General features: G+C 40.7%; 2 protein-coding genes across 15 annotated transcripts; one reads left to right on the top strand and one right to left on the bottom strand.

The window, feature by feature from the left end:
• The first annotated feature begins 23,972 nt into the window (after window positions 1–23,972).
• BLNK (B cell linker) lies at window positions 23,973–105,349 on the top strand. 5 transcript variants are annotated; one of them, XM_029245502.1, is made up of 18 exons: window positions 23,973–24,210; window positions 46,792–46,857; window positions 51,051–51,100; window positions 61,575–61,615; window positions 64,307–64,381; window positions 66,117–66,273; window positions 68,838–69,001; window positions 74,510–74,591; window positions 75,896–75,967; window positions 82,931–83,003; window positions 84,729–84,756; window positions 85,556–85,598; window positions 87,823–87,910; window positions 88,711–88,742; window positions 92,086–92,162; window positions 92,987–93,070; window positions 95,708–95,863; window positions 100,206–105,349. In XM_029245502.1, the coding sequence occupies exons 1-18, from the start codon at window positions 24,164–24,166 to the stop codon at window positions 100,323–100,325; spliced, it is 1,455 nt and encodes a 484-aa protein (XP_029101335.1). In that variant the 5' UTR covers window positions 23,973–24,163; the 3' UTR covers window positions 100,326–105,349. The 5 variants fall into 5 exon arrangements, with proteins under 5 accessions (XP_029101335.1, XP_029101336.1, XP_029101338.1 ...); XM_029245503.1 differs by lacking the exon at window positions 64,307–64,381 and having other exon boundaries at window positions 100,206–100,609; XM_029245504.1 differs by lacking the exons at window positions 23,973–24,210; window positions 46,792–46,857 and adding an exon at window positions 50,419–50,904.
• ZNF518A (zinc finger protein 518A) lies at window positions 85,632–139,178 on the bottom strand. 10 transcript variants are annotated; one of them, XR_003797053.1, is made up of 7 exons: window positions 136,287–136,498; window positions 123,472–123,619; window positions 120,697–120,748; window positions 120,038–120,161; window positions 102,506–102,593; window positions 88,734–88,924; window positions 85,632–87,118 (listed from the first exon to the last, which is right to left on the bottom strand). XR_003797053.1 is itself a non-coding variant. In XM_029245498.1 (6 exons), the coding sequence occupies exon 6, from the start codon at window positions 119,766–119,768 to the stop codon at window positions 115,299–115,301; it is 4,470 nt and encodes a 1,489-aa protein (XP_029101331.1). In that variant the 5' UTR covers window positions 119,769–119,896; window positions 120,038–120,161; window positions 120,697–120,748; window positions 123,472–123,619; window positions 136,287–136,372; window positions 139,161–139,178; the 3' UTR covers window positions 113,311–115,298. The 10 variants fall into 10 exon arrangements, 9 of the variants coding, with proteins under 9 accessions (XP_029101331.1, XP_029101330.1, XP_029101329.1 ...); XM_029245498.1 differs by lacking the exons at window positions 85,632–87,118; window positions 88,734–88,924; window positions 102,506–102,593 and adding exons at window positions 113,311–119,896; window positions 139,161–139,178 and having other exon boundaries at window positions 136,287–136,372; XM_029245497.1 differs by lacking the exons at window positions 85,632–87,118; window positions 88,734–88,924; window positions 102,506–102,593 and adding exons at window positions 113,311–119,896; window positions 138,884–138,965 and having other exon boundaries at window positions 136,287–136,372.
• Window positions 139,179–144,179: the final 5,001 nt, after the last annotated feature.

Here is a 144,179-nt window from a genome sequence, read left to right as displayed (position 1 = left end):
GCTCTGGCTCACTCAGGCCCGGGGGAGGGAGGGGTACGGAATGCGGGGCGAGCCTGCAGTGGCAGAGGCCAGCGTGACGTTGCAACAGCCTGAGGCGTGCCATGCATTCTCCCGGGGAAGTTGTCCCTGGATCATGGGACCCTGGCAGTGGCGGGCTGCACAGGCTCCCGGGAGGGGAGGTGTGGATTGTGACCTGTGCTTGCACACATGCTTCTTGGTGGCGGCAGCAGCAGCCTTAGCGTCTCATGCCCGTCTCTGGGGTCTGCGCTGGTAGCCACTGCTCGCGCCCGTCTCTGGAGCTTGTTTAGGCGGTGCTCTGAATCCCCTCTCCTCGCGCACCAGGAAACGAAGAGGGAAGAAAAAGTCTCTTGTCTCTTCGGCAGCTCCAGACTTCTCCCGGACTCCCTCCTGGCTAGCCGTGGTGCACTAACCCCTTCAGGCTGTGTTCACGCAGCCAACCCCAGTCCTCTCCCTGGGGTCTGACCTCCGAAGCCCGACCCTCAGCTCCCAGCCCCGCCCATCCCGACGGCTGAGGAGACAAGCCTCTCGGGCTGGTGAGTGCTGGTCGGCACCGATTCTCTGTGCGGGAATCTCTCTGCTTGCTCTCTACACCCCATCTCCGCCTGCGAAGGGGCTTCTAATGTGTGGAAACCTTTCCTCCTTCACAGCTCCCTCCCACTGGTGCAGGTCCCGTCCCTATCCTTTTGTCTCTGTTTATTCTTTTTTCTTTTGCCCTACCCGGGTACGTGGGGAGTTTCTTGCCCTCTGGGAGGTCTGAGGTCTTCTGCCAGCGTTCAGTAGGTGTTCTGTAGGAGTTGTTCCACATGTAGATGTATTTCTGATGTATTTGTGGGGAAGGTGATCTCCACGTCTTCTCCGCCATCTTGAAATTCTCTTCAAAACCTCCTTGAGGGCAAGGAGACTGTCCTTGACCTCTTTGTGTACCCTCCAGGGTCCTTATCCATAAATGACTGTCCGTAATTACAGGCTTAAGAGCCCATTTCTGCTTTCATCCAGGAGACCAATGAGAATTGTGTGGATGACACACCCTGGTGCATAGAAGAAGAAAGCTCAGGCCCACAGATGTTTGTGCCAAACCATTTCTCTGAAGCTGGTTTTGCAGCCAAAACCCTCTCTGATTCCCTGCCAGGAAGTGAAAGTCTTTTATCACCACCTGGGAGGAAAAAGGGGTTCAACCGCTCAGGCCCAGTAAAAACAACCTCACATTGGTGAATATGGTATGAAACTCAGTTCTTGATACAACAACTTTGAGAAATTTCTGTTGAATGTGTGCTTCTCAAAGAGAATAATTTAGGGGGTGAGGAGCAGAGGCTCACTTCCAGCATCATAACTTTTTTCATAAAGGTTTGTGGCAATTGTTTACTTTCTAAAAAAACTGAAAAAAGTTCATATGCAATGTTTTAAAACAGTGGAGACAATAGTTTAGCTTGTAAGTTATATGCTAAATGGTGTGATTAAATTTAATCAAATGTTTTAGCTTGTAGAAACTATATGCTACTTTGGTGTAAAAAAGCCTGGCTCCTTTCAAAAGTTTTCTGAGGCAGCAGGTTACTTAGTCTCAGAGAAAATAAACCTATGCACTACTAGTAAGTCTGAGCTTTATTAGAAAAGGCAGAAGAGGGTCCAGAAGAAAGAACTTCGGCTGAAGGAAGAGGTTTGCTTCAGATAGCTTTAAGGAAGGACAGAGAGAGGGAAGGGGGAGAGTTCCAGGAAAATCCAAGATGAGGCTGTCAGCTCCGAGAGGAAAACTCAGTAAATTCTAGATGTTAGAGTCTCCTGGGGCATGGCGGGTGTTTTAGTCAGCACAGGCTGCTATAACAAAAATACCATACACATTGGGGCTTCCCTGGTGGTGCAGTGGTTGAGAGTCCGCCTGCCGATGCAGGGGACACGGGTTCGTGCCCCAGTCCGGGAGGATCCCACGTGCTGTGGAGCGGCTGGGCCCGTGGGCCATGGCCGCTGAGCCTGCGCGTCCGGAGCCTGTGCTCCGCAATGGGAGAGGCCACAGCAGTTAGAGGCCCGCGTACCGCAAAAAAAAAAAAAAAAAACCCATACACTGAGTGGCTTAAACAACAGAAATGTATTTCTCATGGTTCTGGAGGCTGGGAAGCCCAAGATCAAAGTGCTGACCGATATGGTTCCTGGTGAAGGCCTTCTTCCTGGTTTGCAGACTGCCACCTTATTGCTGTATCCTCACATGGCAGAGAGAGAGAGACATCATGTCTTTTGTGTCTCTCCTCTTTTTTTTTAATTTTAATTTTTTAAAATTAATTTTTATTGAAATATAGTTGATTTACAATGTTGTGTTAGTTTCTGCTGTACAGCAAAGTAAATCAGTTATACATATATCCACTCTTTTCAGATTCTATTCCCATATAGGTCATTACAGAGTACTGAGTAGAGTCCCCTGTGTTATACAGTAGGTTCTTATTAGTTGTCTATTTTATATATAGTAGTGTGCATATGTCAGTTCCAATCTCCCAATTTATCCCTCCTCCCTTTTCCCCCTTGGTAACCATAAGTTTGTTTTCTACATCTGTGACTCTATTTCTGTTTTGTAAATAGGTTCATTTGTACCATTTTTTTAGAATTCACGTATAAGTGATATCATATATTTGTCTATCTCTGTCTGATTTACTTCACTCAGTATGATTTTTTTGTTTTTGGCCACACCGTGTGGCTTACAGGATCTCAGTTCCCTGACCAGGGATTGAACCTGCACCTCCTAACCACTAGGCCACCAGGGAACTCCCTGTGTCTCGTCTTATAACGGCACTAATTCCATTTATGAGGGCTCCACCTTCATGACCTAATGGGCTCCCAAAGGCCTCACCTCCAAATACCATCACACTGGGGATTAGGGCTTCAACATGTGAATGTTGGGGAGATATAAACATTCAGTCCATCACAATGGGTAAAAACAAAAACAAAACCGTAAATCACTGTTTGCCTGTGACATACATACATTGTTACATACATACTTTTTTCTCTACTTAGAACTTTGGTTATGGCCCTGGCTACACTAGCTGAGCTTTTAAAATATCAAGGATCAGGCTCTATACCAGACTAATAGAATCTGAATCTCAGAGGGTGGGGGTGGGAGTTTAGGCATTTGTGTTTTTTACAAACTCCACAATTATCTTCCTGTACTGCCAAGTTTGAGAAACTGCTGGTTTAGAATTTTGTGTGTATGGCTGCCATTGCTAACTCTATTTTGTCCTCCTTTATATATAGATAAAAAGATATAGAGACAGACTCCTGCCCTACTCCCTTTTGATATTTGTATTTGCTAAATGAAATCACTACTTTTTTTTTTTAACATCTTTATTGGAGTATAATTGCTTTACAATGGTGTGTTAGTTTCTGCTGTATAACAAAGTGAATCAGATATACGTATAAATATATCCCCATATCTCCTCCCTCTTACGTCTCCCTCCCACCCTCCCTATCCCACCGCTCTAGGTGGTCACAAAGCAGGGAGCTGATCTCCCTGTGCTATGCAGCTGCTTCCCACTAGCTATCTGTTTTACATTTGGTAGTGTATATATGTCCATGCCACTCTCTCACTTCGTCCCAGCTTACCCTTCCCCCTCCCCATATCCTCAAGTCCATTCTCTACATCTGTGTCTTTATTCCTGTCCTGCCCCTAGGTTCTTCATAACCTTTTTTTGTTTTTTTAGATTCCACATACATGTGTTAGCATATGGTATTTATTATTCTCTTTCTGACTTATTTCACTCTGTATGACAGTCTCTAGATCCATCCACCTCACTACAAATAAGTCAATTTCATTTCTTTTTATGGCTGAGTAATATTCCATTGTATACATGTGCCACATCTTCTTTATCCACTCATCTGTTGATGGCCACCTAGGTTGCTTCCATGTCCTGGCTACTGTAAATAGAGCTGCAGTGAACATTGTGGTACATGACTCTTTTTGAATTATGGTTTTCTCAGGGTATATGCCCAGTAGTGGGATTGCTGGGTCATATGGTAGTTCTATTTTTAGCTGCTTAAGGAACCTCCATACTGTTCTCCATAGTGGCTGTATCAATTTACATTCCCACCAGCAGTGCAAGAGGGTTCCTTTTTTGCACACCCTCTCCAGCATTTATTGTTTGTAGATTTTTTGGTGATGGCCATTCTGAGTGGTGGAAATCACTACTTTTAACTGGTGGAACATTTTCCTCAATATTCTGGACACCTCAAACTTACACCAACCAACACTTGCCAAATGGCATCAAGCAGGGCATCAGGAGAAGACATTGCCCCCCTTTGAGTACTAGCTCCACTTCATCACCACCCCGTGAGACAGCGTCCAAGATGCCGCAGGGACACATGGTCACATGCTTCTCCCATACCCAGGTGCCATCTTGGGGGTATGACATTTCCTGGAGTTTTCCAAGCAGAAACTGAGATACCTAATGGGACAATTTAAATTCTTGGATTGATCCAAAATGGCCAGATGGGACTAAACTTTAGTGCTTTCCCCACATTCCAGCAAGAAGAAAGAAAATCAGCTTTTCCCTGGACAAAATAACAAAGCTCACATTTTCTCTTTACACATAAGGTAGGGTAAGTGATCTTACAACCTGACACATGAGCTTATAAACAATCTGCATATGGCTTTGTATATGTATATGCCTCCATAGATGGAGAACTCAGAAGTACAGGCCAGCGGTGGGCAGCACCTGGCATGGTCTGGGATTCTGGTGGCAGAGAAGAAATACCAGCTTCTTGGAGGCAAATCCTGACATATGCATATGGGAAATGCTGCAGAATGAAACCCATCAGTGGTGCCATCGACAAGCCAGTTTGCCGGGGAACTACTGACATCATTCAGTGAGCTGGCCTGACGCAGCGGGACTTCATTCCCAGATTCTGCTGCCCCATGCATGGAAGTTCTAGTTGTCACCATTTGGTGTCACTATTTTCTATCTTAAAATGTCTCTAGGTTGTAAAGCAAAGTTCCTGTTGGAGAGAGTCTGGAGCATTTGACTGTGAATAAATTATTTAATTAAAAAAATATTCTTCCAGCAGTTTCTCAATCTTGGCAGCCCAGGAGGGTAAATGCGGAGCTTGTGAAAAAGCACACAGATGCCCAGCCCCACCTCCACCTTCTCAGACTGGGGTTCCATTGGTCTGGGATGGAGCCTGGTCCCTGATTTTTTTTTTTTGTTTGCGGTACGCGGGCCTCTCACTGTTGTGGCCTCTCCCGTTGCGGAGCACAGGCTCCGGACGTGCAGGCTCAGCGGCCATGGCTCACGGGCCCAGCCGCTCTGCGGCATGTGGGATCTTCCCAGACCGGGGCACAAACCCGCGTGCCCTACATCAGCAGGCGGACTCTCAACCACTGCGCCACCAGGGAAGCCCAGTCCCTGATATTTTTAAAGCTCAGTTAGTTCTATTGTGTAGCCAGGGTTGTGAACCAATGTCCTAAGTAGAGAACTAATATTTATGTAACAATGTATGCATGTAACACGCAAACAGTGGTTTTTGGTTTTGCTTTCGGCTTTTACCAGTTGTTATGGGCTCAATGTTTGTCTCCCTGAAATTCACTCCTTCATTTTCTGCTTTGTAATTTTCTTCCCTTTGTGCAGAAAAAGGGCAGCATCCTCTTTATCTACAAAGGCCAGCGTAGGGTTACACCATTCATTTATATGACCAACGGATGTTGAAAATCAGCATGGTGTAATACAGGTCCCTCCTCTTACAGAGCTTTTGGGGTTCCAGCTGTCAGCGGAAACTGGGCAAAGGAAGCCACTGGAGGCAGCAGTACTGTGGAAAGAGGCTGGCCCTGGCTTTGAGTCTGGCTTTGCCATTTAGCAGCTGTGTGGCTTTGGGCAAGAAACTTAACCTCTCTGAGCCAGTCTTCTCATACATAAGAATGCATAATAAACATCCAGTTTATCATGAAAAGTAAAGGTGTTACTTGCACTCACAGGTACTTACTGAATGTCTGTTTAACATGACAGGTAGGGCCTGCTCTGGCCTCATGGTCCTCCAGCTCTGGGGCTGTGCAATAGTGTGGGGTTTGGAACCCAGTCTAGGTTCCATCATTTACACCTGATGACAGGTAAATGGCTGAAATCCTCCATGTGTACATTTAAATTATAGCTATTGCCCTTCTGCAAATTGCTTTCCATGAGGATGTACTAATTTACACTCAGATTATATACCATTTTCTCAAACTTTTAACACAGTGCATTATCAAATATTATTATTTGGGATCTTTGACAATCTGACATGTGGAAAAAGGTATCTCAGTGGAGTTTGCATTTGCATTTTCTTTAATATAAGTGAGTTTATGCCTCTTTTCACCTATCTCTATAAATCACCCATCTATATCTTTGTCTTTTTCTGTTGGGTGTGTTGGCTTTTTCTTACCGATTTGTGGGATTTGTTTACATATTACAAAATTAGCCCTTTTCCTGCATATAGATTGCAAATATTTGCCCCAGATTGTCTACTGACTTTTGATTTGGTTAATGGTGATGTTTTTCAAACATATAGATTTTTTAATATAGTCAATATCTCAATCTTATCTTTTATGACTTCTATGTTTTGTGTCATATTTAGAAAGCCCTCTCCCACACTGAGATTCTAAAACAGGGGGGAAAAAATCCCATCTTCTCTTTTAGTTTTCTTACAGCCTTATTTTCATGTTTATATCTTTAATCTGCTTGGAGTTTATTTTTGTGTACAAACTGAGGTATTGGATCCAAGTTTCTTCTCCTCCAATAAGCTTTTGAGTTGTCCTAGATCCTTTTATTAAATAATCCGTATTTTCTCCACTGATTCGAAACCTACTTAGGTTTTGAAAGAAGGTCAGTAACTTCTACATTTGGCACAGGAGGATGTCCAAGCTGTAGAACTTTAGACTAGGCTCTTAGCTCTTTCTGAATTGTGTCTCTTGTCATTTGGAAAAAGAAGAAATAAACATGCATTGATCTGAAAATTTAGTTCAACAAATAGCTGTGTGGGAGAGTGGAAAGAACATGGGCTCAGAAAACCTGACTTCACTTCTCCTGTTGAGTAATTGTGGGCAAGTCACTTAACTGCTCTGTGCCTTGGTTTTCTCCTCTGTAAAACAGAGCTAATAATAGCATCTATGTCCTACTATATTGTGAAGTTCAAGAGCATTAATAAATGTGAAAGAGCTTTATAAATTATAAAGGGCAATAGGCATATTAGTTGTTCTTTGAATTTTTACAAGTTGGTACAGCATTACCAGTTGACTTAGGCAACAAAATTCTAGATTTTTAAATTTATCAATTTTCTTGAAATCCTTCCAACTTCTTTGGAGATGGTTAACTTCTTTCTCTTTGCGGGTGAGCATTCTGCGTTTGCTAATTTTTGTTTATTTGTGTGTTTTCTGACAGCATCTGAGTTGGGGAGGTAGTGAAAGGAAGAGAAGGGAAGATTAGAAAGTTAGAATCATCCATTCGGTTTTGAGGGAGAGGGAAGTGAATCTGCATGGGGGAAGGAGAGAGATTTGCTGGAAGGATGGAAAACACGGAGAATCATAGGGAGAGTGAATGAGCTTATCTGCAATCTTATAATTATTTCCTAGAAAATTTTAAAATTTGCTGTTTCATAATTTAATTTACAGGAGGGCAGTACAGCATAGAGGCTAAGAGTAGGATAGTACAGTGGTTGAATCAAAGTCCCTCCTCTTTTTGCAGGCCCAGTTTTCTCATCTTCAAAGCAATGATATTCATATATGCATTCTTCATACTTGTGTGAGACTAGATCAGGGATTGCAGTGGGCAGTTGAAGAAAAAGTGTAAATTTCATAATGGTGGTCCTTGTAAAATGCAGCAGAGTCTGTCTGCAACCGATCTTGCTGGAGGCAGGTGCAACTGGAGTCCAGGCAATCAGCCTTCCTCATCCCGCAGATGAATGCCTCTCCCCACGTTGAAGCTAGCAGAAGTCTGGACAGAGGAAGGTGCCACTGATATCCCACCAAGTTTGCAAGAAAGGACATGGGATGATGACTCCATCACCACAGGGGGAAGGTAGAGTGTTCAGGAGGAAAATGGGTGGGGCCACTGGATGGGGATTTAAAAGAGGGGCATCCATGAGACGAGCAGAAGAAGGACCAGGAGAGAATGAAACCACCATTCGAGTTGCAGCTGTGGGACACTTAATGAAGAAAAAATGTGACTGTGATTTAATTTGTTGGAACCAGAGAAATTGTTCAGAATTCCTTCAGCTGTAAACTCGGCTTTATCGGCCATTCTGTTAATCTGTTATGTGATGGCTAAGGTTGATCATGGCTGTCAATACTCAGAGCCCTTCCACATACATTACTACAAATGCTTCTAGCCCCAGGGGAAAGATGGCTTCAAAATTCCTTTTCCATGTTTAGCACATTTTGAGCATATTTTATCAAGTTCTCAAAATTTGGAAACAGGTCATCCAAAACACCCTGTTCATCAGTTGTCCCAGATGTCACAACAAATTACAATATTTTCTCTGTGTCAGTTATTATGAATAAGTGAATTCTCAGGAAGTATATTGGAAACCACCAAAAGATGTTTGCACTTTTTTGTAAGGTCACATTATTACATTTTCAATGTAAATTTGCTGGTTAATTCTATACCAGCCTAGAGAAATGTGCATGTGTCTATGTGTGTGTTACTCTCATTAATAAAATCCCACCAGCAGGCCCAGCTTCATGGGCATGTGGCCTGTGCAGTCATGTAGGGTCCCAACTTTCAGAAAAACCACACAGTGGTTCAGTGCTCTGCTATCACCATCTTGAAATCCTTAATTCTTTAACAAGAGACCTCACATTTCCATGTTGTGCTGGATCTCAGAAAATATACAGCCAGTTCTGCTCACTATGAAATATTGGACTTTGTTCAAAAGGGCAAACAGGTGTTTTTAAAAAATGTTTAATTTGCTAGTTATCATATTTATTTTTTTAAATGCCTACTGTTCAGGTACATATAAAATTACGTGCTAATGCTCACAGGGAAAAATGCTTCATTATGACAATGTATATATATATAGGGTATGAATCTGGAATAAACAGAAATAAATAAAAGGTTTTGAAAGGAAAAAAACTGTAGCTGAATTAATTTCTTTGGTTCAGGAGGATTAATTCTAACCATGTCATCTCCTATCATTAGAGGAAGTGAGAGAGAAATAAAGAGACTGAACAGAGAAGAGCAGTCAAGGGTGTAGAAAAGAAATAGGGAGGAATTGAGGGTGGGAGAGTGAAATGAATCAAGTACTGAGCCCAAGAGTCTTCTTTCCATGGAAAAAAGCACTTTGCATGTTCGCCCCTTCTGACTGATATGCGCATTATCTGATGATATTTTTGACACCAGGGAGACAGATTGTGTGCTCTCTTCACTGTGTGGTTTTTAAATTTTTCTGTGTCTGGCTTGCTTCAAAGCAGACTAGAAACCTCATCTTGGCGATCTCCTTGGGTGACTGGACTCGAAGTAAAACCAAGCTGTACAGGTGGCTTTGATCTCTTAACTCTCCCTGTGCTTGGAGGTACTTTACTGTTTTTCCTGAACCTGAAATAATAAAGTTTACAAGTAAGGTAACCGTTTTTCGCATACTGCGCAAATACACATCTTTACCCCTGAATTTTCAGCATTGCTATTTTAGTTTTGCAGCCCCAGTCATTTCTTTCATCAGTTATTTTAAAGCGGATATGTGTTCAGCAAAGAAATGATTCTGTTGCTTTAAGAGGGAAAAAAAGATACACTCGGTCAGTCTGAAAATGTAACACCTGGCACCCATATTTAGACAATTTTAAACACACACACACACACCAGCCTTTAGCACTGAAGTGTGCAGAACATTACAGGAAGCTCATTGCTTAAAAGCAGTTTGAGTTCAATAATTTATTTGTAAGTCCGTTGTTTGGAACTTGAAAGCACTTTTCCCCATAGAAGCAAAGCTATAAATGGTGCTTTGGTCCCCAGGCTCAAAAGACTGTTGGAGAAATGTCTGCTCTGGTGATGAAAATAGAAAACGACTCTCTGGCAATATAGTAACTGAGCCAAAGAGAAAAGCTAACAAAGTAAGAACTTGTTTGCTTTGAATGCTTATGCTTTAAGAGGAGTGGGTTTCACCTGAGGAGGTAGTAGAGGCAGCTGGAGATTCCAGGGTGCATGTGGGTCATTTCCATGGCCTGGGCTCGTTGCATGTTCAGTTTAAAGCCCTGGTGTTCTTTGTCCCCCATGCAAGCGTGCACCCCACAGTGTTTTGGTGCGACTCCCATGGTTGGGTTCTATTTTTGGCTCAGAATAGAAAGGAGAGCAAGAAAGGAAGGGAAATTTTCCCGAGGTGTCTAGAGTATTGGGAAAAAGAGAGAAGGGATAAATGAAGCTGCTTGACCTAGTGGTACCACAACTCACATTGTTCCTTTGGAATAGATAGTCCCCTTTGTGCATCTCCTGCCACATAGGGAACTTCTTACTTGTATGTAAATCTCCAGGTCACAAGTCCTCTTCTCTGGGGAGCTGCCCCCATTTTCCCAACTAACTTCCCCACTAGCTCTCAGCACAGCTTATAAATATCTCTTTGAAAACTCACTTCACATTGCTTTGTAATAATTTGTTTGTATATCTCCTCCACTTAACTATGACCCATCACAGGAAAAATAATTTAAATTGATTTTTAAAATATCTCAGAAACCCACACAACACAAGAATGCATGTTTCATTTGTCTAAGTTGGAAGCAAGCTGTGAGCAGGAATAAACAGGACTGGGGTGGAAGATAGTGGGGACATCATTCCACCAAAGGGGAGGATTGGAGATTGTGCACAAGAGGTCTCAGATCAGAGCCTCCCCATCTCTCTCCACGTACCAGGAGCTTCACTGGTCCAGAACCACTTGCTTCTTGCCCAAGACACCTTGAGGTGAGTTAGGGGAGATGGAGACTACACGGAAGCCACTGCTTTACAAGCTATGGTGGTTATATTTTGAAGTTTTTCTAGTAGCCTATGTCCCTTCTTCCAGTGAAAGCCCCTGATTTTCATGTGGGGATCACCCCCCATACATGGGCATGGGACAGCCTCTGACCAAGGTCCAGGGTGGAGGGCAGGGCATAAATTTCCCCCTGGCCTTGGTGTTTGGTTCAGGGATGGAGATATGACCAAAATATCCAAACAGGGTAGATATCGCTACATTTGAGGGTGCTGTCACCATTCTGTTGTTCTTGAACCTGAGGGACTGTGAGGCTAGAGCAGAGTAGTGGTACATTTGTCAATGTTTAATAACTGGCTCTCAAAAAAAACCCAGCCCTGGTTTGTAGTACAGTATTTGCCAATTCCAGGGCTATAAACATTTCCACCATGGCTGATTCCAAGCTCCAACCTAATGTTGCTGAACACCGAGTTGGGAAGCACCACCATCAAGTAATCCTTCCACCACAGACATGGATACAATGGATGTAAATAACCTTAAGAGCACAGATAAGAGCAAAATGTAAAAAAATAACTATGAAAGATGAGTTTAGAGTATATTTTACCTTTTTTTTTTAAGGTTTCTTTTGTTTTTAATTAATTAATTTATTTTTGGCTGCATTGGGTCTTTGTTGCTGCGTGGAGGCTTTCTCTAGTTGCGGTGAGCGGGGGCTACTCTTTGTTGCGGTGCGCAGGCTTCTCATTGCAGTGGCTTCTCTTGTTGCAGAGCACGGGCTCTAGGTGCGCAGGCTTCAGTAGTTGAGGCACATGGGCTCAGTAGTTGTGGCTCACGGGCTCTAGAGCGCAGGCTCAGTAGTTGTGGCACACAGGTTCAGTTGCTCTGCAGCATGTGGGATCTTCCCGGACCACGGATCGAACCCTTGTCCCCTGCGTTGACAGGCGGATTCAACCACTGCGCTACCAGGGAAGTCACCGTATTACCTTTGTTTTAATTATAACATTTAATTGTAGGCTTAAATAATTTATCTCTTTCAAATAATGGCTATGTTAACAACAGGCTCACAAAATTCCTAAAATTTTAACAATTGTCTCTCAAGAGCTGGTATGAACTACATCCAGCAACCCACTGAGCCAGAGCCATCCCGCCAGTAAGGAATTAACCAAGAGGCCCAGAGTACATGAAAAACAGTCCTAACCATATATGTAACTCTGTAGCCTGTTCAGCCCAGGAAGGTTCTGCCTTTCGTGGTTTTAATCCAGTGATTAATGTGATTCCATCTTCTCTCCTTTCTTAGCATATTGTTTATACTTCCTTCTTTACTTTTCTCAGTGGTTGAGCTACAGTTTGCAAGATACATTTACAGCTAGTCCAAGTCCACTTTCAAATAACCTGTGAATATACCACTTCACAGGTAGTGTCAGTACCTTATATTGATAATAAAATAACGCTTAATTTCTTCCCTCTCATCCCTTGTATCATCACTGTCATTTATTTCACTTATGTATAAGCATACATAAGCAAATATATACATAAAATATATACATAAACATACATACATTGTTGATATTATTATTTTGAGCAAACTGTTATCTATTAGACTAATTAAGAATAAGAAAAATAAAAGTTATTTTACCTTTATCTATTCCTTCTTCAATTCTCTTTCTTACTTTATGTAGACCCAGTTTTTTGACCTATATTATTTTCCTTCTCTCTAAAGAACTTATTTCAACATTTCTTGCAAGGCTATTCTGATGGCAACAAATTTCCTCAATTTTTGTTTGTCTGATAAAGTCCTTATTTCTCCTTTGCTTTTGAAGGATAATTTCACAGGGTACCAAATTCTGTGTTGGTGGTTTTTTTCTGTCAACATTTAAAATATTTCATTTCACTCTCTTCTAGCTTGCATGGTTTCTGAGAAGTTGGATGTGATTCTTATCTTTTTCTTTGTAGGAAAGTCGGATGTGATTCTTATCTTTTTCTGTGTAGGAAAGTCGGATGTGATTCTCATCTTTTTCTGTGTGTTTTTTCCTCTGGATTTTTTTCAGAATTTTCTCTTTAGCTTTGATTTTCTGCAGTTTGAAAATGATACGCCTTGGTGTAGTTTTTGGTATTTATCCCGCCTGGGGTTCTCTGAGATTCCTGGATGTATGGTTTGGTGTCTGACATTAATTTGGGAAAATTCTCCATTCTTATTGTTTCAAATATTGCTTCTGCTTCTTTCTCTCTTCCTTCTCCTTCTGGTACTCCCACTCTGGGTAGGTTATAACTTTTTAGTTATCCCACAGTCCTTGGGTACTCTGTTCTGGTTTGCGTTTTTTTTCAGTCTTTGTCCTCTCTGTTTTTCGGTTTTTGAGGATTCTCTTGAAATCTACTCTAGCTTTGAGATTCTTTCCTCAGCCTTGTTCAGTCTACTAATATGTCCATCAAAAGCATTCTTTATTTCTGTTACAGTGTTTTTTATCTCTTGCATTTCTTTTGGATTCTTTCTTAGGATTTCCATCTCTCTGTTTACATTGCCTACCTGATCTTCATGCTGGGTTCCTTTATCTATTTGAGCCCTTAACATATTAATCATAGATGTTTTAAATTCCTGGTCTGATAATTCCAACATCCCTGCCATGTCTGGTTCTAATGCTCACTATGTCTCTGCAAATTGTGGGGTTTTCCCTTTTGGTATGCCTTGTTGTTTTTTTCTTTTTTTTTTTTTGATGGCTAGACATGATGTATGAGGTAAAAGGAACTGCTGTAAACAGGCCTCTAGTAATGTGGCGGGGGAGCATTCTGCAGTCCTGTGATCAGGTCTCAGTCTTAGTGAGCTTAAGTCTCTGGACCGTGAACTTCACAAATGCTTCTCTTTTTTATTCTCCCACTTAGGTGGGACAGCATGACTAGAGTGGACTGGAATTGGGTACTTCCCTTTCCCAGGTCAGTTAGGCTCTGATAATACACCAGCAGGTTAGGTCATGGTTAACTAGTTTCCACTGGGGGCAGGGCTTGTTAATAATGGAGTGCTCTGATTTATTTCAAAATGTTTTCTTTTCTCCACCCCTACCGGAAGCTCAAGGGGATTTTTCTCTGATATTTACTGTGGGAACCTGGTCAAGCTCCTAGAGGTAAATCTCAAAATATTGTCGCCTTATGACTGGGTCCTCCTGGAGTTTTTAATCCTCAGAGTTGTCCCCACTGAGCCTCCAGCAATTCCTCAATTGCAGTTCAGGTTTTTCTACACCTTCACTCGTTCCTACAGTGGTTTTGCTAGCAAGTCTCTGCTCCAGGAAGCCATAATGACCTGTATGCACCTGTCTGTCTCTTCGACCTTGGGGGCAGCAGTTTGCACTGTATACTTCCTCTCTTACAGAGCAAAGAAGAATTGTTGATTTTTCAGTCTATTCAGTTTTTCACTTGTTGTTAGGATGGAGTGACAACTACCAAGCTCCTTACATATGAAACCAGCAACTTCAATGATTTTTAACATTGATTCACTTCCTGAATTTGAATAGTAATTGTGTCTCACAACTAACTTTTACTTTATTTATTTGCACATATCTTTTAATAGCTGTCAGGTTTAATTCAGAAAGTATTTATCATATACAAACAATATTCTAGTTTTGTGCTTGCTACAGAGAAAGACCAAAGAAATAGAATATAGTCCTTTCACTGGTATGTTTATAATCTCATCAAGGTAATAGGATATACACTTGGGAAAAATATTAGAGAGTTGGCATATGGCTAAAAGCAAAAACTGTGGTCCAAGTTCGAAGAGCTGGAGGAGGTCAGAGTAGTAGCCCAGGTGGACCAGAAGACAGGACAAGTTTCCAGGAGGAAGTGTGCCTTGAAGGTGAGTGGGATTTGGACAGGCCACAAGAAATTAGAAAGTGGTCAAGATTGGGGCCAGAAATGGGAGACAGAAAGACTGTGCTTGGGAACTCCTGAGCGGGATTCTACATTGATGGAGAGGGCACTGACGAGGAAGCCTGGGGAACCAGGCAGTTCCAGTACCCCTGATGGCTCTGTAGAGGGCTTGAGGGTGAGAAACATTTGGAGTCCTGCCATTTTTTAAACTCTTACATGAAAATTTCAAATGTATAGAAAAGTTGAAAGAATGGTACAACAAACACCTGTATACCTACCACCCAGCTTCAATCATTGCTAACATTTTTTTCTGAATCATTTGAAGGTAAGTTGTAGACATGCCTACTTAAACCTTTAAATCCAAAAGCATTCACCTCCCAAAAATGTCCTAATAAGGATCTTTCTATATTACCACAATACCATGATTGTTCTTAAGAATGTTAACAATTCCCTAATATCATCTAATCTCCAGACCATATGAAAATTTTCCCAATGGTCCGCAAATGTCTTCTAGAGTTGGTTTCTTTCCACCAGTATCCTATTTGGGTTCATGCATTGCATTTGGTTGTTACGACTCTTCAGTCTGATTTAATTTTGAACATCTCCTCCACTTTTTTTCTTTTTCTTTTCTTTTTTTTAAGACCAAGTGGTTGTTCTGTAGAATTCCCCACATCTGGATTTTTAAAAATTATATTCTTCCCTCTTAGTGCTGTCCAACTTGTTTCTCTACCACCTTTACTTCCTGTAAACTTAGCGAGATCTCACATTCCAGTTTATCTGGGAATGTCCTGCCTGTTTACACCTGTAGTCCTGGCATAATTGTTAAATGAATCCTCTTTCACTCTCATAAGTGCCCTAGTTTGGATGATTGATTATATGTTCACTCTCTGTGAACTGGAAGTTAGGTCTAAAAATTGATTAGATTGCGATCAAACATTTGTGGTAACAGTGCTTCTTAGTGAGATGTATTTAGTTTTGCATCACATCAGGAAGAAGTAAGGATCACGCTGAGTTTGAACACTTAAGACAATGACAGCCAGATTTCATCTCTGCAAACGTTGGCTTTTCCCTTGGCAATTAGCCAGCAGCCCATGGGATGAGCCTTTCCCGCCTTGAGACTATCCTGTTCCCCAACATTCACCTACTAGTTTTAGTAATAATTGATGATCCTCACCTTAATCAATTATTTATTTTGCAGTTGCAAAATGGTGATTTTCTTATTCTGTAATTCTTTCTACATTTACTAGCTAGCATTCTTAGAAAATCAAGGAGGGTTTTCAATTCCTCTTAAAAAGCGGTAAATGCTTCCTTCATTTCTAATGTATTAATTACCAGAAGTAAGGAGTTGATGGAATAGTTATCTCCAATTTTCGCAGTTGACTTTGGTTTTGGGTTTTATTATTGTACAGCAGTGGATTTTAATTTGTTCAAAATTTTAAAGTAAATTACATTCATTATTCTTTTTTTGTTGCTCAAATCACCCCCTTCAAAGATCTGCTCCTGGATCTTTGATGTTTTCTGGCACAAGATGTTCCAGGTTCAGCTTCCATTGTCTATGCCCCAGACCTGAAATCAACCCTGCCTTCTAGCCTCTAGCTCCTGCTAGTGGGGAATTTGTCTGTTTCTTGATATAATTGTAATTGAGCATCTCTTCATGTGTTTAAAATCTGGAATGTCATTGCTTCTAGGTCCTTTCAAGATTTAGTGCTAGAAACTAAATAGTGAGTTCAGATTGATATTTCCAATTAAATTTAACATTACCAAGTTTTTCTTTGATTTTATATTTGTATTTTTTCTCTCACACTAAAAATCTTAGTTTCTGCTAATATGAACATATTTATTAGCTTTATCTACATTATACCGAAAAGACACTTTGAAAATTATAATACACATTTTATTACTAAAAATAAAAATACTGAGTAGAGTTTGAGATTTCTTTGTAACATTTTCATTCTTAGAATATGTTTCACTGAGGATGCACAGAGGACTGTGTTCAAAAGTCAAAATAGGGCTTCCCTGGTGGCGCAGTGGTTGAGAGTCCGCCTGCCGATGCAGGGGACGCGGGTTCATGCCCCTCCGCGGAGCGCCTGGGCCCGGGAGCCATGGCCGCTGAGCCTGCGCGTCCGGAGCCTGTGCTCCGCAACGGGAGAGGCCACAACAGTGAGAGGCCCACGTACCGCAAAAAAAAAAAAAAAGTCAAAATAATTCTCTTTTCCAGGGTATGTTACTATTTACATTCACTTGTTTCTGTTTACTTTTATTCTAAAGTTTGCCTTTTTAAATGTTTTGCATTAATTTTGTTTTTTTATTATATGTCAAGCCATTATCTAGTTGAAAAGTCAAAACTATGAAAAGATAGATCCAGAGAATCAATCTACACCCCTATCACTTCTGCTCTATTTCCAGCTCCCTCCTGCCTCCTATAGATGACTATTTGTATTAGTTTATGATTTATCCTTCTAGTGTTTATGTTTGTTTTTGCAATAATAAGTATGTGTATTTTCCTCTATCTTCTTGTTTTTTTTAAAGAAGTAGCTTACACTGTCCTGACCTTGTCTCTTCCACTTACCGTATCCCAGAGGTCACACGGTTTTTATGGCGGCACAGAACTCTGTTACAAGGATGAACTAAAATGTATTCAACCAGTCCTCCACTGAAAAGCATTTAGGTTTTTCCAATTCTTGTTGTTGCAAATAAAACTGCAACAAATAACTCTGTGCAGATGTTGCATGCCTGTGTCTGTGAAAGTGTATCTTCAGGAGAGGGTTCTAGAAGTGACATTGCTGGGTTACAAGGTCAATTCATTTATTTTGTTAAATATTGCCAGTTCCCCTCCATGGGATTGTAACATGTTGTTAGCAAAGCGTGCCTGTTTCCTAAGAGCATCCTACCATCAGACTTGCAGATTTTTGCTAATCTGGTACGTAAACATGCATATGTTCTTCGGCCTGGTTATAACCTTTCTCGTAATAGGAGATTGAGCATATTTCCATCCATTTAAAGGCTTTTCATGGTCATTTATTTTTCTGTCTCAATTTTTAGGAGCTCTTTATCTATTAGGGAGATTAGCCTTTTATCTGTGATACATGATGCAACTCTTTACTCCCAATTTGTCCTTTGTCTTTTGATGATGTTTATAATGTTTTTATGCCACAAAAAAGTTCTTTATGTTTTTCTAGTTAAATTTATCAGTCTTTTCTTTGATTGCTTCAGGATTTTAAGTCATAGATAAGGTTATAAAGAAATTTAATTGTGTCCACTTCTGGTACAGCTATGGCTTCATTTTTATAGTTAGAGCTCTGATCCACTGGGAGTTTTTTCTGTTGAATGGTTTGAGGTATGAATCTAAATCTTATCTCTTCCCCAGTGGCTTTGCAATTGCCCTGCTTATTAAAAAGTCCATCTTTCTGGGCTTCCCTGGTGGCGCAGTGTTTGAGAGTCCGCCTGCCGATGCAGGGGACACAGGTTCGTGCCCCGGTCCGGGAAGATCCCACATGCCACGGTGCAGCTGAGCCCGTGAGCCATGGCCGCTGTGCCTGCGCGTCCAGAGCCTGTGCTCCGCAACGGGAGAGGCCACAACAGTGAGAGGCCCGCGTACCGCGCAAAAAAAAAAAAAAAGTCCATCTTTCTCCCATTAGAAATGCCACATTCATAGCATTTAATCTCCTTAAATTCTTCTGTTTATTTCTGCACTTTCTCTTTAGTTCTGTTGGTCATGCAGAAATACCATGCCGTTTTTATTAGAGAGGCTTCATAGCGTGCTTTAATTCTGAGAGGTCTATCTCCTTCCACTCCCTTGATCTTCTTTGTCAGAGATTTCTTGGCAATTCTTGCTTGTTTTTATAGAGAGAGGAAATTTAGAATCTACTTCCCTCAGGTGTCGTTGGAGGAGAGGATCTTATTGCTATTTTTATTGGCATCACATTAAACTTATATATTAACTTGGAGATAATGGCATTCGTGACACTGAGTCATTCTACTCAAGAACATGGACCATCTCCCGATTTGCTCGAGTCTGCTTTAGTTGGGGGCCCTCTGAATCTAGATGGACTGTCTGGGTAAGAGGACTAGGAGACTGGTGGCGCTCCACCAGATAAAAGGTAACAGAAATCTGTCATCAACAGCCACAGCATCTGCTCTCAAGGGCTTCTCCTGGCCTCCAGGACCTCAACCCCTGGAGGCCATGAGCCTTATCTTGGCTTTCCACTTCTCTGACACTCCCATTCCTTGGACAGAGCACTCTGCCTCTCCACCCTTGCCTGCTCTCTGGCTTCATCGTGGCCCTGACTAACAGGGAAGACCTGGCCTCCTGACCATCTAGGAACCCATGTATTTGCCTCCCACCCTATCTTTGGAGAGCTATTTCTGGCTGGTGGCTGGGCCGTGTGACTGATGTGGAGAATGGGTGTTTGGGAACCAGTCTGACCAAAGGGATGGTCACGTGCTGGGAATCAGTGAGGAATAAGATGAAGCCCCAAGGTGAGACTCAGTGACAGGGGCATGAATGACATTCATACTTGGTTCTAGAAGAAAGGAAAAACCTCTGAAATCCTTCTTGAGAGTCAGCAGTTGGGAACATGGCCTGGGAATGAGAGTGGGGGTGGATCTAGCTGCAGAGAAGAAGCAGGAGGCTGAGCAGTGATCCAGGTGAGGATCTAGGCTGGAGTGAGAAGAGGGCGAGGGTGGAAATATTACAAAGGAGAGTCCTGCTCGCAGACCAGCTCTGAGGGCTGAAGGCAAGGGAGGAGGTGAAGATGAGACAAAGGCCAGGAGTTGTCTGTCCTGACAACAGGCTATGGTAATGTTCTTACCAACGAAGGACTTGGACTGATACTTGGACGGTTTTCTTCTAAGCAATTCTCCTCGTAATACAGATACTGCACTCCAGGCCAATTTCATATACAGAATATTGAGTTTACTGAACAGATGAAATAGGGAACTGATTCATGTCACAGAAAGTGAAGCCTCGAGCTTAAAAGAGCCTTTGCCGCTTTGTTCAAGTCACAGCTGTGTCGTCTCCTTCCTTCTTCCTCCCTTCCTGCCCCCTCCCCGCAAAGGAGAACAGATAGACCACTAGCAGCATCTGACTCAGTTCCGGTTCTCTCTTGGCCTTTCTCTGGCGTCGTCTGCTATTTTTCTCCAGCGGTTTACCCAGGCTCCCTAACTTCCTCCCAAACCTTCCTCCATCAGGGCCCTTAATGGCACTGGCCAATTAACCAGGCATGGGCCTGACCAACAGCAAGCCCCTGCTCCTTTGGCCTGCACGTGTCAGAAAGCTGCCAGGGCCACCGTTCCTGCAGGACAGCCCCCCCACCCCCATCCCAAGAATGGGGGCCAGCACAGGGAAAAGAGAGGGAATGGTTTGGGGGTTAAGGGGCCCTGGCTCAGCGATCAGGAAGAATGGGTGGCCTTAGGCAAGTGCTGTCACCTTTCTGAGGCTCAGACTTCACATGGTGAATGATAAGCGTACCCCCTCACAGAGCTGTTGTGAGGCTGACCTTTGTGGGAGTAGGTTATCATTAGAACAATAGAAGCATAGTATCCACGCCACACTACGCCTACTTCCTTTGGCAATCTGCCTAAACCAGCCCTGGCAGGGGAAGAGCCATGAGCAGGTGGGTGGCAGAGCAGAGAGGGTGAACCGGGGCTCACCTTCCAGTTTCAGTGAGGACTTGGACTACTTCCAAAGGTCTGTAAACTGACACAACCCCCTAGCCTCACTCTGGGAAGCAATCTCGCACAGATCACCAAAGGCATCTCTTCTGGAAGCTGTGAGAGTGTTTCTGCTCACGGAATCCAATTTCTGTGCACATGGGCCAATGTCCAGATGCCAAGTCAGAGGGAGTCTGAGCCCTTCTTGAATACCCTTTCTCATCCTCTAAAGGTGAGAAGTTGAGGCTGGGGAGATTAAGTGATTCACCCAAGGTCTTGGTTAAGTTGGTGCCTTGATGTCAGGACAGGGCCCCCTGCTGAAGCACAGGTAACTCTTGTGATGGCAAAACCCTGTGATTGTCAGCTTAGAATATGGAAACAAGCTTGGGTTTGAATCCCAGCATTGACGAGTGGCGTAACTTTGGGCCAGTTACTTAACCTCCCTATGAATCCGTTTTTTCACATGTATAATGAAAGGTGTCAGGACTACCCTGGTGGTCCAGTGGTTAAGACTCCGCGCTCCCAACGCAGGGGGCCCGAGTTCCATCCCTGGTCAGGGAACTAGATCCCACATCCCGCAACTAAGAGCCTGACTGCCACAACGATGATCCCGCGTGCCACAGCTAAGACCCGGCACAGCCAAATAAATAAATTAATTAAAAGAAAAAAAAAAGAATGATGTCATAGTACACGAACATAAAAGCATTGAAAAAGCATGTTGGTTGTCATTAACGGATGCAAGGAAAAGAACCCAGCAGAAACCAGGGCTGGTCAGACTCATCCCCAGACTCCAATATAATGTCTTCTTGTTCTCAAGCCTCATCATTTCACAGAGCTAACTGAGACTTGGGCGGACTGTCCTGGCTTTGCCCCATAGCTTTAGACCAGATCTTATTTTATATAGTTTTGTTAAATATTTAATATCTACAATAAGTACCTATATACCCACCACTCAACTTAAGAAATAGGACACTACCATTGCCTTTGAAGTCCTATGTGCCCCTTCACTCCAATTCCACTCCCTAGTTCCATTCACCTGAATTTTATATTTATCATTCCCTCCCTTGGTTTGACCATATATGTATATGTCCTAAATAATAAATTAGTTTTACATGTCTTTAACCTAGATATAACTGGAATCATGGTGTATGATCTTCTTTAACTTACCTTTATTGCTCAGATTATTTTTGCTATTTATCCATACTGATCAATTGTATTCACTCCTTTTCGCTGTTGAATAGTACTCCACTGCATGAATATGCCACAATTAATTTATCTGTTTTCCTGCTGAGGGGCAATTGGGTTGTTCCAAGTGTTGTTTTGTTTTCTATTAGAAATGGTGCTTCAATGACAATTCTTGCACGTGACTTGGTGTACATGGTATATTTTTAGTGTTCTGACACAGTGCTATGTTATGTATGACCTCATGCTGGGTCATAGGTATGTATGTCATCAAGTGTATTAGGTAATACCATGCTGTTTCCAAAGTGGTAGTACCTAGTTATATTTTTATCAGCAGTGTACAGGAGTTCCACATTTTCTTTAAGGTTGGTATTATCCATTTGTTAATCTAGTAATTAATTAATTGTCATGTTCACTGTGCCGTGTAGTTCGAGACTGTTTATCATGGTACATTGATCTCCATGTGCTGTGGAAACCATGTTGTGTGGTCTTACTCTTTTCACAAATCATAGGCTAAAATTTGGTGTCCTCAATTTCCATGTTTGCACTGACCAAGTAGTGGCAGCCTGGAACATCATGGCTATCACACTACGTACCACATGGGGTAAAATGCCCAGTCTGGAAAAGCAGACACTCATTTTTATCACGTCAGACTAGACACAGTAAAAAGAAGAAAGACAAGTGGCTGTAAAAAGAAAAAGCAGAAGTGTAACCCTTGCCCTTGGTCTTTTTCCCTGGGGAAATAATAAGTACGCAGCCCAGGTGCTGAACAGACTTGTTGGTTGAGAGAAAAGTCAAGTAGCCGACGGGGTGCACTTTACAGTAATTTAGAAGGAACAAGCCGATTATTGCCCCATTCGTTGGAGCTTGATTTTCCTGACCCTGATGACATTCTCCGCGCCCTCACTCTCCTGGTCTACTAGTTCCCTTCTGTTAAGACCTGTGAGGAGCTGAGGGGCGAAGGTCTAGAACTCTTTCAAGATAAATTGCAAGAAAATTGAGCTTCCTGTTTGGGGAAAATCAACAATTGGAAGAGCCAAGCACTTACATTTTTCTCATGAAAGATGATCTTTCTTGCTGGCCTGGCCGATTCAGGGGTTTGGCCGAGCAGAAGGGCCCCACCCTTCAATAGCCCTGTGGATTCTGCTCCTGACCATCTGGTTAAACTAGAAATTCAGAGACGGTACATGAATGTGAATAATCAAGATTTACCTGGAGAGGGGCTTCCCTGGTGGCGCAGTGGTTGAGAGTCTGCCTGCCGACGCAGGGGACGCGGGTTTGTGCCCCGGTCCGGGAAGATCCCACATGCCGCGGAGCGGCTGGGCCCGTGAGCCCCGGCCGCTGAGCCTGCGCGTCCGGAGCCTGTGCTCTGCAACGAAAGAGGCCGCAACAGTGAGAGGCCCGCGTACCGCACAAAAAAAAAAAAAGATTTACCTGGAGAAATACAGAACCTCTGTTTGTACAAAGGAGAGGTACAGGAGGAAAGGAATCCACCTACTACATCCATCTCTGCCTCTCACCTTCCTCCCGCTCCTCTTCCCCTCCTCACTGGCCCATCACTAGGTCTGGTGAGGGGATGAAGGTGAGCAGTGGATGAGGCCAGGAGGGGACAAAGGCAGTGAGGAGAGTGGCACCCTGCTTTTAAGGGGACTTCTGGATGGCCTGATGTCAGAACTGCATTGTTGGGAGGTTGTTAAATTTGTTCCTAGCTGACCTTTGAGTACATCTTGATTTTGTTTGAAAGCATCTGGCTATCAGCACAACTCCTGACACCATCAACCTCATAAAGGGGCCATGCTGTACAATGGAGATCCTCTCCCCTTTTCCAGATCTCCTATCTGTCTCTATCCCTAATGACCTTGCCTAGAGAATTGTCTTCCCATTTTACACAGATCTTCAGGAAAACTGAATTCTAACTCTCAAAGTAAACTGTTACCACTGTGTCACTGTCATCTTGATATTTATTTAAAACCATTTGGGGGAGAGGAGTGAGGAGAAACTATACAAAAATGCCATTTTCGTATAACGATCCTTTAAGTGGAAAAGTTTATCCATGACTTTATGCAAATGAGAAGAAAGTCCCAAAGAGATTTTCAGATGGAATTGATTATTCTGCTTTTCCTTGAGCTCAGGAAGGGGACAGCATGACACCTGCTGAAAACAAGGACTTTATGTGTTCAGGACAACAGGAAGTAGTGACCAGCCAGTAGCTTGCCCTGACCTGATTATAAATCTGGTTACAGAAGAAAGCAGCTGGAAAGCAATTTGCATGTCCAATAGGTTTCACTATTAAAGTTTACACAACGTGGAGTGATCAGCCAAGCCGGCTGGCTACCCAGATCACATGACTATGTAGAAACATGAAACTTGACTACGTGCTCAAGCAAGTTTTACTTCTTCCTCGTGCAGGGGTGTCTGCCAGCAGCCTGCAGTCTCAGAAATCAGACTCAAGTGACTAGGACTCTTGAGATCAAAGGCTTACCATGCTACTCCCCAGGACAGCCAGGGACTGCTGACGTGACCACTGGACAGTGATCTGTGGTTCGTATAGTTACCAAAAAGAATGGATAAGCTTAATAAAATAACTGTCCCCGCCAGTCAGAAGTTGAGGTAAGATTTTCGCCATCCAATACTTTTCATTCTTCTTCTCCTTTTTTTTTTTTTTTTTTTTTTCAGTGATCTTACTGCATCTCAGAAATACTGAAATCCTGGAATACTTTGCTAGCTGTAAGGCAGTGGGATGTCAATTGCTATAGGGAAGGGGACTTGCATTTTTAAAGAAATGTGTAGGAACAAGTGAGCTTAATCTAGCTGGCTTTGCCAGTGATGGATTGAAGTGTAAAGCTTTGAAGAGAAAAGAAAAAAGAAAAGCCAAGGGCTTAGACTCTACCAATGGTCAGCTTGGAGAGTCTGAACACAGCAAGCTTTTCTAAAAAGAGTTTGGTCTAATCTGAGTACTCAAATATTTCATTGTGGATTACTATTTAATGTTAAAGATTGTTGTAATAATTTGTATTCGTTGTAGTTTTACTATCTCATTTATTTTGTGGCTGTATGTCACAAGTGTTTTGGGGAGATTAGATCTGTTTTTCCAGTGTCTTCATGTCAGTGTAACAATTATCTATAAAAAGCCACTTAGAAAGAATAAATAAACCAGAAGTGTCCCAAGGGGAAAGAATCAAGAAACTCTTCTGACTTATAGAAGAAAAGACTTCCCAAATTTTTATTTTGAAGATTTTCTTTTTGTCTCATTGTGACAACATCATGGCTTTTTGAGACTGGAACTTTTAAGTGTTCAATGAGTGTTTTATATTTCAGCTACCACTTGAACTTCAGTTTTTCACAGGGTGATGTGACACGTGTAGCAAGGAAGTTATCAGAAATGATAAGGAGCTAGAGAATCAGAGCTTTTGAGACAGAATTTAAGAGAAATTAGTCTGAGAATGGCAGAGGGACAGCCCTTCACAGTTAGAATATGGGTCATATACCTGGTAGGCACTTGGTAAATGATAGTTTGAAACGAACTGCTGGTCTGGAATCAAGAGGCAGCATGGCCGCGGTCAGCCCTTTCAAGGCTGTGTTGATAAGGAGACAAAAAGCTTCCTCAGTCTTGCCCTTGGTCTCACGTTGCTACACCGTCATGGGAGGTGGGTAGGTAAAACAGTGCAAGTAGTAAGTGACTCAGTGAGTATAAGAAGTGAATTGGAGTAGCTGGAGAGGTTTTAACAGAGAAGATGCTTCAAGTGCTAAGCTTTGTCAAAGTAAATGAACAAACAAAATCAAATAAAAACGAACATGTAGATGTTGAGAACGGAGTCGTGGTTACCAGAAGTGAAGAGGCAGGGGGCGGAGGGTGAAATGGGTAAAGGAGGTCAAGTGTATGGTGATGGATGGAAACTAGATTTTTGGTGGTGAGCACACTATGGTACATACAGAGGTAGAAATATAATGTTGTAAAAGTGAAATGTACATAATGTTATAAACCAATGTTACCTCAATAAAAATACATAAATAAATAAAGAGCTAGGCTTTGAGAGGCAGGTAAGATAAAAGAAGTTGGAGAATTGGAGGGAAAGCCTGATGTGCTGGGAGGGAGGAAAGACAGAAGCTGACGCTGGGAGCTGGACTTGACTAGGTCCATTTGTAGGTTGATGAGGAGAGTCTTCTGCCCAACAGAGGCTGTAGAATAGGCCTGTGGGACCAGAAAGTCCTCAAAAGGTTGGATGCGTAGGGTGGGGCCAGATCACAAAGGGCAGAGAGGGCTCTAACCACGGAGGGCTGGAAAACGGTTTATACAGTTACAGATGTCATGCCAGCGGGCTTAAGGGAGGTTGGCAGGATGGACCGGAGGGGGCGGAACCTGGAGGCAGGGATGCTCAGTAAGAGGGGCGGTTAAGTAACCCAAGCCTCTAGTGCTGCAGGCCTGGACTTGGGGCAGAGCAGTGAAAAGAGAGAGCAAAGGAAAGACATGCCAAAGAAACTAACAAGGCATGGATATTAAGATTTCTCCCAAATGAGCAAGAGGGTTTAGAAGGTCCTTTTCAGAGATATTCCATAACCTAGGCCTATACTAAGTCTTAGAACCTCTTTCAGGATATCCAGATGGGGATTTAAATAAAGAGAGGCAATAGAACCTAAATCACCTTATGATCCTTCCCTCGGGGACAAAGTTCAGCTTTGTCACAGAGCAGTCAATAGACAACATACAACACTAGATTAGAGGGTAGAAAACCAAAACCGTATTGTGGATAATCATATACTACATTCATCTGCTCAGGCAAAAGTAACTTTTTTTTTTCTACTTGGTTACTGAGTTGCTTTTACAGAATTGGCCTGTTTTAATAAAATGTGCACTGTCGATGTGGAACTTTTCAAAGAAATGAAATTGTAAACACAGTGAACTTGAAGCACCATTTAAAATCTTTTCTGTAATTAGATGGGATGGCGAGGAATAGGTCAATGAATACTTGATCCCTGTGGTTTGTATCCTCTGTCCTGACAGGTTATCACCAATTCAGATTGTTGCCAACTGTGTAATTATTTGGCATCAGATGACAGTATAAGTGAAGAGCTGTGTTCATACTCTTAGGTTTATCAAAGTTTATATGATAATTTGCTTAAATTCTTAGCCAGAAAAAACAGAGAGGTAGTGAGTGTCCATCAAGGGGGAGTAAAAGGGATGACCCTGATCTAGGGGGTGTATTCCCAGGGCTGGAAAGAGACTAGAGGCAGAAGGAGTGACCAGGAGGGAGGGAAAGTAGAGTCAGCTAAGGAAAAGAGAGCAGGCATGATTGGAAAAAAAAAAAAAAAAAAGATTCTCAAAATGAAGGAGAAAGAGAAGGTTCCAGATGGACCTTCCCAGATGGACAGCTGGGGTTGAGTAGTCAGCCTGAGAGTTTCTACTGCAGAGGAATTGAGAAAGGCGAAGTGGTTAAGTTGTATGTGACCACAGAAATGTGTGAGCACAGATTCTTGCTTTTTTTCTCCCCTTGGGGCACTACATGAAGTCGGTTTCTCTGTTAATGGGAATTCAAAAACTCTCAGGATCTTTTAGTTGATTCTTAGCCATGATTTTCCCTGGATTTTATAAGGTAATGATATCATCAGAAACTCAGCTCAGACCTGGGGTCTCAATCCTTCCACAGTAAGTATTCCTATTCATAAAAATATTACACTCCGAGGTAAACGTTTCAACATTTACAGTCCTGAACCACAATGACTATATTCCTTTCAAGTTAGTGAAACTAGTTTGTAAAGGAAATTTTACGTTTTTATATTTTTAATAACCTCCCAGATGACTCATTTTCTGTTCGTGTGTATTTTTCTTTGTAGCTCCCACAAACACATACTCACTTATTTTTACAAATGGAAAAAGTCTTTGACACAGGTGTGGTCAAGCCAAGTCTCCCTAATCCTTATATTATTGGTTGAAGAGTATGGTATTTTTCAGTCAAACTAACATATGTGTGAGTTTAGGAAAAATTCCCTGGTCCCGGCTACTTCAGCTGAAAAGATAGCGATAATAACAGCACCGATCCCACAGGGCTGTTGTAAGGATTAGAGTGATCCTGGTACATAGTAATTATTGGATTGAAAAGTGGTGGTTATTTAATATCTTATTGTTATTCTTATTAATTCTATAGGTGTGCAATTGATTTTCCGAACAGAAACATAGTACTTTACATTGATCCTTGATAAATTTCACGTCAGTTTCAGTTCTTCTTTTTAGTTATTTTGTCTATTTTACCTGTTGCTTCTGACATCTGTGGCATTTAGCTTTGCATGGGCTGTGACGTGACAAACATCCCTTCTCTGCCCTAATCTAAGTGGCTAATAAACTGTTGAGCATGACAGAGCCCTGCCATGGGTGTCTGGGTCTCACGGCTAGGGCTCTCACTTGGAGATCCTATTTGACAGATCCTGGGACATGATTTTTCTTCTCAGGTCTTGGAATCCTCAATTGGCATTTCCAGTTACTTGACTTTTCAAGTTCAATTCTTCAGAAACAGGTTTATCTTCTTTTCACCTTTCTGCCACTAGATCCCTCTCTGGTCCTCCCTGTTTCTGTCAATGGCGTCATCATCAACTCTAAGTCTGATGCATCCTTTCCTCTGTACCTCCACTCACCTAACACAACCTCTAGTCTTTCTTTCATGATGCTTCCACGTATGCCCTTTTCTTCCCTTTTCTACCACACCATCCTGGTTAGGTCCTCATCACCCTGTGTCTCCCAGCTACAAAATGAGGAGTTTGGATCTGACAATTCTCAAAGTCCCTCTCAGCTCTGATGCTGTGTGATCCTTTAGCCATGAAGACCATGCCTGAAATGTTACATCCTCTAAGGCTACCATTTCATCCCATGACCCTCAGGAAATATTTCCTGATGGAATTATCAACTTGTTTGAGATAGTTTTCAAAATATTTTCAAACTCTTTTCTTACAAAGTTTTTGAAAACTGCCCAACTCAGAACACTGGGAACAGAGGGTTCATCTAGACAGCATCCAGATGCATCATCTAGAAGGTAGCTATGATGTATTTAGAAGGACAAAGCAATTGGTACCCAAAAGGTCAGGATTCCAATTGCCAATTACGAGCTATGGGTCCTGATGAAATCACTCAACTTCTCTAAGCCTCAGTTTCCTCAACTGTCAAATAAAACTAGAGATGCCTTCCTCACAGGCTTGTTGTGAAGACATGGGCTAAAGTGCCCAGAATATTTGTCACATGGTCAGTATAACAAGTAAATAAAAAGTAAACACAACAATCAGTACTTTAACCCACCCTTCATGAGTGACCATTTGTTCTCTCTCTTCCTACTCATGGTAGAAGATCCAACCCCCTTTACCTGGAGAGCAAGCAGAGCAGGAAGCTGCCCAGGGGCTCACGGTGGGTGGATAGAGCACATCCTGAATACAAGTGTATCTCGGGCATCTCTCTTCTCATTCTTTTATAAGTTTAGATCAGAGGCCAGTGCTGAGGTGGGAGGGCAAGAGGAGGCACAGCATCTAATGGTAGAGATAAGATAGACTTCCCAGGAAGTATGGTTTCCCATTCTCCCCACACTGCCTACCTGCCTTATGTCAGCTGAGAACCTGCACAACTAGGCTATATCGTGTTGTACCAATGGATGCGATTCTCAGACAAGGTCTCTCTCTTCTCATGGGCAAGCTACATGTGAGCCACTTTAGAAATTTGCTTAGTGTTTGTGGATTTCAGGATCATCACCTAGGAAAACTCAAGGCACTCTTTCTCATCCACTCTGGGCATGGGTCTGCCAGGAAAATGCTAAACCAGAGTCCACATATTCAAGGCACCCTCTCTTCTGGATCCAATAATCACCTGAACAATATGTGCTGTGGCTGAACAATTCCTCCCTCTTCATGCAACCTGTCCCCAAAGTGGCTATGATGCAATTAATTCGGTTTCCAAGAACTGAACCACAGTTACATTGTAGCCCTGCCTCTCACGTCACTGGATGGGAGGAGGTTGGGCTGGTACCAGATGCTTTAGGCACACCTTTACAGTCTCTTGGTTTCCCCCAGATTAACCTCATCTGTTCTGCGGAGAATTTACTTATTTGGTGCATTTTCAAAGAGGATCTTACTATTGCCCTCATGCAATGACATGAAGGAATCTAGGCTTGTTAAAGAAAACATGAATAAGAAAAAAAAGAAATTAAATAATAGCTTGTTGTAGAGATATTGAAACACTGGATGGCTTTCTTTGGCTTTTTAATAAACCCCATAGAAGTTATCTCCTTCTGCCCTCCCCCAAGACATAGCTGCATCATTTAGATCAGTGGTTCTCCACCAGGGACAATTTTGCCCTCCAGGGGACATTTGACTATCCCACTTGGGGAGGGGGTGCTGCTCGCACCTCGTAGGTAGATGCCGGGGTGCTGCTAAACACCCTGAACTGTGCAGAGCAATCCTTACAGCAAAGTATTATCTGGCCCAAAATGTCAATAGTGCTGCATTTGGGAAACTCTGATCCAGACCAAGTGGAATGAATTCTGTGTAGAGCAAGAAGCACAGATTCACTTGCATGTGCTTATAGTGACAGTATGTATTTATAATACATATCTTTGCAATTGATGTGGCCTCTGCTTGCTGGACTGATTTTCCTCTGTCTGGGATGATTTGGGTCAGGGGTTGCCAAGGGGAAAGTTCAGAAGTGCTTGAGCCTATATTTCAATGAGTTGTTTTTGAAAAAAAGAATTTTTAGTGTCAAACAAAACTAGATTCCAGGAACTCCATGCACCACTGAAGCATAAGTTGTTCTCTCCTGGGTAGAGAAGTGAGAGCAGGAAAAGACTTCCAGACATCATGTCGCCTTAGAATAGTATGTTTCTACCTCTCTAAGTAGACTGGGCAACTTGAGTGGACACCACTAGAGTTAGGATAAAAAGTCAGTCAGACTCCGATTCTGTAGGTTAGTGGTCACAGGGGCTGCCGCTGCCTCCCCATCAGACACATTGTGTCTCTTGCTTTGTGATTTGGATCCATCAGGTCCCCTTAAATCTCACTGATCTGGGACCATTCTGCTTCTTTAAGGTGACCCTGCACCTCTCTATTTGCTCCCTTAGGTGTTGAGGTCTAAGCTCTCAGAAACAGCTTTAGTTTTCTCATTCCACGTACCTGCTCAGCTTCTTAAGCCTCCAGAGACCAAGCACACAATTAGAGGTTAAGAGGATGGCACACCTGTGGCTCCAGAAATGGGACCCCCTGCAGATTGGGTGGAATTCCAGCCCCCATCCAAGTCCTGCCTCCAGATCAAGGGAGCCGTGAACCCTGAAGCGTGCTCCAGCTAACTGTCCGCTAGGTCCCACTGACCTCAAGGCTCCCCAGCACGCTGTAGCGAAGCAGCTTTTGTGCCGGGCTCTGATGTTGGAGCACAGGTCCCCTGGTCTGCGGTGGAAACCCTCCCTCAGAGAAGCACACCTCCTGCTGTGGGCTGAGCCTCTTGCTGGCTCATGTGCTCCCATTCCCAGTTCTGCGTCCCTCAGTGGGCAAGCTTGTCTTCCTTCCCACGCCTGTACCTCGCTCCACAGCTGAGGACTGTCTGCTCCCAACAACTCCTCCCTCCAGCTCCTCGTTGTTTGACCCGCCTTCTCCTACCTGTCCTGTCTCACCTCCCTTCCGAAAGGTCATCCATCAGCAGCTATATCTGCAGGCTGATTTTCCACTCAGGTGTTTTCACAACCCTTTTACAGCATCATGGTCTAGGCCCCCAAACAGGCCGTAGTCCCTCAGTCCAGCATGGCTTGTTTCAATGCTCATTTCCACAGCAAGGCATGGAAGCCAGCTTAAGGGATGTATTGCATGTCCTTGATGAGCGGTGCTTCCCTGTTGGCCACTTTCCCGAAAAAGGAGCTCGTTATCCCGGGGGCGTCTCTGCCTCCCAGCAGGCTAGCTGGGGGCCCCAGATCTCCTCCAGGTTTCAACCCTCCCCACAGTGTAGGGAATACACAGCAGAGGCCACCAAGTTTCCTGGGCCTGTGCTGTGCAGTCTCACAGGGCCCCATGCTTGGTTTAATGTCTGCTGTTGCAGTCTTAAGATTCTCAATAATTTTGAACTAGTAGCCCTGCATTTTCATTTTACACTGAGCCCCAGAAATTAGGTAGCCAGTGCTGGCCACAAGTTCCGTGAGCCCCCTCGGCTGAGACAGCTCTCCCTGCAATGTGTCAGGACGCAAGCATCAGTGGAGAAGCCTCCTCCTTTCCTCTCCCCAGCCCCCAAATGAGAAAGGTTTACAGGGCAAGTAAGATGGAGCGGCCATCTCTCTAGTCCCTCAGGTAAGAGGCCCAGAGAGGTGAAGTCACTTATCCAAGCTCACACCAGAAAGGCCTAGTCTAGAACTACACCTCCATGTTTGCCTAGGAGGAGGGAGGAACAGCAGGCCACGCCTTCCTTTTTTTTTCCTGTGTTATTTACTGGCCAGTAAAACATTCTAGCTTAGTCTGTGTTCTGTATTTTTCCGAGACTTATTTTTTGTTTAACTAAAAAGCAGCTAATTTACTAGTCAGAAACTCCAGTGAGGCCCTACAGAATATTACTGTCAGTATTTCATGCTATTACATGTTTCCAGGTCCAAACTTGAATTTCACACTGACTCAGTCATGTTTGGTACCCTACTGAGACTATATATTTTTCAAAGAATGCTCCCACAATCGTTCATGGAATCTGAGAGTGAGTTATAATTAAAAAGAGCAGAGTTGGTCTTATGTGTAGACTAAGCATACAGGACCATGTTGTATAATTTAAGAAGTGCCCCAGAAAGGTGTTTTTTGCTGAAATTTGGAACCAGGCAGACCTAGGTTTGAATACTTGCTCTGTACTCCCTTGTTCTTGGTCTTTGAGAAGGTTACTTAATCCTTTTTAGCCTCAGCTTTTCACCTGGAAAATGGAAATAATAATATATAATATAATAAGGGTGTTCTAACAGTAAACATATTAAATAGAGAGTAAAAGTTCAGTCAATGTCCCCTCTGCACAAGTCCCTCCTGGCCTGGGCTCTCCTGTTGCCCCAGTTGTGTCATTAGAGAGACATCCTCCTGGGATAAGGCGTGTCTCAGAGTCCTGGTTCAAACTTAAACATCACTATGTGTAATAGGTTAAGGCATTAAGCCTTAGCCGTCACTAACACCCAAGTGGGAGTCTAACAGCTCAGACCGTGGGGACAGAGAGCTGTGCTCTTCTGTCTCCAGCACAGAGGTGGCTCAGTCTATGGTTGTTAGTTGAAAGAAGGGGACATTGTTCAGGAAAGTGGTGATAAGAAGGAGGGGAAGGTCAGAGGAGGGAGACCACACCTAAGTAAAGGGAGTTCCCAGCAGGGAGGCTGTGACTGAAGTTGCTTGGACCAGAGGATTAGAGAGTTGAGCTCAAAGGTAGAAAGAAATGCCCTCCCCCATTGACTATGTTGTTGCTGTTTACTTTACAACTTCACTTGGTTCAAAGTGCAAAAACTGCAGGGTGAAGAGTACCTTTTAAGCATGTTTGACATATTAATGACCATACCTAATCCTGGACAGGAAGGAAACAGTCATTTTAGTGCAAATAACTACAGTAGAATCAAATACAAACATGAGAAATATACTTTCAAAAAGGAGAATGGCAAATGTAATACCACATCACTGGAAAACTGGGCCCTCTACATATATGTAACTATTTTGCCTTTTGAATTGTCTTTACAGCCTGTTCAGGGTCAAAGTCTGCTTTTTACAACTGAAAACCTTTTGATTTCATGTCATCACCACCTTTACAGATTATTTCAGTTGCCCAACCAATCCCAGATGACTGGTCAAATTCACCTGATCAATGCTGAAAACAACTCTTAACATGACTAAAACAAAAGTTATTCATGTGCCTCAAAAGTAAATTGGAAAAAAAAAATCCGCTTTAAAATTGTTAATGACTACTTGGGGTGAGGAACTGTTCTACAACTAGTTAGTGGTGGTGATTGCACAGCACTGTGAATTTACTAAATGCCACTGAATTGAACACTTTGAAATGGTGGAATGATGAATTTTTGATAATGAAATTATTTTCCATATTTACCATAAAATATTATGAGGATCCATGATCATATTTTTGTTCGACCAATTAGATACTGTATCAAAGCTGTTTTTTTAAAAAAGATGTATTAACTGGGGAATTCCCTGGCGGTCCAGTGTTTAGGACTCAGGGCTTTCTCTATCGTGCGCCCGGGTTAGATCCCTGGTTGGAGAACTAAGATCTCGCGAGCCGCGCGGTGTGCCCCAAAAAATAAAAAATGTATTATCGATAAATGTTTCTGGATGGTAAACATTTAAGAATGTCAATGCTTCCTTCCACTTCAATCCCTACACGTGATATTGCCCAATATCTTTTTTTCACTAAGATCCCAAAGAAATGAGCTTCAGTCAAATTTTTTCAATGTATCGGCAATACCATTCTGCAAAATCTCTCTTTACTCCCTGAAAATATCTTTGCTTTTAGCTATAGAAATGAATGCCCAGACAAGTGGGTGTACCATGTAGACACAGCCAAGGCTCATGTTTTTTCTACATTAAGGCTAATTTTTTAAAGAACACGCTCAAATTCTTAAAACATATTCCTTTTCTAGAATTACATAGGATTATATTTTCAGAATTTTATGAAAATGATTAGAGTTACTTATTTATCCTTGAGTCTTACAAATTTGAGAATCATCAGTTTCACACAATAATTTTCATGCTGTTAGAGGAAAAACTGTAAACATCACAAAATTCCTGCTACCAGCACCTAGTTAGAACAAGAAGCAAATCAGAGCCTAGGGACTTCCCTGGTGGCACAGTGGATAAGAATCCACCTGCCAATGCAGGGGACATGGGTTCGAGCCCTGGTCCGGGAAGATCCCACATGCCGTGGAGCAACTAAGCCCGTGCGCCACGACTACTGAGCCTGCGCTCTAGAGCCCATAAGCGACAACTACTGAGCCTGCGCACCACAACTACTGAAGCCCGCGCACCTAGAGCCTGTGCTCCGCAACAAAAGAAGCCACCGCAATGAGAAACCCACACACCACAGCGAAGAGTAGGCCCCGCTCTCAGCAACTAGAGAAAGCCCGTGCGCAGCAACGAAGACCCAAAGCAGCCAAAAATAAATAAATTTATATTTTAAAAAATAGGCTTAAAAAAAAAATCAGAGCCCAGTACAGGATTAAATAACAGGACCTCTGCGGGTTCTTCCAAACCCATGAGCCTCCCTTAACGTTTCTGCTTTTCACAACCTGCTTTCACATATTTTAGGAAGAAGCTTCCCTCTATCCCAGCCCCTCCCTGTGTGGGTGAGTGAGAGCAAGCACCAGCAAGAGGAAGGAAAGTGGTGCATCCCTACAGACCCCTAAAACCTGGGAGGGGGAGAGCCTGACAATTTCTGCTGTTCCATCAAGGGGCAAATCTTCTAAGAAATTTTTACAGCTAGTATAACCTAGTTTCCTGTCATCTCATCAGTGTCAGAGCGGTGTGGCCCAAGCCTCACTGCCTCTGATAGGGTAGAGTGTGCCAGGAGTTTTTTGGAAAAGAATCAGGGTATTAGTAGGATCATCCTTGGTCCTGGTTATGCCAAGTCAGCCCAATTTCGGTCTGCTTATAACCGAGATCAGCAATCTAGATATGCCAAAGACTACCACAAAATATTTGCAGATCTCAGTGGGAAAAAAAGAAGGAAATGGTGGAGTGTCTGCAGGAACTTGAAAATTACTTTCTCTGGTTAATAGGTGGTTAGTAAGACAACCCAGGCTGCGAGATGCTCACGTGCAAGGTGCACACGTGCCCCTACTCCAGGACTCTTAGGTGGCCTTTCTGACTAGGGTGATAAGAAGGGCACACAGGGATAGCTACCCAGGTCTCCTTGCAGCTGAGCTCAGCCACTCTGCTTGTAAGCCTGTTCCGGACCCAGAGAGCCCCTGCCACATTCCTTCCTGCCGCCTGCGTGCCCTGCCCTCTCTTTCCACCTTTTCCTGCCATCTGTCCCTTCCTCTTTTTTCTCTGCCCCTCCCTAAAGACTGAAACAGGCCCCTAAGAGACCATGCAACTATCTAGCAACAAGTCTGACCTTGGGGACTAGTGGCAGGGCAGTGGGGGCACATGTGTTCCCTGTAAAATCCACTTGGCTGGTAGAGGGATTGGATGCCTTCCCCAGGGACGGAGAGGAAGGTGCCCAAAGAGGCACGTGGTGAAGCTGGTCATCCACCCTGGTGAGCGGCCCAAGCAGAGACAAGTCAGCACATGTCATCCAGGGGTGATTGAGAGCACGGGTTCTGGAGTCAGACGGCCCGATTTTGAATGCCAGCTCTGTTGTTTATTACATGTAGGACCTGGGGCAAATTACTTCTCTGGGCAAATATTTTCTCACTATAAAAATTAGGATAATCACAACAGTGTGAACATACAATGCGTATGTGAATACACTACTGACTGTACACTTAAAATTGGTTACGATCATAAATTTAATGTTGTGTGGTTATTTTTTGATCACACTTTTTTAAATGGGGATAATAATAAGACCTACCTCACACGGTTGTGAGGGTTAAATGAGATAAGCATGCGAAGTACCTGGCACATAACACATGCTCAGTGAGTGCTGGCGTTCACTGTTGTCGCCATTGATTATCCAACTGACAACTAGCCTGGCTCACTGGGCTTGGACTGTAACCATGGCTCTCGGCTATGGTATGAGAATTTGGAAGGCACATCCCTGCCATGGAAAAGCTGCTCCTCTAGAAGGAGACTCGGACCATGTGTGGAAAGGGAAGGAGCAGGGTGTGAGGGAAAGAGCTGGGGGAATCCTCAATAATTGATCTTGGTGCAATGGGAAAATGTCTCTGGAATTTAGTGTCCTCCCTTCCAGTAGGAGGCTGACCCAGGATATTCCTAAAGTCTCTCTCACCACCAAACTTCTGTGACTACCTTGATAACAGGCAAAACTAGGAGTTGGGATTTCAGAGCTGCGTGGTCTGAGACCAGCCCGGTGACCTCCTGGGCCTTGTATCTGCATCTGTGAATGGGGCTGGGGGAGCTACCTCACTCTTGGGAGGCTTCTCAGGTTATCACAGGATGGAAAGGACTTGCCAAAACTTCTGTCCCAGCTTCACTGTGGACTCGCTCTCCAGAAGGAAGCAGCTTTGGTTGCTGAATTTGCAAATCTAAATATAACACCAATAATACCACAGAAAGGCTGGCCTGGAGGAAATGGGGCATGAGGAAGCCAGGCCAGGGCTAGAAGAGGCTGTGGAAAGGATGGAGGAGGACAAGGTCTGCTGCATGCAAAAAACAGAATACTCACTAAAAAGTGGCATTCTGTTTCAAAATGACGGTTGGTAGCCAGACTTCAGTTTTGAGATGGAAGTTATCCAAAAGGAAGATATTTTGTGTGAATCAGAGAATTCCTACCCCCCACCCATCTGCCTCTCTCTGTCCTCTGGTCTGATATAAGTCATAGGCTTCTGTCATGTGATATGGTGGCAGAAGGGACCTTCCTCCTGCATTACCAGACACAGGGTTTGTGTTCAGGGTAGCTCTGGATCCACACATGCCCTACTCAGTCTTCACTCACTGAATGTTTGTGGAGTAAATAAGCCAAATACATGTCTTATATAAAACAAATAATAATATTAAACTTTAAGGGGGAGGCCCCCAAGTCAGTAAATCAAGAAATAATATTTTCATGTAATATTTTAAAAATCAAAATTAATGCAAAAAATTCCATGATGAACAAAATATTGACCTTTTAAATGAAGACAGGACCAGGGCTACTGACACGGCACTGTGTTCCAGCACAGTCCTCTGTGAGAACTGTTGGCCTTGCGGCCATCAATTCTCTCTTCTGCCCAGCTGAGGCCCTGAAGGCCACTCCTAGTGTTACCCCACTATTTTGGGGATCCCACTGCTGTGGGCTTAGGCCAGGGCCCAGCAGAGTTGCCTTCCTACTGGTCTCTGAGCCACCAGTGTCACCATGCCTAGGCCCTCCTCCATTCTTCCACCCTAATCATGACACTCCTCTGAGTAAAGGTTTCCAAAGGCTTCCTGTTGCCCATAAACCCCATCTCCTTGGCCTGACTAACAAGGTCCTTGACTCCCTGTATCCCCCCAACCCAGCCTCAGCTTTGACGGCACCTTGCCCCCATACCCCCAATTCCTGGCACTCTCAGCTTCTCACTAGACCCCAAACATCTCAGACAATTTCCTCTGAGCCTTTGTAGTTGCTGTTCCCACTACCTAGCTGCTGTTCCTCACTCTTCTGCCTGGTGAATTTTTATTTTCCCATCAAGACCCAGCTCTCAGGTCACTTCATCTTAAAACCTCAAAGCAACCACTCCCTTTTTAGGATTCTTACAGCTCTCTGATCTTCCCTGTTCCCAGCAAAGAATTATGAGTAGTTTTCACTTGTTATCTATCTGTATCACATGAATTTTAAAAAATTAGCTGTATTACTTTCATAAACTGAACAAAAAAACTATTTTCAGTTTAGGACAAAAAAACAGTTTAAGATATAAAATACAAAAGATGTCATGTGAACCAAATCATAATTCAAAAATTGCTATAGCACTGGAGATTAAATGACTAAGTACTACGTGAGTGCTATGAATTCAGGATATATAGAAATATAATTTAGAGCTGCGAAAGACTTGAATGTCCGTGTAATCCAGCCTTCTCATTTTACGGGAGAAAATGAAGCATTAAGTGTGACAAGAATTGCTCAGATTTGCACAGCCAGGAAGCTTCAGAGATTAGAGTAGAACCTGCATCTCTAGACTCTCAATCCAGTGCTCTTTCCTTAAGTGGCCTCCCTTCCTGTGCCTTTCCTGTGTACAGATCAAGAAATGATCTGTAAGGGGAAAGGGATGACTTGAGCTGGGCCGTGGGCTGGTGGGATGGAATGGGAACAATTGTGTGTTCATAACAGTGGGTTAATTATGTCTAAAATGTTTGGTGTCCAAATTTTGAAGGCCTTTGAATGCCAAGCTAATGAGTTTTTACCTTATCCTGCAAGCAACAGGGAGACATCAAAGATTATTCATGAGTGGAATGACATGATAAAAGCAATTTAAGAAAATGAACATGGGGAAGGGGAGAGACTGAAGGTAGGGAGACAAGATGGGGGACCACAGAGGAATGAATAAAGAAGATGTGGTACATATATGCAATGGAATATTACTCAGCCATAAAAAGAATGAAATAGGGCTTCCCTGGTGGTGCAGTGGTTAAGAATCTGCCTGCCAATGCATGGGACACGTTCAGTCTCTGGCCCGGGAAGATTCCACATGCTGCAGAGCGACTAAGCCCGCGCGCCACAACTACTGCCTGCACTCTAGAGCCTGTGCTCTGCAACAAGAGAAGCCATTGCAATGAGAAGCCCACGCACCGCAATGAAGAGTAGCCCCTGCTTGCCGCAACTAGAGAAAGCCCATGCGCAGCAACGAAGACCCAACACAGCCAAAAATAAATAACAAATAAATAAATAAATTTATTTTAAAAAAAGAATGAAGTAATGCCATTTGCAGCAACATGGATGGACCTAAAGATTGTCATACTGAGTGAAGTAAGTCAGACAGAGAGAGAGAGAAATATTGTATGATATCGCTTATATGAGGAATCTAAAGAAAAATGATACAAATGAACTTATTTACAAAACAGAAGCAGACTCATAGACTTGGAGAGCGAACTTGTGGTTGCCGAGAGGGAAGCGGGGGGTGGGGGGGGAATAGTTAGGGGGTTTGGGATTGACATGTACACACTGCTGTATTTAAAGTGGATGACCAGCGGGGACCTACTGTATGGCACAGGGAACTCTGCTCAGTGTTATGTGGCGACCTGAATGGGAGGAGAATTTGAAAAGGAGTGGATACATATGTATGTATAACTGAGTCGCTTTGCTGTACACCTGAAACTAGCACAACTTGTTAATCAACTATACTCCAATATAAAATAAAAAGTTAAAAACAAAAGATGAGGGACCACTGGCATTGTCCATCATTCATGAGGTCACAATGGCTGTAGCTGAAGGAGTGGACAGGAGGGTACAGAGATGGGTAAGATGCATCTAAAGATGAATTGATGTAACTGGTGAGAGGAGATGAGTAGTCAGTGAGAGAGAGAAAAAGTTAAAAAAAAAAAAAAAAGCTTGGAAATTTCAAGCCTGAAGATCCAAGAACACCAGATTATTTAATTACTTGTTAAATTTAATAACAAAAATAAAATATACCATAAAATGATTAGTAGCACCTTAAAAAGGAAATCCAGAGTCAATAATGAGATCATTTAAACTCCTGTAAAAGGAGGAAGTCAGCTAAAGAATCAGCAGACCTAGTGATGAGAGTTACATTTAAAAAAATCCGTTCATAGCATGAAGTAGTTAAGAGACTGGATATTCTCTTTGCCTCTCCATATACCAAAGACAATATTAGAGATATTTCTACTCCGATTTGATCTAAGAAACATATAAGTTGGAGATAACAGGCCAGTTGTGAGGAGAGCACAGGGAGATGTCCTAAGGGTACCCAACCAAGTAGGTGTAGATAATTCACAGGCAGTCACCCTTGCAGTTCTGGGAACTCAGGGTGAGACTGAGTAACTCTCAGCCAAGAGTAACAAAAAGCCAGGCTTGATTCAATAGACATTGGGGTGCTGCAGGCCCTTGAGGAGGGAGTGGCCTGGTGAAAGCTGGGTTTTAGAAACATTAGCTGAATAGGCCCTGACAAAGCTTCAGAGCATGGATTGGAGAGGTACACTGGCAGAGGCAGCTTTTTCCTGGTGCAAAGGGGCAGCTGTAGGCGTGGATCTTGGCTGCAGGAGAAGGATCAGCCCCGTGCATACTGAAAGGATGAAACTCCAGAACTGGGCTTGAGGTTAAGATGTGTGTGTTGGGGGGGGGGGGGGAAGAAGGAGGAAGGAGTTGCCTGCTCTTTTTGTTTGTGAAGAGTTGCTTGAATATGAAACCCTCTTTAATCCATTCCTAAATCCAGATTAAATAGGGATTTTCTCAGATTAACATTGCTTTACATTCCACTTTTTCTAGAAAAACAGAGTGAAAAAAAATATACTAAAACCTGTCTTTTCACGGTCCTCTGTGAGTGCACTAAGAGGCTAAAAGGAAAACAAGATGTTTTCTGATTTTTTTCTACTAAACTTTAAAAAAAGCACTTCTTGCCGATGATAGCATCTTTTAAATCATGTCCTGTATATAATAAAAATTATTAGAAAGGTTTTTAGTGAAATATGTCTGTTTTGAGACTACTCTTTGCTGATCTGGCCACGTGCAGCTGCCTTCCCAGTGCCCCCCACCCCAATCCCAGCCCTAGTGGAGCTCTGCATCCCACCAATCCATCCTTCCATGCCAATCAGCCATGTCAGGTTGGGGAGTGTTCTCAGTCAACTCTCCCTGCCACTACCAAAAAAAAAAAAAAAAAACCCCACAGCAACAACAATAATAATAAAACCCAATTCTGGGGTACCTTCCGGCCTGGAGGAAATCTCCCCAAGTTCATCTACAATGAACATGTATTGCTTACAGCTGCCATTAACAGTCTCACACAAAATAGTTTCACTGCCCTAAAAATCCCATGTTCCCTAAAAATCCTTTCCTCTTCCTGAGCTCCTAACAAACCTCTGATCTTTTTACTGTCTCCGTGGTTTTGCCTTTTCCAGATTCCAGGTGGAATCATACAGTATGTAGTTGTTTCAGATTGGATTCTTTTACTTAGCACATGTTACATTTTAAATCAGAAATCATCAGAAATTAAAAAACTGTACAGCCTGTGTAACCAGCCACTACTTACCTGTGAGTCCAAAAAAGAAAAGAAAAGAAAAATGGTTATCTTTTGCCATTCAAATCATAGTAGCCCTAGCCCACTTTTACAGACTTCCTTCCCCCGGGATTCTGAGTGTCCTGGGGCTGCTTGCATGTCCCACATCTCTACTCTGGCTCTTGCTTGTGTCCAGATCCATTCACCAGTCTCTAGGAGCCATTCTCTGGTGCAGAGGTTCTAGGTTCTAGGTTCCATCTGGATTTCTTGGGCTCCTTCCACCTCTTTCCACCAACCCATCCCTTATTTCCCCACAGTCCTAACAGAGTTAATAAGACTTCACTGAAGTTTGAGGAATAACAGAAGGGAAGTATAACACAAAGAATGACACATATTTGCTACTAGTCAAGGCTTCGCTTAGTGTCCTGGACCCTTCCTCAGGTCCTCCCTGCTTTGCTCCCAGCCAGAGACCACTTCGAGTGCCATCTCACCTCTGCATCACGAGAATGAATGCTACTAGAGGTCAACTCAACCTGTAGTCCAGGGACCAGCAACCAGGAGGCCCCAGGAAGACAGGAAGCATCCCGGTACCAGAGCCCAAGACCTGCCGACCACATCCTCATTTTCTTCACTGCCGGTTTCTGGACTGGAGTCTTCGCAGGATGAGTGACAGCAAGGACAGCTCATCCCCCACAGATAGGGCTATGGTTGTGTCCTCATCCCAATGCCACCACATTCCATGCTATTCCGTGTTAGAGCACCATATGAGGAATGGCAAAATCCCAGCCATAGCACTCCGCTCAGGGCAGGTCCAGTTGCTTCTGGATTACTGCACAGTGTCAGGGGCACATCCTTCCTGTAGCCCCTTCATCTCCACTCTGCGGCTTTTACAAACTGTGGCTCAAGAAGAAAGTGTGTGACTACAAGAAAAATAAAAATATACAGGCACAAGGTAGTCTAAATTCCCACAGAGAAAAATCAAGTCCCATAAAGAAGTGACAGTCTGGTAAAGAATACGTCCAAATTAGGTTACCAAACTGAACCACTCAGCTTCTCTGTCTGAAACTTTGCACGGGGTTAACAAGGATTTTAATTTTCCTCAAGCAGGTATTTGCTTTACTTGACACAACTAAAAGACCCTCAGTGGGAAAAGGTATGATCCATCACAGTTGAGCCCAAAGGGTGGGCTTCTGAGCAGTAGAGTCAGCATCACCTGGGAACTTGTTAGAAATGCAAATTCTCCAGCCCCACCTAGATGTACCCAATCAGAAACTCCGGGGGTGGAGTGAAACTCTGGGTTTCAAAGGGCCTCCAGGTGATTCCGGTGCAGTTTGGTGTGAGGACCACGGGTCTATCAGATTCTAAAGTAAGCTGCTTCTTTGAAGGCAAAAAACTGCTGGTAACTTTCAAATGATGATTTTTCCTCTCTCAGGACCTCATGGGATCTAAATTTGTTGAGATCCAGGCTCAGCCAGGGCCACACTACTACGGTGTGTTGTTAAATAAGTTTGTTGATATTAACTCAAAACCTTGAAAAAAAAATTTTAAACAATGACAAAGGAGAGAATATAAAATTCAATTTGGTTTATACAAGGAATAATAAATATAATTATTTATATTACCTTCTCACCATTTTTAAACACCTAAATGCCATACTGCTTAAAAATTGCATATTAATACTGTTTTAAAATGTGTACTAGATAAGCTATGTCCTTTGTTTTATTTTGCTACATACACATGGCTGTCTCTTCACAATTTAAAAAATTAGAACATTGTGATCCTATTATTCATTCTCCCAACCATGGAAGGATATCTCAGAAAGGAATAATCAAAGTGCAGCTTTTTTATGCCTTACCTATTTTCACCCACACACAACTTATCACGGTGAAACAACTGATGTTCAGCTCGAGAGCATCCTCTCCTGAAACAGTCCAGTTGCACATTTCTTTGCTATTGCATATCCTTCAAGTTGTGGTAGAGGAAAAACTGTGCTCCAAAATGGAGCAGAAGATACTAGAGGGCAGCAAAAGCTGTGCATCACACAGTGTATGAAGAGTTGACAGAATGAGCTGAGAGCATTACCACATTTTCTTGGTTTGGGGGACACTTATAAGGTAACCTAAGTTTGGCAGCTGTAACTGAGCAGTCTGTGGACTTCAGGATTTGTGTGAATGAGACGCAGAGGGAGGAGAAAAATTCAACGATTTACTATAGTTATAGGTTATAATTATTTTAATAATCTATAATTAAAAGTAATTAGGAAATGCCAAGAAGCATCAGCTACCAAGTTGAACAAATGACATCAAACTTTTTTGCAACTATTTGTAACATCTGTTTGTCTACGTCTACAGCAAAGTCACGTATGCAAATCAGCCTCTGGCTCCCTATTACTCTGCCTGTGTCCCACTCTTGACAGACCTCTGATAGGATCCTTCACTCTGGATCATTTTGGCCTTTTACCCCTTTAGTCATTAACTTAGGCTAAAGACTTTCCACTCAGTTACAGTCAGCTTATAACCAGAGGTGCCCTCTGCTCTCCACTTGAAATTATTCAAGTTCTTTCCAATCAATCCATTTCAACCTCTCTCTCAATCTCACTTCCTCTCTACTCCCAGACCTCCTATTTTTCATTTTCACTCATTCCTCTATCTCACAGATTCTCTATAGTTCCTCCAGTAGAGGAGAAAGGGGTTTGCACAGGATGTACGTGAACAAATTCTAGAATACTGTATGGTTCTGAGGTAACTCAAGAGTCCAGTTTGAAGGACCCTCCGTGTGTCTCTGATGGGCCAGTTGGTCCTCTTCTCTCTCATCCATCCTTCTCTCTCTGCCGCTGAGCCTGGTGCTTTGCTGAGCTCTCACACATGCCCAGCCTCCCTAACTAGCGATATAAGATGTGGCCTCATTTCCTTTGTTACCCAAATTATGACTTGCACTGACCTTCCCATATCTGAACTTGGGCCCCTCAGTGGGTCCCCCAGTTATGTAAATGATTCCCCAAGATGCAGTCTTAAGGATGTCCTGAAAGAAGTCTCTCTTCTCTTTCTACTCCACTCTCCAGCCTGTTCTCCCTCTGTACTCCACCGCTCCGTGCCAATGGGACACACTCTTCCCCACAGCCCAACCAAGGCTGGGCTGCAGATCCTGACAGGATACTACTGAAGATTCAGGGACAATAAAGAGAATTATCTCGTTGAAAATGGCCACTGATGGCGTTGTGGATGGCTCTTCTCAACGCAGAGGCCCAGACCCAGTCTCAGGTTCAGGGCTACCTCCCCACCCCTCCATTTCCCCACCATTGAAAACCCCTCAGGTTTGTCTCTGCTCTTCAGGTCTCCAGGTCCTCACAGTGATTAGACCTAGAAGGGAAAAGAGCTCCCCCAAATCCCCAGTCTAAGTTCCCACTTCTTGTATGACAATCTCCCTTTTCCCAAGGTTGTTGAGAGAGGGAATGTCTATCACTTATGCAATAAATCTCCCGCCATTTCCTTGATGCCCAGTGGCCCTCAGGAAACAACTACAGCAGAACATCAGCACAGGAGAGTTAGCCTGAGATGAACACTTAGTGGAGGACGCAAACAGGCCAGGCCAGGCGGAGCTCCTCTGACAAGCTGTCCTCTCATCCTCTCAACTGCTCCATCCCTACACCGAAAAACTTTGCAGCATCTGAGTCATAAATCCATACATAGTCCAAGAGACTAGTTCTCCCAGATTCCAATTCCAATCAATGGGGTTTCCTAGACCTATGCTAAGCCTAATTATGCACCACTCTTCATATTAGCTAACAGAGAGCTTAGCTCCCAAAGTGAGAAAAATCTGCATTTTTTAATGGAAAAAGTCCATTTTCTTCTAGAACAATGGCTATATACAAGTTTACATTTCATTAACTAAAGGGCCCAATGAAATAGTTTTCTCAGAACAGAGGAAAAGCTTGCCTGGAAGGTAAATTCAAATATGTTACTCTTTCAAGGCAGAACCATGTGAAATTTTATTTAGATATATTTTAAGTTAGAAAATCATTATGAAGAAAACAAAACATGGTCCTATACTCTGACCCTTTTTCTAATTTGGAAACTTTTCTAATTACAATTAGCTTTGAAAACCATTTAACAACTTCTTGCATATCCTTCTAAAAAGTTATGCCCATATCAGCACACATGTATGTATGTCTTTTTTTCCCACAAAAAAAATATGCATATTCTGAATTTTCCTTCTTTCTTTTCTTTCTCCTCATCCTCCATTTTCATTTAACTTAATATCTCAAGTATTTTTACATATCAGCAATATAGATGTATTTCTTTAAGGTCTGTGGTATTCCATTTATGGTTTTATCAACGTGTATTTAACTAGTTCCCTTTTAATGATAAATGGGCATTTAGGTAGTTCCCAGGTGTTTTTAGTGGGAAAGGCAGGAAGGATTAGGGTTATTACACATAATTCTGGAATAAACATGCTGATATGTATAATGTTTGTATAGTTTGTGACTATGTTCATAAGGTAAATTCCTAGCAGTGGAATTTCCAGGTCAAAAGGCATAGTGGTTTTACATTTTGACACATATTGATTGTAATAATTTATATTCCCAAGAATATCTGTATTCTCATATACTTGTCAACCCTGGGGATTATTATGTTTATTAAGTTTTGCCCATCTGATAGGTAGAACATGATATCTCATTGTTTCCATTTAGATTTCTTTAAATATAAGTGATGTTAAATAACTTTTCATTGGTCTGTTGGCCACTGGTATTTTTTTTCTGTTAGCTCTGCATTCACATCTTTTGCTCATTTTCCTACCACATTTTTAAACTTTTTTTTACTGAGTTGTAAGATTTCTTTGTTAATCAAAACATGTAGTTTTTATTATTATGTGTTGCAAATATTTCTTCCAGCATGGCATTTATCTTTCGATTTTGTGCATATTACTTTTTGTTCTGCAGAAGTTTCAGATATTTGTGCAATTTTCCAGATTCTACCTAGTAAAGTTAACCAAGAAAAAAAAATCTTGAGGCTGATTTCTGTCTATACTGTGTCCTTCAAGGTAGCTGCATCCTTGCAATGTTGATGCTCCGAGGACAATAAGTGATAAAAAGTGAGGCTTATGATAGCTCACATGTCTCCTCAGAACAGACATTCTGTTCTGATCTGAGAATCAGAATTCCTCTTACAGCCTGAGACTGACCCAGACTTCAACGGTTCAGGGCATGGTCCAGTGACCACACTCCTTATAGAATCAGTCACACCTTCCCTCTGCTCAAGTAGAAAATGGTCAACTTAATGAAATACAATATAATTCATGCTATTTGGGGGTTTATGGTAAGGTTTTTCTCTCTCTCTCTTTTTTTTTTATACTCAAGAAGGAGAGAAGACTTTTAAAAAAATCAACCTAGTTGTTAATATTTTATGTTTAATTTCATTTCTTACAGGCAGCTTCAAAAAATGGTCCATGATATGAAGAACAATGAAGGTGGAATAATGAACAAGATCAAAAAGTAAGTTAGATGCCATAGCACTATGTGAGCACTTATTTATGTAAATAACATCTTATGTCAGCCTGCACTAAGTGGTAGAACACAAAACTTCCCTGTTACCTGAGTGATGAGTTGCAACCTCTTTGGCATGTGACACTTTCTTACTCATGGCTAGAGTCATGGTGGTCAGACCCACATTCAGGAAACATGGTGAATGAGTGGGTGGTACTCAGGCACCTTGCTTTTCTCTCTCACTGCTGGAAAGCTGAGCTATGCCACGCAAGGTGCCTGGCAAACATCAAAAGAGAACTTTATAGAAGCAGGACAATCAGCTTCTCTGACCACTTAGCTAAGGGTCACTAGGACACACTTGGAGAAGTCCAAAAGAGAAGTTGCAAGAACACAGCCTGACTTCTTTAGGATGCCATAACTGTTTCCATATTTTGATTTCTGCTTTTTCAATTATGGCCTTAAAATGGTGTTTTCAATTGGCACTTGGAGAGGGCAAGTTAGAATTCTAAACCTTCCTGCACACACAGACACACACACAAGCCCCTAAGGTTCTTTTTGTTGCTTTTTAGAGAATAGAAATTGTACATTGTACATACCAGCATTTGCTACGCAAAATCTAAGTCAAGAGGAAAGGGGAAATGGTATTCTGTTAAGATTTTGTTTAAGGCTTTTTTGTTTTTGTTTTTATGAAAGTAATACAGATCCACCAGGAAAAAAAAAATCAAAGAGTTCAGAATTGTACAAAGTCAAAATCTCTCACTTTCTCCTATCCCCACCCTAACCCACTCCCCAGAAATGGACACAGCATGAGTGAATTTGGTTTATATATCTATATGTGTATGCTTACATACTCACATACACACATTGACATAGATATAGTACATACATTTTCATCATGAGTGGCATCATACCACATACACATTCTACCAACTTGCTTTGTTGGTTTTAATTAATGCTAAATCACGGACATCTTTCTTTGTTAGTATGTAAAAATAACGATACACCTTTTTTTTTAAGTTTATTTATTTATTTATTTTTGGCTGCTTTAGGTCTTCATGCTGCTCACGGGCTTTCTCTAGTTATGGCGAGTGGGGCTACTCTTCGTTGTGGTGCATGGGCTTCTCATTGCGGTGGCTTCTCTTGTTGCGGAGCACGGGCTCTAGGCACGTGGGCTTCAGTAGTTGTGGCTCGCGGGCTCAGGAACTGTGGCTCATGGGCTCTAGAGCACAGGCTCAGAAGTTGTGCCGCATGGGCTTAGTTGCTCCGCAGTACGTGGGATCTTCCTGGACCAGAGCTTGAACCCTGCATTGGCAGGCAGATTCTCAACCGCTGTGCCAGCAGGGAAGCCCACCATATACCTTTTAAACAGATAATTAATAGTCTACTATAAATGTATTATCATTAATTTAACCAGCTACATATTGATGGACATTTTTTAAAGTGGGAGTAGGAGTTTAAACATACATTTTGGGGGCCAATTTGATAATATCTATCAAAATTTTGTGGCCATTTCTTTTAGTTTACCTGTCACAAATAATACTTCAATAAATATCCTTTGCAGACTTTGAATGTACCAGAAAGCTAAATTCCTGAACTGAAATTTCTAGTTTCTGGGTAGAGGGATTTGTGCCCTTGAAATTTTGCTTGATATTGCCAAATTGCTGTCCAAAAATTTTGTACCACCAATACTGGATAAAAGTTCGTTTCCTTGTGCCTTCAGAACAGAGTATCTTTTTTTTTTTTTTTTTTTTATTTTTGGTCTTTGCTAAACTTAAGAGTAAGAAATCAGGGACTTCCCTAGTGGAGCAGTGGTTAAGAATCTGCCTGCCAATGCAGGGGAAACGAGTTCGAGCCCTGGTCTGGGAAGATCCCACATGCCGCAGAGCAACTAAGCCCGTGTGCCACAACTACTGAGCCTGTGCCCTAGAGCCTGTGTGCTGCAGCTACTGAAGCCCGTGTGTTGCAATTACTGAAGCCTGCGCGCCTAGAGTCTGTGTTTTGCAACCACCACAATGAGAAGCCTGCATACAGCAAAGAAGAGTAGCCCCTGTTCGCCACAACTAGAGAAAGCTCACACGCAGCAGTGAAGACCCAATGCAGCCAAAAAATAAATAAAATTTAAAAAAAAGAGTAAGAAATCACTTTTTGTGGTGTTTTTAGGCTATAAAATGTAAACGAGTTTCAATATGTATAACTGATCACCATAAGATAGTTAAAATGGTCTTCTGCTTGTGGGGCAGTGGTCACCTCATACAGGAGAAGAATTTGTCTTCATGTTCTGTCCTGTGATGGGGAGAGGTGTGTGATTATTTTCATTTCTTATTTCTGATATATATAGAATCTCATTGAAATGAGAGAACCCTGCTAGTCATTGTTTCAATTACTAGCAATTCTAGATTAATTATCCCACAGTTGCCAATTTTACAATACACCAATTCTTTCAATAATATGAAGTCTTTGTATAAAATGTCTCTTTATTCCATGGCCAGTCATACTTAACAGAAGCCATGGAGCTCAAATTTTTCCATATAATTTCTACTTCATTCTGCCCATTATCCCTAAATGCACTTTTACTTGACAAACCATGTTTTCTTCTCAGCTTGGGAAATATGGCTGCCACAGTCATTACCCTGGGTGAAGTCAATGGCCCTTTGGGTCTAAGTGCCCCGATGTTAAGCTCTCACTCGTAACCAAGCAACAGGTGCCACCTTGAAAGGAGGAAGCACAGTTGAGCACACTGGTTTCCTAACAGCAGAGCAGAACAGAGTTGTCACTGGTTCATGGCCAAACGAGAAAATAATGACCTTGAAGTGTTGGGGGTTGGCATGCAGCTGCCGGCTGCTCAGTGAGGCCCAAACCACACCTCTTATTCCTGGTCGGTGTTCAGTGAACAACGGTAATCTCTTGAATCTGTCCTTTATTCTGAGATGATGACCTTCACACATTTGGGGGTATTAAAATACCCTTTCTTTTCTTTTTTGAAAGGAAGGCAATAACACGTAATAGTTGGTTTGTGTTTTTTGAAATCTTAATGTTCCATGAACAGATCTCGCACCAGAAACACTTTTGTTTTTGTTTTTCTCCCCTTCATCACCTTGGACAATCTCTCTCTGGACCTCATCATAGGTCTAATGATAGACCTCGCCCTGCTGGCTTGCTGAGAATTAAATGAAATAACAAACAGGAGAGCCTTTGGTGAAACAAGAAGCAGAATTTCTAGGCAAATATAAATATTGTTAGTTTTGCAACATTACAGTTCTGGTTTATAAGGCTTGTTTTTTGTAATCAAACGTGATTTTCTGTACTGCTTTTTTTCCCCAAAAATGAAATATGTTTTGTATGTAATGGTTACCTTATACACTGCTTATATAAAGAGATGTAATATTTTAGTATATGAAGGCTACTGAGTTTTATATAGGTTTATTTATATATATTTTAAATTTCATTAAGCAAATCATTCTTAAATAAAATGGGTAACTATTATTAAAAATAATAATTTACTGTAAACTTTACACATTTCAAATAATGAAAGAGAAAGTGTTGTCAGAACTTGCAAAAAGCCTAAAAACTGGGATACAATTTGAAATGTAATTTTAGTTTTCTCCTTTTAATGAGTGGGAAGCACTGTGAATATTCAGAACAGTTTATATGTGCGTAAAGATAGCAGTTTTGAGAGTGCTTGAGACAGTTCAACTTCTGATCTAAATGTCACAATCCCCAACCCGGAGACACTCACTGCTCACTTATTTGGCATTTTTTCAATAGTACAAAAATAATTTCAGTCCCACCTACAGCTAAACTGTTGATTATAGCTAATTTTTTACTATTATTTAAAGCGTTTATTAAATTATTTGTTAAAATAGAGTTCATCTTCTCTTCCCTTCCTATCAACCAATCAACATTTACCTTCCTTGAACCTCTGAGCTCAGCGCTTACACGTATTCTGGCCTCTCGGAGCCCTTTCAACTCCCAACTTCACTTTTGTCGAGTCACAGCCGCACCGGGGAGATGGGGAGAGGTGGGAAACCGCTGACTAATGGCTTCGCTATGTTTACGGTACGCTTAGTCTTTCAATGTGATGAGTCCAAAAGAAGCTATTATTCTACTAGTTATCTATCCATTATCTCTAAACATGCTTATATCATGGACCTTGACAACAGTTGTCCTACTCACTGACCAGTTGTCTAATTTGCTATTTACAGGCTGAAAGTCAAAGCACCTCCAAGTGTTCCGCGAAGGGACTATGCCTCAGGTAAGAGTATTTCTAAGATACTTGAACTCTTGACTAATCTAACGTTCACAGTTACTTCTTGAAAAGAGAACACTGTTCTCCTCATTTGAAAACAAAAGAGCCCATCCTAATTTTAAGAATGACCAAATCTATTAGGCATTTGACTGTAGTGGGGAGGTACTAATCCTTCAATCTATCCATCCATCCATCCATCCATCCATACGTCCATTCACCTATTTATCAAATATGTACTAAGCAACTTCCATGTGCCAGGCACATACAAGGTTTTAGTAGAAATACAGTGAAAATAAAATAGACATAATCTCCATATTCACAGAATTTATAGTCTAGAAGGGAAGATAAATGATATTAAAAGCAATTACAATTCAGCGTGATGGGGAAGCACAAAGTTCTATGGAAGTACATAGCAACAGTACCTAATCTAATCTGAGGTGGAGAATGTGCAGGAAGTGGGGAATGGAAGGCTTCCTAGACAAAGAAGTGTTAAAATAGATATTTGAGGGTCAGTGAGGTGGGGGGAAGGGGTGTGGAATAAATTACTGATAGCACATAGTTACTCAGTGCTCTCCAAGTTTTAGCCCTGCAGCCCCATTCCACCTAAGATCAACTTCGTCAGGGAAGAGGAGTTAGTCTTGAGATTGGTAGTGTTTATGGCAGCAGTAAGCTAAGTAAACTATCCACCGCACTTTCCTTTTCTAGAACAGATGCATTGGGAGGATAAGTCTAAAATCTCTTTCTACTGGCTTAAATATAAAGATGTCCTGGATACGGACAGATCTATACAGCCCTCAGTGAAAACCACAAGGCTACAGACACTGATGAAGACTCTTCCTCTATAGGGCAACAGCTAAAACCAAATCACAACCTTAAAGGATGATTACTATTTTATTTTATTTTTTCTGCCACTGATCAAGATAGCATTAAATCAGGTAGTTGAGTTCCCCTTGGGCACTGATGAAATCTTATCACATTCAGAAATGCTGACCAGCATACCAAGTCTGGTGACTGACCCATTGGTCACTTTCCAGAACTCACTAGGTCACACAGTATTTATTGACCTCACATTGCCAATCAGTCAGCAAGCCTAGACAGTTGATTAGGGGATTCCTTTGCAATTTGGAGCTAAAGAATAAACACCCCGTCCTGACTTTTAAAATCTACCTAATTTGTCTATGGCCATATCACCCTGAACACACCCAATCTTGTCTAAAATCTACTTAATCAAAAGCAAATGAGGGAATTCCCTGGTGGAGGGCCCGGGTTCAATCCCTGGTTGGGGAACTAATACCCCACAAGCCGAGCGGTGCAGCCAAAAAAAAAAAGAAAAGTTAAAGGAACAAATACATTTTCCCTCCAAGTTCTAAAAAAGAAAAGAAATCAAAGCAGACTGAACCTGTTAGGTACCCAAAGGTCTGATCAGAAAATATGGAATCATGGAGTCTCAGGTTTTAAAGGGACCCCAGAGGTCATATGATCTAACATCCAATCCAATGCTTAAAGATACCCCCCCCATGCACCACACACAAGGCCCACTTTCCACTTGGACACCTCCTGTGATGACCTCCCAAGCCTGTCTGGTCCAGTCACGGAGAGACAACCCTGGAGTGATGAAGATGCGATCCATTTCCTGTGGCTTCCTAAGTCTCTCCGGGTGGCCACACAGTGCAAGTTTTTAAATATTAAAAAAAGGGGAAACAGAGTTGTTCTGTGAAACTTCAAGGATAGAATTAAGAAGTGAGGTCCTTCGAATGGCTTCTTCTCTAGAATAAACATCTCCAGGTGCTTCAGCCATACCACACAGTCTTTGATTCACTCAACAAATATTACACGAGTGTCCTGTTTGACACTCACTGTGCTAGATATATAATAAGGAACAAAATATAGTCTTCAACCTTAAAGTGCCTAATGACTAGTGGGGAGTCACATAATAAATCAGAACATAAACAGGTAAATACAAATTACCAAACATGGTAACTGCTGTGAAGGAACATGGCAGATGCAGTGATAGGGAATCAGTATGGGGTAAGGGAACAATGTAAGCAGTCAGGGAAGGTCTCTCTGAGACGGTGACATTCAATTTGAATCCTGGGGAATTAGGAGGAACGTTTGTCACTTTGTAGATGACCCAGCAGCACTGGAGATGCTGGATACAAACATTAGGTGCTCAGAGGCAATTCGATCTATCTGACTTCAGGATGGATGTCTGGCCTCCTCATACTCAACTGTCTCCTTGCTCATGCCCTCACCCAGGCCCCTTCTTTTCCTCTACTTTTTACTTGGGCAGAAGACAGGGAGCATTCATGATTTATTCACCCTTTGGCCTAACCCACACACACTGGAGATCATCCTTGATTCCTCCTCTTCCTTCAACCTCTACAAAAAAAATTAATCTCTAAAACTTATTAATTCTCTCTTTTAAGTGTCTCTCAAATATTTTTGCCCCTCTCTATGTACATGGCTACAGCTCAGACCCTGGTCATCTCTTGCTTGTCCTAGAACAAAAGCCTCTAAGTAGTCTCCTGAATTCCTAATTCCACGGGGTCCTCTCAACCTCCACCAGAGAACTGTTCTGAAATACCTTTGCTTAAATATTTTCACGGCTCTACATCATCAACAAGAAGAACTGCAAACTACCGAGCCTGCATACAAGGTCCTTCAATGCCTAGCCACTAAATGGCTGTGTAACTTTGGACAACTCACTCTTTTCTCCTTTTCTAGATCACGCAGGGCTGAACCAGAAGACCTGTTAGGTTCCCGCCAAAGCAAATACTCAACACTCTGGCAGAAACACAAGTCCTGGGAGCCCAGGGCCCACTGATGAAGCAAGTCTCTCCTAACCTTCCCTGGCTTTAGAACTTTGCCTCTTCCAATCTCCTTGATGCTCAGAAGTTCCCTTTCTTGACTTCAGACACCTGCTCTCTTCCCTGAAATCCCCCAAATAGTCTTGATATCAATACATTTGTACTTAATCTCTCTTGGAACACAGAAACCTGGCCCAGTCAGGTCTTCTAAATCTTTGCTACTCAAAGTGTAATTCCTAGCCTGGCAGCAACAGCATCACCTGGGAGCTTGTTAGAAATGCAAAATCTCTGCTCCACCCTAGAACTACTGGATCAGAATTTGCATTTTAAGAAGAACTCCAGAGGATTTGAATGTATATTAAATTTGACAAACCCTGCTATAAACCACCAACTCTATCCTTATTGATTCTCCTGAACTGAAAGACAAATCTGTTGAAGTTTCAGAATCTCTAAAATTCATCCTATTGTTTCACCAGGCCTATACGGCCTTGCTTAATCTCCCTGCTCTTACACTCAATCCCTGGAAAAGGTCCTTTTGGCAAAACCACCATCATCACCTGCAGTTAGTACCCCCTTTGCCAATCCCTGCCCCCCCAACTCATGTCCCAGGAGCATTTCCAGCTACTTTCCCTGAGCCTTGGGGTCCCTGCGCAGCTGCAAGCCTGGGGCCTCAGAAACCAACCCTGACAGTTCCTCCTGAACCTATAGCATCTTCAAGGATCTTGGAGGCCCCAGTGCTTGGAGACCTTAGCCCACCAGACCTCCTGAGCCCAGGAAGCCTATCAAGTGCTCCCTGGAGGTCTGTGCAGATTTGATCCACCCAAGGCTTCTGAAACAGCCCCACCTGTTTCAGCTGGATGCTGGAATTATGTCCTCTTTCCAGTTCCGGAAACAAATGGCTTCCCAAACCCTTTAAGCCAAGTTGGAGAGTGTGTTGACCTTGGTGATGCTGACCTTCAGAGAGCAGAGGATAGAAAGAGCCAGCGCCCCCCAGAGGTCAGCAAAAGAGTAACCACAGTCCCTCTAGTGGAGTGTGTAAGGACAAAGCTTGAACTATACAAAGAATGGAAGCCTGGACCTCCTACAGATGCAGGTCAGGCCAGTGTGCAGCCTGTTGCTTTCACTTCAGACCTCACAACCCTACTTGGTCTCTGAGGAGGGAACATTGCTCACAGGGAGCTCACGGTCCACTGAGCAAACTGTTTTACTCCTGTGCAGCTGGCATTGTTGTGGGAAAGGAAGATATCCAAAACATATTGGTGTTTACTCTGTCCTGGGCATTATGCTAAGCTCTTTACAGACATTAGCTCATTTAATCTCCCATTAGCACATTATATAGAAATGACTATCTCAGTTTCACAAATGAGGAAAATGTGTTTCAGGAACATTAAGTAACCTGTCCAAGGTTACTGCAGCCACTAAAAAGAAGACCCACCCCAGGCTTCCATTTTTCCTCCCTTTGACCCAAGCTGGGATGGCTACACTTTTCTGGGGCATTTCTTATTTACTATTCTGAAAGCCCCAGAGCCTCTGACATTAACACCTGTTTGTTGAACTTTCAGAGTTGAACAGCCTTCTCTATCTTTGAGTCTAAGGTCTGGCTGGAGAGGGAGGGTGGGGAGGGGAGATCAGTCGTGGTGCCCCCAGAGTCTTCTGGGGTCACTGCAGAAGCCCCACTCGTCACTCTGCAAGCCCCTGAGAGGTCAGAACTGAACAAGGCCTCTCTCCTTGTACCCTAGGGCTCTGACAGCCAGGGGCTGTTGTCATGTCCCCAGGGGGTCCACCTTCTCCTCCCACCACTGATAACGTTCAGGGAAGAGATTGGAGCAATGATAAAGCGGGGAGACGTCAGGGCAAAGAAAGATACTTAGACAGGGATTGCTGGGTAAATGCCCACCATAGAAGCAGAGCTTTCTGTTTCTCCTTGGTTTTATCTGAATGCTCAGTGGAGGGCCAGGTGGTTCACATGAGATTTCAGCTGCAGGAGCCAACACAGCCTGGCCTCCAATCCAGCCCCCATACTCACCAGCCATGTGCCTCAGACACATTTGCCTTAGCCCCAGTTTCCTCGATTGTAAAACAGAGATAATAATGGCACCTACCACATAGTACTGCTTTGAGGATAAATGAAGAAATACACTTATAACACTTCCCCTAGCACCCAGCACATAGGAGGTATTCAATGATGGAATCTATTATTATTTTCCTCATTGTCACCCATTCAACACATTTATCAGTTTATGCTTTTATTAATGCAGAACTACAAATGCAAAATGCCATCCAGACCCAAAGATAAATTAAATAGGTCTTGCTTTTCAGTACAGAGAGACACAAACAACTTAATCATAGCACAGGGCAGAATGAAGTACATGCCACAAGGGGCCAGCAGCATCTACGAGGGCTCAGAGAAAGAAGTTGATGGGTTATGAGCAGAGGGACTGGGAAAGACCTTATGGAGGAGGGATGACAGGGATTTCCATGGAAGAAGGAAGATGGGCTGGGAGAGCAGCACTAGCAGAGCAGAGAACTATCAAAAGTGCAGGCTGGATGAACCAGCTGTCTGGTATTACTAGACGTGAACAAGGAAGATCCGGCTGCAAGAGGAGCCGATGGAGCGACAGCAGGTTCAGGTGTTTGAATGTGTTGATACAGAAGCTTGACTTTATTCCACAGGGAGCCACTGATGATTCTTGAGGAAAGGAACAGCATGATCCAAACTTTATTTTAAGAAAATAGCCAGAAACGGTCGGAAGGATGGATTGAAGAGGAAGGATAATGGAGACAGGAAAACTAGTTAGATGATGCCTGCAACTGCTTTCACCAGTAGCTAATCAGAAAGGGACCCTGCCTGACTGAGAACAGGAGTGAACCAAGGCAGGGAAGTGTGTCTTATAAAAGCATTTTATAAAGGTTTCTACTGTAAATGATTGAAACAAAAACATCTTGCGCCCTTACGTTTTGACCTTCAGTTATCCCCAGACTTAAGGTATTAGAAATTTATTCCCCCACTGTTCCAGTATTGGCATATTGGGAAGAGGACTTGTTCACCTATTCTTCTAGAGTTTCTTGGCAAACCTAATGATCAGAATACACTATAATTTGGTATAAGTCAACCCAGCGAATAATTTCATAAGAATTATTTTCTGTTAATGTCAAAGTTTGCCTCACGTTTGACTTGTAGAATGAAGCTCCTTCTTAGAGCCTATCATGCTTTTCCGAGAGAGGGTGCTGTTGATGCCGCTGCTTAAAATCTGGCCACCTTGATCCAAAGACTTCCTTCTGGCCGTGCTTCAGCTCCATAATTCTTTTCCTTGTGCCTCTGTGGACTCCCCCTGGTTCTGGAGTCAGTGGTCTGCTGTGGCAGGGGATAGAAATGGCAAGAAAAGCTTCCACTGAGGTTCTGGGGGATTCAGGGACCATCCACCAGGCCTTCTAGCCGTGGCTGCTCAGTGGGGTGGGAGGGAAGATGGGATGCTTTATGGTGCAGTCATCAGAGCCACTCTGCCATCTGAACCTGTGTCTCATTGAGTGAATTGTATTTAGACTCTAAGGTCAGTTTATGTGATGGGATGGACGCTAAGCTTCTCATACTCTAAACGTGTTTTGGTGGGAAAGGGGTCTAATAGTCTCCTTGACTGTCATAATCCAGACCTATTTTATTCTTCAAGATCATAAGCTACTTAAGACCTGTCACATCCATTTTTATACACCCTGTGGAGCCTAAGACAGTGCCTGCGCCCTGGAGCCCAAGGACAATGAGGCAGCATGACGCTGGGGTTCAGAGCATGCACTTGGAAGTCAATCAACTTCCAGGGCTCAACCCTTGGTTTTACCATTTACTATATGACCTTCGGCAAATGATCTATTTTCTCTAGTCCTCAGTTTCCTCATAAAATTTTTGAGAGAGCTAAGTGAGTACAAAGCTCTGATAATATTGCCTGGCATGGAGTAAAGCACCAGAAAAAAAATTTTTTTACAAGAAAGTCAACATTTGAGCCACAGAGAATCATAGAAGTTACTCTCTTTTAGAGATCTGGAATTTTATTTTATAGATCTGGAAAATTGAGGCCGAGAGATGTTAGATATTCTTGCCTACTCTCCAACTAGTTAGAAACAGATCCTGGATGAGAATTTAGGTCTATCTGACTCCCTGTCCAGTGCTCTTCCTATTACACCATCCACATATTGACTCAAAGAAATCCTTGGAAGCAGCACAGTATGGATTGCTACTCCCAGGTCCCAAAAATGTCCCTTGACAAAGACATATAAGGGTCAGATGCACCATTTCTCTGCCCCAGTGAGACTTTTCTTAACACATTGAGAACTGACTATTTTATTTTATATTATTTTTTTCAAAATTCTTTTTCTTATTAGTCAACCATTTTACATACATCAGTGTATACGTGTCAATCCCAATCTCCCAATTCATCACACCACCACACCACCCCCACCACTTTCTGCCCTTGGTGTCCATACGTTTGTCCTCTACATCTGTGTCTCAATTTCTGCTCTGCAAACCAGTTCATCTGTACCATTTTCTAGGTTCCACATATATGTGTTAATAGATACTTGTTTTTCTCTTTCTGACTTACTTCATTCTGTATGACAGTCTCTAGACCCATCCATGTCTCAACAAATGACCCAGTGTCGTTCCTTTTCATGCCTGAGTAATATTCCATTGTATACATGTACCACAACTTCTTTATCCATTTGTCTGTCGATGGGCATTTAGGTTGCTTCCATCACCTGGCTATTGTTGATAGTGCTGCAATGAACATTGGGGTGCATGTGTCTTTTTGAATTATGGTTTTCTCTGGGTATATGCCCAGTAGTGGGATTGCTGGATCATATGGTAATTCTATTTTTAGTTCTTTAAGGAACCTCCATACTGTTCTCCATAGTGGCTGTATCAATTTACATTCCCACCAAATGTGAAAGAGGGTTCCCTTTTCTCCACACCCTCTCCAGCATTTGTTGTTTGTAGATTTTCTGATGATGCCCATTCTAACGGGTGTGAGGTGATACCTCATTGTAGTTCTGATTTGCATCTCTCTAATAACTAGTGATGTTGAGCAGCTTTTCATGTGCTTCTTGGCCATCTGTATGTCTTCTTTGGAGAACTGTCTATTTAGGTCTTCTGCCCATCTTTGGATTGGGTTGTTTGTTTTTTTAATATTGAGCTGCATGAGCTGTTTATATATTTTGGAGACTAATCATTTATCTGTTGATTCATTTCCAAATATTTCTCCAATTCTGAGGGTTGTCTTTTCGTCTTGTTTATAGTTTCCTTTGTTGTGCAAAAGCTTTTAAGTTTCATTAGGTCCCATTTGTTTATTTTTGTTTTTATTTCCATTACTCTAGGAGGTGGATCAAAAAAGATCTTGCTGTGATTTATGTCAAAGAGTGTTCTTCCTATGTTTTCCTCTAAGAGTTTTACAGTGTCTGGTCTTACATTTCGGTCTCAAATCCATTTTGAGTTTATTTTTGTGTATGGTGCTAGGGAGTGTTCTAATTTCATTCTTTTACATGTAGCTGTCCAGTTTTCCCAGCACCACTTATTGAAGAGACTGTCTTTTCTCCATTGTATATCCTTGCCTCCTTTGTCACAGATTAGTTGACCATAGGTGTGTGGGTTTATCTCTGGGCTTTCTATCCTGTTCCATTGATCTGTATTTCTGTTTTTGTGCCACTACCATATTGTCTTGATTACTGTAGCTTTGCAGTGTAGTCTGAAGTAAGGGAGTCTGATTCCTCCAGCTCCATTTTTTTCCCTCAAGACTGCTTTGGCTATTTGGGGTCTTTTGTGTCTCCATACAAATTTTAAGATTTTTTGTTCTAGTTCTGTAAAAATGCCATTGGTAATTTGATAGGGATTGCATTGAATCTGTAGATTGCTTTGTGTAGTATAGTCATTTTCACAATATTGATTCTTCCAATCCAAGAACATGGTATGTCTCTCCATCTGCTGGTATCATCTTTAATTTCTTTCATCAGTGTCTTACAGTTTTCTGCATACAGGTGTTTTGTCTCCCTAGGTAGGTTTATTCCTAGGTATTTTATTCTTTTTGTTGCAGTGGTAGATGGGAGTGTTTCCTTAATTTCTCTTTCAGATTTTTCATCATTAGTGTATAGGAATGCAAGAGATTTCTGTGCATTAATTTTGTATCGGGCAACTTTACCAAATTCATTGATTAGCTCTAGCAGTTTTCTGGTGGCATCTTTAGGATTCTCTATGTATAGTATCATGTCATCTGCAAACAGTGGCAGCTTTACTTCTTCTTTTCCAATTTGTATTCCTTTTATTTCTTTTTCTTCTCTGATTGCCGTGGCTAGGATTTCCAAAACTATGTTGAATAATAGTGGTGAGAGTGGACATCCTTGTCTGGTTCCTGATCTTAGAGGAAATGGTTTCAGTTTTTCACCATTGAGAATGATGTTTGCTGTGAGTTTGTCATATATGGCCTTTATTATGTTGAAGTAGTTTCCCTCTCTGCCCACTTTCTGGAGAGTTTTTATCATAAATGGGTGTTGAATTTTGCCAAAAGCTTTTTCTGCATCTATTGAGATGATCATATGGTTTTTATTCTTCAGTTTGTTAATATGGTGTATCACATTGATTGATTTGCATATATTGAAGAATTCTTGCATCCCTGGGATAAATCCCACTTGATCATGGTGTGTGATCCTTTTAATGTGTTGTTGGATTCTGTTTGCTAGTATTTTGTTGAGGATTTTTTGCGTCTATATTCATCAGTGATATTGGTCTGTAATTTTCTTTTTTTGTAGTATCTTTGTCTGGTTTTGGTATCAGGGTGATGGTGGCTTCATAGAATGAGTTTGGGTGTGTTCCTTCCTCCGTAATTTTTTGGAAGAGTTTGAGAAGGATGGGTGTTAGCTCTTTTCTAAACGTTTGATAGAATTCACCTGTGAAGCCATCTGGTCCTGTACTTTTGTTTGTGGGAAGACTTTTAATCACAGTTTCAATTTCATTACTTGTGATTGGTCTGTTCATATTTTCTATTTCTTCCTGGTTCAGTCTTGGGAGGTTATACCTTTCTAAGAATTTGTCCATTTCTTCCAGGTTGTCCATTTGATTGGCATAGAGTTGCTTGTAGTAGTCTCTTAGGATGCTTTGTATTTCTGCGGTGTCTGTTGTAACTTCTCCTTTTTCATTTCTAATTTTATTGATTTGAGTCTTCTCCCTCTTTTTCTTGATGAGTCTGGTTAATGGTTTATCAATTTTGTTTATCTCCTCAAAGAACCAGCTTTTAGTTTTATTGATCTTTGCTATTGTTTTCTTTGTTTCTATTTCATTTATTTCTGCTCTGATATTTATGATTTCTTTCCTTCTGCTAACTTTGGGTTTTGTTTGTTCTTCTTTCTCTAGCTCCTTTAGGTGTAAGTTTAGATTGTTTATTTGAGATTTTTCTTGTTTCTTGAGGTAGGCTTGTATAGCTATAAACTTCCCTCTGAGAACTGACTTTAAAAAAAGAAACAAAAAAAGGATTTGAAAGGAATGAACATGAGATGACTGTAATAACCATTCAAGGCCTAGTAGATAGGAGCAGGTGGCTCAAAGGCAGAGAAGGCAGGTTCGGGGTGCTTGTGGACAGGGTGGAGCTGGTCAGCTGAGACTTATGTTTGTGCATTCTGCTTCCCACATGCCATTTCAGAGAGGCCAGCTGACGAAGAGGAGCAGTGGTCAGATGACTTTGTAAGTATTTGTTCCTGGGACTAGAAGGGTATCATTTCCACCAGGGCCCCTGGGAGGCCTTTATAAAGACTTGTTTCTGAATGACACGCTGGTGGTCAGCTGCCTATCACGGAGGGGAGATGGCTGGGCTGGAAGGGCCACCTATAGGCAGGGCAGCAATAACCTCACAACGGCTGACTTGAGCAAGCACCATCGTGTGCCAGGCTAGGAGCTTCATACTTATTCCCTCATGTAATCCTCATGACAGCCCTATGAGTAGGCATTCTTATCCCCATTTTCTGCTGGTATTCAGAGTATTCACCAGCACAGCCAAAACAGATGTTAAAATGCTTGAATATTTCCAAATCAGTTGGCAAATGCCTCTGCCCTGAATTCTGCAGTGCCCCATCACTGCTTGGTCCCTGCCAGGAGCCCTAAACAAACTAAAGAGTGAATGCTTGGCACATCGGGGAGTCTCCAGGACACTCCTTAAGGTCATGGTCAGTACCTGGGCTGGATTTGTTTTTAAACAGTTTGGACATCAGCCCTGCCCATTTTACAGGTGAAGAAACCAAGACATGGAGAGTTTAAGTAACTTGCAATTCCAAAATTCAAACCCAGGCTCTCAGATCTCAGAAGCAGACTTTTAAAACTCAAGGGGCTTGCTGTGACCAAGAAGATATGAATGGACTCTGGGGGCCACAGATGGAGAGGGCTCTCCCTGACCATGATGACATTGGAGTGGTGTGTCAGAATTAATTGTGAACCTCTTCAAGATGGCTCTGCAACCCACAGGGCCCCAGGGGCCACTTCTCTTTGGGCCTGAATCTTATAGAGACAAGACATCCTAAAAACTTTTCTGTACAATGATTATTCCTCACATATCAGATTCATGCAGAATGTTAGGCTGCTCCAGTCTGTGAGCTTTATGTCTGGAAGGGATCCAAGAGGGCCTCCACACAACCACATACCCCATAAGGAAACTGAGGCCAAGAGCCTGAAAATGACTTGCTGACCATCTCTCAATTACTCAGTGACCCAGTAGGATGAGAACCCAGGACTCCTGTCCAGTGCCCAGAATTGAGCCTGAGCCCAGCTCTGCACTGTGTACATCACCTGGAGTTTATTCAGAGTATCAGGAGACGGAAGTTCCTCCCGTTTCAACTGCAGAGAAAATATTTTTGTAAAGAAGGAGTGAGGTGGCCTCACTGTGGGTCACCTAGGCATGGAGAGCCTCCCAGGGCCCAGCAGCACTGATCCCTCAGAAGCACTGCAGCTGCGCCCCCTGCTGGAGGCACACACACACAGGGCCACATCAGAAGCAAAGTTAAGGCGCTGGACCAACCTCCCCCAGGCAACCGAGAAAACTGAGCTCGCTGGCTGGAGGAAGACAAGGTGGGGACCTAGCAAACACAAAATAAAATCAGCCTGAAGAGGAGGGAATGACTTGTGTCCCCAGAGTTAAACAACCAAAATGAAGGTACCAGCTATAGTAAGGATTGATTGAACATTCACTCACAATTTTTACCTTATTGGATTCCCTTGGTACATAGAATGAAATCCAGGCTTGTTGCTAAAGCCTCCAGACCTGATGAAATCTGACCCCTGCAGCCATGTCTAGCCTTCCCTGCACCCCCTCAGCAGGGGTTGCTCATCCCAGCCCAGGCACACAGGCCTGCCCTCAGTCCCTACAGCAGGTCGAGGTCCTGCCTAACTCAGCAAATTCAGACTTATGGTCCTTGGGCAGGTGAAGGAAGAGCGGAAGAAAGGAGAAACCAGGGTATCCCCAACCTTCTTCACTTGGTCGGCTCCTTCTTGTACTTCAGGCTTGGCTTAAGTGTCTGCTTCTCACCAGGAAGGCCTTTCCAGCACCCCTCTCCAAGACAGAATCCCTCTTCCCTTTGCTCTCTGTCTCAGGAACCTGATCATTCCCTCAGTGCATCTATGACCAGGCATATCTATTTTATCTGTTTGATTATTTACTTATTTATTATTCACTATTTGTTTGTTGTTGGTCTCCCATGCTAGCATACAAGCACTCTGAGGCCAGGGACTGTGCTCTGAGTCAAGCATGATGGCTGGCACATAGTAGGTGCTCAATAAATATTGATTACATGCATGAAGGAATGGACAATTTGAGAAGATTTTTGTCTGATTACACATTCCCTTCTTCAAAGTTCCCATTAGACTGTCCAAAGTATTGTACTTCCTCAAGTATTGAATGAGTGAATGGATTAATAATTAATTAACAAAAGAAGTTTGTTTGTCATAATTTAGAATAATTTGGGGGGAGGGGATGTTTTTAAACTCTCAGAAGTTTGAATAGATTCCCTTTTAATTCTCTTGATGAAAAGGCATTCAACACATTCTCCTGTGCTTGAAGTAAGAGGGGCTTGTGGTGCATCTCCCACAGAAAAGACTTTCCAAATGAAGGGCCAGTTCAGCACTTCCTGAGCATCCATTCCCTCCTCCTCAGTCCCTTCAGAGCCCAGGCAGCAGCTCAGCGCATTCATTCATTCCAAGTATGCTGGGTGTGCACCTACCCTGCAGCAGGTCCCATGCTGGGCCCTGGATATATAGTCTCAGTCTGGTCCTCATGGGGGCACAGTCTGGTAGGCAGCCCAGTGTCAGAAGGCGGCTGCCAGGAACAGCTGACGTGGGATCTCTCTTTTTCTACCTTCTCCGCCACCTCTGCCAACCTGGTCCTCTCAGTCAGACTGCTGTGCTGGAGGGGCTGCAAGGACTCCAGACTCCTCCCCGGGATCCACACTGATCCTCAGCCTCCAGGTAATGAAGTCTAGGAAGCCAGTCCCTGCTCCACGAAAACTGAAACAAAGTGGGGTGCCCAAACCGTCCCCCATTCGGGCACATGTGTCTGGCTGCCCACTGGTTCTTTCACTTTCTGAATGTCTATTAAAGCAACTGCTTCTCAGTGCTCATACTGACGTCTCCCTGGGATACTGCAACAGCACTAATTGGGTCCTTGGCCTGGATGAAGAGAGTCCCTGGCTTGGGAAGCCAGGGTCTTGCCCTGTTAAGCCTCCCCCCGGCCCACCCTTTCACTCCCACTCCACCTCCCAGGCCTCCAGCCTGGGAACAGTCTTTGGCTTCTCCAGAGCACAGGCTCAAATTACTCAACTCCTCTGGGCCTCAGTTTCCGCCAAGTGCAAAATGGGATTTTTAAAAAACTATCTCATACGATTGTGATGAGGGGTCAATGAGGTATACAGTGCATGGAAATGTTAGTTATAATAATAATCATTACTATTATCATTACTTTATTCAGCCTAATTTCATATTCCCATTTGCTATTTCTGACCTAGGGGTTTGGGAAAATCCCCCCTACAGGAATTTTCTTACCTCCCCCCTCTCCCTGTCCCTTCCTGGCTCCCCCATGCCAGGGTAAGGACAAGCACCCTCCTTTGGGCTCCTTCCTCCTTTTATTCTGTCTCCCCCCACTCCTCCAGCCACCTCGGGAAAAGCTCTATTTTCAGCCTCCTTTCTCTTTCCTTATCCCACTCTTCACCCTCTTCCTCTCCTCTCCCACATCTCCCTATGGACTGAGGAGGAAAGCACAGTGCTCGCTCACTGATTCCTTCATTTGTTCCAAACATCCTGAGTGTCTCTCATGTGCTGGCCCTGTCACGGGCCCTGAGGATACAGCAATGAAGGAAACGCTATACCTGCCTCAGTGTTACACAATTGCCAGGGAAAGGAGACAGGCCAAAAGGCAGGTACATCATAGATTCATTGGAAAATCATGTATGGATTGAGCATCATGTCAGGCAGTGTGAGGGGGCAGTGGGCACAGAGGTCAGAGGACCTCTTAAGTCCTGAATCAAATATTTCCTCCATATGGATATATGTATGTGTGCCACACACATAAACTATCTCTGAACAAAACGCACAAGAAGCTAGTCCCTCTGTTTACCTCTAGGGAGAGGAACTGAGTGGCTGGGAAGACTTCCCTCCTTGTGAACTGTTGGAACTTTAGACTGGCTCAACGTATTTTCAATATGGACTTAAATAAAATTTATATGAAAAAAACAAACAAAAAGAAAGAGAATGGACTCTGAGTCAATTTGAAGTCCTTGTCCCTGCAACTGTCCAGCTCTGTTTAAAACAAACCAACCTTATCTCCTCAAAGTTGTCTGTATCCCTGAGCTTCTCCTTACCCTCTCTTATTAAACTTGCATTTTCCTCAACCATCATGATTAATAAAACCTATTTGGTTATTCTATTTTATTGGGTCCTTTTTCTGTCTTCTTAAAATATATTTTATCTCTGGTTGTTCTTTGCAGACATACAGAATTCAGCCACCCTTGGGGTTAGAAGTCCATGCGTTCCCCCAGGATAGTAGTCCAGGTGATACGTTTTGGAGCAAAAGGCCCGGCTTCAGCCCCAGGGCTGCTGCTAACAGCTGCCTAACCCTGGTTAGCCGACCCCTCCCAGCCTTGCTTTCTTGTCCCTCCGTCCCTCCTAAGCACGCGCGGGGCACTGAGCATGGTATCTGTACTTGCAGGACAGCGATTATGAAAACCCAGATGAGCACTCCGACTCGGAAATGTATGTGCTGCCGGCCGAGGAGGCTGGGGACGACAGCTACGAGCCACCACCCGCTGAGCAGGAGACTCGGACAGTTCACCGGGCCCTGCCCTTCACCAGGGGCGAGTACGTAGGTGAGTCCCCACCCAGACCTTGGGCGCTCGGCCTTCAGGGCAGCAGGGAGCGGGGCAGGCCAAGGTCGCAGCATGGTGGGCACCTCCCACTCTCACCACCTCCAAGTGGGTCATCTGATCACTCACAGGCACTGGAGCCCCCGCTGGTAAGTTTGCCCTTTGGGGAAGGGAGGGGGTATCCTCCCTAAACTGGGAATGTTGAAAACAGGCAAAAGATAAAACAAGCACATCCTGACGTGGTTCCCCACCCCACCTCTATTCCTAATAGTCCCCAGAGAAATCAACCCAAGATTAGTCCCTTCTTCTCTTCTGGCTTCCTGCGTACAAGGTTCTGGAATTTCTCTTGAGATGGCTGTATGGAACCAGGATGACCTTCAGGGATCCCAGTGTCTGCTAAGGTCCCTCCTTCCTCCATCCCTCCCACTGCAGCCCCACGCTGGCAGGCTGTACAGATACACTGAGTCTGGACAGTGGAGTTTTAATTGGGGGGAGGGGCAAGGGGAGGGGATAGGAGTGAAGCCCTCTAAGCCTGGAATTAGCCTTATTGGTTAAAAGGACGAGTCTTAGGTGTGGCCTCCAGGCCTGAGTGTAGCTTTTAATGCCCCCCCACCCTCCCCCAAGAAGAAGTCTGTGTTCCATTCTAACAGGTGACTAAGTTCAGCAAGGTGAGGTGGGGAGTGTGTCCACGTGATCACCGTGAGGCTAGGAGTCGTACAGAGCGTCCCTACATGTAAAGGGTTTAGTGTCCCTTATCCCTGAGGATAACTTCCTCCTTACAGGGTACCAGGTACTGCCCCTGCTTCGTGCCACATCTATTGAGGACCTACTATGTGCTGGAGCTATGCTAAGCAGCAAGCAAGACAGGCAGACTCCCCGGCTTTTTACAGTTTACAACCTAGTGCTTTACAGTCATGGCCTACTTCACCTTCTTGATAATCACAAAGGAAGAAAGTGAGGCTCAGAGGAGTGAACTCACTGGGCCAAGGTTTATAAGTGGCAGAGCTGGGATGCAAGTCGGGCCTTTCAGCCTCCAGAGCCCGTGCTCTTCACCACTCTGCTCCACACACCGCAACCAAATTTGTGACCTCGTTCAATCATCGCAACAACCCTGGGAAGGAAGGGGCTGCATCAGGCCTGTTTTACAGACCAAGAAACCGCTATTCAGGACGGTTAAGCGGCTCATTCCAGGTCATACTCTTCGAAGCCTGTCTTCTATGCTTTGCTCCTTCTGATGGGCTTAAATCTTATATTAAGAAATCTCAGTAAACTCCAAGAGCTGCCAATAAAACTACAAAAACTGACAGTCATAGGCATAGTAAAGTAGATGCCTTGGTGCCTGAACGCAGCTACGCCACCAGAAGGAGGCTTCCGAGGAAGCACCAAGTGTAAAGTTAAACACATACCCTCAACGAGGCAGAAGCGCGGGCCGAGGGCTGGAGCAGGCGCCGGGAGGAGAGCAGAGTGGGCCAGGCAGAGGCAGGGGCAGCTGTACCAAGCTAGGGGCCGGCTGTAGCAGGAGGAAGGAGCAGGAAGCCAGGGAAAGCGCCTGGGCTGGTTCCGGGAAGGGGAACCCACCAGCTTACTCCTATGCGAAGATTTTCCTACAGTGTATCAGTCAGAATGTGTGCTCGCAGATCAACTGGGTAGACTCCCTGTTGCCTAAGCCCTCCACCACATTATGCAGGTAAGGTTAGTTGTGTATATTAGGCATCGGCTCTGCCAGACACAGTGCTCCTCCTGCCTTGCTGCTTTCTCCCTAATCCCTACAATAACTCTCTGAGGTGGATAGCTCCGATCCTCATTTTAAAAATGAGGAATGTGAGTCCCAGAGAGGTTACATAATGAAGAAGCAGCCCAAAGGAGTGCTGCTGGTGGGTGGAGAGCAGGAGCCTGGACTCCTTCCCTGACACCTGGTGAGGACGGTCCTGGACCAGGGGATACTCACGACTTCCCCATGATTTGAGGACATCATCAAGGGGAGGAACGTATAGGTTCACCCGCATAAGTAGTTGCAACCCTGAATACACCTTAGAATAACCTGGGGAATTTTAAAACTTATAATACCAGGTCCCTCCCCAGAAGTTCAAACTGCATGTCTGGAGTGGGGCCTTGGCATTTTTTAAAGCTCCCAGGTGGTTCCTATGTGTAGGCAGGATTGAGAATCACTGCTCTTAAGGCTTCATGGAGCAAAGTGAACCACTGAGGAGTACCGCCCCCCCCGAGACACCCCCCCCCCCCACACACACACAAGGTCACCATCCACTCTGTTTAGCAGAGTGTTTGGGCTGTCTGCTCTCCTGGGTCTGTGGGTCTCCATCAGTCCCTAGGAGGATGTTTTTGATGAGGACATTCTTCTGGTTTTTATAATGTAAGTCAATGGGCAGTTGAAATCTTTGCCTAACATGTCATTCTACTCTTTAAGGGAATGCCCCAGTTAATAATGTGTTGGCTACATAGATGCTGGGGGTTTTATACTTTCTAGATCTCGGTGGCTTCCGCCCAGGGAATGATCCAGAATCCGTTCATCTTATGCTTTGTTGTTCTTGTTGTTTTTCCTCTCAAAGACAATCGGTCAAGCCAGAGGCAGTCTCCGCCCTTCAGCAAGACCCTTCCCAGTAAACCCAACTGGCCTTCGGCAAAGGCGAGGCAGGCCGCCACTCTGCCAGCCCCGACTTCTCTGCACAAACCTCAAGTCCCACCCAGACCCAAAGAGCTCCTTGAGGATGAGGTAAAGTAACTCTGTCCAGAAGACTGCCCAGACCCAGTGGAAGGCAGGATGTGGGCCGGATAGGGGGAGGGGCAGGACAGTGTGGCCTCAGGCGTGTCTTCCTTCCTCCAGGCCCTGCTCTCCGGCCGGCACTAGCCACCCTGCCCCCTCTAACTCTCCACTGTTATGCTGAAAGGATGTTTTCTTTTAAAAATGACATATATGGTCGTATTTTAAGCACTTTCATTTACTACAGGCATATATATCCATACTGGAGCTGTGCCCCTCTAATTATTCCTTCGAGAAAGAGTCCCTCAGTTTCCTGCAGACCTCTCTTTCCTCCATAATATATTTCCCTCTTTATTCCCCATTGCTTCTCTCCCTGTCCTGCCTCATTTTCTTTCCCCCACCTTCTTTTCTCTCTGATCCTCCACCCCCCTCCTCTAAAATGCAGAGGGGTGCAGTGGGACATACACTGGAGACCCCTAGTCTGTAGGAAGACCCTGCACAACCCGTGGAGGAGCTGACCCCTCACTTCCCTCGGCAGCTCTTGCTTCTCACTCCCTCTCCCTAGCCCCGGGTATCCAGGGACCATCTTTGCCGATTGTCCAGGACCCAACTCTCGGTTTATGTCATCAATCTCCCTTCTGCCAGCACCTAGATTTTCACGTCTTATTCCATATGGAATTGTTCCAATTTAAAAATGAACAGGTAAACCCATTCAGGCTATTGTAGGAATGACTGATAAAGCCTAATATGTTATGGTTCCCAGATGTACTTGTATTTTAAATAAAGTCAAAGATAAGCCCTCAAACTTAGCCATTAGAACAACCCTACAAGTGTAACAGTCTGAGAAAGAAAATAACATTAAAGGCAACTCTTAACCATCACGACATAATCTTACTGCAGCTTCTCGAAGAAGTAACTTGTTTTTATAAATTTATTTATGTATATATTTATTTATTTTTGGCTGCGTTGGGTCTTTGTTGCTGCGCGCGGGCTTTCTCTAGTTGCGGACAGTGGGGCTACTCTTCGTTGCGGTGCACGGCTTCTCATTGCGGTGGCTCTTCTTGATGCAGAGCACGGGCTCTAGGCACGCAGGCTGCAGTAGTTGTGGCACACGGGCTCAGTAGTTGTGGCTCATGGGCTCTAGAGCAGAGGCTCAGTAGTTGTGGCACACGGCTTTAGCTGCTCCGCGGCATGTGGGATCTTCTGGACCAGGGCTCGAACCCATGTCCCCTGCATTGGCAGGCGGATTCTTAACCACTGCGCCACCAGGGAAGCCCCAGAAGTAACTTGTTTTTAAATGCCTGTAGATGGTAAAACCTACAGCTTATGAGCATGCTGTGAAATGACCTTCATTTCCACCTTAGAATAATTTGTAGCCCAAGAAGAGATGGAAAAGAGACTTTTAAATAAAATAGAGGCAGCACCCAAGCTCAAATTCCTGCTTTGACCCTTACTAGTTGTGTGACTTAGGCAAGTCAGATAAACTCTCTGAGTCTCAGCTTTTCCTCTCTTCAGGTTATTTTAAAGATTTAATAAAGGAATATATATATATAATTATATATATATTATATATTATATATATATAATATATAATATTATATATATATATATATAATCACTAAATACGGTGCCTCACACAAAGAAGGATTCCATGTATCATATATATATATTGGATTCCTTTCTACCATGTTCTAGATTCTTTATAAAATCCAGTTTTCTAGTTTCTCCTGAAGACTGAGGGCCTGTTAACACTTGGCCAGCCATGGCCTCAAAGCAGCTGAGCCTCATGGCAATACTCCAGCTCAGCTGTGAATCCCTGGCCCCTGTTTCCATTTGTCATCATCCCCATCACTCATACAAGACTTGCACGCACCCCGACTCTGTGCGTGTCCCATCATTGTTCCACACCTGCTCCTATAAGTATTTGAGTTTATGACCCCCTCTCTAGAGACAGTTTAAGTCAGGAAGTCAGCAGACTGAGAATGGTTTGTCAATCCTCAGTCTGTCTGTCAGTCGGAGAGGGGATGCTGCCCTTTCAGGGTGAGAACAGGGTGGCCGGGAGAATCTGAGCGTGGGACATGGTAGGAGACCATCTGTTAGGGTCTCACCATGAATTCTTTCGGCATTCGGCAAATCCATATGAAGATATCAATTCAGACACAGAATACAAATGAAGACTGTGGGTTATGTGAAGCTCTCCATTTCTGTGACTAACCGGAGGTGGACCCCAGTGGGGAGAGGCCAAGCTTTGCTAATAGCAGCCTTGTGGAGGTGGCTCAGGCAAGTCTGAACCAGTGGGAAAAGGAGAAGTCTGGAGGAGGCACATTCTGGAATGGGCAGATGGACAGTCAAGATGAGAAAGAGGTTTAAAAAAGAAAAAAGAAGCCAACATTAAGATCTGGCTGAGCCATTAGACAGGAAAAGAAGTCAAACAGAAGCATAAATGAAAACGTTTAGCTCTACCATACAGGTTACAGGCATAATATGGGGGTACAGGCTGACCAGAGAGCTGGCAGTGGGAGGAAGGAGCATCTGTGCTATAACAGCGAGAGCGGCTAACACTTGACCAGTGCTGTGTCGGTGGTGTTCTGCACACTCTGTATGAATTATCTCATTACATCCTCACAGCAACCCTAGGAAGTGTGTGCTACTATCACCCCCATTACAGATGAGGAAGTGGTACAGAGGAGGTGCAAAGGGGGTGAAGCACTTGTCCAAGGTCACAGAGGTAAATGACAGAGCCAGCACTGGGGATCAGGTGATTACACACTAGACCCCAGGTGCCAAAGAGCTATCCTGTGCCACCCCTCCAGTATCCACTGAGAAGAGACCAGCTCTTCATTCAGCACAAATGTGCCCGGGCTTCATTGGTGCCCAAAGCAGACCCAGTACCTGTCCTTGCAGGGCATCAGTTTTGTGATTTTATGTGACCTTGGATAGATTACTCAACTGCTCTCAAATTCCTCACCTGTAAAATGAGGATAAGTACGCCTAACTTAATAGTAGGTATCATCGAAAGAATTCAGTAAAATAATGTACGTAAAGCTATTAAATGTTCACGTGAGTTGTATTAAGCAAGAAACTCATGTGGGCATTTAATAGCTCATCTTAACGACTCCTGACATGCAATGGGGTGAAGGGCAATGGGAAAGTGAAAATAAGGTGAATCCGTGGTGCTCCTATTTTTCACATTTAAAGTTTGGGGGAAGGCAAACATGTAAATACCTACAGCAGGTGTCTTAATACTGAACATCTAAACACTGGAGTTGATCTAAGATGATTTTTTAAAATAATCATCTATATTTTAATCATGCCATTGTAAAAGCTGAGGAAGGATTCTAATAGCATGTAGGTTGCGGCAGTAGAATAATCTGCCTGGCTTCACAAGACCAGTTATTCATGTAACTACAGCCAGTTTCTTGTGATGTGAACGTGGGATAATGGGGTTTATATCGAAACACTGCAGCACCGTGAAGATGAACTTGTTAGGACACAGATTATGATGATTCTTGATCATCTGCTTGTTTTGGCAGGTAACAGCTGTAGCATAGTATTACAGCATAGTACTAGTGGCACCTGCCTTTCTGGGTTATTACAAGGAGCAAGTGAGATTACACACGTAAAGTACTCAGAAGAGCACCTGGCAATAAGCGCTCAATACGTGTTTGGTTTTTGTTTCTCCCAGTCCCCATGTTGGCAACCAACCAAGGTAGGTTGTAAAAACCACTTCTGAGATCTGGTTACTTTATTTACCTCTTATAAAATCACTCCCTCCCTATATTTATGGTCAATCGATTATTGACAAAGGTGCCAAGACAATTCAACGGGAAAAATTCATTTTTTAAACAAACAGTGCTAAGATAACTGTATATACACATGCAAAAGAATGAAATTGTACTCCAATCTCACACCATATATAAAAAGTTAAATAAAACTGGATCATAGGTCTAAGTGTAAGAGCTAAAACTATAAAACTCTTGGAAGAAAACATAGGTATAAATCTTTTTTTTTTTAATTTTAAAAATTTATTTTATTTATTTATTTTTGGCTACATTGGGTCTTCGTTGCTGCGCGCGGCCTTTCTCTGGTTGCGGAGACCGGGGGCTACTCTTCGTTGCGGTGCGCGGGCTTCTCATTGCGGTGGCTTCTCTTGTTGTGGAGCGTGGGTTCTAGGCACGCAGGCTTCAGTAGTTGTGGCACACAGGCTCAGCAGCTGCGGCTCACAGGCTCTAGAGCGCAGGCTCGCAGTTGTGGCGCATGGGCTTAGTTGCTCCGCGGCATGTGGGATCTTCCCGGACCAGAGGCTCCAACCCGTGTCCTCTGCATTGGCAGGCAGATTCTTAACCACTGCGCCACCAGGGAAGCCCAGGTATAAACTTTTATGACCTTGGGATAGGCAATGGTTTCTTAGATACAATACCAAAAGCACAAACAACAAAAGAAAAAAGTAGATAAAAGTGACTTTAAAATGTAAAACGTTTGTGCTGCAAATGATACCATAAAGAAAGTAAAAAGACAACGTGTAGAATGCGAGAATTTTTTTGCAAATTATATAACTGATAAGAGATTTAAATCTAGAACATTTAAATAACTCATAATCCAAGAATAAAAAAGACAAACAACCCAATTAAAAGTTGGCAAAGGGGTTGAACAGACTTTTCTCTGAAGAAGATATACAAATGGCCAATAAGCAGACGAAAAGATGCTTGACATCATTAAGGGAAATGCAAATCAAAATCACAATTAGATACCACTTCACACCTACAAGGATGCTTACAATCAAAAAGACAGACAATAACAAGTATTAGTGAATATGTGGAGAGATTGGAACCCTCATACATTGCCAGTGGGAATGGAAAAATTGCGCAGCCACTTTGGAAAACAATTTAACAGTTCCTCAAACTATTAAATATAGAGCTACAATATGACCCAGCAATTTCACCGCTAGGTATATTCTCAAGAAAAATGTCCATCTACCCAAAACTTGTACATGAATGTTCACAGCAATGTTATTCATAATAGCCAAAAAAGTAGAAACAACCCAAATGTCCATCAACTGATGAATGGATAAGTAAAATGTGGTATAGTCATACAATGGAATATAATTTGTCCATAAAAGGGAATGAAGTACTAAAACGTGGTTAAACCTTGAAATTACTATGCTAAGTGAAAGAAGTCATGAAAGACTGTGTATTGAAATATTGTATGATTCCATTTATATAAAATGTCCAGAATGGGCAAATCTTAAAGACAGAAAGAAGGTTGGTGGTTGACTAGGTCAGGGGAGGGGATGGATGGGAGTGACTAATGGGTGCAGGGGTCCTCTTGGGGGTGATGGAAATGTTCTAAAGCTAGATTGCAGTGATGGTTGCACACTCTGTTAATATACTACAAATCACCAAACCACTTTACACAGGGGAATTTAATGGTATATGGATTATATCTCAGAAGATGTTTTTAAATATCACTGCTTCTTATGCAGTAAACTCTGAATATACAGCATTTCTGTATTTCTTTTAGGCTGATTATGTGGTCCCTGTGGAAGATGAAGATGAAAACTATATTCATCCCACAGAAGACAGTTCACTCCCATCTGAAAAAGGCAAGAGTTTGTAGTTTTAAGCACCTGAAAACTTCTGCAGTTGATAGAGGCATACAAGACCATTTGGTAGCGAGCTCTAAGGGGCTCAGAAATGATAGTGCCCAGGCCTCTCTCCTCTGTGGCCGTAGCATTTGCCTTCTTTGGCTAGTGGAACAGAGAGCATAGTGAGCAACCCATCTCTGTGTTTTATAGCCTTTACCCTTCTTTCTCCATCCTCTTCCATGATTTAATACTCTCTTCTCAAGGTATAAAAGCACCTAAGTTCTTCTCTGTAGCTCCTCACTTAGAATGGATTTCTTATAAAGCCTAATACTCACAAAGTCATGAGCCACCATGTTGACCTTACAAATATTGCCCCAGGAACAGTTTCTGCAGAGGACTGAAAAAATGAAAGAGTAAAATATGCTCTATGTTCTAATTCTTTAAAATTGAGTGCTATCTCAGATCCATGAGAAACATTTCATTTGTAAATCCTTCACGAAATAACAAACGCAGTTACAAACAAATTATCTTCAAAAGCCCGTGCCACATAGCCTCAGATGAGGTGTGGAACAGTGTATGATTACTCTGGATATAGTCGCTATGGAAAATATAATCCTGTATAAACGCTGTCTCTTCAAGTAACATTACTCATCTAATAAACTTGACTCCAAAGTAGCAGTACTCGGTTTTTACACTGCCATCACGTCGCAGCCCTCTCCCACGCCCTAAATATCACCGACAGCTTCTAGACCCACCAGAATTTCTGAATTCACCCATCACCATGAAACAATAAATACAAATTAAATGCCCCCACCTCCACCCCCCATAAACCTACAAAATCCAAGAGGAATGATATGTGCTATGTGTGTTACGTGTGGCAGGGAAGGTGGGGCTATTAATCTGGCCCCTCCATTGTTAGTTCAATGCACGTCTCCTGGTAAAAAGACAAACTCTTTCATCTCCTAGACACCCAGTTTGGCAAATGAAATTCCAAGCCAGTATTCACTTTAATTATTAATATATTCATTCTAAAAATGTTTTTTTCTTCTGAGAAGGCTTCTTTTAATGGCTTGTGGGCTTACTAATTGTGTCTCCCATTCTTTGCAGATTCTCTGGTCTGACCCATCATTTCCACAATGCATTTTTCCATAAGTGTGAATCTCCCTCAGTAGACTATCTACTATATATGTATATGTGTGTGTGTAGACTATCTACTATATATGTATATGTGTGTGTGTGTGTGTGTGTGTGTGTGTGTGTGTGTGTGTATATATATATATATATATATATAATTATAATATAGGTGTGATTTTGTGTTTCAGCTCCCATGGTGAATAGATCAACCAAGCCAAATAACTCCTCAAAGCCAGCCTCACCTCCAGGGACAGCTTCAGGTAGAGTGTACACATGATTTGGTGGTTTTGTTTCTGTTTTTTTTATTGTGAAATGATTACATTTGGGGGTTTCATTTTTAATCTGTTCTAAATAAAACAAACAACTCAGAGCAAATATTAAGAAATAATCCCTTGTATTTCCAAATGTCCTAATAAATGGTAACAGAGGCCTTTTCCTCAGGCTCATCCACCGTCTGGGGGCACCTATGTGAGGGGACCCTCGCCCCCATGCCCCTGTGCCTCTATCAGACAAGTCCTTTTTTTCATCCTGCCTCTCTGGGCACTTGGCTGGCTTGCCCTCCTTCTCCCCTCCCCTGACTGAGGACGCCTGCACCGTTCAGCCTCAGCCCTCTGCTCTTCCTTCAGAACGTCGTGCAGTTAAGAGCTTGGGTTATGGGCCAGGCATCCCAGTGCTCCCCATTATCAACTGTATCACTTTGGGTCTGTACTTCACTTCTCCAAGCATCACATTTTCTCATCGGTAAATGGAGATGATAGCCCGTGCCCTGAGATAGGAGAATTCTGAAATTGTGAATGGGAAATTCTTAATGCAGTGCCTGGCACACAGTAGGTGCTCGGTAGAGTAGTATTTTTCACTTCTTTCCGGTTTATCCATTCTTCTGGCTTCACTTCTCTGGTCTAAGCTGATAACTCTCTGGTGTCCAACCTTGACCTTTCTTCCCTTCTGAACACTTTGACCTTCCCACTACCTCAAGCTCAGTGCATCCATCACCCTTACTCTTCGGGCATCCTTATTCCTCTTTACACATCAGCCTCCAGGCTCCATGTCTCAGAGTGCCCATGTTCTGTCCCCATTCTGCTTTGCTTTTTCCTGAATTTGCTGTTCTATTTTAGTTGCCACCACCTGAGCCAGGCTTTCTTTACTTTATCACTTCATACCTTCTCTCTTACAGAGTCCACTAGCCATAATCTTGCCTCTAGGCTCTCTCCTCAGTCACTGAGATGAGCTTCTGACCCCCTCCAAATGTTGCTAGCTTCATTCCATTACAAAGTTAGTTTTTACCATGTCATCCCTACCCAAACCATGAACACTCAGTGGTTCCTAGATGTCTCCTGTAGGGTTTGGCAACCCCCAGACTGAGGCCCACAGTACTGAGTGGCACCCATACCCCAACCCTTTTACAGCACAGAGAGGTGCAGGAGCTTCCTCAACAGCATTCTCTCCTTCTCCTCTCCCCCACCCTGTACCAAACACACACACACACACGCACGCACACCCACACGCACGCACACACACACGCACACACACACACACACTCCTGTCCCAGACCTGAAGGCTGAACACAGAGACTGGGAGACTGACCTCTGCTTTCAGGGACGTGCTCCTTGAGAGAAAATGAAAGAAGAGTATTTTTAAAAATCTTTTCCTAGACTCATTTCCTGTGCAATTGCTCACCCTCTTCACAAGTTCTTATTTTTCCTCCCCCTCGGAATCCACAGGCTCTTTATACTTGGGGACTAGAGGTCAGAGGCATCTTATCCAGCTCATCTTAATTTCTGGGAACAAATGTCAACACACCAACCTAGAACGTCACGGCGAGGTCGCTTTGGTCCCAACTGAAACGGAGACTCCTGACACGTGATAACTCAGAAGGGCTGTTATTACTGGAATAGAGAACCTTTCACTGAAACAGATAAATGAAGGCTTAAACCCTCCTTTAGAGTAATAGTTTAATACTCTCTGGTGCTTACATCTTAAAATGCTCTTCTTGCCTTACACAGATCTCTCCTTCCTAAAACACACCCAATACTCCAATCAGCCTGTCTTTCCCATAAGACTCTCAGCTCCATGTCTTGCTCATAGCGGTGTTTCCAAGGCCTAGACAGGACCTGGCTCAGAGTAGGTGCTGAAATGGTAGATGGGTCAGTTGGTTGAGAGAGCGATTGAGTACCCCAACTCTGGCTGTCTTTAAGGAATCACATGGCCCCATCATGAAGGCATTAGCCCACTGGATTTTTTATTCATTAGTTTTTATATTAACCTAGTATAGCTATATTTTATCACTAGAGGCATCAGATGAAGAAATCAAACCTGAACAAGAAAATAATTTCCTGGTTAAATGATTATTGGATATAGACAGGAGGAAGTTCAGGAGGAGGAAGGAAGTGAGATAACTTGAGCGGGGTGGGGGTGGGGCGGGGGCGGGGTGTGGGTAGGGAACAAACCTGCGCAGTTAGAGCGAGTTTCTGAGTGTGCAAACAGTACAGTTTTCAGAGATGATTTTTATAAAAGGGATAATCAGACTACTTGCCTGTGTCTTTAAATAACAGATCATTGTCTTTAAAGGCTTCAGAAAGTTCCCTGATAGGCATCATGAAAGTGCTAAGGTTTCAGGGTTTCTGTTAAAGTCCCACGCCACGACACTTGCCTCTGGTTAATGTTGCTTTTGGCTCTTTGATGGCTAATAAGGTGCTGGCCGCAGATTACATAGCGAATTAGGTGCAGAGGTAGGCTATCCCTCTCCTTCATGTTCCATACTGGGAAGTACAGTAGCAGGAGTTAGCACAGACCCCAAAGCCAGAGGGTCCAAGTCTTCACTCACTAGGTGCCCGACTTTGAGCAAGCTAAGTAATCCCTCTGTTTCTTAGTTTCCTCTCCTAAAAAAAATGAAGGGGAAAATGGCACCTATCCCTAGGGGTATTGTGAGAATTACATGAGTAAAAAGATACGAATCACACTCATAAAATGATAGCTCTTTGTGATTTATTATTGTTATTGTTCAGAACCCCTTGTTTAACCTGCCTTGATTCATGACCAGTCTGGCACATCACCCGGTACACACCTCAGAGAAGTGTTTCTTCCTTTCCATATAAAGTTTTACTCTGAATTTCGGGGGTTTCCAACCTCAGTACAGTTGGTGTTTGGGGCTAGGTGATTTTTGTTGGAGCTGGCCTGTGCATCACAGGCTGTTTAGCAGCATCCCTGACCTCTGTCCACGAGATACCACCAGCACCCCCTTCCCCAGCAGTGATAGGCAAAGATTTCTCCAGTCATTGCAGAAAGTCCCTGGGGGAGGGGGACAAAATCACTCCCAGTTAAGAAGCACTGGTCTAAACAAACTGAAAGATTGAAGTACATTGCGATTTATCTCTCAATGAGCATTTAGAAGAAGGCAGCGCAACCTCTGGCTAATTTGTAGCTTTTGTCAGAAAAGGGTAGACAGAGCATGTATTTCTGAGCTTGCTCTAAGTAAACAGCATTTTTAAAGTATTCTATCTCTTTATTTCTTAAAATAGGGGAGGAGTTTAGGAATTTACAATGCCCTGCTAATATGCAAGCAGAATTTTACCCATAGCCCAAATTATTCTTAAGTTGTTAAATTAAATCTCTTTTATGTATTTTGTAGGAGTTCATATAGTACCTGAGAGTAAGGGATGCTTGGGCTAGTATGCAAGCCCCACTAGTGATAATAGGGTGTCTATAAAGCTAAAAGAGAGTTAAATCCCAAGGGCTTACAATACCAACACTGAGATCATTAAGAATAAGGAAACCTACCACCACTGTATGCAAAACTGAAAAGAGGATGATGTATAAAATATACGTGGTAGAAGGAAAAACTAAGGGGAAATTGTTTTCCAAGTTAGGAAACTTCAGTAAGCACCAGCTTGTGCAAGGCCCGTGCTGTTAAATCAAACCTTAACATAACTTTTTGCTCCCTATGATTTAAACAAAGATGATTTTTCTCTTTTATTAGTATGCTTTTGGACACATCTCCCTCTATTGCATCCCCAGTTTCTCCCTTGGAGCTTTCCAACCAAGAATTCGGCTTGGCCAGGAAGCAGGGATCCTGGCAATGAGAAGGGTACAGTGTTGTCCTACCCCAGCCATGCCCCGGGGTCTGACTTCAGCCAGGGCGGCAGAGAGGGTCACTGGCCTACGAGGAGTAACTCTCCATCCTCCCATGGGCATTCACAAAAGCAGCCCTCTGTTTCACTAACCTTTCCCCACATAAGGGAGAAGCAGCAAGTGAATCTGACATGCCAAATCATGCCCCAGAGTAACATTATGAGATATTGGCTAGAGAGGACACTGCCTGCCTAGGCTTTCAACTTGAATGGCCTTGGTTTCCAACCCTGGCCCTGCCCGTTAACCCCTCTGAGCCTCTGTTTGCTCCCCTTGATGTTATGTGAGGCTTAGAAGTGGCACATATGAAGTGCCCGGCACCTAGAGATACTGCCGTGGTAGATAACAAGATGAGAAAATGAAAATAGCAATAATCATATTTACTGAGATCCTTTATGAGCTATAACTTATGTATCATAAAACTCACTCATTTTACATGTATAATTCAATGTTTTTTGTAAATCATTACATTTATAAAGTAACCAGCACTACAATCCAGTTTCAGAAACTTTCTGTGCCTACCCCAACTCCAAAAGAGCCACTATGCTCATTTGTGGTCAATGCTCTTCCCATCCTCAGCCCTGGGTAACCCTGATCTGCTTTCTGTTGCTATAGAGCTGCCTTTTCCAAACATTCATCTAGATGGAGTCATATAATACACAGTCTTTTCCATCTCACTCCTTTCACTTAGCATAACATTTTTGACCCTCAAAACTTTCAGTCCCTTTCCAGCAATATTATTTTATATTCGGCTAATTCTTTACATGTTCAAAGTTACCTTATTACCTAACCACAGTAACTCTGTGTTAGATAAAGTAGCTAGTGGCATCCCCATCTCACAGAGGGGGAAACTGAAGCACAGTGGCTCGTAAGAGGTCACACAGCCAGTTTGGTGGCAGAGAAATAACTGGAACCCTGTCTTCCTGATGCAAAACCAGAGCTTGTACTGGACTCCACCACCACAGAGGACAGCCAGCATGCCCCTCCCTCTCCTCTGATTGCAGAAGTTATTTTCAAGGAGGGAAGGCGAAAGGAAGACGTTGGCCAACTGTTTGCAGATATGAAGGAAAGGGAAGCTTAGTAAAGAAGCCAGGCAGTAGATATGACAACAATAACATGCTCAGGCCAAGCGAACCCTTGGTGAAAAGAGAGGGGACCCCTGGGAGGAAGTTCTGACTTAGACCTTCTTTCTGCTTCCTTATTTTTCAGACGAGGGAACTTTTTTCTCTTCCCCAAAACTTTCTATCAACATCTATGAGTAGCCAAGTGTATTTTCACAATGTGAATCTTAAGTATTGAGAATGCGAAGAACAATATCAACTTGATACCCTTGCTAATAAAACACAGTTAGACTCATACTACTACACATTCAGATGACATTTCAGTTTATGGTCGGAGGAAATGTTAAAAATTCCATATGGGGCTTCCCTGGTGGCGCAGTGGTTGAGAGTCCTCCTGCCGATGCAGGGGACATGGGTTCGTGCCCCGGTCCGGGAAGATCCCACATGCCGCGGAGCGGCTGGGCCCGTGAGCCATGGCCGCTGAGCCTGCGCATCCGGAGCCTGTGCTCCGCAACGGGAGAGGCCACAACGGTGAGAGGCCCGCGTACTGCAAAAAAAAAAAATTCCATATGTAGTCTCTTTCTCAAAATGTTTTTAAAAATCCCATCCGGGTCAGCTTACATCTAAGTAAGGGTTACATGGGAGGGGCCGTTCCTTCACCAGATGCCACTGGTGAGTGCTTATGGAAATTAGCCCTATGTAAGGACTATGTGTAGAAAGAGTAAACGGGCTCTGAGTGAAGGCCTCTCTCTAGTCAAGTACATGAGAATGAACTTTATGATCTCTGTGTTTAGTACTTTTCGAGGACTTTTTCCCTTTTTTTGTGTTTGGAATAGGTGGTCCTGTCAGATGAGGTGGCATGGGGGTGCATGTGTCTTCTCTTGTTATAAATTCTGAGAGGGCAGAAGCCTATGTCTACTTCTTCAGCTCTTCCACAGCCCCTAACACAGTGCCTCCAAGGGCTTTACACATACCAGGTTCTCAATAATTCTTGGTAATAGATTATTACCTCAGTGTTTACTTATGTGTGCTTTATCTTGCAAACTCAAATACATACTGTAGGCAAGTCCAACCTATATGTACAGAGTATCCCCTTTAAGTCCATTAGGAATTGTGGACTTATAAATGTAGTAAGTTCTTAATTAAAACATTTATTCAGTTCAATTTAATTCAGTAGAGAGCCTTTATCTCACTGAGCAGTAATGTCCAGGCAGGCGGTATCAGCCTGAGAGGAGGCAGCTGGGACGCACTGAGGGGAGCTGGCTTAGCTCTGGTCTCTCCACATCCAGGCCTGCTGCCTATCTCAGCAGTGAATCTCTGCCTGTCTCTCACCTTCTTCCCTCATAACGATGCTCTGGCTTCTATCTTCAGGTAGAGGGAGGGGAAATGGGCGCGGGGGACAAGGGCCTCTGGGTCCCTTCTGTGACTTCAGAAGATGAGATTTGGGTAATAGCTTGCTGCTTCTCTCCATTTGTTTATTTCTGCAATGAGCAAAGGCCCTAAGAACTCAGAGATGAATGAATGAATGAGTGTTCTCCAAATGTGAGGTTAGGTTTGTGTACTGTGTAAATGTGGTTAGGAATGAGCAGTGTCTATAGGTGTGATCAGGAGTGGTGGGTCTGTGCCCCTCTGTCTCTAGGCACTGCTGTTGTGCACATTTGTGCAGTGCATATAGATACAAGTGTGAGAGCTCTTAGCTCCCTTCCATAGGAACCCTTGTGAGCTCTTTTTGAGCCCACAGAATCAGGGGCTCTGAACTTGTCCCATGGGGGAAATGAGAAGGTCATTTCGCAATGTTTAGATGGAGTTCCTAATTAACATCCTAGTTCTGAGCTTATAAATTGGCATTTATAAAATGTTTCATCACTTTTGCCTATAGGTTTTCCCCCAAAACTTCAATGTAACTACTTATATATGCTTAGCTGAAAGTAAGAAAAAATGTGCATGTATTTCTGAGCCTGCCAGCAAGGCCAGCTCACTGTGACTATCAGCCCTCAGTTCAGGGCTAGAGACTGACCTGTGTATATGTCTGTGCAGATCGAAAGAGCGGGGCCTGGGACTCTAAGTCAACCTCTTCACCTGCTGCACCATCCCCACTGCCCAGGGCTGGGTAAGTTCCTGTTGCAGAGAAGCAACTCTGTGAATTCAGTGTATGGTCTCCATCACTGCTGTGAGCAGAGCTGCCTGGAATCCACACAGGAGTCCTGCCTGAGAATCTGGGGGCCAGAGGGGGGTGTTTTTCTGCTGTTTCCATTCAGAAGAGCATACCTGCCCAAGCTCATATGCAGGTGCACCTAACATTACAATAGGTGTGTTCCTGAAGAGTGTGGAAATGAAACCCTATTGCCCTGGTATTCTCCACACCCATGCATGCTTCAAGTTGGACTAGGGGTGTCCCTGCTGACATCAAAAACTAGTAGTCTTTCCTCCCATAAACTTCTAGCTAAATCTTGAGCTCATTGACTTGTGTTCCACAAGACACAAGCTCCAGCACCTGAATAATTTTAAGACCCACTAGCAGGTTTCATTCCTACTTTCTACTCTTCGGTTTCTCTTCCAAGTAGTTAGTGATCTGCAAACAAATGTGTACACAGAGCAGCATGCACTGGGTGTTCAACCAAAGCAACACTGCCAAGGTTCCTTTCAAAAGGGAGATGAGAGAGGCATTCTTTCTCATTGAACTTAGAAGAGCTTTGTAAGATATTGGGTGAATGTAACGTATTAATATTACAAACAGTGACCCCATAATTTCATATTGGCTCAATAGGTTATTTTAAAAGCACATTTAAATCTGTCCAAAGCAAGCCTGCGTGGTTATAGCCTTAATTCTGCCTCTGAGTAAAGCAAAGAAATTCTCCATTTCAGGGGTTTATTAAACAAAACTCTGCACACTTCTCTCTTGGCTTAGGTTTATCACTTCAGGCAAGTTACTTAGTCTCCTAACCTCTAAAATGTAATAAAAACACCCATTTAAAAAGGACAGTGTGAGGTTTAAAAAATATGTGAAGAGCCTAACCCAGTGTCAGGCGTCTTAGAGGCACTTGGGAATTGTTAGTATTCTTCCCCCAATCTTCCAGCTCTCAGCCAAAACAAAGTGAGAGATAGAGAGAAAGCCAGTATTCAAAATAAACACAGAAGAGAATTATAAAGCCTTAGCAATATTAGAGTCCAATCTCTACTGAACTAAGACAAACGTTAGGTCAGGCAAGCACCTTCGGGACCAGAGATCAGAGTGGGTTTCAAACTTGTGTTGTGCTGGTCTTGGGTTTATCTGTTTGGAATGAAATTCTAGGCAGACGTCTAGCAGAGAAGAGTCACCTGAAGCAGGGGGAACATTGGCTTGGGGAGGTGCTGGCTACAAATGTACCTGCTTGGCCACCCTCATGTCTCCACCCTCCTTCCCAAGACAGTAGCCCTGGGGTGCTGTTGGGGGAAGGGACGGCTCTACATACACACTTTGCAAACGCTGATTCTGGTCCTCATTTTACAGATGAAGAAACTAAAGTTCAGACTGGCCCTCACAGCTGAGAGAAACAGGCCTGAGGTCTCAGAGTAATCAGTAGCAGAACTGGAACAAGAGCTCAGTTATCCTGATTCCCTGGCAACTGGTCCTCCTGTTTATCCCCATTAACCCCTTTGCCATCTGTCAGCAGACCCTATCTGAGGCTATGAAGGATCGTGGCTAAATTCTGCTTTCATCCCTCTCTTCCCTCCAAGGATAGTCTTCCTACACACCTGTATCACTTTCACTATTCTAGTTTAAATCTGAGAGTAAAATCAGCTCCTCTTTATCTTTGTTGTGTTTTAACAAAGCCAATCTCTTTTCATCCCCCAGGAAAAAAACAGCTACGCCACTGAAGACGGTGAGTTAATTCTGCTTTTAAATGTGCTTCATGTTTCCCGCAATGTTTATTCTTGTCCACTTATTTAAAGTTGACGATGCTTCCCGCTAAGGTGAACACAGCAATCATGTTGCTGCCCAGACAGTCCAAGAGAAACTTGGAATCCTCACTTGGGTAGGGAAGATGCTGCATGGGAGGGTCACATCCTCCCTGAACCCGGTGGCTTCACTGAATATGAACGGCCGATCAGCGGTCAGGCTCCCTGCGTCCCAAGACCTTTGTCTTCCCCTGTGTCTGCTTCCCACCCGCTGGCCTGGGAACTAATGACTGACAACTGCATATCAGGCACAAAGGCCTGAGTACACTCAACTTCTGGGCAGAACGTGGGGAACCTGGGCCAGCCCACTATTCGAGGAAGCCCACCTTGACCTGGTATCTATACTGTAGCCTGACATTTACAGTCCCTTACAAACACCAAGACGGTGGGGCCCTGAGACCAAAGCCGGATGCCAGATTTCCACTGCATAAGCGCTACTGCCCAGCAGCTGCTGGGGGTCATGGTATCCACCAACCCTGTTGACAGAGTGGGGAGGCCAGGATGACACTGCTCCTTCCCCGACACACTTCCAGTCCATTGTCACTTAATGCAAAAGTGGGCCGGGGGACTGTGTGTTTTTAATTGTTGGTCTTGTGACTGAAAGAAAAGCTATGCATCAAAGAAATGTTCTCCCCCAGTATTTATTTTAATAATATTGCTTTGACTTTTATTTCCATATACCACTGTATTGAAGATCCTTGCCTTTCTTTTTTTTTAAAATAGACTCCAGTTGTCTCTCAACAGAATGCCTCAAGTGTTTGTGAAGGTAAGCCTATGTTACCTTGACAGATGAGCGTGTCCTCTGAAAGTTATTTTGATTAAGGATTTGTATACAAATGTATTTCTAAATTTCTTTAATTATTCATAAGGCAACTGTGAACATAAAACTCGATTTTCTAAACAGAACAGTCTTTACTTTGCCATGAGTAGTGAGTAGCAAAGCTGATTAGGACCTGCGCTTGCCAGGCTGCACCTTTGGGGCAGGCCACAGTCTACATGCCCAAAACCTGCCTGTTTGTAGTCAGATATGACTTGCCAGAAACAGTGCCACAGTGTTACATAGGTGTGAAGACTTATTCAGAGCCAGTCACGTATCTTAGAATTAATGGCTAAGGTAATGAATTTTTAAAAACCTGTTTGTTCGAACAAGTTCTTGTGCTAAGTTTTCAAAATAATGTTTCCTGAGTTCAAACATCTATCTTAGTACATCTTCAATGCTTCCCTTCCTTTGTTTTATCATAACCTAAAACCCTTATGTATACTTTTTATTAGAACTTTTCCATTAAAAAAATATTTGTATTTGAAAAATACTGGGGGAAAAAAAACAGAAAGAAGAAGAATCATCCATAATCTCAACACTTAAAACACTATATAGAAATTAAAATCCTGCACCCGTCTAATTCCAATCTTGAAGGTACCCAATGTTAAAAGCTCACCATTTCCTGAGTGAATGTGGGCACACCTGGTCTCACAATGGACAGTAGACATTTTCTGAATGTGCATTACAACTCACCTGTCTGCTTTGACTGCTCTGTTGAGTTTTTTACATCATTTCCCACATCTTTCTCCCAGGCTGTTCCTGAGGTATCGCTCCCTTCCTGTGTCTTGCTTTCTTCTGCCTTTCCTGATGCTTTTGCCTTGCTGTCCTTCCATTCCTTACAGTCTTCCATGCCTGCTGAGCAGGGAGCTTGGAGTGATAATGGAGCATTAGGGTGAGCCTCTGTAGGAAGTAAGTACAACCCTGTGCAAATTTCATGGCTTCAGAAGCTTCTGAAAACCATCAGAGAACAGGCTCTTGGCATGTCCCATGCGGCTTGGGTGTCCTCATTCCCAAAGGGCTCCCAGTGCAGGAGCGTGGTCTCTCATTTCAAGAGTAGAGGCAATGGCCATCCAAACCCAAAGCGGGTGAGCGGCCTCTTCTGACCTAGGAAGGAAGCCTCCTGGAGGACGGGGGCAAAAGCAGGGGTGGTCAAAGCTCATCAGGCCGTGGGGAACCAAAGTGTTCATTGTTTCTCCTGAAATTACCATGTTGTAAAGTCATGAACAAAACATCTCACGTGGCACCTCGAAGTAACTTGCCACAAACTTGAAACAATCTTCAGAGATTCAAAGCTTCTGAATTTCTCTGCACCTCAAGAAACCCTGAAGTCTATCATCATTTATTTGAGCCTTTGAGTTCTTACTGCTTTTATTTATTTTGGGATCCTCTAGTGGGAGATCAGTAGTTCTCAAACTTTCTTCCATGCAGGAGACAGACCTTTGGACACACCCAGACTTTAACACACCCTAGACGAAATTCGAGGGAGAATAAAGCATTACAATAATTTATAATCACTTTTATTAGTGGTTCAGCAATAAATGTTCTTCACCATAAACTTCTTAGATTTCAGGTTATGCACATTTCCCTGTGAACTAATTATAACTCCACCCCTTCCTCTCTCACTCAGGAAAAGAGTGAAATGCAAGTGAGATTTAACGTTGTTATAGGGATAACCTTGAATTTGCTCAATTCAATTTCCAAAAAAGTAGATCATTCGCAAACGCTGATATTTTGCCTCTTATCAGTAAGAAATTACTTATACCATGTCTTATGACTAATGAAGACACACCAGGGTGTTGTAACACCTATGTGGAGGCCACATAGGAATCAGGGGTGGCTAAAGCTTGCCCATCTTCTGGCTTTTACTTGTAATCACACACCTAAAGGTCCAGATTCCACAGGTTCAGTCCCCATGTATTTGTACATTGCCAAGAGGTGAATGCAGAGGTGGTAAAGTGTGCTTGTAACACCGCTGAGTAGGAGTCCTGGTCTTAATAGCTCAGACACACCACCACACTGACAGGTGCACAAAGGGATGACATCCTGGTGAAAGACATGCTCATGGGAAGACATGTGACCAAATCTGGTTCCTCTTGGTTGATGTTTCTGGGTTTGGGCATGGGGACAGACATTTCACCCTAATCCTACTATGATAATTTTCTTAATGCAGAAAAACCTATACCTGCTGAACGCCACCGAGGGTCTAGTCACAGACAAGAAAATATGCAGTCACAAGTTTTTCCTCCTCCTCCCCAGAAGTAAGAATTCTTTCCTTTAAACTAAGTTTTCTTGGGGCTTCCCTGGCAGTCCAGTGGTTAGGACTCCACGTTTCCATTACAGGGACCACGGGTTCAATCCCTGGTCGGGGAACTAAGATCCCACATGCCGTGCGGTGTGGCCAAAAAAGTTAAAGTTTCCTTAACACCTGCATTGTTATACTGCACAGAAACACTGGCTTGTTGTGATTGGTAAAGATTTAATATTTCACTGCTTCGCAATTAAATTTAAAAAGGTGTTAAGTAGGTAACAACTTTAAAAAAAACTGCTTAGAATTACAGAGACTGAACTAATATTTGGGTTAATTATTGGACTTCACTAAAAAATAACACTAGTCGGGCTTCCCTGGTGGCGCAGTGGTTGAGAGTCCGCCTGCTGATGCAGGGGACACGGGTTCGTGCCCCGGTCCGGGAGGATCCCACATGCCGCGGAGCGGCTGGGCCCGTGAGCCGTGGCCGCTGAGCCTGCGCGTCTGGAGCCTGTGCTCCGTAACGGGAGAGGCCACAACAGTGAGAGGCCTGAGTACCGCAAAAAATAATAAAAAAAAAAAAAAAAAAAAAAAATAACACTAGTCAAGTCTCCTCTTTTTATAAAATTAAAGGGAACAATTTTACTTATCCTGAAGGTTTTGGTGCCTCTCCTATCTTTAGATATGTTTTATTGGCCATTCCTGTTGATCCTTTGTGATGTACCTGTTCTGAGTATCTTCAGTGCAAGCAAAAAGTCAAACTTATTCATCTTGTGCTTTGCCCTCTAATTAATCTGAAATTCTTCCTTTCAGACCGGTTCATCAAAAACCCATACCTCTGCCAAGTAAGTACAATGAAGGCACGGAGAGCAATATCAGGTATCGGCTAAGGCTGGCTCTTCACGTCTGAGCCACCTGGGGGTCCAGGGCAACACTGCCTCTTCCAGCTGGAGTATCTTAGTATCCTCTCTAGCTTGTTTCCTCATCCGTAAAACGGGGCCAAGAATATTTATTTCATGGAGCTGTTCTGAAAAGTAAATAGATTTGAGATCATTTTTACTTTTTTAGTTTTGATTGAATATTTTACTGGTCATACTGGTCACCTTTTATTTATTTAATTTTTTTCACAACAACAATACAACTATTTTCAAAATAAGATGATTAAGTAAAACAACATATTGTGCTTGGTACATAGAAGGTCCTCAGTAAATGATAGCTATTTAAATTGAATCTAAAATACATTTTAACGATCGTAAAATGTATCTACAGAGGGCGCCCTGAAAAGAAGATCTGGCAGATATCTGGAAAATTTTCCCTAGGCTAATAATACAATACCCTAAAAATATATGAAGTCAGACTCACAGAACACAGCTGCCCAAACCTTGATTTACTTTCTACTCAATGTAGGAAAAAAATGAAAACACAAAATAAAACCCTCCTGTACATGGATAAGTTGGAAAATATTCCAAAGTAATCAAGATTCAATAAATTTAAATAAAGAGAATAATTATTATATACAAAAAGTATGTGTGTTTATATAAACATAAATCTGTTTCTTAGGCTTTAATTGGATTTTTGATTCATCTTAAATAAAAGAAACAAACTTTTCTAAAATTCTGAACACAAAGTGAAATGGTATAGCTATAGAAATTTTATTGTATTTTTACTACGTAAAGCTTTATTATACCCTTTATTGTTTTTCAACCCAAGTCATTCTTTCAATTGACAAATACTTATTGACTGTCTGCCATGTGCCAGGCAATATTTTAGACCCAGAGGATACAGCAGTGAATAAAACAGAGTCCCTTCCTTTATGGAGCTTCTTTTCTACTAGAGGAGAAATAAACAACTAGATAAGCCATACAATATCAGGCAAATGTTAAAGTGATATAAAGAAAAATAAAGCAAGGTGGCAGTGGGTGGGCACAGAGAGGAATGGAGACAGTTGAGGGCTGCTGTGGTCAGGGAAGACGTCACCTGTAAAATGGGGTCTGATAGCTCCTCCCATAAAGGGCGGAAGTGAAGGCAAAGTGAGCTAAGATGTGAGAAACAGGACAGGGCTGGCACATATTCAGGGATCAGAAAATGTCAGCCTTGAACCCCCCCAACTGCCCAAACTGTGGAAACCACCAACCTCCTTGTACTATGTACTTTAGAAGAGCGCGACCTCCCACCCTATTTTTGCTGCTCCCACCCGGGAATACTGTCCCCACCTGTCAGAACACAGCCTTCCTTCATACTCAGCCCTCCTGGGGCTGCCAAGCCGTCACTGCTCCCTCCTGTTAACAATGGTGGCTGTCACCTTTGAACGTCCAGGGCACTTTTATCTGAAGCAGTTGGTTCATCTAAGCCTGTTTCTCTTGTAGACTTCCCCTCCTAAGAAAGGACAACTCTAGTTGCTCTGGTCAAAAACCTTAGAGTCACCCATGACTCCTCACTTGCTTTCTTTTTTTTTTTTTTATAAATGTATTTATTTATTTTTGGCTGCATTGGGTCTTTGTTGCTGCGTGTGGGCTTTCTCTAGTTGCGGCGAGCGGGGGCTACTCTTCGTTGCGGTGCATGGGCTTCTCATTGCGGTGGCTTCTTTTGTTGCGGAGCATGGGCTCTAGGCACGCAGGCTTCAGTAGTTGTGGCACGCGGGCTCAGTAGTTGTGGCTCACGGGCTTATTTGCTCTGTGGCATGTGGGATCTTCCTGGACCAGGGCTTGAACCCGTGTCCCCTGCATCGGCAGGCAGATTCTTAACCACTGCGCCACCGGGGATGTCCCTTCACTTGCTTTCTTCACACCTTCCAGCTGTTCCTTCAAAATACATTTGGAATCCAGTCACTCTCGCTAATTCTGCTGATGCCATCTGTTGCAAGCCACCATCACCTCCTGCCTGGGCTTGCAAGACTCAACTGACCTCCTCTCTCTGCTCTTGCCCCCTTCTATCTATTTCCAGCCGTGGAGTCAGAGTGACCTTGTTAAAAGACAGGCAAATCACACTATTCTGTTCAAAACCCTCCAAAAGCTTCCCATACCATGCTTGTTAAAGCTCAAGTCATGCTAAGTGTCCACTGGGTCCCACAAACCTGGTCCCTTCACCACCTCCTGTATGACTTCATCCCTTATTCTTTACCCCTTTTCTCACTGCAGTCCAGGCACAGTGGCCCCCTCTCTATTCCTCAAATATGCCAGGCCCTAGCATTCACTGTTCCCTACACCTGCAACATTGTTTCCTAAGATATCCACAGGCCTCCTCCCACTCCACCTACAGATCTTACCCAAGTGTCACCTCAGTGAGGCTCTCCCTGACCAGCCTATTTAAACATACTACTTATCCGAAGCTATTCCCCACCCACTTCCCTGCCTACTTTTCTTCATAGCACTTACGACTTTGTAATATTGTATATATATTTACTTATGTCTTTATTGCCTATCTCACTCTGTTAAAATTTAAGCTCCAAGAGGGAGGGGCATTTTGCTGTTTTGTTGACTGCTGTATATTCCCAAAGCCTTGACCCATGGCAGGTACACAATAAAGAATGAATGAGTGAGTAGATGAATGAATGAATGAATACAGCTAAGTATTTTCTCCATTTCATGTGTCTCCATGTCTCCGCATTTAGATGGTAAACTCCTTGAGGGAGTTTATGCCTTAGGGCAGAAATTCTCAATCATTTTGACCTCAGGACCATTCTAACACTCTTAAGATCATTGCAGACCCAAAGAACTATGGTTTATTGTTTCTTTCTAATGATATTTAATGTATTAGTTAGAAGACATTTAAAACATTTATGAATCCATTTTTAAAATATTAAACTCATTACATGTTAACAACATATTTTTATGAAAAAAATATATTTTCCAAACAAAAGAAAATTAGGGGGAAAAGTGGCATTGTTTTACATTTTCAAAATCTCTTTAATGTCTGAAATAACAGAGGCAGCTGAATTCTCATATCTGCATCTACATTCAATCTGTTACAATATGTTTTACTGGTCGAAGTATATGAGGAAAATTGGGCTTCACAGAGATATGTATTTGGAAAAAACCTCGCAAACGCCCTGAAAGAATCTTGGGGATTCCCAGGGTCCTCAGACCTCACTTCGAGAAGCACAACTCTTAAGGATTTTTTGGTGTATGTATAGGCAGGGTAACTGCTCAAGATATAATGGGATCCACTGATTTTTCAAATCCCTTTCAGGATTTCCAGAAGGGGGAAGCCCAACTGTGGATGGCCCATTACCCAGCTTTTCATCTAATTCCAATTTGTCAGAACAGGTATGAAATGAACTCGTTATCAGTAAACTGCAGGAAAGGGCATGACTTCTTATAAGAGAGACTTTGGAGTGAAGCTTGGGAACAGATTCTATTTTCAGTGAGCCTGTGAGTTGTCATTTGCTGATGGGTACAGAATACATTTTTTCCCCAACTGTTAAGACTTTGCTCCATTTATACTAATTTGTATTCTGGATGCCATAAATAACAATTGGTGTTTCTTCAAAACTAGCAAAGAAGTGTGTTGTTTTTATTGTTCTTCCTCTCACATAGATTCTATTTAAACTATGTAATTTTTTCAGAATAGATCTGTGGAGGCATATGATATTAAAACACATAAAATAGCATAGTTTAAAAAAAGACAGAAAGGACTCGGTGTGCCCTTGGGCAAGTCTCTAAGCTTTCTCAAATGTAAAATAGGGATGATAGCATGTATTCGTCTTGCCTTCAAAGTTGTTACAAGAATCAAATAAGATATTTGTAAAAACACTTCGGAAATTATAAAACGCTCCACAAAGCAACAGTAAGATCATAACAGAAAGGGAGATGATAACTTATTTAGGAGAAAGGAATAAATGGTTCAGGAATCTAGCAGGATTAGGTCTCAAGTTCAAATAATAAGTCTACCCCCTACAGCCAAATTGGGGAAAAGTCAATTATAATCCTTGTGGTTGATCAAAAGAAGCATAAAACTCATTTTCAGATTACTGGCCCAAATGTACTTAGGCCTTTCTGGTAATGCAAAATGGGACTTTGTTTCTAGTGCACAGAAGGTTCAGTGTCATTGAAGGGCCATCTCATGCTTAATAATGCCCTCTCACTCACAGGAAGCTGACGTTCACTGTAAACCATGGTACGCTGGTGCCTGCGATCGAAAGTCGGCCGAAGAGGCATTATACAGATCAAACAAGGTCTGACCATTTTAAAATCTCATGTTGTGCCCTCAGCCTATATCGGCACAGTTGTCATCCCGATAATATGCTAATTAAGTAATTGCAACAATTATGGATGCAGGGATCTTTCTCTTTATTACTCAAGAGGAACTGTCATCCCCTCCTCTCTTTGAAGTACCTCCCTCTTTCTTTGTTCCTCTATCTTATTGCTGCTTATCCTTTCATCTATACATGGATCCATAGGCTCCACTGCTCTCCAAATAGTGGAAGAGAAGAAAGCTCTGGAGGGGATCTCTGTAAGGCTTGGTGCTACATGAGATCCCTCCAGGAGTGAAATGTAACAGACTATTTTGGATCAATGCTTGGGATAAAAGATTGGGATCAATGTGGTAAAAAGTACTGGGAAGTAAATTTTTGGAGAGTCGAAGCGCAGTCATATAGGAACACTAGAACAGTCTGGACAATCCAAGATTAAAGTGCCACTTTTCTTTTTCTTTCTCTTTTCTCTGCCCACTTGCACCTTGCCTTGTCAGAATATACTGGTTTTTTGTGGGGTTTTTTGGCTGCACTGGGTCTTCGTTTGCTGTGTGTGGGCTTTCTCTAGTTGTGGCTAGCAGGGGCTACTCTTCGTTGTGGTGCATGGGCTTCTCATTGCGGTGGCTTCTCTTGTTGCAGAGCACGGGCCCTAGAGTGCAAGGGCTTCCATAATTGTGGCACGTGGGTTCAGTAGTTGTGGCTCATGGGTTCTAGAGCACAGGTTCAGTAGTTGTGGCGCACAGGCTTAGTTGCTCTGGGGCATGTGGGATCTTCTCGGACCAGGGATAGAGTCCATTGTCCCCTGCATTGGCAGGCAGATTCTTAACCACTGCGCCACTAGGGAAGTCCAGAATATACTGTTTTCTGCCACCATTGTTTAGTCCTAGCTCGACAATGAAATATATTAAATGCTTTCCATCAGTCTTGTTGCTTCCTCAGTTATCTCTTTTTGTTTGGTTGTGGAGCATGGGCTGTAGTAGATTCTCAGGAAGGACTGTGCTTACGTTATTCCCTGAGTTCTTGCACTTTCGAAACTGTTTTTCATAGCCTGATACCTGGAGGAAATCTTGGCTGGATGTAAAATCCTTGGCTTGAGTTTTTAAAAGTGTTGCTCCACTGGATTGCCTTGATGCTTCTGAGAACTCTGACGCTAATGTTACTTTCTTGCCCTTATATGTAATTTGATATTTTAATCTGATGGCTCTGCAGATTCTTTTCTTTTTAAAGTCTAATAGTTTTACCAGATTATGTCTCTGAGTGGATTTCCAGGTCAATGTTTTCAGGTAGATGGAAACCCTTTCAATATGTAGATTTAAGTTTTCTCTTATTTCCAAAACATTTTCTTAAATTATAGTCTTAAAGAGTAGTTCTGTTTCATTATTTTGTTTTTTTTGCAAGGACTCGCATTACATGTATTTTAGATCTTCCTTTGGGGGGGGTCTTTCTTTCAATCCAAGCACTCTGACATTATTGTACTTTTTTTTTTTAATCTCTCTCTTTTTTATTTATTTATTTTTGTTTTCTTTCTTGGTTGTTTCCATGCCTTCCTTCAGTCATTTATTAAATCTTCATTTAAGGCTATTGTCCCTTGGGCATCTTGTAATTTCTTCTTCATTTCTGATACAGGTTTGTCTTTCTTTTCAGCTTCTTTCCCAGGTTTTTTTGTTGTTGTTTTTTGTTTTTTTAATTAATTAATTAATCTATTTATTTTTGGCTGCGTTGGGTCTTCGTTGCTGCACATGGGCTTTCTCTAGTTGCAGCAAGTGGGGGCTACTCTTCGTTGCGGTGTGCAGGCTTCTCATTGCAGTGGCTTCTCTTGTTGCAGAGCACAGGCCCTAGGTGCGTGGGCTTCAGTAGTTGTGGGCTCAGTAGTTGTGGCTTGCGGGCTCTAGAGCACAGGCTCAGTAGTTGTGGCGCATGGGCTTAGTTGCTCCGTGGCATGTGGGATCTTCCTGGACCAGGGCTCAAACCCATGTGCCCTGCATTGGCAAGCAGATTCTTAACCACTGTGCCACCAGGTAAGTGCTTTTTCCCAGGTTTGATCAACTTTTATTGCATTCCTTCTTCCTGTTTTTGTCTATTTCTTGTTCATAATTTTTGAATTTATGATTGTAGAATATTTTACAAGATATTTAATTAAATTTGGAATGTTGTGTTACAATATTTTTTCTGCTTCAACATAAATTTTTGGAGAGAATTTTTATCAGCTGAAATGTTTTGATTCCCAATATCTGCTTTCTTCTTATAGCACTTTTGAATGGAATTTGTTGATATATTTTTTTATTCATAGGTAACTTGTGAACATGGTTCCTAGCTCAAGAGTGCCCTTTAGGTTTGATCTTAATGTGTCCCTTCACACATTTCCAAAGCCTATAAACATAAGATCTTATTTAGTGCCTCAAAAAGCTAGCATTTACCTCTTTCAGAATTTTCTGTAAGTATATATTTTACTGAAGTATTTTCTTGCAAAATAATAAAACAAGCTCTAATTGGTAATAAAAATCATATACCTAAATAATTACCTTTTGAATATAATATAGGTATTTTTCATAAACTGATTTTTAACCTATGGAAATACAAGTAACACTAATCATAATTATTCTTTCTTTTAATAAACAGGATGGATCATTTCTTATTCGGAAAAGCTCTGGCCATGATTCCAAACAGCCATATACACTAGTTGTATTTTTTAATAAGCGAGTATATAATATCCCTGTGCGATTTATTGAAGCAACAAAACAGTATGCTTTGGGCAGAAAGAAAACTGGTGAAGAGGTCAGTAACTTCTCTTCTAATCCAACTCTATAACTATGTTTTGAGCACAATGCCATCATACTGTATTAGGTGCCAGAGATGTGGAGAAAGGATACAAGAGTACCTGGCCTAAGGCTTGCACATTGTCATAGAGTACGAGATAAAATACTGTGTTTGGGCAGTATATCCTATGAGAAAACAGAAAGGAAGAAAGACTGGTATGATGTAAAAGCTATATCTTTTATCCTGTTGCTTAATGAGGTCAGTCTGACTCAGCATTTTGTTTGCTTTGTTTTTTAGATGCCTCATATAAGTGAAATCATATGGTATTTGTCTTTCTCTGTCTGACTTACTTCACTTAGTGTAATACCCTCTTGGTCCACCCATGTTGTCACAAATGGCACAATTTCATTCTTTTTTATGGCTGAGTAATATTCCATTGTATATATACATCACATCATCTTTACCTACTCATCTTTTGATGGACACTTAGTTTGCTTCCATATCTTGGCTACTGTAAATAATGCTTGTATGAACATCAGAGTGTACGTAACTTTTTGAATTAGTGTTTTCATTTTCTTTGGATATATACCCAGGATAGGAATTGGTGGATCATATGGCAGTTCTATTTTTAATTTTTTGAGGAATCTCCATGCTGTTTTCCATAGTTGTCGTACCAATGTACATTCCCACCAACAGTGCACGAGGGTTCCCTTTTCTTCACATCCTCACAAGCATGTTGTTTCTTGTCTTTTTGGTAATAGCCATTCTCACAGGTGTGATGTGATATCTCATTGTGGTTCTGATTTTCATTTTCCTGATGATTAGTGATGTTGAGCATCATTTCATGTGCCTGTTGGCCATCTGCATGTCTTCTTCAGAAAAATGTCTACTCAGGTCCTCTGCCCATTTTTTAATTAGATTGCTTATTTGTTTGTTTGATACTGAGTTACACAAGTTCTTTATATATTTTGGATATTATCCCCTTATCAGACATATTATTTGCAAATATCTTCTCTCATTCAGTAGGTTGCCTTTTTCTTTTGTTGATGGTTTCCTTTATTATGCAAAATCTTTTTAGTTTGGTGTAGTCCCATTTGTTTATTTGTGTTTTTGTCACCCTTGCTTGAGGAGACATGTCCAAAAAATATTGCTAAGACCAATGTCAAAGAGCATACTGCTTATGTTTTCTTCTGGGATTTCTATGGTTTCAGGTCTTACATTTAAATCTTTAATTCATTTTGAGTCTATTTTTTTTGTATATGGTATAATAAAATGGTCTAAAATTTTCTGTTCATCAAAGGTCACAATCAACAGAGTAAAAAGGCAACCTATGAAATGGGAGAAAATATTTGCAAATTATGTGTCTGATAAGAGGTTAATATCCAGAATATGTAAAGAACTCTTATAACTTTGTAGTATAGTTTAATGTAGTCCTATTTGTCTATTTTTTGTTTTGTTGCCTGTGCTTTTGGTGTAACATCCAAGAAATCATTGCCAAATGCAGTCTCATGAAGCTTTCTCCCTATGTTTTCTTCGAGGAGTTTTATAGTTTGGAGTTTTATTTTGCTTTTAATAAAGTCTCAGATAGTTAGGAAATGCAAAACTCTGAAAACACAAAACACTGATCAAGACCAAATGGGTTTTAAAATATAGATTGCATTATCATTTCACACCAGTTAAACTTTAACAGAACTGTCTGCTTCTCCCTACTCACAAAAACCTTCATTCTCACTGAAACCTTGATATGACAAATTTTTTAAACTATATGCTCCTCAACAGTAATCAGTAGTAGGATATGGTGGTGATCCTAGGACAGAGTGACTTTGGACAGATGGTTACATTCTAAAGCCTCCCCAGGGACTTCCCTGGTGGCGCAGTGGTTAAGAATCCGCCTGCCAATGCAGGGGACATGGGTTTGAGCCCTGGTCTGGGAAGATCCCACATGCCGCGGAGCAGCTAAGCCTGTGCACCACAACTACTGAGCCTGTGCTCTAGAGCCCACGAGCACAGCTACTGAAGCCTGTGCACCTAGAGCCTGTGCTCCACAACAAGAGAAGCCACTGCAATGAGAAGCCAGCGCACCTCAATGCAGAGTAGCCCCCGCTCGCTGCAACTAGAGAAAGCCCACGCGCAGCAACGAAAGACCCAATGCAGCCAAATAAATAAATAACTAATAAAAAATTTTTAAAAAAAGCCTCCCCAGGGGTCCAGTACTTCTATAAGAGGCTTAAGGGTAGGTGAGGGCGCTGTCCTTTTTAGTGGTACTGAAATTCACTCAGATAAATTTTGAGCTCTCAGAGGGGCTCTGGACTTCCTTGTCCTGCTAGGAAACTCTGATAAACAGTGGTTCTTCTTGGCTTAAAGAATCTTCATCCCTACCTCAGAATGAATAGATCAGAGCTTCACCCCACTCCCCAGTTATCCAGCCTATGGATACCAAAATAAATACATATTATTATAATAGTATCTGGAAGTACTGACAGAGTCCTTTAAAACACTTACTTAAATTATCTATAATAAAAAGATAATTTCTCCCATATACTGAACATCTGAATTGAAAAATGAAAACTTTGGTTACATGATGTCAACCATGTGGAGATCTTGAAAAGTCTGTCTGTCTGTATTTGTGTTTGGGTATTCATGGGTAGAAAAAGTAACTAGTTGATTAACTGTTTAACTTTTTTTGCAAATGTTTTGACATTATGTGGATACATTTTGAGTATTTTATCGCTCTGAGATCTGTTTGCTTTATTTTATTGACCATGGGATTTTGAGTTATCAAACAATTGTTTTTCTGTCCATGTATGAATATCTCAAATACACTGAATTAGTGTAGACCAAAAAAAAGTGTTAAGGAGAAACTGCAACTAAGTTATGCTCAATCCTTCATTCAGTCAAATCACAAATATGCCTCAAATCCAGTCCTTACTTCAAACATTTCAACTCAGCTCAACCCCCTACTTCAAACATTTTAATCCCCAAACTCTGCAACACAGCAATCCTCAGAAATATTCAGAAGAGTATAAGGACAGAATGAGATGCTTATTTGTATAAGCAAAGCAACTCTCTCCTGTATTTACTGGGTTCAGAACACACTTTTTCACTTGGAATTCACTTCAAAGAGGTTGTACTATTTCATTTCCTGGTGTGTTAGTCCATAAATTTAACTTCCAACTGCATTCAGTTTAACAATATGCTGTGCCAAACAAACAGAATGAATGTCTTTATGAATATCATAAAAACAATTCATTGGCAAGTACAGGAGGGCTGAATGATTGAAGAGAAAGTAAGAAATAAGGACTAAAGGTACTTGAAAGTCTCTGTCTCTCCTCCCTGACCTAATATTCAGAAGCCAATTATCTAAAAGACAACTGGTGTTTCGTTTGAAAAATGACTAGTATTCTGAATACTTTACTTATATAATATATAATATTTGGAAGCTATTCAAATAATTAATAAAGGCTTTTAAACATTTTTTATTCCAGATGTTTATCTTATATGAAAAACTAAGAGAAAATGAAGTCAATTGGTGGTAACTGCTAAATTATATGGCAGTGTTGCAAAACAATTACCCCTTTAAAAAAATGACTCTAAATGCATTTATCTGATGATCATGAGCTTGTAGCACTTTTGTATAATCAATGCATTTCATTTCTTGGTCTGTGTTATACTTATTTTATCTTTCACTTAAAACATTGATCATTTTTCGGAAAAAAATTGTGATAGCCTTAAACTAAAACCAATAGACAATAGGAATTAATATATGGAAAAATATGTATGTATAGTAAGAGCCTAGCATGAAATTATTAACTAGGCACTAATTTAGCTCTAAACTTACTGAGAGCTAAAGCAAAAATGGGTATATGAGGGTTTATAAAGGTTTCCTTATTTATTCAAAAAAAAAGAACACAAAAACAAACATGAATTAACCTGGGAAATAACTCTCTTCACATTAAATTCTAACGTTAATTTACTACTTCAGTCCTTGTATCTAATACATGAAACATAACAGATAATCTATGTTTTATAAAAATGTAGAGAAATTCAATGTATGACAGTTTTACACTTGGCACTAAATAAAAACAAAATATTAAAATATTACATCATAACTCAATAAAGTAATTTTCTCTAAGAAGTTATACTAATTGAGGATGTCAGTTGCATTTTCAGTCTCATTGAATGGCCAGGGTCTGCCACCTCAAAGGTTACAGCCATTGTTAAATTAGACTTTTTTGGATAGAATGTCATCTGGGACCTAGTAACTCTGACTAACTTGAAAGAGTTGGAGAAGACGGGAGGAGTGGAGCTCACTGTTAATATAAATGCCAATTTATAATTCATCTATGTTTTCTTGTTCTAGTACTTTGGAAGTGTTGCTGAAATCATCAAGAATCATCAACACAGTCCCCTGGTTCTTATTGACAGTCAGAATAACACAAAAGATTCCACAAGACTGAAATATGCAGTTAAAGTTTCATAAATTAAAAAAAATTTTTTAAAGGAAGTCAACATCATTGCTTCAGACATTTTACCTACTTCTACTTTTGAGGAAAAAGTCCAAAAACTTCATATTTTGGATTATGAATCATCCAGTAATAAAATAGAAGATGAGGAAGCTGAGGTAGATGAGGAAGATGAGGTGGTCGTCGATTTCCTTATAAGAAGCTCACATGGACATGTTCTGTTGCCTGACTTGATGAACTGTTAATATCTGGTGAGGCTGAGAATATGCTACTAATATTCTCCAAATAAATGTCTTTATTTAAAAAAACAGGTGTAAAGTATTTTCAGTCATGTAAGAAAATAACACGCTACTTCCAGAAAAAGAAAATGATTCTCTTGGATAAAACAAAGCTGCTGAAAATTTAGACCACCACAATGGTCCTAGTGCCCCAGTGTAACTAGGACGCCTACTGTCAGTGCTTGACAATTGCCTTGGTTAAAATTTTAATGTGTAGAAAATAAAATATAGATAATATATGATATTTATAAATACAAATAAGGGGGATGTAATGGTTCCTTTTTGTGAGCTCCCAACCATGGGAGATGTATACAGATACGAACTTTCTTATCCATGATTATGTTGTTAGCTTAGCTTATTAAATATAATTATACCCTCTTTGATATGCATGTCTATTAAATGGACCCTAAACTTGATATGAGGTTCAGAGTGGGATGAGAGCAAAGCTAGATTAAAAGCCTAGGGAAACAGCCCACAGAACAGGGGCAGAAAAGCAGACATTGATGAACACTCAGGAATAAAAGAGATACCATTGTGAGTAGCCATATCCAAGGTCTTAGGTTGTCCCAGCAATGTATTATACTCTGTCATATCAAAGCTTTCTATCCTACTGTGTACTTTAGACAGCACTGAAATGATAAAGCAGCTAATTAAGATAAATCTAATAATTAAATGAGGAATGCACTTGATCACTGAGTAAGACAGCAATCTGAAAGGATTTTGAAATTCTAGAAGGTTATGAACTCACAAACTCACTTATAAAAATAACTGTATTCTTAAATGTCATAATACCCCCCTTTCACTTTTATATTTATTTGTTTACTCATCATTTCCAGTGCTCTTAATTCCTTTGTATAGATCTAATATCCACCTGGTATCATTTTCCTTCCACATGAAGAATTTCTCTTAACATTTAAGATAGAGCAATTTTACTGGTGATGACATATCTTAGACTTCTCTTTTGTGAAATTTTCTTTGTTTTATTTTCATTTTTGAAGGGTAATTTTGCTAGAGAAAGAATTCTAGGATCACTTCAGTACCTTAAAGATATCATTCCACTCTTCTGGCCTGCAGCGTTTCTGATGACAAGTCTGCAGTAATTCTTACCTTTGATTCTCAGTACGTAATGTGTGCTTTTTTTCTCCGGCTGCAATAAAACTTTTCTCTTTATCACCTGTGATGATGAACATGTGATTATAATGTGTCTTGGTATGGTTTTCTTTTTCCTGCTTGAGCTTCATGTTGCTTCTTGGATCTTTGTATTTATAGTTTTCATCAAATTTAGGGAAAAAGTTTCAATTATTATTTTTTCTTCAAATATTTTTTTCTGTTATCCTTCTTCTCCTCCCCTTCAGGGACTCCAGTTACATGAATGTCACACTACTTGATATTGCCCCATCGTATGGCAGCTATGGAGGTGCACTGTTTGGATCTCCCATCAGGAAAAAATTTGGCATTCAGCTGTAGGAGTGCAATTAGCTGACAGCCTTTAGCTGTTAATGCCTTCAGAATCTGCCTTGGGATTTGAGCCAAGCCTATGCTCTTCCTAAGCAGCCCTCAGTCTGGCTAATTCTGCCCAACATGGAATTCCTCTAACTAATGGATAGTCTTTAACCTAAAGTATCCATTGAGTTGGCTGACTTTGTCAGTGGTGCATGGAAGTCTGAGGCTTTCTATACCTAATTCTGCTTCCACTCACCAACCTTTTCTTTCACCAGTATCAGATCTGCATTATGGTGTGAAAGCTTTTCTTACTCAATCTTGCTCCATCCCCCAGGCATTACTGTCCAATAAACCTCTTGTACTCCTAATTACATCTCAGCATCTTCTCCCCAGAAGACCCAAATGACAGATTTAGTACCGGGAGTAGTTTCAAGAAAGTAGGCATTAAGATGGCATCTTTGAACCAGATTACTCACCACCCAGTTGACAATAAGGACTCCATCCTTGGGATATTTGAGGCATGAACCATCCCTGGTGCAAAGTGGTGACCCAATTGCTAATCTCCTGCAGTGGGAGAGAAGAAAAAGCTGAAGACCAAACTCAGGATTTAATACAGTTGCTGAACTGCAAAACTATTTTTTTTTTTTTTTTTGGCCACGCTGCGTGGCTTGTGGGATCTTAGTTCCCTGACCAGGGATCAAACCCAGGCCCACAGCAGTGAAAGCACTGGGTCCTAACCACTGGACCTCCAGGGAATTCCATGCAAAGATAATTTAATGCTAAACCAAGACAGGTCTGTCCAACCACGGTCAGAGTCCTAGTTCAAAAACCCTGAGACCCTGACAGATGGGATGAGAACATTTGGGGATGAATGATGGTAAAACCATCATTAATGGTGAATGCCATCAATTATTTGGCTTCCCAGACTCCTCTGAACCCTCAGAGTCAGCAGAGTTAACCCCTGTCATTAAGAAATAGCATTCTGCCTGTGTGGGAAGACACTGCAGAGGCCTCTCCCCTGCAAGGCAACAGAAATACCCCTCAGGATATGCCCCTACCTTCTGTCCGGGCTGCTAGGCCAATAACTAAAGTTAAGTTGCAGCTTAAATCAGCTATAAATGTGCTAGGCCTGCTGAGGGAGGAAAGAATACGTCCTGAAAGAGATTGAAGAATTAGGCACCATGTACTGGCAGGAGCTGAGGGAGTACCATGGAACTAGATTTTGAGAATACTTGAGCAAAGAAGCCAGAATATAAGATTGGATAAGGAATAATTTATTAACTTAAGGGCGCTTCTCAGGATACATAATTTAATACTCTGGCAATGACCCTAGGAGATGATGCAAACTCATTGAGTGGCTCCTGGAAGACTAGAAAAAGTGATGACCTTCACTGATTGAGGGTGAAATGCCTGAATTGCTATGGCAGATAGTAGAGGAGAGAATTAAAAGGCTCAGGGAACTGAGCGTGCTGGAGTGGATATATTATGTGAGGGCAGAAGGCCCACCAGAGAATTATGTCCCAAAGGACAAGTGTGATCACCAAGGCCATTAGAAATGCACTGGTAAGAAAGGAGCAAATATCACTAAGAAGTTCACTGGTAGCCTTGTTCTGCTGGCCAGGGCTAATGGTAGCTAGGGCTAATAGTCTAAACCCTGGGACATTGATAGCAGCACTTACATATCAGAAGCCAGGGGGGTCTCAATTATCATAACAAGATTAGGATACCAATCAAGGGGGCTCACAGAGTTGTGGATAAGTGTAACAGAATATGGCATCAATTGAGGCAGAGTATGGGCCAATAAGGGTGCTGCTTTATATATATATATACATATATATCCCTCCCTGCTTCCAGTGTGCTTTTTCCCTATCAGTGGATTAGGGAAGCCCAGTGACAATCACTCTCCTCTGAGTTTCTCAGCCACCTAGCAGGTCACTTTTTGCAGACCAGTTCTGGGCTGTGGCATCTTCCACTGAGCTTTTCTGCAGCACCCCCAGGCCAGGTTCTGCTAACTGGCTTTATCCCACCAGTTCTCACCAATGAATTTCTCTCAGCCACCCAGTAGGCTCTAGCTTGGCCACACCCTCTATGAGTTTGTCTGCCACTCGGTGAGGAAACTTCCTGTGGGCCAGCTCAAGGCTGCCAGCACCTTCCAGTGAGTTTCTTTAACTCTTAGCAGGAGTAGACCAGCTCTAGCTGACCAGCACCCTCCAATGAGTTTCACAGCCACTGAATTGACTATTCCCACACACCGGCTCAGTCAGGTCTGCACCTTCTAGAACATTTCTTCACTCTCAGCAGCCTGAATGTCCCTGTGGCAGCTACAACCTCTTCAACAAGGCCTGAATCTCAGACTAGGGGTTGGTGAGACCTATTCTAAGGGCTTAGTTTCTTCCTTGCTTATTCTCACTTGTCATTTCTGCATTCCTTAATATCCAATTTTCCCCTTCTAATAGTTAACCAACTTTTACTAGTTGATAATTTTAATGGTATTATTGAGATATAATTAACATACTATAAAATTCACCCACTTAAAACTATACAGTTCAGTGGGTTTGACTATATTCAGAGTTGGGCAACCGTTACCACAATCTGCTTAGAATCTTCTCACATCAAAAAGAAACTCCATACCTATAAGCAGACACTCTCCACTCTCCCCGAGCTCCCATCCTAGTCATCCACTGATCTAGTTTGTCTCTATACACTTGCATATTTGACATTTCATATGAATGGGATCATACAATATGTGGTCCTTTGTGACTGCCTTCTTTCACTTAGCCTACTGTTTTCAATGTTCACCTATGTTATAGTATCAGTACTCTATTTCTTTTCATTGCTGAATAATATATTATATAGATATACCATATTTTGTTTATTCATTCATCAATTGATGGACATTTGAGTTGTTTCCACTTTTTGGCTATTATGGATACTACTACCATAAACAATTTTGTTCAAGTTTTTGAGTGGATGTATGTTCTTCATTTCTTTTGGGTATATATCTAGAAGTGGAATTTCTGCATCCTATGGCAAATATACTTAACAGTTTGAGGAACACCCAACTGTTTTCCAAAGTGACTACACCATTTTACATCCTGACTAACAGTGTATGAGTTTGTTTCTCTACATACTCATCAATCGTTGTTATTGTCTTTTCAACTGTAACCACCCTAAAGGGTGTGAAGTAATATCTCATTGTGCTTTGGATTTGTATTTCCCTAATGACTAAAAATGTTAACCATCTTTTCATGTTGTTATTAGCTATTTGTATATCTTCTTTGCAGAAATGTCTATTCAAATCCTTTGACAATTTTTCTTTTTTTTTTTTGGGCTGCATGGCTTGTGGGATCTTAGTTCTCCAACCAGAGATCGAACCCGGGCCCTCGGCAGTGAAAGCGCAGAGTCCTAACCACTGGACTGCCAGGGAATTCCCTCCTTTGACCATTTTTTAATTGAGTTGTCTTTTTATTATTGAGTTGTAATCATTTATGTGTATTCTGGGTACAATTCCCACATTAGATATATGATTTGAAAGTGTTTTCTCCCATTTTGTGGATTGTCTTGAGTTCTTTGAAACAAATGTTTTCAATTTAATGAATTTCAACTTATATGTTTCTAATATTTTAATCATTTTCTCTCTAACATGTAGGTCTTTGATCCATTTTGAGTTATCTTTTATACATGGTATGAAGGAATATCTAAATACATTCTTTTGCATGTGGATATCCAGCTGTCCAAGCAGTATATGTTAAAAGACTATTCTTTCCATGTTGAATTGTCTTGACATTCTGGTCAAAAATAAATTGATCATTAATGTTTGGGTTTATTACTGGACTCTCAATTCTATTCCACCAACCTATATGTCTATTCTTACATCAGTACTACACTGTCTTGATTACAGTAGCTTTGTGGTAAGTTTTGAAATGGGGAAGTGTGAGTTTTCCAATGTTATTCTTCTTTTCAAAATTGTTTTGGCTGGTACTTCCCTGGTGGCGCAGTGGTTAAGAATCTGCCTGCCAATGCAGGGAACAAGGGTTTGAGCCCTTGTCCAGGAAGATCCCACATAGCACAGAGCAACTAAGCCCACGTGCTACAACTACTGAAGCCCATGTGCCTAGAGCCCGTGCTCCACAACAAACAGAAGCCACTGCAATGAGAAGCCCTCACACTGCAATGAAGAGTAGCTCCTGCTTGCTGCAACTAGAGAAAGCCTGCGCACAGCAACAAAGACCCACACAGCCAAAAATAAGTAAATTAATTAATTTAAAAAATTGTTTTGGCTATTCTGTATCTTGTGTTTCTATATGAATTTTAGAATCAGCTTGTCAATTTCTGGCAAAAAGGCAGCTGAAATTTTGACAGGGCTTGTATCAAATCTGTGAATCAACTTGGGTAGTACTGCCATCTTAACAATAAATGCACAAACATGTCATGTTTCTACACTTATTTAGGTCTTCTTTAATTTCTTTCAACAATGATTTGTAGTTTCAGTGTAAAAGTCTTGCATTTCTTCTGTCAAATTTATTCCTAAGCATTTTATTCCCTTAGATGCCAAGTGGAAGTTTTTTCTTAATTTCACTTTGATTGCTCACTGCTAAAGTATAGAAATAGAATTGATTTTTCTATTGATCTTGTATTCTGCACCTTTGATGATCTCTTTTATTAGTTATGAGGTTTTTTAATGGATCCCCTAGGATTTTCCACACATAAGATCATGTCACCTAAAAATAGAGATATTTTAATTCTTCCTTTCCCATTTGGATGCCTAACTGCCACCAGTACAATGTTTAACAGACACAGTGAGAGTGGACATCCTTTCTTTTTCTTGATCTTAAAGAGAAAGTTGTCAGTCTTTCACCCTTAAGTTTGATGTCAGCAGAGTCCTATAAATAAAAAACCTCATTCCTGGTATCAGAGGGAAACAAAACAGACTTCATTCATAGAGAATTGTAATTATTTGTTTTGACTACTCTGGTGACTTCCTGGAAGATTGGCTTTTGTCTGACATGAAGCTGGCAGAGAGATACAGCTGCTACCTAGGGGCCATGTTGAAAACATTGACAGGTAGATGTTTTAGTCGCTGCTGTCTGATGCGATAGATAAAATCTGAGGCGATTTGGTTAGGGTTATCCCTAACCAAAAAGCTAGGGAGAAAAGCAATAGGGCTTTGTAAAGCTTTAACATACTCCTGGGAATCTAGGTCACACGCATGCCCACGACTGTGTGTACACTAAGGAAAGACCTAAGAATGCCATAAGCTCTCCTATCTGGCTGACCTGGAGGCTCTGCTGAAGTAAGAAGTGAAGGCTAAGGCAGAGCTGTAAACTGCCTGGCTAAGTGCGGCAGGGTCACCACAAAAACACACACAGTGTCCCCTGGCAAACACTGAGAGACTTTTTCATTCCAAGTATATAAGGAATTCTCTGTCCAATCATTAGCTGACCATTAAGCTAACATTACAGAGACTTTATTGGTGACACATAACAAAGAATAAAGACTTTACAAACTTAGTTCAGAAAAGTTACTAGACAAACGAACAAATACAACAAGCAAAAATGACAACAAACCCTGGAGGGTGTGTGTGGGGAGGTGGAGAACCTGATTTTCAGAGTTGCCACATTATAATATTTTAAATGTCCTGTTTACAACACAAAAAATTGCAAGGCATGTAAAGAAAGAGGAAAGTATTGCCCAGACACACAGAAAAGCAATCAATAAAAATCCTGAAAAAGCCCAGGCACTGGATTTTCTAAACAAAGATTTTAATTTAGCTATTTTAAATACGTTCAAAGAGCTGAAACTATGTTTAAAGAATGAAAAAAAAGTAAGACGATGTCTCAACCAAATAGAGAATGTAAATAAATAGACAGAATTTATGAAAAGAATTTTTAATTCTAGAACTTTCAATTATAGAGCTGAAAAGTAAAATAACTGAAATGAAAAATTCACTAGAGGGGCTCAGCAACAGATTTGAACAGGCAGAAGAAGGAATCCATGAACTTAAAGATAAGTCAATTGATATTGCCCATGTTGAGAAACAGAAACACAAAAAATGAAGAGAAATGGACAGAGCCTGAGAGATCTATCAGGGACACTATCAAGCATAACAGCATATTAAAAAGTGAGTCTCAGGGCTTCCCTGGTGTCGCAGTGGTTGAGAGTCCGCCTGCCGATGCAGGGGACGTGGGTTCGTGCCCCGGTCTGGGAAGATCCCACATGCCGCGGAGCGGCTAGGCCCGTGAGCCATGGCCACTGAGCCTGCGCGTCCGGAGCCTGTGCTCCACAACGGGAGAGGCCACAACAGTGAGAGGCCCACATACCGCAAAAAACAAAACAAAACAAACAAAAAAAAGTGAGTCTCAGAAGAAGAGAAAAAAAAGCATCAGAAAGAATATCTAAAGAAATAAAAACTTCCCAAATTTGATGAAAAACATTAGTCTATCAACCCACAAAGCTTCAAAAACTTCAAGTAGGATAAACTTAAAATGTGCACACAAGGCATATGATAATCAAGCTATTGAAAGACAGAGAATCTTGAAAGCAGCAAGAGAGAAGTGACTCATCACATACAAAAGGTTCTCGGTAAGATTAACAGCTGATTTCTCATCAGAAACCATGGAAGCCAAATGGCAGTGAGATGACATAGTCAAAGTTCTGCATAGAAAAAACTGCCAACCAAGAATTCTATATTCAGCAAAACTAACCTTCAAAAAGGAAAGAAAAATTAACACATTTTCAGATAAACATTGCTAGCAGAACTGTTCTACAAAAAAAGTTCTTCAGGTTTAAAGGACACTACATAGTAATGCAATTCCACACAAAGAAATACACAACTGATAAATGTAAATACAAATACCAGCATAGGTAAATATAAAAGACAAAAAATACATACATTTTACTTGTAACTTTTCCTCCCTCTCATTTAAAAGAAAAATGCATAAAGCAATAATTATAAATCTACATTGATGGCCACACTATTTATAAAGCTATATAATCTGTGACAATAACAGCATGGGGGGAGGTGGAGAGATGAAGCTGCAAAGTTTTTATTATTGAAATTAAATTGGTATTAATCCAAACTAGGTGAAATAGATCAGCTTTACAATGTCTTCTTCTAATAAAAACTCGATATATCTTTCGTCTCTTATTTTTTCATTTGTGATTTTGGTGATGACACCAAAGAAGTCTAAGAAGGCTTTGACTAAACAAGGGTCATAAATATTTATTTCTATATTTTCTACTACAAGATTTATAGTTTCTTATATTTAGGTTTATACTCCCTTTTAATTTTTGTGTATGTGGTGTGAGGAAGACTGTTTTTCTTCATTTTTATTTTCTGTCTGTACTTCATATTTCACAATTTCTATCTATCTTCAGGTTTGCTGATTCTTCTGCCAGTTCAAATCTACTGTTGAGCCTCTCTAGTAAATTTTTCACCTTGGTTATTATACTTTTCAACTCAAGAATTTTCATTTCATTCTTTTTTTGTAATTTCTATCTTAATATTTTCCATTTGATGAGACATTGTCAGTATACTTTAATTCTTTAAATCTGGTTTCCTTTAGGTCTTTGAACCTATTTATAATAGCTGCTTAACATTTATCCTACATCTGGTACCCCTCAAAGGAAGTTTCTATTGCCTTTTTCCCTCATACGTCGCACTTTGCTGTTTCTTTGAATGTCTAATTTTATATTGAAAGCTGGACATTTTAGGTAACATATTGTAGGATCTCTGCATACTCCTCGCCCACTCTGGACTTGTTTTTAGTAATTTGGCTAAACTAATTCACCAAGTCTTTTTCCCCTCACAGTATGCAGCCTCTGTTGTCACTGCTCAACTTGTTTCCCCCTCATTTTTATCTTTAAGCCTGACTCCTAGGGGTTGCTTTCAAGTCAACACCACCTAGCAACCAGCCAGATTGATCAAAGGTTGTGCTTAAGCCCCCTGAATCAGTAAGAGATTTACACCCTTTACCATTGGATCTGTGACTTGGAGGCTGCTTTCACTGTTTAGGGAGTTTACAAGATTTGCCCTACATTCAGCAAGGGTTGCTCCTATGTGGTTGCAGCCTTGAGCATGCACACATTCTTTCTGATTACAAGGGACGTCTGCAGTTTTATTCAGACTTCTCTCTCTCTCTCTCATCTTTAAGCTTCTCAGTGATATCTAGTGGTATCACCAGCAACTGTTAGCCTTCAGTAACTGCTAGATGATTGCTCTTGTTTACAACAATACTATAGGGTATAAATTGTTCCAGTCTGATCCAGATAAAGTCAGGCCCCTTGTAACAGACAGCATGTTTACCAAATCTTTGAAGCTCACTCCAACGCTCCCCTGAACAGGACCCCTGTGCCTCTGTGCTATGGAGCAGGTTGTGGGGTGGGGGAATGTTGGGAAACTGGGTCTACATTGAATGCTCCCTGAATATTCCCTGTGGAACAGCTGTGCCGGTGGCTGGGGAAGGCATAGGAGGAGACTAGAATGTGCCAAGGTTCACCAGCTGCTGAATGTACATACAATAGCTCTCCTGCCCCAAGAAAGCTGGGAGAGATGTATGCTGCCACATGACTGCCAATCCAACCAGAGCAGGTTAAGTCTCATAACAAAGCTGTGAGGGAAAGGGGGACTGCACAGTTCTGTAGCTGCCCTGTCCTGATTTTTATACTGCATGAATTAGGAATGGGGTAATGGGCACCACTACCCAGCCGCCACCACCTTATTCAATACAAGCCTTCTGTGGGGCACAGGCATGGAAAATGAGATCTTCTGAACAGCAGTATATTTAACCTTACACCCAGAAACACTGTATTTCTCCCAGTTAGGTTCTGTGGTTTTTCTTTTGGAAGCTTCACACAATTTTTTACTTTGTGGCTCTTATTATAAATGGGTCTTCTTTTATTGCCTCCCAAATGATTACTCTTAAGTGTTCAGAAAACTATTTCTCAACGTACTCTCTTGGATTTTCAAAATATTGAAATAAAGTCATTTGCAAATAGTATTTTGGTCTCTCTCCAAGTTTTCATTTTGCTTTCCTACAATAACATAGCAGTAACTTATGAAATAATTGATGACAGTAGGCACCTATGTTTCACTACTTAATTAAAAGAGGCAATTTGAGTTGCAACCTGAATATAACCTTCACTTTTGGTTGAAGGACTCTAAATTATTAAGGAAGAATTCTTCTTTTAACATATTAAAAATGTCTCTACTAGGCATTAGTATTTTTTATAAGTACATTCTTGGCATTGACTAAAATCATGATTTTCAAAATTGATGTATATTAACATTCCTCCTACATTACTCAAGTTTACACTATGATAATTTATGATGTTCACTTTTTAAAGAAAAAAGATTCTTAAACTTGGGGCATTTATTAACAGAAGCCATTTTAGACAGAGAAATAGTCAAAAAATAATTCAAATAAGATTATCAAACACCTCTTCCAAGATATTGGCTACTTCTTGTCTAGTTATTAAAGGAAGCATACTTAAAGCAATGAATACCCAAATCAACAAAGCTGATCCTATTTCAGCTCTCCATTATAGGGAAATTCTTTTGCAAATACTGCACTCTTAACTAACATCCCCCAGCAAGTTTTACCAGGTGAGATCCCCAAGGCACTTTGCTGAAAACAAAGATCGTAACAAATTGCTGTGACAAGGAACAGAGCCAACACCTCAACACAAATGGGACATATCCTAAGTAAGCAGATGTCAATGGTGAAAAGGAATCTTACTAAAAAGAAAAAATATGAAGTGAGTTGCATGGAATTAATACAACATTCTGTTTTCAGCTAACCTCCATTTCCCCCCATCCTAAAGAATTCCTATTACTTTTTCTCACCAGTGATTTCAAGTCACTAAAAGAACTAATATCTATTTCTCATCTAACCTGGACATAAATTCTCACAGCAACTGATCTCATTTTTAATCTCTCCATAAATTGCATTACCCTTAGCACACAAAAGACCTATCTACTTCACCCACTAATTATTTTCATTACCTTTACATTCACTTCACTTTCAAACAAATACATCTACCTTGGTTAACTGTATATACCTACATTTTAGTTTTCATACTTGTAACTTTTATATAGCTGGTGTATATCACAAAAAAAAACTATATCAAACTTCTGTTTTGAATAAAAATCTCAATCTAAAAACCGATCTTTGAGAGAAAGCAAGGGTTGGTAAACCATTTGATGGGCCAAATTTGGCCCACTGACAGGTTTTTTTTTTAACAAAGTTTTATTAAAATACAGGCAAACTCATTCATGTGTCATCTATGGCTGCTTCTGCATTATGACAAAGTAGTTAACAACAGAGACTAATGGCCTACAAAGCCTAAGTTATTTGTCTGACCCTTTACTGAAATACCTGACTCCTTAATGAAAACAAAAATTTTTATAAAAAACTATTAGAATTCAATCTGTGCTGAATGCTTAGTATTGAAATTATATTTCAATTATATTTCAAACTCTAAAAGTTGAACTATTATTTTAAGTGAATGACAAGTAGTGAGGCCCATTTCAATGCAGAAGAACAAATAGGAAAAAATGAAAATCTCCTGACCCAGAAGTTGGATTGCAAAAATAACACTAACTCTTCCAGCTGTAATAAGAACTTCAAACTAATGAATATCATATTTTGGAAAGCCATCTTTAGCTAACTTTCAGCCAGAAGGAAAGAAAGGATAGAGGGTTTTATTTTCAGACTTTCTGCTCTGGCAATAAAGAGGCTCCAAGCAGGCTTTCCTCCTTCAGAATAACCTAGTTTAAAAAACAAAACAAAACAAAAAAACTCATAAAAGGTATCAACTAGAGTATCTGGGGCACGAAGCTTTTTAAAATAGCTTTTAAAACCTTAAGGCAAAAAGTATGTATCTTGACATTAGATTTTTTTTTTACTGGTATGGCTATTCTGAAATGTATTTTTATAGTGCTGCAAACATTGGCAAGACAGTTCCTTCTCTCTCCTCTATTCACAGAAGGTGATGCATCATAATAGATCTAACCATAACAGAGCAACATTTCAGTTTTACTGCCGTTAGGGTACTGAAGAACCTAAGCCTCTCTGTGGCTTTTCTAACCAGCATAGTTAAATTATAATATATGTTACCCTTCTCAAACAAAATCTCAAAATTTCACCTATAATTTCTGAGGAAAAAAATCCCAAACTTCATTTTGCATTCACTAGCATTAAAAAAAAAAAAAAAAGCTTTGAAAACTAAGTATTTCCCACTAGAATAAAATTCCCATTTGACTTCATCATAGTAAAAAAAATTATGTAAACACAAACTTAAGATAAATTTAATTGAAGAAGACATTCGTTACAGATTTTAACAATGCTTACCATTCTTTAAACACCATATACATTATTAATATATACCGTATATTTCCAATCAATTCCGTTCTTAGGCTCAATTTAAGAAACACAATTGTAACAGGTTTTATACAAAAAATACTTCACTTCTAAGAAAGTAGACAAACTGCACAAAAACAGTACATGTATAATGTGCATAGCAAGATAGCTTGAAGCATCTATGTATGGCTTTCTTTAAAATAAAATTATTGGGGGAGTGGGCCCATCTGGGACCTAATGTTACAGTTGACGTATGTAAACTGTTTCACATCTTTTAGGCACTTGCTAACAATAGTGTTCAATCCCTGAAAACTGAATTTATCAAAAAAAAAGAAATTGTACATCTGAAATGGAAACCAAAAAAATAACATGGGTAAAGTCTTACATATTCCTTTTAAATTAAACGACAAGTTTTATTAGTGCATGCACAGAACTAAATTGAAAGAAAATAAACTTTTTATGTCAAAAACTTTCTGTGCAAAATTTACATAACTGAAAGGTACAAAAATATGTACAGGTTTTAAATTCTTTGTTATATACAGAAAAGGAGCCCTGAAGTTTTCAATCAATGAAAATGTCATAACACTAGTAGTAACAATGTAACAAAAATTATATAGTAATTTTTTAATACAAGAACTCCATTGTCCAATGGTCCAACAAAATTTGATTCAAACTTACAAAGTGGGAAGTTTAAATTGATGATTCTGTTGTCACAAAAATATTCATTTTAAAACTCTACCTGTTGGGCATATCCCTTCGGAATCTGTCCTGAAGTGTTATGCACTGTCACTGAGTCCACTATTAATGCTTCTTCAATTTCCAACTGCAAACAATCAGTAATCTGCTTTGGGTTGTCAGTCATACTGAGAAGTTGCTAACAAAAATGGTTTGTCCCAGTGTGGACATGTTCAGACACTAATAATAAACACAAAAGTATGATTTGCTTTGCTAATCTTACTTCAAAATATTGTTTCTGAGGAATAATTTTTAATTTTCAAGAAAAGCCATTCCCTTGGAAGTGCTTCTATGTTTCACTCTTTTTAAAGGGATGGCAACCAAGAAAAAAATTGGCCACTTGGTTTACGAGGGGACAAACAATTTAAATCAAATAAACTTAGTTCTGTGCAAGGGAACCACTGGGGAATATAACCAAATTCAGAAAAATGTTCAAGTTCTTTAAATGAACTTCAAACTAGACAAAGAGAGTTTAATTCTTCTCTCGAGATTGCCCATCTACTGCAACGCTTGAGAGCCATTTAGAAAAAGAAAATCACCTTGGAAGGGTGTTCCAATCAATGACATGTAACACAGCTTACAAGGAAAAAAGATCTGCTTGTCAAAAACTCTTATCAACTATCATATGAGGTGTAACTGTAGTGAGTTAAATGCCCTCAAAGGAGCTTAACTACTTTCTAAAGAACTACATTTTGCAGATGTAGAGTAAGTTCTTTACCCAAGTTCTCTTAGAATATCTTCACAAATGATGAGAAACTCCTTCAGTTCCATAATGAAAGAGCTCTCAACCTCTTCAGGGGAGCTACAGTTATCAGAATCATAAGGCTGGTGGAAGAAGAGAGGGAATGGGGCTGTCACCTGTTACTCTCTACTAAGAGTCACTAAACTCGGAAAACTGTTTTATCAAAATTTTTAGCCCTAACTTCCCGAGAACACATTTTAAAAAATTAAATCAAGGTATATCTGTGCTGATTAGTTTCTTTCAAAACTTACATGTGCACTGACAGCATTTTCAAATATCACACTAAAACTTTTGCTCTTCCATGGAAAGTCAACTTTTAAATGTTTAACTTCAGGTACTATATTGAAGTAAAAAATGTCTGCATTAGTAATTCAACCCACTATTTTCTTCTAAGGTACTTTTACTTTTCTTTTCCTTGGTAATTACAGTAAATTATTCTAACATGTTCCAATCACGAGTAGCTTCCATTAAATGTCTCTGACCATGACCAGCCCAAGCATCCTGATTGTCAAATACTCTACCACAAAACCAACAGTTAAATTTAGCCTTCAGAACATTTTCAGAGGTAGTTTTCACAATCTGGTAATTGTTTTTGCTTGTCTTTTTGAGAGTTAATTTTAGCACAAATCTTTCTTTCACAGAACTAACAGGTTTAAATGTTTTGTGCCTCTTGGGAAAATCATCGTAAGTTGTTTTAGAAGGGTTATAACAAACTGGTTTCAGTAAAGCACTGATAGTTCTTTTTGACAATGAAACCTTAAGTACACGTCCATTAAATTTAGCAATAGTTTTCATTACATTTACTACTTCTGGGGCATCTGCATCAGGATGATTCAAAACTACAACTGGTTGGTTTCTCCTAGGACATTTCACAAGCTGTTTGGAACTGAAGGGGAAAAGCCGCAAAGTTCTGACTGAATCTTTTGAAAGCCTAGGTCTGCTGAATCCGAATGATTCATGGACATCTTCAGGCTTTCCTTTTTCTTTACACTTTCTGTGTAATGCTTTTTTTCTTGGAGGTTCTTGGTAACTATCCCTACACTTGCGTTTACAGTTTCTGTTTCTAGATACAAAGGAAGTTTCAGAATCTTTACTTCTTTCATGAGTTTTTATTCTTGAACATTTCTTTTTCGAAGTCTTTTTCTTACTGAAGTTTCTCTCAATTGTACAATTTGTTTTACACCGTAATACCCTGGCCTCTGAATGGTCAGTGATACCTATTGGTTCCTCAGAAGATTCTGGGCATGTTGCAGTAGAAGTTATCACAATTTCATTTGCTGGCATCATATCATCTAGTAATAAGGGTAAGGCATCTCTAGAAGATTCTGGCTCTTTCTGCTCTCCTCCTATAGTCTGATTAGATGGTACATTGTCTTTCTGCAATGAGGATGCAGAGTTGCTTACTGACAGATTATTAGCAGCAGTCACATTTAAAACAGGGTTAAAAATTTTCAGCAATATTTTTTGTGGTGTTCCTTCAGGTTTCTTTGGCTGTATATTTTTATAATAAGTACTATTCTGGACTAATTTAGACTTAAGCAGCTCAGTCTTATTTGGCATCACACACTTTAAAAAAACAGCTTGTTTGCCATCAGGCAAAAGGGTGTAAAGAGGTGGTTTTGGAAAAATCTTGTTCTGCTGTTTTACTGAATCTGAGATATTCAACTTAGTGCCCTGATGCTCAGATATTATATTAGGAGCAGGAACACCTTTCACTGAAGAACTTGCTGGCGTTTTAATAATGTAAGGGCCTTTTAATGACAAAGTATTTTCTGAGCTACTTTTCATGCTCAAACAGCTGCCAATGCTGGAACAAAGTGCAGGGGTTAGACAATTACTGTTTGGTTCTACTTTTAAAAAAGGTGTTCTGCAAGGCTCCTTACTTGTAGTTCCACAAGCTTGAGCATTCTCAGTTTTGACAGCAGAAACACCTTCAAGTTTCCCATTATTAAATGTTAAAATCATCCCAGGTTTCTTGTTTAAAAGGAGAGAGGCAGGGACACCTTGTGTATTAACCAATGGAATTGGTCTTCCTGAAACATGTAATGCAGGCTTGTTAGCAACGTGCAATGGTACAAAAAAGCCTTTTGGAGTCTGAACAAAGATAGCCTTTTTTGGTTCTGAATTTACAAGTGGACTCTGCACATACAAAGAACCTACATTTTGCGTAGTGGCTCGTAGTTTGTCTTTTACAAGCTGCTGTGTAATTATTGCATCTGACTGAGTCTTAAGTAATGTGCCAAAACCAGAAATTCTAGGAGTCTTCTCTGAATCTCTCACATCTTGTGACATTGACAACATTTGTTTTTCTTTTCCACTGAATTTTAAATTCAGATAATTTGTAGCCACATTAATCCCCATATTACCAGATGGAACTGGAAAGAAGCCTTGTACTTTCAAGTCTTTTGAAGATTCAACTATTTTGTCTTCTCCCTCATGTTTCTGAAATGACTGGTCACAATGAAGCGGCAGGTCTTTATCTGGAGTGTTACTAGAGTCTTGTTTTACATCAGGTTTTGCTTTTAATACATCTTGAAGTAACTGGTTTATTTCAGGTGGCAAAAGTTCTGACGCCTGTTGGCTCTGGAGAGAGAAAACAGATGTAATTCTAGGCATCATAGGTGATTCAACACTAGAAACGTCATCCCATTTAGGCTTTTCAGTCATGCTCTCTAAATTCTGATTTTCATTAGTGTACAGGTTCTGCCCATCAATGTTTTGTCCTTTTTCTAAAACACACTGTTCTTCAATTTCAGCTTGTGTTTTTAAAGTCCCATCTTTAGTATTTAAACGACTAATAGATGCTAACAGGCTATCTGGGTTTGAGCTCTCCTTCCTCACTAGTGATAAAACTGACTCACTTATTGGTTGTTGAACTACTGTCTTGCTTGATGAAGATTCTCTTTGAGGGTTTTCACACACTGCTGTCCCTGAAAACCTATGACGTTTATTAGAATTATTCACTTTTGAGTAATTATGAAAAGGTAATGATCCTTGGTTGGAAGATTCAACAGGTAACTCAGAGTTGACATAATTAATGCAATAGTTATGCATATCTCCACTGTTGTATGAATTTGGTTTGGTAGTACAGGTGACTTTATCTTGACTTTTAATGGCAGTACCTGATACCTCAGGGTGACACTGAGTAATATGACTTCCCCATAAGTCAACATTCTCTCTCGTTTCTACTTTTGTGGTCAAATTCACTGATGCTGTGATCAATTCTGATGTTACTGGCAAAGGAGAAACACTTTTTCCATCATCCATTGTTGGAAGCATATTACTTGTTTGAGATAGCAAAGCCATTTCTTTTTCTGAAGTTACCTTCCCTGAAAGTATAGGAGATGAAGATGAAAATGGAGTAGCTGCTTTCATGTAAACTGTGTCATTTAACTCAGTTGTTACTCCTGTTAAAAATGCAGTAGTGTCCATAGTCTGGGGCTGCAAAATTGCAGTATTGTCCCTTACAGCACCTGACTGTGAGCCTGGTGAATATAAATTCTGTTTATTGGTAGGCAACAGTTTTATTACAATATGTTGTTTTCCATCCACCATCTTAAAGCCCATAAACTTAGCACTGTAGTTAGCAGGAATTGTTATTCTATTATTTTTTACCATTAACACTGTAGGTCCTTGTACAGCAGTCTTCAAGAAACCTGAAGTAGAATTTGATCCCTCTTCAGCTCCATTACATTGCCCAGTGGACAGAAGAGTTGGCTTTTCTGACTCTGACTCAGCAGGTTTATCATTATTCTCACAGTATAGTCTTTCATCCTTTTCTTCATTTATATGTTCCTGAACAAGATGGCTCTGGTCTTCAGATTTAGCCTGTGTTTTGTTCACTTTTTTAAGCACTTGAGTGTTTCTTTCTATACTTCTGTCACTTCCATTGTTGATTTTCTTACGTTTCCAGAATGTCTTCCTTGATGCACCTATTTTATATCTTTTCAATATTAGTTTAAGTCCTGCTGAAGTCTTTGCCATCCTTTTTTCATATTTGTCTTTTTCCAGTTTTTCTTTCGCATATAAATGTTCTTTGTGCAAAGTTATAACATGTCTTACAAGGTGCTCTCTCCTGGTAGCACCATAGCTACAATATTGACAAGTGAAGGGAAACGTACCAGAATGAATATGAAGGTGCTTCTGAAGCTCTCCTTTGGTTAAACATATATAATGGCATTTACCACATCTATAAAGGATTTCGTTATGTCTATGTATGTGCTGAACAAATGTGCCAACATCCTGGGTGGAGAATTCACACTTTTCACATTGAAAATTACCATTTACACAATGTGTGGATGAAAAATGCTTTGTCAAGTCTAATAAAGTATATAAATTCTCATTGTTACAAATGTCACATTTTACTAAAGTAATTCTATGGGTTCGTCTATGTTGTTTGAATACCTGGAAGTCGTTTGCTGAAAAACTGCACATTTCACAAGGATATGAAGGTAATTCACCACGGTGCCACATTTGGAAGTGTTTCTGCAAATCATTTGGGCTATACCGAGTACTATCTCGGCACTTCAAACAGTTGAAGTTGAGTATTTTTGCAGACATTTTTATACCTTCTTCTTCAACTCTCTCAGACTTATGGAGTAACATACACTCCTCTACACAGCTTACAGTCTTTATACCGATAGATTTTCTTGCAGTCTGTGGTTTATGCTGAAATAATTTTCTGTATTTGTCAACTTCATGTTTCAATAGGACCTCATTTGGAATATTTATCTTCGGCAAAACAATTTTCACATTTTTTAGTTCATAATGAAAACTACTTTCTGAAATTTTTGGTTTAAGTACTGATCTGATAGTATCAACTCTCTCATTTTTCACATCATAATCTCTTTTTAAAGTATTCTGTTTTTCATCAGAAAATAAATGTTTCTGTTCAGATGGCATGATTTAACCAAAAAAATCCCAATTTCTTTTTTTCCTGCAAACTCTTGAAGTTACTTGTAATTTGAACAGGAAACAATACTGTGCCGAGACATCTTCAAAATACCAGGATTTTTCCCACATTAACTCACCTAAAATCAAACAAAGAACTGAAATTTTCATCACAGAAGTATCAGTAAAATTCATATTTTAAGTTCACTTTGGCACAAAGCAAGAATGTTGATCAAACAAAAGACAGAAAAGACCTATTAAGTATTTTAAGAACAGCTTACCAAGAAGTAATAGTCTGAAGTAGAAATGACACTAATCTGGATCTCAGGAAATACAAGCTTTACTTCCAGCTCTGCTCTGTAACACTGGGTAAGGTTTGACTTCTCTGCACCTCAGTTTCCTCATCTAAAGAAAACCACAATTGGATATGCACCTTTAAGCTCTAAGATTTTATATAAAGTTGATACTACAGTTTTTAAACAGGATTTTAAAAATCTCAACAAGAGAGCCCTATAAACTTAAGTTCCACTGACACACATGGTTCCAATTATACATATATACCATTAACTTTCTCAATTACTTAGTTGACCCTATAGCTATTACCTTGTGAGAATTTCAACAGGCTTCTCTGCAGATTTTCTACTTCCCTAGTGCCTCAGGGATAATTTACGTTTAAAATAAAAGTTTCATTCACCTAAACAACAATAACAAAAAGACATTGCCTGCTGTCTCAAGTTAGCATTAATAACTGGTAAAAAAAGAAGAAATTAAAAGGAGTAATACATTTCCCTGGGGTACTCCTAAGTCTAGCTACTACTTCTGATTCCCTACCATTTTGGCTTTTTTTGTCCCTAGAACTAAGTCAGGTGGCAGCAAGGCAAGCCCTTGGCAGATGAGAATGTACCCATTACTAGCTGCCTCCATTAATTCAAACACTTACTGGTTTGTGTTACTCTAGACAAGTCTCAATCTCTGTGTTTTAGTTTCTTCATCTATAAAATGAAAAAAAAAAATTAGTATTTCCCCTACCCCTTTCACAGGGTTGTTGTAAAGATTAAATGAGGACACATAAGTAACAGAATCCTGTAAAGTACTATATAAACTGTAGCTACAACCATTACTGTATGTGATCACCATGTATGAGACATTATGATTCAAGGTGCAGAGGAACAGAAAACAGTAGAGTTAAAAAGATGTGACAGGGACTTCCCTGGCTGTCCAGTGGTTAAGACTCCATGCTTCCACTGCAGGGGGTGCGGGTCTGATCCCTAGTTGGGGAACTAGGATCCTACACGCCACACAGCAGGGCCAAAAAAAAAAAAAAAGGACGTGACAATATATTGCTGAGAACAGAATCTGACTACTGAAGGTTCAGTAGTAAATATATCAAACAGTACTACATTTTCTTACTTTCATGGTCTTAAATATGTATACGAGTAATAGATATAATTAGGTAAGCTAAAAAAATAAAGTATAAATCGCATTAAGCTTCATTCATGTCTACCCAAAGGTCTCACCTCTAAATTTCAATTAATCTAAGTAACTAGGAACTTCACTGTTTTAAAAATCCTTTCTGAGAGAATATAATTAAAAGTTAAATTACTTTACATTACTACTAAGAGGCCCTTTGAATATTTCTCAAACTTAAAACTTTTGGTTGGGTCTAAAAAACACCTTCAATATTTTTCAGATATATATATGCTGACTTGAAAATGAATTCATTAGAAGGGTATGAGTTTACTGAAAAAAATTTTTTTTACATACCATGCCTAATACAGTAAAAAAAATATTAAATTTTTTACTATATTATTTAAGGCTAAATGTAAAGACTTTTTCTTCAAGAGTAAGAATAATAATAAATGGCTGGAAAAAAGTTCAATGATACCTGGTGGATACTTCACACCAACTGAGAAGATTCTCTACAGAGTATCACATTCTCAACAGTGAGTGACAAGCATCATGGTCATCTATGGAGTTTTCACCATACCAGAATCTGAGGGTGGGGCTCAAATATGTGAAACTTTTAAAGCACATTAAGTAATGATTCTTCCACATTTGGATACCATATTGTGGTCACTCCAGACTATCCATACCCAAGCTTTTGTATTTCTATATATAATCAAGAGACGTCTATATCATAGGTTTCATTACAAAAGGCAAATTGCTTCTTATAGTAATATTATGTTTCCAAAAATGTGTAATGCTAAAAAATTACATATTTTGATAATATTTCTAAATATCATCAACTTCATTTCAAAATACCTATATAATTTAACATTTTTCTTAGTAGAAAACACATATCCCAAAGTTTGACAACCAGTGTGATTTAAATAACTTCATCAACTAATACTTACTAAAAAAATACCTACTATAAATGTGTTGCATTTTGATGAGTGCTATGGAGAGATGCAAAAACATGGTCCCTACCCTTAACTGCAGCTTGCAATCTAAAGGAAGAGGCAGGACAAATAAGTTAATATACTGCTTATTCAGAGTTGATCATCCAGCAACCTTAAGCTTCTAATACACAAAAAACAGAAAATAATTAAGTAGGATGCATGGCAGCCAAAACAGATGCCACAGAGTTCACCCATTAGTGTAACATGCCCCTTCCTCACATACAAAACAATGCTGAAGGGCTTCCCTGGTGGCGCAGTGGTTGAGAGTCCACCTGCCGATGCAGGGGACACGGGTTCGTGCCCCGGTCCTGGAAGATCGCACATGCCGCGGAGCGGCAGGGCCCGTGAGCCATGGCCGCTGAGCCTGCGCATCCGGAGCCTGTGCTCCGCAACGGGAGAGGCCACAACAGTGAGAGGCCCGCATACAACAACAACAAAAAAACAATGCTGAAAAAAGGGACCACCTCATTAAGAAATCCACTTAGCTTTTACTTAAGTCTGATAACTGCTAATTAACTGATGTTGAATGTCATTATTTTTTATATTTAATGTATGGCATGTATAATGTAGCTTTAAGAGAGTTTGTGCATTTTAGGTATTTTGGGGTTTATTTGCCCTCAAATTTTAAGTTTGGAGAATGTGTTTTATTTTTTTCAACCTGTTTTATGTGGAAGCAATCAAAGATGACACCTGGTAGCAAATTATACTACGGTTGCCATCTATGGGGGGGGAAAATGTGTTCCATTAAAAAAAAAAGGAAAGAAATTTTATTATAATTTTAATCTTCCAACCTATTAGCTAATGCTATTTTCACTACAGACCAATCTCTACACCCCACCAACAAGGATTACTGATTTTAAATCTCCTACTTAAATTACTGCCTTACATATATGTATTATTATCTCATAAGACTTGAACAACATCTCATCAAGCCTTAAAATAATACTATTTGTTTAAAGTATGACTAGCCCTTTAAAGTAACCCAGAGTTTGCTGCATCAAGATAGCAACTCAAGCCATTTGATTTTCTCCCTCTCCCAACTGAAACACAAACCAAAAAATATAATTAAAAAAAATCCTACAAAATGGCAAGAAACTAAAACACATTCCACAGCTATGCCACAAGGTGTTTGGAAAGAAAAGGTCCAGAGAGAGAAGAGTGAAAACAAATGCTGATCAAGCAGCACTTTTAAAGCACCACTTTTAAAGAGGAAGCACACTAGGAGACATTCATTCAACCAATATTCAATGAGTATCTATTTATTATGCCCTAAGTAAAAAAGTAACAAGTCCACCCACTCCCTCTCCTAAACATACCTTGTGAGAGAAGTGAGGGCTTGAGAGGAAGCTTGTGTGAAGCCCTTTGGGGTGACAGAAGGCTCAGGCTGAGGTATGGGAAGAGAATGAATCCAGGGCTTTGAGCTGGGTCCAGAGATCAGACACAGTTGGGGGTTGCTAGCACCAGCTGTCAGGAGAGATGTAAAGAAGACATCATTTCTGAACAAAGATACATCTTCCTAAATCCATGGCCATCTTGTTCTGTTTAAGAGTGCTGCCTTTTCTCAGTGTAAGTAAATTACTAACTCTAAGCTGTCAGAAGAAAATTACATTAACTTTCTCCACTTCATCTAACCAACTACGAAAATCTTGGTTTATCCTCCAACAATACATCTCAACTCCCAATGCCATCAAAAAAGATAAGCAGGCAGAAACATCACTGGATGCAGCAGCTCAAAAAAGGGAAAGTATTCTGAACACTCAGAAAAACCTCTCACCCATTCTCTCAACCAGCAGTGAAAACCAATAACTACAATGAAAGTTACTGGAGGAAAACGGAGAAAGCTTAAAAAAAAAAAAATCAAGTAGTGATTGGCAATCTCACTAAGACCTGAGCTAGTATACTGAGAAAAACAAAAAAACAAAAATAAAACATACTGCCATGAAAGACAGAACAAAGTGGATGGGGGAGAAATAATGGTTTTGAAAACAGGAGAAAAAAATTACATGGAGTTGTTGCTTTTTTTTTTAAAGCCTTGAATTTTCAAAATCAAAGGCTCCCCAAAATGCCAGGCAAGATTATTAGTGGGAAAATATAAAACTCAGTATCTAAACTTATCCTAGTAAAATGTTTGAATTTAAAAGATAAAAATGAAATTTTACCAAAAAAGAGTGGAATGGGAATTACCTAAAAAGATATTCACAGCACCAACTTTAATCAGACATCAATATTAATCAGGCATTTTACTCACAATTCGAAACACTAGAAGACAATGAAATAACATTTATAGAGTTCTGAGGGAAAATAATTAACCCAAGAATTAATTCTATACCCAGGAAAACTCTCATATGGGAGGGAAAAACACAATTTTAGATATGTAAAGATTCAGAGAATATACTACATATGCACTGTTTCTAGGAAAATTTTTAATACTTCAGCAAAAACCAAATTTCAGTCAGAAAAAAAAGAACTAAAAAAAATAATGTGATACAAAAGAAATATCTGTCAACAATAACATCTACAAAAGAGAAATAAATGTAAATATTTTGTAAACACAGTTAAGAACGCAGAAAAGACTGGAGAATAGGAACATCTGCAAAATGACAAATATATAAGAAGCCCTTACAGAAAAATTCACGATGGGAAACAGAAGAGGTGACAATAGCAACAAAATTCTAGATACTAGAAAGGAGATAAGTAGTAAATGACCTTGCAGACTCAAGAAAACAATCCCAGGCAGACAGTGCAAACTAAGAACTAACCCATTTTATACTCTGAATCTTCAAAAGACTTAGGAACTGGCAGCACCAAGTCACTCTGAAATGGGAAGAAGAAAGGAGGAGGAAGCTAAAATAAAGAGAATTTTGGAGAAAGCTGCTTGAGTTTTGGTTAGATGCTAAGATTCTCTTCCCCACTCCATCAAGCTAGGTTACTGCTGTTCCCCAACCACAGCAGAAGTCTGGAGGTTATTTTCTGCAGAAAGTAAAACAGAATCTTTGAAATACAGGATACCAGACACAGCTGAGAAAGTGGGTACCATACCAAAAAGAAGAGGATTAAATGACCATATACATATGAGACACAAACCCCATCCCATGCCCCAGTTGGCTCCTAGGCTAAAACAGGGCTACTGAAAGTGTGGTTTGCTGATGATCCATGAACCATTTGTCACCAGTCCATGACAAGATTTGTACAGAAACTGAGTAAGCATTTAGAAACTGTAACAGCACTTTCACGGTGTTAAGTTTATGTCTGTTGAATCCAACAATAAAAATTTGGACTTGTTTTGCATGCTTTCTTTTTAAAATTTCATTTTCTTTTTTGTTTTTTACCTTGCTAAAAATCATTTTATTTTTCGTTCAATAAACATTGTCCATGGATTTCCCATAAAATTTCATTTTCTAGAAATAAAGGCACTACAACATACTAATAATGGGAATGTAAGCTGACAGAACTTTCATAAAAAACAATTTGTAAAATATATGTATTTATTATAAATATTATAATAATTTTTATAATATAAACATAAATATAAACATATCTACATCTACATATATGCTGGGGGAGAAAGTACAATAATTTCCAATTCACTCCTAGAAATCTATCCTAAAGGTAATAATCAGATGTTCACAGAAGCACTGTTTACAAAATCACAAAATTAAAAATAACTAAAAGCCCACCAATAAATAATTTATGGTATTTCTATTCAATGGAATACTCTTCAATTTTAAAAACAACATTGTAAACCCACATTTATTAACAGGAAGAGATCCAAGACACATCAAGTGAAAAAAACAGAAATCAAATGGTAGACATGTTAGGATTTAATTTGTTCAACTCTTATTAGATGGGTAGAAAATAGATGGATAAACAGACACATGGTCCCCTACAAACTCTCAGTAAGAAGTCAAGAACATACACACAAAAAATGTTTATAGTGATTACTGGTTATCCTTAGGTCAGTGTTTCTTAAAATGTTATCCTTGGATTACTATGACCTCCACACTGGCATACTTCCTTATCATAGCACAAGCAAATAGCTTACATTTGGATGTAACAAGAATGACAATCTCTTTGTCCCTAGACCACACTATTATGAAGCTTTATCAAAAAAAGTGGCATGAATCCATGAAACTTTTGTAATTCTCAAACAAAGCAACTGACTTTGTGGTAAACCAACTAAGCTTTTCCTGAACAAACTCAAAATAGTAAACTTGACACCAGTATAAAATTGAAGAATGTTGACACTAAAGGTGGACAAGAAATTAAAACAAAATAGGTATTATTCAACGCTGTCCTCCCCTTATCAACACACAGGTACCCAATTACACTGTAACAGCTGCAAAGCTAACGGCAAACATAATACTCAGAAAATGAAGAACTATGCTATTAGATGTCACTATACCTCATAAATTTATGCTGTGAAGATAAATTTTTTAATTTAACAATTAATTTGAAAGCCATGAGGTTATTTAAAAAGTAAGTAAAAAGAGAGTTGGCACCACCAGAATAGCAGTTATGTATGCACTGCTGTTAAACAAATAAAAAGTTGTATGTATTTTATACAGAAAACAAGTAGTATTCAACTAATAATACGATTCCTGATCTTGGTACATTGTTAAAAGAAAGAATAAAAATTGTAACATCAATCTAAGTTTGACTTTTTTTTTCTATACACTATATAAAGAAATAAATAGCAAGTATAATGTTGAACTGTTTTTGCATTAGTTAAGCATATAATTCTTTAATAAAGTACTGGTTTTGATCTGACAAAATTGTATTTATTCTTATTTTCTTTTCTAGTGTTCTCATTAAGTTTTGGTATTGGTATTATGAAGAATTTGTAAAATGAATTGGGGTACCTTCCATCATTTAATCTGCTCTTGAACAGTTCACTGAACATGAGACTTGCCTGCTCTTTAAAATTACACAGACTGCACCAACACACCATATGGATCTGGTACCTTTTTAAATTTTAGACTTACAATCTTTGTAAGTTCTTCTATGGTTTCTGGGATCTTTGGGTTTTCTACTGCTTAAGTCACTTTTGGCAATTTATGTTTTCCTTGAAAAAAAAAAAGCAATTTCCTTCACATTTTCTAAGTATACCTCCATAAACCTCACTTTTAACAATCTATCCTACAGAAATAAAAGCACAACATAGAGATATGTATCAGTAGCACTTAAATGTCCACGAATAGGAAAATGATTAAGTAAATTATGGAATATCCACATGAAAACAATATAAAGAAAGAGGTATATGTATTGAATTGCCTTGGAAAGATATTTATTGTGAAATTTTTTTAGTTTTCAAAAAAGGAAGTTGTAGACTAAGGCATGTAATATATTTTTAAATTAGCAGGAAAGAGCCTTGTTTTTATGTCAGAAGCAAAGATCCTATGAGTACATGTTTGTACACAGACAAATTTATAGATATCCTTCAAACTACTGATAACAGGTTAATTTATTTTAAAGGAATGACAGCATGGCACAGCAAAAAACAAAATAAAATAAAACAAAAACAAAAAACCAAACAAACCAAAACAACATGGAAAGAATCATCAGATCTCGTAAGAACCTTGACTGAAACCAAGAAGGCAATGTCACTACCACAAGTCTTTACTGAGGCCTGCCTGTATATTCCTGCCCTTGAATTCTAGGAAATTCTGTATCCTTAACGTAATTCCCCCTTTTCAGCTGACATTAGCTTAAACTAGCTTAAGCTAGTTTTATTACTTGTAACCAAAGTTTCTTTCTTTTTGTTTTTTTTTAATTGGAGTATAATTGCTTTACAATGTTTTGTTAATTTCTGCTGTACAACGAAGTGAATCAGCTATATGTATACATATATCCCCTCACTCTTGGACCTCCCTCCCATTCCCCATCCCACCCAGCTAGGTCATCACAGAGCACCCAGCTGAGCTGCCTGTGCTATACCACAGGTTCCCACTAGCTATTTTACACATGGTAGTGTATTTATGGCAAACCTAATCTCCCAATTCATCCCACCCTTCCCTTCCCTCCCTGTGTCCACACGTCTGTTCTCTACGTCTGCATCGCTGACATTAAGTTAATAGATCAATGTTGACTGTGTTTATTTCACAGAAAGGAAGGTTTTGTGATGATCCTTTGAAGAGTTAAACGACTTAAACAGGTAAGAAAGGAGGAAAGGTTATCTAGACCAGAAAAAAAGAAATATTAGAAGAACTGCAGGATCTAGATCACAGACAGAATGGCAAGGTTAAGTAAGAAGACTACAGAGGCGGGCTTCCCTGGTGGCGCAGTGGCTGAGAGTCCGCCTGCCGATGCAGGGGACGCGGCTTCGTGCCCCGGTCCAGGAAGATCCCACATGCTGCGGAGCAGCTGGGCCCGTGAGCCATGGCCGCTGAGCCTGCGCATCCGGAGCCTGTGCTCCGCAACCGGAGAGGCCACAACAGTGAGAGACCCGCGTACCGCAAAAAAAAAAAAAAAAAAAAAAGAATACAGAGGACAAATTTGAACTTGAAATGAAAGGTAACAAGGAGCCACCCATATTACTTTATGAGCAGAGAGTTATGAAAGCAGTACTTTAGAAATAGTATTAGAATGCTACTAGACAGCAAGATATATTGGAGAAAGAGAGTAAAAATAGAAGTGAGAAAACTAAGAGGACTAAGTGACAATCCAAACAAAAAAGTGAGGAACCAGAGAACTGGCAGTGTTAGCATATGTTAGGAATCACACAGTAGGTACAGAGAAAGTTTTTAAAAGATGATTCCCAGAGTAAAATGCCAAGGATAGAGACTTAGAGTGAATCAAAAAGTGCCATTCCTGGAGAGTCTTTTTTGCTTTCTACAACAGAGTTTTGTTTTGCTTTAAAAAGCAAAGACATTCTACAGTGTTCAGTTTTAGTGAAAAGGTATAAAAAGAATCTATGTGCTAACTCACAACGTTCTAGTTGCTCAAACATTAAACAAAGAACTAAAAAAACTCTTAGTTTAGCCCTATTTGTGACTCAGCATGTACCTCTGTAACCTAACTTGTCACATTAATTGTCCATACACAGTTAAGAAAACTGATTAGTCATTATTTTTTATAACTATTGCATTCCTTGAGTTATTGAATTTTTCTCTGCAGAGATAACTGAATGCAAAACAATCATATAAACATACAACTGGAGATAGAACAAAGCAGCATGAAGCAGGAAGAGCTTGCTGAAAAACATAAAGTTCTGCCTAAAAGGAACCTAGAATACACAAAATACTAAAACTCTTATTTTCAAAGCAGAACCTATTTTATTTTTTAATTGGGGTATAGTTGTTTTACAATGTTGTGTTAGTAGAAACTAACAGAACCTATTTTAATGTCCTCAAAATAAACTATTATCTTTTCATGACTTGGAACATTTTGGGCTTACTCTTTTTGTAGCTGTTTTAAGTTTTTAAAAAGTTTACCCCAGAAGCCGACACCTATCTTATTATAAACAAGTGAAAAATAAATATTGTAGAAATTTATATTGAAAGTCAGCTCCCTTCAAATCATTGTGGTCTAATGACCTAACTTACCACAAAAAAGAGAAATAAAAAGTTAAGTATGCAAATGTGATCAAGTACAGATATAGAAATATTCAAAATGCTAGTGTACATGTGAGCCACATACCATTCAGGTAGATTTGTGACACTGGTATACAATTATGAAGGAGTTTAAAATAAAAATTAAAATACAGAAGCAGTTCCTGACTCAGATGAATCTTATTTCTTTTTACTCTCTGAAACTATAACTGCTCACTGTACACACACACACAGCCCAACACATAAGATGCTTTCTGCTCCCCAATATATACACCTATATTTACCTTTGTTCATACTGTTTCCTTTCACCAGGCTTGTCATCCCTCTTTCTCTTAATTCAATTCTGGTCAAACTTCTTTTCTAATTCTACTTCCTGTAGGGACATGAAACATTCTGCAATACACACTAATTTCCCCCCTTCTCTGAATATTCATTTCAAGGATAGCCATTGCGCATCACTTTATTACACTTTTATCGATACATCATTTCATTTTTAAGTTTTACCTCCCAAGATAACTTATAAGCATCTTAAAAATAAGTTCTATTTCGTATTTCTCATTTATCCTCACAAAAACCAAGAAGACTGGGCACACAGGGACCTAACAAATTCTTAATTCATTTATTCTTTTATTTTCGTCTCTCCATCCCCACTGGCATCACCTTAGTCCACTGTCATCTCTAACTTGGATTAAAATAATAGTCTTCCTAACTGGCATTCATGCTTCCCCCCCTGCCCACCAACCCTTCTCTGAATCCATTCTCCACACAGAAGCAAAAGTGATCTTCTTAATATAAAACAGGTTACAGTATTCTCTGCTTAAAACTCCTCAGGGGCTTCCCAAAGCACTTAGCAAGCAAAATTTAATCTCTTGGCCAAGGCCTGCAAGAAACAGTGACATCTGGTCCTGGACTTCACTCTTCAACTTCGTCTCATGCCACTCTTCCCATCTGTAAATATACTCCAGCAAGCTACCATATATAGACTCTCAGTTCCTCGATACTCCCTTCCTATCTTTCTTATCTCAGGCCTTTGCACCTGCTACTCCCTGCTTGAAATATTCTCTCTCCCATTCCTCAAATGGTTAGATCCTTCTTATCTTTTAGGCAGTTCAAATGTCACCATCTCAGAGAGGCTTTCCCCAACCTATAAGCCATTCCCTCCTCAAACAAAAAAAATTGTTCTCTATTTTAGCCCCTTGTATTTCTTTTTCTATAACATTTTCCCCTCTGGCAATATTTTATTTATTTGTCAATTTATTTTCTATCTGTCTCTACCACTGGAATAAAAGCACATAAACACATGGACCACACCTGTCACATTCTTTGCTATACCACCAGCATCTGGCACAGTGCTGGCCTTGTAGCTAGCACCAAATATGTGCTGGCCTTTGTTCTAAACCTTGGGAATACAGCAGTGAATGAAACAGACAAAAATCCCTCCTCTCCTCATGGAGCTAACACTCTACTGGTTATTTAGATAATATCAACATAAGTAAATTATATAATATAGTCAAAGGTGACAAATGCTGTGGAAAAAAACAAAGTAGAGAAGGAAAGGCAGAACCAGAGTTCTAATTTTAAATACAAAGTCAGGGAGACCTCACTTGAAACAGTCTGATTTGAGCTAAGATCTTAAGGAGCTGAGGCAGACAAGCAGCATTCCAAGAAAAGAAAAGAAAGAGTAAGTGCCAACACCCTGAGTGTGGAGTGTGCCTAACATGTCCGGTGAACAGCAAGAAGTTGGTCAGTATGATGGGAACAGAAAGCACCAGAGGGAAAGCAGCCGGAGAAGATGAGATCAAAGAAGTAATGAGGAGAGATGCTGGAGCATTTCGGGTAGAGAAATAACATGAGCTGAATCGTTTTTTGAAAAGATCACTTTGGCTGCTATGTTAAGAACCCAGTATTTGAGAGGGAGGTAAAAATGGAAGCAAGGAGACCACTTTGGAGACTATTATACGACAATTACCCAGCTAAGAGATGGTGGCTTGGTAGAGACAATAATGCATGGTCAGACTTTGAATATATTTTAAAGATAGAGCCTATAGGATTTGCTGACAGACTAAATTTGGTCTATGAGAGAAAGAAACACATCAAGGATAACTCTGAAAGTTCTGACCTCACCAACTGGAAGAAATGAGTTGCTCTTTACTAAGAAAAGGTAGTGTGGGAGTAGTAGGTTTGGAAAGGATATCAAGAATTTGGTTTTGGTCATGTAGAATTGGAGATATCCAGTTGACATCCAAATGGAAACATGGAATGTGTAACCGAATAAAAAATACAGAGGTCTAGGTGTTAAGATAAAATTTGGGGAGTTATTAGTCTGTGTATATATATGTGTATGTATTTTTGTATATAGAACTGAATGAAAGGGGTAAGTAAAAAAAGAGAGAAGTCCAAGGCGTGAGCCTTAAGATACCCTAACATTGAGAGGATAAAGAAGAGAAGAGCTGGCGTGGCTGAAAGGAATGAGCAGTGAGAATGAAGGTAAATTAGGAGAGTGGTACCCTCAAAGCAAAGTGAAGAAAGTGGTTCCAGAATCATAATGATCAACTCTGTCAAATAAGATGAAGACTGAGAAATGACCCCTGGACTTAATGTCAAGAGTGCTGGTGACACTGATTAGAATGGTTTCAGTGGCTCACAAACATGAATTTAAGAGAAAATGGGAAGAGATGTAGAGGTGTAATACAGACAACTGTTTCAAGGAATTTTACTACAAAGGACCAAGAAATAGAGGAGTTGGAGTTTTTTGATTTGTTTGTTTTTTAAAGGTAGAAGAAATTATAGTATGATTGTATGCTCATAAAAATGATCCAGTAAAAATGTTAAAATTAGTAATGGAAGAGAGAAAGAAAAGAAATGCAGGCAATGTCCTTTAGTAAGTGAGAAGAGATGCAATCTAGTGAACAAGTGGAAGAGTTGAACTTAGAAAAGAACAAAGATAATTCACCTGTAGTTACTGGAGAGAAAGAAAAGGACATCAGCAGGTGGGTAGATGTTATTGTGAGAGGTTGTGGAGAGAAATGCCTCACTTAAGTCTACGATAGGGGTTGGCAAACTACAGCCAACAGCCAATTCTGGCCTGCTGCCTATTTTTGTAAATTAAGTTTTATTGGAACACAGCCACATTCATTCATTTACATATTGTTTATGGCTGCTTTGGTGTTACACAGCTGCTGATAGGTACAACAGAAACCATATGTCCACAAAGCCTAAAATATATACTACCTGGCCATTTATAGCAAAAATTTGCCAACCCTGGTATATTGGAATCTCTGTTAACTCTTTGAGCTGAGGACCAAATAGAAAAGAAGAAACAAAGGAGAAAGAAGAAAAAAGGAAGAAGATAAACAAAGAAGAAAGAAGATAAACAAAGACCTAGGAAACAACAGCATTTAGTGAGAATGACACATTAACCTATACATCATTCCTAATACCTGGAGCTCAGAAATATTCTATGAGTAATCAAACATTACTTTAATTTCACTCATCTCTTCAAATGTTTTTATAACTATTGCTATATTAGTTTTGAACTGGCTTTATCTCTACAGAGGAGGTATGGTTTTGCCACTGTACTAAGGGAGCTCTCAAAAAGAAGGAGGTAAGAAGAAATTAACTACATATAAAACACAGAACAGCATCGCAGGTTAATTACATTTTTTTTTTAATTTTCAAGGTGGATGGTTATTAGCAACAAGATCTTTTCCATGACAAATAAATATACACCACTTGAATACACTTATTTTATATCTTAGCATCACAAAAATGGCATCACACTGAAAGAAATACAAACATTTTACTCAAAGAAAGCTCCACCTTAGTAGAAAGAAGCAAAATTTCTGCCTGGCTTTCCAAATACCTCACACATAGATTTACTTAAAACAGCCAACCTTATTTCCCATTACCTCTCATTCCCCCAAAATACAAACTGTTATTGTCAAACCAGTCTCCTCCCAATCTTGGATGAACACTTAATCACTTTCAACTCCATCCATTCTTCAATTATTCTTTATGCCTATCAAAACCCAATTCATAAGTCAAAATCCATTTGAAGTTATACCTCCTTTCAAGAAACCTTTCTAGACTGGGCCAGCCCTCACTAATTTCCTCCCTATCAGAACTCAGACTTACAACCCATATGACTGTGCATTCATTTAACCTTTTTAGCCATTTGTATTATGTTTCATGTATATTAATCTGGACTACTTAACTAAACTATAAGCACTTTGAAAGCAAAGAGCTCCTCTTATTCTTATATATTACTAAAAAGCTAAGTACACCACAGGTTATTCTCAACACACTCTTGTCGATCTGTGTAACCTAAGTATATAAAAATGTGCTGTATTAGAAAAAGTCCACCATCCACTCAGCCAAGTATGTACAATCCTTGACTACCCAGGCAGGTGCACATACTTGTACATACTACTATGTATCCGATAAATATTTGTAGATTGAATGAAGGACTAAATACATGTATAATGAATGAATGCATGCATGCATGCATGAATAAAAGGTATCTTTTATAAGGCAGAGGGAAAGGGCGAATTATGTATGGACGTGAATGATCAACTTGAAGCTATAGATCTTAAATTCATAAAGGCCATATATTCATCAGGAGGTTTTCTGCTACAATCCAATTCAAACTAACTCATATGCAGAATTTTGGGCCAAGGGACTGGAAAGGACACCAGGGTAGCAGACAGAATAAAAAAAAACCCATAGATACCTCATACCATGGCTCCTGGGACTAAAAGTGGTACTCTATCTCCATCTATCTCCCATCTATATGGCTTCACTTTCACCTACTACAAATGCGGTTCTCATACACATAGAAAAGAATGTCACTAGCATCCTCCCAGATTAACAACATTAGAGAAAAGGGAGCATCTTTCTCCCAGCATTCATATATCAATTTCAAAGGATTCTGATTGGCTCTGCTTGAGTAACGGGCAATCACTGTTGCAACAGGGATGCCTGGGCTTGCGTTATAACACTGACTCATAAGACAAGACACCAACCACTCATAACAGGGGACGGATGGTTCCCCAAACGAAGAGATACTGGGTTGACGAAAACAATATGCATACACACATATATATACGTCTTCTACCAGCCACAACCTCCAACAACTCAATTTTAATTAGGAATTGGTGATGACTTTACCATATTTTGAAATTATTTGAACTCCTATAAAGCCAATATTTGTTTTCAGCTATTACCACTTCTTGAAATGAGACCCACATGAAACCCACTTAATTTTCCTAAGCTTCAAGTCATGCACCTGCATTCCAATATTCTGACACTGGTTTCATGCAGTCACACCAATCATGATTTTAAAATTTTAGTCAGATTTTGCTTATAATTTTTAAGCTCAGATAATCCAAATCATTTTGATCTGTCACCATACAGCAGTCTCTTATTTACTTCGTTACACGTGAAGCTTTCATTGTTCACCATGTTACTTTTTTTGAGTAGTTTGGCTCAAACTTAGCAAAGAAAACTCTTAGCACTCAGCATTTACTTTCTCTGTTAAGGAGCAACACAGTACCCATGTGAATCTCACGGTAAGAGATCAAACAAATGTTATATACGAAGAAATGACACATGTAAATGAACATAAATGATAACCTGGTATCTCAACTTAGCTTTGTTGCTCTCTTACTGTAGTTGTTATATTACCTTAGCTTTTAATAAAATAATTTGTACCTTTGTGAAAAATGGCCTGAAAAAAAAAATCCATCTGCTAGTAAAGTTCACAGAACATGGTTACGATTACTACAGTAATAATTTAAGTTGGTATAGTCTACTTAAATTATTTTAGTAGTTACATACACAATCTTATTCCTAACTTAGGGTTCTACTTATGGGTATACATTTGGTGAGGGGAATTATATGATACTGTGATATCCCCAAATCTATCCAACACAAACAGCAAGAGGCACTTGTGTTTCAAGGATAAATAAGCCACGTTTTTGTAAAAGGGTAAAATATTTTCCACTGAGTGCAAAGGTTTCCTTATTGTAACACCATGGATTTGTTGGCAGGCATTTTTCCTTCTTTTTGTCCAAACCAGGATATTCAGACGACTGTTTCCAGGAAACCAGTCATAACTTCTATAGTGATTCCTAAGTCCCTTTTCTGTCTCACAATGCAGATATTAATCACAATACAAATATACATTAGATAATTTTTATTTAGGTGCATTACTTTGCACTTACTAGAGCAAAACAGAAACACTCTTCTGGCCATTTATACAGCTTCAAAACATCTTCCTACCATATTTATCTCCATCATCCATTACCTAGGAGCCCTTAATGTCATCTTTATACTTAGAAGGATGATATAGTTAAAATCATCTTTAGATTTCTAATGCAATGTTGAAACATAAACTATGAAACAAAAAACTACTTTTTTTGCTTCCATTAAAATGAAAACCCACATGTATTTTATTTAGGCCAAAAGTAAAACTATAACTTACGGAACTTCATATATAGGTAACTATTCCATTTTGCCCAATATTAAAACATATTAACTTACTACTTAATAGACTATGTACTATAGTACTTCAATCTTCACCATACCTCTTTCTTCAAGGAACAAAAGGCACACAATTTAATGCTTGGACAAAGCCACAATCAGGAGCAGTGATCAAAAGAAGAGATGATATCTGGAAATGAAGACCAAAATTTTAAAACTTTGACTGCAAAAACTGTCAGTAAAATGTTTTTAAACTTTTGATTCAGTTATGCTTCATAGTCAACGTATGTGTATAAATTTAGAAGAAAAAAATCTCTCTGCACTTAAGACAAATAACCTATCATCGACACCCAGTGATAACATGTCATAAATTTACAAGTCACAAAACTCAAAGCTTAGAAGGGAGCTTAGAATCAATCTAATTCAATATCTTCATTTATTACATGATAAGGAAAATGAGTCTTGTCTAAATTCACAAAGGTAGAACTAGAATCTGGATCTGATTCCAACCTAGATATCCTACCATGATAATGCTACCTCTTAATACTCACTTCTGATATCCACGGTTCCATGAAAATTGCTCACCATGTGAAGCCAATACCCCATATAGAACCGAAATACTCATAGCCTACACATCTGATATAAGATAATTAAGAATACTTTCAACTTTAACTCTTTTCTTTTGCTTATAGTGCTTTGCCAAAAAACTTTTAGTAGAGTAACTGAAGGAAACTGGGCAAGGTCCAAGTCTTTTATCTTTAAAAAAAAAAAAAAAAAAGCTGTATTAGGTGATCTACAGTACACAATGCTTTATCAAAAATAAACAGGAAAGTAAACAATAAAAGTATATTAAAAGAGCATGTTTAAAGTATATTTTAAAGTCAAACTGTAGAGTTATGCTAAAATATATCCCCTCTGGAATGTTTCAAGATATAAAAACTTTGGGATCACAACAGACTACACTATTACCAGACAGGATAGGAGAAGATCTGAAGTGTGATGATAAAAATCTCAAGCATTTAAAAGCTCATACATTATCAATGTGCAAAGTAGATATTCACTGTGGTTGCTGTCCTTTTATCCTTCCCAAATAACAGACATAAAACGTTTTGAATTGATATTTATACTTACTTTTCATGGCAACAACAAGGAAAAATTTGGATGTGCAGAACAGGTGTTAGATACCTACATTTTTCTCCCTCCCCACCCTTTTGTTAATTTTCTAGATCTAGGATTCATCTTATTTATGAGAATTTTAACAAAAATCAACATGGTCTACTATGCTTACCGTCCTCATGAAATGCTAACACCCTAAAAAAAGTTAATACAATGCAATGTCTTAATGAATTTCAGGAAAATTCAGTTTTGCTGAAAGATAATGAACCCATTTCTATTGACTTGCAGTTAAACTCTGAAAAATGTTAGGGTATTTCACAGAATCCATTTAAGTGATTTCTATCTGTTCAACTTGAGTACAATAACTTTACAGTACACTCAAATCAGATCCCTTCCTGCATGAAAAACAATTCAACCATTTCAGTAAACTAGGCCTAACACATAGACGTTCAAAGTTAACGAAATTCCCACCCTAATGTACAGTTTGGTGGTATGTTTCATCATCGTGACAACCGCTCAGAGTTCAACACTATTATGTATTCTTTAAACATTGACTTATTTTACTTTTCTAGTGTTTTTTTAAGTTTTGATATCCAAACATACCCAACGAATGTTTTCGCTAAAATTGTTCACAAACACTAAACGCCCCCAAATTTAAACCTAAAAAGAAAACTGAACCTGGACTTTTGCATTCAGAACGTTAAAGCTACCGTATTTGTTTCATTGGTCTACTTAAGAGCTATAACATTTTACCTTACATACATTCATCCTATATATTTTCAATTACCATAGCCATCTAGGAAGAGACTGTCTACTACTTGACAATAAGGACATCATGTTAAGAACAGACTCAAAATGGACCCTACAAGTAAGAAAGCCAGTTACAAAGAAATCCATCTGCCACTGGGTGTGGTTGGGGTCTGCACGGAAGAGCGCCCTTGGCCAACTCTGGAGGAGGGCGCGCGCGCCAGAGACTTGAGCATATCTGCAACAACAAAAAAAAAGACCTCCAAAGACCACAGACTGAACCCACAATGGGGACGCCGTCGAGTCGGGGTGCCGTGGACCTGCGAACCTACAGCTCGAGGGGTGCGGTCTGAGGGGTACCCAAGCAGTCTCCACCAGCCCCGGTACGCGCCGAGTGGGTGCTTCGAGCGCCGCGCGCCCCGCTCCGTCCCAAACACCGCGCCCGATCCGCCCCTTCCTCCGGGGCTCGGCTGCCCCTCGGGCTCGCGGAGGCACACTGTGCCGCGCTCCCGCTCCAGTTCCTGGACTGTGGAAGAGTGCGGAGTTCAAAAAGCCTCGACGTAAAGCAAGCCCAGGCTAAAGGACTGAAGGTTAGCTCTGGCAGCCTAAGAGCGCCTAGAAAAAGGACCGACTTCTCTAGAAAAACTTTGCGACAAGTTAGGCGGAAGCGCTGAATGGCCGGGACTATTTAACAGACGCTTCCTATCACGAGAGGCGGAACCCTGAGAGGGTTCGGGGGGTCCTGTAGCCCCCACAAACTCGCCCTTTGCCCCCTGGCTGGCTCTCTGTAAGTCCCGGCATCCTAACAGGTCTGGGCGGCCCCGCTCACGGGGAATACCTGTCGTGGTCCCCATTGCCTGCGAGTCCCTGATGGCGGCCATTATGCTTCCATCCGGGTTTTGCCGAAAAGCCGATCGCAGCGCTACCGGGAGCGCTCGCTGAGGCGGAGGGATTCGTGCCGCACCTGAGGCGAGCGGAAGAGGACGGAGGCCGGCAGGGTCCTCCCCCCACCCTGGTGAGTCTAGGCCACGGAGCTAGGCTCGCTGCTGACCTCTCGTTTAGCGCGTTTCACGGGTGCCTGACACGGCAGTGGCTCGCTCCCCCCCTTTGCTCACCAGCAGCTGGAGAGAGCCTACTTTCAATGGAATGAGAGACACACCTCCATTCTGTGCTCTTCAGAGAAGACATCAGAAGCAGGAACTGTGCTCTTGGCAAACCCTTGCTTGACTGGGAATGGTCTCAACCCTGAGATTTTAATCATTTCCGGCTTTGCAAATGGCGTCTCCCCCACTCCTTGCTTTTGACATGGCAGGGTTTAGCAGCCATTGCAGCCCATGTCAACGAAGGAAGCTGCCACAAGCAGCACTGGAAGACATACTGAACTCCAAACATGTACATATTTAATAATTGATCTGAAAACCATCGTTCAACAAGGGAGGCTCTCATCCCCATCAAAGGAATCTTTTCCAACACTACACACAGGGCTGACAAAGAGGTCAAGTAATATGATTAGGTTTGCGCCAGGGGCCAGTATGGCGCTTCTATCCTTTAGCGGATTTCTGAAATGAAATCTATTAATTGACCTCACTTTTTTACATAAATTACCTTCCTTGGGAGGGGGTGGGGGTTGTTATGGTGGCAACTTTTTTTAAAATGAAAAAAATAACGTGACTGGAGGGGAGGGATATGCCAAAATATTAAAAGGGGCAGTGCGATAGAATTTTTGTCTTCTATTTTTTATGTTCCATATGTTCTTAGGAAGTATATATGCCGTTTGTGATTAAAAAAAACTTCTAAAATGTTAAACATTTTTCACTGTCTTAGAGTATGCTTTTGAAAATGTTGACATGTAACCATACACACGATTTTCTGCATCCTTTAATAAAAATGTACTCTGGAATCCTCACTCTGTCTTTAAGGAATTTTCTTATCACTGTCTACTGGTCTACATAGTTCAAAAAAAGGAAATGAGAGGTAGTACACATTAGGTGTGTTCATATATCTTGTACTCGTATGCCTGTATAAAACACACAAGGAGAAATCTTACATAAACACCTAAAGGAATGCCAATATGGAACGAAGAACATGTTTACAAAATGGATTTTATTTTGCATTAAACATCCTCCTCCTCTCTCCCATCTTTATTTCCATGCAAGTCAGACATGCACATACATCACAGAGGAAAGAGAAGTAGGATTTTTTTTTAATAGCAAAAAACATGATGATAATTGGGAACATGAACAGTTATTTTGTGTTTTGATGTAATTTTTGTTTTTCACATTAAGAAATTTCACCCCTCTTCTCTGCAGTACATACATTACAACTTCACCCTTGCATTATACATTCACCTAAAAAATCTTGCAAACCTGCATATGTTATGAAAGAATTAGATTGTACGTTTATATCGGCCCCAAACTTGTCTCTTCCCTCTTTTCTTCCTCCATCTGTATCACACAACCTCCATCCACTCTCTTGCCCTCTTTTTAGAACATTAAGGTTAGCACATAAAAGGTAATGAAACACAAGGAAGGAAAGACGATGGTTAAAAGAAAGAGCGAGAAAGAATACAAAGAAGAGGATATTGAAACATAGCTTAAGAAAGGATTCTGGATTATTCTATACTTCACAAAAATAGTTAACATATAAGTGGAAATTACATGTCACTCTAGGGATTCACACCTTCGAATCATAGATAACATCATACCACAATAAAGTTATAACAAGCTTATATATGCATTTACAAAAATGTAAGCACGCTTTTAGTTGTAGTTTGTATATCATAAGCATTATAAAAATGATAACTGTTACAACCATAATTAAAGAATTAAATGATATTAATTTGGAGAACAATTCTCTCTAAATGGCTGTCTCCTTTTTGCTGATCTCTCAAGTCCACACGCCCTACCTCCAAAAATATAATCAAGTGTAACCAGAATTGGAAGAATAGAGATACCAAGAGCCTGGGTGATCGAGCTTAAAGTGCTCACACTTCTTGGTTAAGAAATTATAGGTTGATTACTCTCTTCAATTTATCAAACAAGTGTTAGTTGAACATGAGCTTCAAGTATCATCCTTCCCAATGGCCTCTGCAATGTTTGTTATTCAATATTTATTCAGCAGACATGTTCTTGAACACTGTTTATGTGCCAGAAACTGTGCTAGTGATAAGACATGACCCCTTATGGAGTAACAAGTATGATGGGAGATTTTTGATACCTAAAAGATTTCATGATTCAACACAGCAATTACAAAGGTGGGATTTCAGACACTGTGATAGGTGATGAGAAAGATATTTTTTAGGGTAGGCATCCCTGCCAGTTTCCTCTCAACTCAGACTTCCTAGATGACCAAGACTTTGGATATGCTATTTCTATTGTTTTTATTAAAGATAGTAAAGTCTCTCTTAATTCTTTCAGTGGATAATATATTCAACTGTGAAGAATGTTAAACTATATAAACTATATTGGCCTTACATAAATATTTTAGGGCACCTCTCCCTGTCTTAGAGAGAATTATGTAAAATTCTAAGATTCACTGTATCCTGAAAGCAAGAGAACAGAGGGCTCAGATAACTCAAGGCCTTGCAAAACTAAAGAGAGGGAATTGAATGCTAGTTAATTATATTTCTTTTAAGAACAAACCTGGTACATATATATGTTATATATACTCCTTTGCATACTCTTTTATATGAATAGTACATTTCATTATTTAAAGTTTTAAAAAAATAAAAGTATAGAGTTTTCCTTTTCTTCTTTCTTTCTCTCTCTCTCTTTCTTTTCATTGTTGTTGGAGATTAAATACTACGTAAATTAATTTGATATTTTGTGGAAAGTTTTTTTTTTAAAAGGGTAAACCTAATTTCTGTGAGACCAGTGACACTGCATCATGTTATTATCACTAAATTACACTTAAGAACTTGTAAGAGTAGATTATTATGGCTCATTACTCCAAAATTTCCAAGTTACATCCATCTGCACATTTCTCTAACTCCTCTCTTTAAAAAAATAAAACCCTAAGCCCCGGTTGTTTACTTCTTTTAATAATGCCTTAATACTGCTATATATGATGCCTCAGAAGTCTTAAAATTGTATTAATGTTGTGGTTCATGTTCTGTTTTTGTTAATGTCGTTTGCTGGGAAAGTGGAGGATGTGAGGAGACAGGTCCTTAAAATATATCCTGAAATGTCTGATGGAATAAATGAGAAACAATTATGAAATTTAAAAGAACCAATAACTCATTTCATTTAGCTTTACATGCCTTGTTCCTATTGACATTAGAAAATGTCAAGGTGGTGAGGAAACCCTGGAGAACTAGGATAGCAAAGGATTTAAGTGTATAACACAGCAATAGGAAGAGCATAATTTGTCAAAGAGGGAAGAATTAAGTGCAAAGGAGGCAGAAAAGCTCTATTCTAAAACTTTACATATATGTATGGAAAGATATCAACTGGAAGTTGGAAACACAGAGGAAACCATGTGGATGAATATAAAGGCACACAAAAACACAGCTAGGATTGATATGAGAATAGATTCAGCAGGCCTCGGAGAGATGGAGGAGATAAATGATACTATCAAAGTATAAATTACAAGAGTGGCCCAGAGTTCAGTAATCATTTTGGAATGCCTGCTAAGGGCCAGGGGATACAAAGACCTGCTCTTGCCCTCAGACATAAGGTTCATCTATGTTGAATGCAGGGACCATACAACTCAGTTTGCCCTGGAAAGCCCTGATTAATGCCTGCTTTCCCTAGCTCTCACTCTTTCAGTCAAAAGTGTTCCAGTTTGGACTATAATTGTATGGTCACTAATGATAAAGGGAAAGTGCTAGAAATCTTATCTGTTAAGAGCAAATAATCTCAGAAATGTTTGACTTGCTTTGCTCTTGCTCAGAGAAACTAAACAATTCTTCAGTGGAAAGAAAGAAAGCAGAAACAGGAATTATTAAGGTGAATTAGGGCTAATCAACAAAAAGGAAAAAGTTGTTCATGATGTGATGGGATGAGTGGATTGGCCACAGTGATCAGAAGTGGCTTTGTGGTACCTGGTCTCTCAGCTCTGGGGTTCTTTCATTCCTCTCTCCTTAAACTCACACTCCAAGGAACACACACTAATGGACACATACTGACTATATGTTTTCAACCTGACCCAAATACACATTACCTGAAAGAGGAGCACAAGCTCCCCAGACACGTGAAAAGAAAAATTAACAGAAAGAAAGATATCAAACCAAACAACATATACTATATGATGAAGAATTATTATAACAGAAAGACAAATGTTTTAAAATAAACATGCTAAATATACTTAGATGAGGTAAGATAGTACATAAAGAGATGAGGGAAGATAGTATATAAAGCAAGAGCAAGAAATCATTGGAAAAATGTAGAAATATAAAAAGACAAGAGCAAAATTTTCTGTCTTATTTTATCAGGGAGAAAAACCTATTCCAATAAATTTCTCCTTATATTTTATTGGCCAGGACTGAGTAACATACTCTCCCCTGGAACAAAGGAAATGGCAACGGAAAACAGGATTGTTGTGATTGATTTAAATCAATTATGATTTATACCCTGGGAATGGGCAAATTGCCACCTGAGAAAAAATAGTAGTTAACTAGCAAGGAGGAGGATGCAATGAAACTTTTGGTTTGCAATGGAAGATGTTTGGCATTTGCTACTATCAAAATAAGAGGGAGAGAAAACCAGGAATTATGGAAGAACAAAAGAGTACCTATAAAGTAACCTTAGCAATTCACAGGAAATACAGAAGAACATATTAAACTACACCATGGGGATAAAATCTGCTATGAGCTTTAGGAAACTGCACAGGATAAATGACTTGTTTTCTCAACTAAACAAAAAATTGCAAGAAAAAAAAAAAGAGAGATGGAAGGGATATCTATAGATTAAAAGAGACATAAAATGCTTATCAATCAACTGCTATACGTAGAAGTTAGTTATTTAAATCCTGATTCAAGCCAAAACACACTTAAGACATGTCTGAGACAATTGGAAATTTGAAGACTGAGAATATTTGATGATATTAAGAATTGTCTTGTTAACTTTTTAGGTGTAATGTATATACTGTTATGTTTTAAAAGTTTATCATTTAGAGATGCATGCTGAAATATTTAC

This window comes from Monodon monoceros, unplaced genomic scaffold (genome assembly GCF_005190385.1).
Source record: "Monodon monoceros isolate NGI ecotype Baffin Bay Population unplaced genomic scaffold, NGI_Narwhal_1 Super_Scaffold_4, whole genome shotgun sequence".
NCBI classification, from domain to species: domain Eukaryota; kingdom Metazoa; phylum Chordata; class Mammalia; order Artiodactyla; family Monodontidae; genus Monodon; species Monodon monoceros.
Note: the sequence above shows the minus strand (reverse complement) of the source record. Positions and strands in the feature narration are given on the sequence as shown.

Excerpts from the sequence above, each read along its gene's own strand:
- ZNF518A (XM_029245498.1), bottom strand. The coding sequence starts at position 119,768 with ATGCCATCTGAACAGAAACATTTATTTTCTGATGAAAAACAGAATACT.
- BLNK (XM_029245502.1), top strand. The coding sequence starts at position 24,164 with ATGGATAAGCTTAATAAAATAACTGTCCCCGCCAGTCAGAAGTTGAG. Across the intron at positions 46,858-51,050 it reads ATAATGAACAAGATCAAAAA|GCTGAAAGTCAAAGCACCTC; the intron begins GTAAGTTAGATG and ends TGCTATTTACAG. Across the intron at positions 95,864-100,205 it reads GAAAGAAAACTGGTGAAGAG|TACTTTGGAAGTGTTGCTGA; the intron begins GTCAGTAACTTC and ends TTCTTGTTCTAG.